Genomic DNA, 144179 nt, shown 5'->3' with positions numbered 1-144179 from the left:
AACAGGGCAGTTGAGGTCCGCTGTTGCTCCACAGGAGGTTTATTAGGCGAGGAAGCAACCATTTTTTATTACTTGCACTTCTCTTCAGCTTTAGTATTTGGCAGAGAGACTATTTTCTGGTAACAGTCCTAAAGAATGCTTAGAACCTCCTGATAAGATCACGAGCCAGGCAGAAATATGTTGACCCCTCTCCATGACGGTTGAAGTTTACTCTCCACTCAGTTTTAATCTATCACTTGATGGCAACAGAATAAAAACAGATGTTCAGCCCATCAAGAGGTAGATTTATCCCTTCCTATACTCATCTTGCACTGTGCATACCTCATCCTTACCATTGAATCTCATAGGGCTCTGCCATCAAAAACACTCCAAAGAGCTCCTCCCTTATTCAAGGGAGTTGCAGTGCACACCAGGGACCACTGGTCCTGGTGTGAGGAGGAACCCAATGATGAAGCTTGCCAACTAAGGGTGGGTGAGGGTTACTGTCTTAAATCATGGGAATTGCCAACTGTACAAAACTCTTTCCTAGAGAATGTTCTCAGGAGATTATTCTTGGAGACCATGTGTACCTTTGTGTGCATTATGCTGTGTTTTTGGTAGTGGAGCATGATTGGTCATTCTAAACACTCCCCTTCAACTCTCCTTGGGATTCGCCCGAATGGGGTGGATAACCATGGAAGCAGTCACAATAAGGTGGTGTATGGGAAATGTTGTGGTGGTACTTAGTTGATGAGAAATAAGCAATCAAACAAGATCCTCACGTGGTCCTAATTAAAAGGTACTTCTAACTTTTTTGGCTGCACCTAAGCCCCTCACAGCTCATCTACAGGAAGGACCTGCAGTACAGTGAAGATACCATCTCTCCCATCAGCACAGCACCACCTTAGTAAAAAGCAAAGTGTATGCCTGATGGCAAAGCCAGCCGTTAAGGGGTTAAGCCATAACACAATTTTGGGTCAGACTCTATCCATATGGTGTATGGCAACCACTGGGAGATAGGTAGTTTAGGCAATCAAAAGCCCGCCAAAGAGTAAACATGTTGGGAGAGGGTTAAGGCACCGCTGAATCGAACTTGGCAATTCCCTGGTGCCCTTGGATCTGGCCAATGGTATCTAGGGCTCACATGGATGTCTTCAAGAAGGGAGTAGAAACAGTTGCCGGTGGGCTCACAGACAATTTGTAGTCTGAACTCATTCCTAGATTCGAATGGAGAGTGGTAAATGCTCATGGGGAAGTAGAGATTTCATGGAGGAATGTCATTGTAGCACATTTTGCATGGATTGGGACTTCATATGACACTGATCAACCTGCATGTACCAGGTTACTTCACAGGAGATGGTGTTGACCTGTCAGGGGTGGGAGTGGATATCATTTTACTAAATGTTGCTGGGGTATTTTAGCTAACAGGCTGCAGTTAAGGACGTGCAAAGAAGAAAAGAGAGGGATCAGCAAAGGAGCGTTCCCGATTTGCACTGTGGTGGAAGAATGACAACTAGGGTGACAACACCAGCTTCCTTCCAAAGATTGGGTAACGAAACCGAGGGTCGGAGTGGACTCACACTGGTGAGCCTTGAGATGCCGGACGGCAAGGCCACCGGGGAGAACCAAAGGTGACCTTAGTGCAGACACATCATTTCCAGCCAAGGTTTAAACCATGGCAAGATATGACCACAAAGCACAAATCACTGTAGCAAGTTCAGCATTGAATGTGACTGGTTCAGTGCTAGAAAGTTGGGGGATCGCATCAGATTGCGGTTCAGGCAACTATTTAGTTCTGGTGCCATTTTTCAACACCGGAACATAATTCAGCAACGCTCGCAGGTTGTCTCCATACATTTTGGGGCAGTAACCAGCAAGCAGCACAAGAGGGATTTCTTATTTTCACTTCCAACTGGGCATAAACAAAGGCCTGAATGCAAGGGGTACTAGCTCTTCTTTTGTTCATGTATCATCCTGGCTCCTACCATCTGGAGCCTAACACCTAGATGCTAATGCAATGGAAGGAAACAAAAACACAGAGCTTATCACTTTAAAAGTGCTTTAGGGAAACTATGACTTGGAGGCAGGTTTGGCACTTTGTTCAGCCACCCTTTGTAGAGATGTGTATGCACCGTAGATAAATCTCGCATTCCTATATGTAGGTGTAACTACACTAATAATGATTTAAATGACACCTACTAATTTATTTTTTTGTTTTTGTTCTTTTTATAGAGCTACTCATCTCTGTGTAAGGTGCAATAGAGCATTACATCACACACCGAGACGCAATAAATCATACAAGAATGTAAATCAATGTAAAGAAAATGTTACTTAAGCAATGAGGGTTATAAGGTGTGGGAATCACATAGTGTCCATACTGGTAGATGTTAGAGCCCAGGTTTACTAAGTCTTTGCATCGCCCTTGTGGTGCTCAATGAGATGTAGGGCAGCGCAATGCTCATTTGGGACTTACAAAGCCATGCAAGGCCTGATTTGTGTGACTTTGTAAAGAAATGTAATGCAACACAGCAACTTGTGCTGCATTACATTTCTTAGTAGTAAGTGCTCCATGTGTGGAGCATGGCGTTCCCATGAATTTCACGCAACTCCACATTTAGTTTACTAAGATTTGTAAAGCTGTAATTGCGCCCATACTGGGAAACATTAGGCAATAGGTTTACTAAGTCTTTGCATCGCTCTTGTGGCACCCAATAAGATGCAGGGCAAGCAAAGGCTTATTTGGGATTTACAAATCCATTCAATGCCTAATTTGTGTGACTTTGTAAAGAAATGTAACGCAATGCAGCAACTTGTGCTGCATTATATTTCTTAGTAGTAGGAGTTCCGTGGGTGGAGCATGGCGTTCCCATGCATTTCACACAGTTCTAGATTTAGTTTACTACGGTTTGCAATGCTGGAATTGCGTGAAATCAGTATTCCTTCCACAGAATAGATGAGAATAAATAGGTTAATTTCTCCTTTTTACTTTCTCTTTCTATGCATGATGCAGAATTTGTCACGCACAGAAAGAGAAATATGCCTCTTTGGATTTTCTTTTTGTACAGGAAGGTGTATCCTGCACAAAACAATCCTGCCTGTAATGCAGACATCCTTTCTCCATGGCGCAAGAGTTTCAGCGCAGGGAGAGAGAGAGCTGAAGAGCACCATATCTTAGTAGATATGGAACTTTTCAGCCCCTCTTCGAGCAGCACTTGTCCTAAACTAGGATAGTGTTTCTCGTCTAGCACAGCCTAATGTCCCAGTGGGTTTCCTTCTTTAATCCTTAAATGCAAACACCTATCCTCTTGATTTTTTTTTTTTTTTTTTTTAAACAAATTTTATTGAGTTATCCAAGGACAGATGCACATACACATACTCAAAGAAAGCTGCATATAGACAGATTACGTACAAACTTAGTGTTGAATAGGATATTACAGCACCACAAGGCAGCACCAATCAACTGCAAGCAACAAAGAAAGGCACTCCCGCCTACCATAGGGAAATGTAATCAAATTGGGGGGAATCCCCGGCGCCTCTTTCGCCGTCTGGCGGTAGGAGTTAACGAAATCTATTAATAGGTATCCCTCCGATCAACTGCTGCAGCCTGGAACTCACCCGTCCCCTCACCCCCCCTTACCCCAACTAACACCTATCCTCTTGATAGGTAAACAATTCACAATCAATTAAATAAGCTTGGTTCCATATTGTTACTCTGTGTTTTTCTTCTAAATTAATTGTATCCAGAGTAAACATATCCAAAAGTGCAATTCAAAATTACCAATGCATTTTGGACCCACTGAGGTCCTTCATCAGGGGACATCCTCTGGAACAAAAAAGAACAATACAAATTGGAACATAATTATCAATATAATAATTAATTCATTCTCTGATCATGTAAACATCCTATTCCTATGTTTTATCTTGTGTAATACTTCAACAATGTGATACAGAATGCGTTCAAGGAATTGATGCAAGCATAATATGCAATTCATACAAAGTGCTCCATGAACTGACCATTGAAACAATCATGTTCCTGTGTTTACTGCTGTGTAATATTTCGACACTGTGAAATTTCTCAAAGAGGATAATACCCACGCAATATCATAGACTCCTCATATGTACAAACTGCCTGTGTGTGAAAACGTGCATGTTTTAAAAAACAAAATCAGGTGGTATTTGTACTTAACCATTGATAAAGCCGGAGTGACACCTCTTATTTTCTGTATACCACCATGTGGTTTTTCAGCCCTCTCCAATCACGCAATGCAACACAGAAACTTTGCTTGCTGCCCTGTGTTGCGTGTATTTCTGATAAATATGCCCCCAAATATTCTTGGCCAGCGGGATAGGTTGTGGTGATAACTGGGGGCAGTGGGTGGTTAACTGAGTGAATGAGTGTCTCTTTCTGCAAGGTAATAACTGTTCGAGCCCATTCCATTACTGCAGCGCTCAGACAGAAGCACAAAACCACTACCGTACTGGAGGGATAGCGGACATTGGTGGGACAGCGGCTAGCCGACATTGGGGAGACAGCGGCTAGCCCCCCTACCATCCAAGTCAGCAATCAGAGGGGGCATGGCAGCAAAAAGGGCAGGAGAAACCTGCCAAAGCGAGGAAGGGAGCGAGTGTTCACTTAGTGACTGGGACAAGGCTTTGAATGGCGTAATCACATAGGGAGTGGTGTGGCCACATGTGGAGTCAAAAGGCAACCAGGATCTCCACCCACTCCCAGTCTCGTGGGTGTCGCAGCCACAGCCGAACATCAGAGGTCGGGCAGAGTGTTCGCATGGTCCCAATGTTCACAGTTACAGGAATAAGGCACAGGGTATTATCCCAGACATGGTTCCTGAGATGCCTCACGGCATGGAGGCATACCAACAGCTCAGGCCAGGTCATTGGGATGCCACACACAGCAGGGGCATGGCATGAGTTGCAAGGCGTTAACAACAAATATCTTCACACTAAAGGTGAAAGGGGGCAATAGCCCCAGATAAGGTCCTTGGGATGGCTCACAGCAGGGACGCACAATTACGAGGATAGGGTCCTTGGAATGCCTCATGGCAGGGACACCTGAAGGCAAACGAAGGATAAGAAGTGGTCAGCGCTGGGTGGTCACGGCACCTGTGGCACAGGCATAGCCTCCTGGCCACGAATGCTACACATCCAGTAGCAGAGGAAACCTCGAAATCGCAAACCACTGTGCCAAGTAGCAACAGATGGGGAGCTGTCACGGCAATCAAGTGATTCACGACTGTTGAATGAGCCATGACAGATTGAATCAATTGAATATTATTATGCAATAAAGTTGAAGCAATTGAGAATTAATTATTTTATTACAGTGCAAGATAATTATGCTGGGCATGCTAATGACCCCATATATCGTGATGATCTATGTACCAGCTTTGATGCTAATAAACTGCAGCTATTCTAACACCACAACCGAGCTTGGATTTTTGTCCCCTTTAGTTGATTGATTGGAGAATGGCGGAAGGGCCTCCGGTGAATGTCTGCGCAGCGGGGGGTATGGTGAGAGTGAATGGGGCTCTCTTTCTGTAAGGTAATGACTGTTTGAGCCCATTCCATTACTACAGTGCTCAGACAGAAGCACAAAAACTGAATATATGTCTCCTTAGGGCTCACAGTCCTCTGTCCTTCCTCATGCTCCTCAACAGCACAGTACAGACCCACACAGACTGTGTAAACAAATGTCTGCCATTTTATTTTCAATATGGAACGTCTAGCACAGTGCTCTCAATCTTCACCTGTCCCTGCTAATGTCATCTTATTTATGATTGGCCATACTTCCATGCAAATCTGCCCACTCCTGCTCTCCTCCGCACCACCAATTTGTGCTGCTGAGAAGTTCGGCAATCAAGCTCCAAGGTCCTCGACAAATACAAATAACTTCAACTAAAGCACTTCAGCCTTAGACCAACAGGAATGGCTGCTACCATCTTCTAGAGTGATACTCTATCTGCTCACACCCCGTTGTCAGTGTACACATAAGCCCACACAGCCAGACAGCATGTATAACCGCCCATGTGGTCAGACCACAAACTCCAATTCACCTGTGCATGATCGGCTTTTGGGTCAGAGGCAATTCACAGTCTCTTGACAGTCAAAACAACATCACTTTGAGATGAAAGCTCTTAGAAGTGATAGTTACTAACAAATAATTTTTTTTTTTTTTTTTTTTTTTTAATTTTTTTTTTGACATTTTAAAACAATGTAAACATACAGCTGCGTTACAAGGAGCGCCAATGCGCACACATCTCAATATGGGCGACACAGAAAAGGCCGGAAAGATGTAGCGAAGACATATTTTTTGCGGGGGTGACGCGGGCAGCAATGCAGACTTCATCGTAAACCATTAGCTAAAGTGCGGGATCCAAGAGTTCATTGCAAGGAGTATGTACCCTTCTGGGGGAGGGGGGGGGAGGAACACCCACATCACACTTTCCACAGCAACACATTCTCCCGTAGAACAGAGAGGAGACCCACGCCTCAAGCGCGACCAATGCCAGCAAATTCCAGACCCAGTCTCGAGCAAGCACCCTCAGTCGCCGCACCCCTCAGTGCGAGCTCATTCAGCATCCTGACTACCATCCGGGGCCGTCGCCCCAGCAAGGAGATAACATTGTAATGGGGCCCATATATCAGCGGGCCGCGACCTGGGCGGCATGAGCTCAGAGTACGTGCGGATCTGATCTTGACAGTAAACTAGATCTCTCATCCAATCCTTAAATTTTGGGGCCCTGCCTCTGCCCCAGCGACACGCCACTCTCCGTTTAGCAAGCAGGAAGGCCAGCGCGATGAATTTACGGTGCGCCGCCTGTATAGGCTCTACATAACCCAACAGGGCCAGGAGGGGGGAGGGCTGCAATACTGTATCGATCATCTTGGAGAGCGCCTCAAACACCCGGCACCAATAGCGGTGAACTGCATCACACGTCCACGCCAGGTGAAGAAAGTCCGCACCCGGTACTAACAAATAATTGTATATTAGAAGTTTATTTCCCCAGCGCACACTTTTTTGGTGTGGCTTCGCTATTGTTTGTAATTCAACAAAGAGAGAGAAAAGGTGTACTGGAAACTACTCCTGGTCCCCTGGTGATAAGTAAACAATAAGAAAGAAGGAGTAATCCCTAAGAAAGATTACTGGAAACTGTGGGCAAAATAAGAAAAGCAATTCTTTTTTTAAGAAGAACCCTCACCCACCAACCTAGTTGGTGGCATGGTTCACCATAGGGTTCCCAGCCGAGGGGTCGAGTGCCTCTCGGGTGTACTGCGACGCCTGAATTCTAGTGGGACAGGTTTTTTTTTTTTTAAGAGAGTGAAAAAGTGCAAGTGATTTTAAAATTGCCTCTATAACTCCTCAAAAGAATTTTAATGGTGTGGCTATAGGGCAAGGTTAATAGTAGAAATGGTGGATGTTTACTGTGACTTTCTTGGTCACAGACATCCGTTATAAAAATGGTAGCACGGTCTACCTGTTTCAGCCTTTGGAATCGTGGTAGCAAGGCTTTCTTCAGGTCCCCTGAGGGATATAAATGAATGCCCTTGCTATGGTGCACTCATGAAGTGATATAGATTGCTGCACAATTTACGGTTAATTTATCAACGATTTGTTCTGAAAAACAAAACCACATGATATCAAGCATACTTCATTCAGGCAAATCATGTATTCCACAGTACTAAACACATAGTTAGGTTCATCAGGTGCCGTCCAAAATATCCACATGCCAGGATCTGTATTCATTTATTATACACCTGTGTAACCTAATGAGTGTTCTGGGCAAATGCAAGTCCGTCTATGACTGTGGTGCACAATCATAACCACACATGTGACAATATACACCTGTGTAACCTAATGAGTGTTCTGGGCAAATGCAAGTCCGTCTATAACTGTGGTGCACAAGCATAACCACACATGTGACAATCAGTGTGTGGTTTGTAAAACCGGAGTGATAGTGCCAATCGCCCAATCCTCCAATTTTGAAAGAGAAGCTCATTGCGGCGGAATAATTACACCACGTCCGTAGTTGCGGTGAAACACTCTCTGAAAATTACCACTGACTGTGGAATCCTGATTTATCCCTCTTGTGGTATTTATGGTTAAAAAACCAAGGATATCATCAAAAACATTGGCGGAGAAACATAAATGAAGCTTACATGATTTGCACGAATGCGATACCCCATGGACTCTGCCGGGGGTGTTGCCTATTGTCTCACACTGGGGAGATAGAAAAAGTCTTTTAGCAACAACCCTGGCTGGTTGTGAAAAGTTGTTAAATTAGCCCATGCCTTTCACTTACTTCGTCAAGGTCAATCACCCGCGTACAGCACCTACTTGATCCCGGTTCAGGATCCTGAAGATAAAGATGTTGTCCGCACGGATCTATTTGTCTCCTGTATCCCTGTTGTGTTCTGCCGGAGTCTGTTTCTCAATAAAGGCCTTTAGTCTAAAGTCCACATTTTGTCCCCCTCAAAACACCACACCTGTGGAAATCCGCACCTTCGAGCAGGCTGTATTTAATGACATTGAAAACATGGAAGAGAAATGTCATTTCCATAATATGAGCAAGGAGGAAACTAAAGCTCTAAGGGAATTGCAGAATAATGACTCAGTAGTGATCAAACAGGCGGATAAAGGTGGTGGAGTGGTTCTGCAGGACAAATCAGATTACAAAACGGAGTGTCGCCGACTACTGGGCGAAAAAAGAACTACGAGGTGTTAAAATCCAATCCCACTCAGGGCCTAAGAAATAAGATAAAAGCCCCGGTCGACTTTGCAGAAACAAGTGACCACATCTTCAATAAGGAAGCCGACTTCTTGGTAACGGGGGAGGAAAGAATCCATTACTTGTACACATTACCCAAGATTCACAAAAATAGATCCCCTCCCCCAGGACGACCTATTGTCTTGGGGATCAACTCTCTGTTAGAACCACTTTCACGGTTCTGTGACTTCTTCCTAAAACCTCTGATACAGAACACTGCCACCTACCTGAAGGACACGAAGAACCTCCTAGATCTTCTAAAAGAAATTAATGTGGAGGGAGACTCCACCTTTCTCGGGAGTCTTGACATCGAGAGTCTGTACACAAGCCTCCCCCAGGATGACACAATTGAGGTCATCAGTAGGGCTCTAGCAGAGGCTACATAGGAATATCGGACCCCGAAAGAATTTATCATAGAATGCACCAAATTGGCCCTCAAAGAAAACTTTTTCGAATTTGAAGGTGACCTGTTCCTACAAATGAATGGGACTTCAATGGGTAGCACCTTTGCTCCTAGTGTGGCAGGAGTTTATGTTTACGACTTAGAAAAGAAGTACATTCTGCATGCTGAGAATCCGTATGGCAGTCACATCACCTTCTAGAGAAGGTATATTGACGATGTCCTTTTAATATGGCAAGGACCAAGAGATGAGCTCCAGGATTTTCTGGAGTGGATCAATGGATTGGACAACAACCCTCAAATTCACCAATTCCATTGATGAGAATGAGATGGTCTTCCTGGACATAACCATCACCAAAGAGCAGACTGGAGACTAGAACGTACCATAAACCCACCTCCAAAAACAACTTACTGAAGCTCGACAGCTTCCACCCTAGGGCTTTACGAGAAAACCTACCCTATGGCCAATTCCTCCGGCTGAGGAGGAATTGCAGCAAACTGAAGGAATTTCAAACATAGGCAATGGACCTTTCGAATAAACTAAAGACCTAGGGATACCCAGACAAAATACTTAAAACATGCAAAAAACGGGCCCGTAACCAACCACGAGATGTACTTCTGGAGGACACTCCAAGGCCCATGAATAAAATCCCACTTACCTGTGTGACTACTTTCAGTACTATTTCTAACCAAGTCACTAAATCTATCAACAAACACTGGGGAATACTACAGACAGGCAACATGAAGTGGGAAAAACATATTTTTTCTTTCAAAAGGGCGTGGAGCTTAAAAGACTCCCTCGTCTCCACCCGCCCTAGAAAGGAGACCAAGGCTCCAACAAGCACAGTGCTCAACTCCTGGGGCCTCCCAACTGTGACCGGACATTTTCCCTGTGGGAATTGTAGTGTATGCCACCTGACGTCCTCAAATAAGAATTTGGATTTAGAACCCAATAAAAACTGGGTACTCTGAGGGAGGAGCCTAGCGCTTGACCAAGATGGCCGCGTGAGCCTTGAGCTCCCGCTACCCTCGCGCCCTCCGGCAATCATCCTGTCCTAAATCCTGATTTTCATGCACGGAATCCTGCAGATGAGTCACAGCTGGGGCGATTGACGTTGTCCGGGCCGAGATCGCCCACCGGGGACCGAAGTTGTGCAAGGCGGAAGATTGCGGCCTACCTTCGAAGGATGCCAGGGGCTTGCGTTGGCAGGATGCCCGGCCACTAATTGAACAACAGCGGCCTAGGGAGGTGTGAACTGACGGACCGATGCCGCTGTACTTTCACTTTCGCTTTCTCGCTTCTTTGTTTGCGCTGGGTTGGGAGCGCTTCATGCAGATCCGCTGTTGTCTGGAAGACCTCCACTCGGTCCTGACTGGCTGCTGAAGTCCGAGTTGACCCTGCTTTCTCTAGCTGAGTGAGGGACATCTATTTGCGACTGCCCGTCCTGCGGTTCGGGATGTCGACCAAATCGGAGGCAGACAGGTCGAAGTCCAAGACTACCAGGCGGGGAGGCTATACCCAATCCAATAATATGGATCGTTATGCCCAGCAGAAAGGGTCACCAGGTGGATCGGGACAGTTGCTGGAGGCACAGAAGGCCGATTCGCCCCCAGCCTCGGAGTTATCATTGCAGGATATCAAGGGGGCGATAGATGGGATGCAAACATCGATTGGGCGACAGTTTGAGGCCCTGGCGCATAAGGTGGACACAATCTTTGTGGATGTCAACTTGATTCGCGCGGATCTGGGCAAAACCAATGAGCGGGTCAAGTCCCTGGACCTCAAGACTACTGGCCTTGCGGACGATGTCTCGGAACTCCAGGCTGAGGTTCGTAAGTTACGAACCGCGAATGACCTCTCCGCCCGCCGGCTTGAAGACTTTGAAGGTCGGGTCCGGCGCAACAATGTGCGCCTTATTGGGGTCCCGGAAACATCAGAGGAGCACTCCGTGGATTTACTTGTCGAGGACTTGGTGGTGAATCATCTTGCGCCTAAGGGCCTCGGCAGGTTTTTTGCGGTGGAGCGGGCTCACCGAGTGCCTGGCGGACGGCCTAAGGTGGGAGCCCCCCGCGGCCGATTGTGGCCCGGATCTTTAATTTCCGGGATCGAGACGCTATCCTGCAAGCATCGAGGGTGACAGGCCCGGTGCCTTTTCAGAATGCCTCCGTGAGCTTCTATCCTGACTTCACCCAGATGGTGCAGAAACAGAGGCAAAGTTTTTTGGGGGTAAAGCGGCGGCTTCGGGAGATGGACCTGAAGTATGCCATGCTTTTCCCCGCCAGGCTACGTGTGGTTTATGACGATCGGACTTTCTTCTTCGAATCACCGGACATGGCAGGGGACTGGTTGGATGCGCTCCCGCGGCGACAGCCTGGCCGGGACAGCGTGGATGGAGCGGAAGGAGACCGAGATGGCCAGAAGTGATATCTCCGGTGTCGGCTGGTTTTTGACTCAGCTCCGGACAGTGACTCGCACCTTACTGCAGTAATGGGAGGGCGGCGGGGGGAAGATAGGAGCTCTTTCCTCCCTTGGGGTACTTTTCATAAATTTGTTTTTTGATGGGGCGACAGGCACACTGCAAGTTGGGGGGGCGTAGTAAGCTGACGCAGGGGTGCAGGGAGGGGGGGGATTCGGGATGTGGGGGTTGTTGTTGGGGGTTGTTTTCTTTTCCTGCAAGGCGTAGCAATGGTTGTCAGTATTGTCCGATCGTGGTTCTCTGGGGGGGGTGGGGGTCTCTTTGTGTTCAGGGATGGGGGATAGGGGCTTAAACATAATTAGCTGGAATGTTAATGGCTTAGGGGATCGTATTAAACGGGGGATCGTCCTGCAATTCTTGAAACGGACCTCGCCAGATGTGGTCCTCCTGCAGGAGACCCACCTTATAGGGAATATGTGTTATGCACTTAACAGAAAGGGTTACAAATTCATTGCTCACTCGGGGTTCTCCACGGGCTCCAGGGGTGCGGGCATACTCGTCAGAGCTTCCCTACCATTTGAGGCTGACTCCACCATTGCTGACGACAGGGGGCGCTTTGTGGCTGTGGCGGGGAGGTGGGAGGGTAGAACGCTGGTATTGGTTTCTGTTTATGTCCCTCCAGCCCTGCAGGCCTCCACGTTTGCTGATCTGGGCAGGGCCTTGTTGGAACTCCCCGAAGGGCTGCTAGTGGTGGGAGGAGACTTCAATGCGGTTGGTTCTGGAACGCTCGATAGGCACCCGCCCAGAGACATCGGGGGTGCTCAGAAGTGGCTTCCCGACTTTATAGATACTTTTGGTCTGGTAGATTGTTGGAGGCTACGGCACCCCACTCAGAAACAATATACCTTCCATTACGGGGCCCACGGGAGTCTCTCTCGGATTGATTACTTGCTCACTCTGGCTGCCCACGCCTCTTTGGTGTCTGAGGCTAGGCACATGGCACGGGGCATATCTGATCACTCACCGGTGTGGGCCCGTCTTGATAGTGGCCGGGTGGGGGGGGGGCAGGGTGGCTCCCATTAACCCCTGGTATTTTCGTGACCCTAAGATGCGCAGTGCGTTGCTGAAGACAGTTGACCACTATTTTCAAGAAAATCAGGGTTCAGTTGAATCAGCGGTGTCCCTATGGGAAGCTTTTAAGACGGTATTGAGAGGGGAGGCCCTGTCCTTGGTAGTGGCCGCCAAGCGGCGGAGAGACGCTGAGGTGACACAAGTAGAGGGCGAGATAGCTGCTTTAGAAGTGGCCTTGGGAGAGGATGTTGCACCGGCCACACTGCATAATTTGAGCTTTTAGCAATTGGAATATAGGGACCTGGTGACTAACGCTGCCAAGACCCTCAATAGAGAGCAGCAGGGCCGCTTGTACGATGTTGGTGATAAGGCCGGGAAATTGCTGGCGTGGTTGGATAAAAAAGAGCGTGTTAATCGTGTGGTGCCGGAGTTGTCGACGGATGGGGGAGAGGTTGTCACTGATCCCGACGGTATAGTTCAGTGTTTCTCGGACTATTTTCGTACGGTATACACCTCGGTCTCGGACAGGCCCACTGAGGACTCGTGTGACCTTCTGCGAGACATCACTCTGCCCTGCCTTTCTGCCATTGATAGGGATGACCTCGATGGGGATATAACTGTAGATGAAGTGGCGTGTGCTATCCGAGCGTTGCGCTCCGGTAAGGCTTCGGGCCCAAATGGTCTGCCGATTGAGCTGTACAAGCTCCATCCTGATAAGTTGGCTCCTCACCTGCGCGCCATGTACGTGGAGGCGCGGGTGAATGGGTTTCTTCCGCTCGATCAACGGCTGGCGACGATTGTGGTAATACACAAAGACGGTAAGCCCCGGGACAAGTGTGGCTCCTATCGGCCGATATCACTTCTCAACGCCGAGCCGAAAATCCTTGCTAAGATCCTTGCTAACCGCTTGGTCCGGGTGCTTGGCGACTTGATCCACCCGGATCAGTCGGGCTTTATCCCGCACCGTAACACTGCACTGAATCTTAGACGCCTTCATGGAGTGATTGCTAGGGCGGGCACGATACGAGAGCCGGCTATCGTGGCGGCCCTCGATGCCACGATGGCCTTCGATACGGTGGAGTGGGCATACCTATGGGCTGTGCTCGCTAAGTTCGGCTTTGGGCCTGGATTTGTAGGCTGGGTGAGGTTGCTCTATGAGGGGCCTCTTGCTAGCGTCGTGGTGAACGGGCGGGCGTCGACACCGTTCGAGCTCGGGAGAGGCACCCGGCAGGGCTGTCCCCTGTCGCCGTTGTTGTTCGCCCTTGCCCATGAGCCGTTGGCGGCGTTGATACAATGGCACCCGGATATACGTGGGCTTCGTTGGTCGCCTGACCACGAGGACCGTATTTCACTCTACGCCGACGATATTCTGCTATACCTCGCCTCGCCTAAGAAATCTCTGATAGTGGTTTGTGACGTCTTGACTTCTTTTGGTAGGAACTCTGGTCTTGTCATCAATTGGGGGAAGTCCTACTTGTATGTCCTGTGTGGGGATGTCCCGCCTGTCCCGCGCAACTGCTCGATCCAGATAGCCCGGCAGGGCTTTTTGTATTTGGGGATCTATATTTCCACCGACCCCATTTTACGATACGAGAAGAACTTGCTCCCTCCCTTGGCACGTCTGCGACGGGACGTGGCGGGCTGGCGGCGGTTGCCGCTTTCCCCCCTTGGCCGTGCCGCCCTGTTTAAAATGATGTCTCTTCCCCGTTTCCTCTATGCCCTGCAGAATACCCTTGACTTGGTCCCGGCCAGTTATTTCCGTGAGGTCGAAAGCCACCAGCGCGCGCTATTGTGGGAAGGGCGTCCGCGCATAGCGATTGCTAAGTTGACGCTTCCGTTGTACGACGGTGGTATCGCGCTTCCAGACATTCGACGTTATTACTGGGCCACCCAGTTGAGCGCGATTAACCATGGTGTGTATGGTCCGGCGCTGAGCCCTGGCTTCGCCATGGACCGCTGGTTGCTGCGTGGGGGCAATTACCACAGAGCGTTGTACTTGAAGTCGTCCGACTTAACCCTTACGGGGCCCAGCAGGGTGGCCGTGCGTATATGGAAGGTGGCGACGGATTCACTGGGCTGGAAGGGTAAGCTTACCCTTGCCACCCCTCTGTTTGACTCCGATATTCTGGGAAAGCTTTGGCATACAAAAGGGTTTGCGAAGTGGGACCTGATCGGTATATCCAGGGTTGGAGACCTTTTGGTTAAGGGTAAGATAAAGTCATTCGAGGAGCTGCAGAAGGAATATGAGCTAGGGAACTCGGAGTTCTTCCGCTACGCCCAAGTGTGTCACGCCTTGCGGTCAGTCCTGGTAGAAGGTGAGAAGGTGCCTGAGTCCTCTCCGTTGGAGGACCGGATCCTGGACGGCCATATGCCAGAGAGTACGATCTCGCTCATTTATAAGAAACTTATTAATGTTCGGGCGGATCTTCTTCTAGGGTTGCGCGAACAATGGATCAGGGATGGTCTTGAACTGGACGACGAGGATTGGCAGTATGCAGTTTCCTCTCCCAAAGAGGTCGCGATCCCCGCGCGCCTGCGGCTGGTGCAGCTTAAAATACTCCATAGGGTCTACGTGACGGGGCCTAGGCTGGTTCATATGGGTTTCTCTGATGAGGGCTTATGTAAGAGAGGCTGTGGTATGGTGGGCACCTTCCTACATATTATTTGGGAATGTGGTGTGATCATGGAGTTTTGGAGGCGAGTACACGAGGTGATGGGGGAGGTGACGGGCATCGTCATGCAGCCTGAGGCGCGGTGCTGTCTCCTGAACGTTTGGGGTCCTACTGACCACGACGCGGCACAGACCCAATGGGTGACCCTAGGGAATATGGTAGCCAAGCGCGACATCGCCCGTTTGTGGGGCTCTAATAGGCCACCTACATTGACAGCGTGGATGGAAAACATGGATTGGAGCATGTTTAGGGAGAAGACAGTGTATTGTGCTCGAGGGCGCCCTCGGAAATGGCACTCTGTATGGGGGCGATGGAACCAGTACAGAGGGGGCATATGCCTGCCCCCAGACCCGGACCCGCCCGAGGAGCAGCTCTCCCCTTAGCCCCCTTTTTCCGGCTTAGACTTCTTTGCTGAATGTGTTTGTCCTCTTGAGTCCCTGAATTCCCCTCCTTTCCCTTACTATAAATCTGTGTCTGTTGGACGAAACGGGGCTCGCTCCCCCTGATGGGAACCCTTTTGGTGCTTATGGTGATTACCGCCTTGCTTGTGTTTTGGTTTGGATTAGTGTTTATTTAAAACGGAACCTTTGCCTATCCTGTCAGTGAAATGTAGACACCCATATGTGTTGTGTTTCTAAAGCTGCCGTACCTCCGGGTTGTCGGCTGAATAGCTGTGTCACTGATTTGCAAAATAAAGGTTTTGGAAAAAAAAAAAAAAAAAAAAAAAAACTGGGTACTCTGAGCACACACAAATTGTAACTCGACAAATGTGGTGTATCTGATAACATGCCCCTGTGAATTGAGATACATTAGGATGACCACTAGAAAGGTGAAACAACGCATCTGTGAGCACCGCAGTAACATTAGGTGGAAAAGAAACACCACTAAAATGACAGATCACTTCCTACAGATAGGACACACTACAAATGCCCTCAGATGAACAGTCATTGAACAAATCAGGACTACTGGTAATGTACACAAGACATTATTGGAGAAGGAACAAAGATAGATATACAGACTCTCCACACATAAACATGGCCTCAAGGATAACATCATGTGGAATGCACTGAATCAGAGATGATTCTTGTTGCAATCTGGGTTCCCAACCGTACATGACCTGAACGGACTAAACATACACTAAAGGTTTTTTTACATCGCCCATCCCCCCCTTTTTTCCCAAGGACCCCCTCGGTCCCCCCTGGTTTGGGCAATGACCCTCCATTTCGGACAATGACCTCTGAATGATACCATTTGCTTTTAGAGTTTTTCCTAAGTTTGATTCTACACACATACATTCACTATACGTGTCCTGCTTATAATAGAGAGGTTGGCAGTTTTTTATTGCCTGTTTTTTCAATAATAAGGAAACACAGACTATATGTCATTATACAGAAGTCAACATACTTACACCAGACATATCCGGTGTGAATTTCTTTTTTATGGTACTGTACATTTTATCGTACTGTGAGCGATGATATTTGGAAAAAAATCCATAAATTGTCCCTGAATTACATTAGGAATTAGGACACTTATTGAGTGAAATTAGGTCTTTCTAGAAGGTATTAGAAAGATGAACATGTATCCTTCCAATACACTCGACAAATGCCATTTGTATGTTAAAGAAGAGAAGAGCCTCGCCCGGTTCAGATAGCTAAGAGCTAACCGGCCCGGAAACGGGCAAGACGTCCACCCGTCGCCACGCCCGACGTGATGACGGCCTCCGGTCCCCACGCCCACGTGTGATGACGGAACCGGGACCAAGTAAGTGCTGTACGCGTTTGCTTGATATTGACGAAGTAAGTTAAAGGCATGGGCTAATTTAACGACATTTCACAACCAGCCAGGGTTGTTGCTAAAAGACTTTTTCTGTCTCCCTAGGATTTGACAATAGGCAAAAACCCCCGGCAGGGTCCATGGGTTATCGCATTCGTGCGATTCACGTGAGCTTTATTCATGTTTCTCTGCCAATGTTTTTAATGATATCCTTGGTTTTTTATCCATGAATACCACAACAGGGATAAATCAGTTTTCCATGGTCAATGGTAATTTTCAGAGAGTGTTTCACTGCAACTACCATCGCTGTGTAAGTTTGCCGCCATGATGAGCTTCGCTTTCAAAATAGGAGGATTACAGCCAGATAAGCCCTTAAGTACCCATGGAAGAGTGTTGGACAGATTCAGATTTGGTCAGTGGGGAGGTTACTCCTATGTCCTTTGTCAAGTTTCGCACCAGAATGGAAGCCAACGGCTCCCAGGACTGGTTTGAACTGGACCATGCACAGGGACACCAAATGTGCCCCCCATGCAGACTTTCGGTTACTGGCAAGCGCACCCACCCAGGCCTAATACACTAAATCCTGTCTGGGAGGGGGTCACAGCTCGCTGTGACAGGATGCCTTTTGTTCTGCCTTCCCCTGCACGAGCTTGGCTAAGCAGCAGGAGAGCAGAAATGTGTCTCTGGTCGGCAGCAAACCTTTTGGGCTGCCCGGGACTAGAAGGCTGGTACCAGGAACACCAGGGACCTCACGAAGCTCAGTTTTGAGGAGTGAAATCATACCTTCCACACCGGTTACCGGTGTGGGGGTATGATTCCACAATGTTTGATACCAAACACGATAGGGTTACTTTCACCTGTTTTAGAGTTGGTCATTTCGCGGTCGCATAATGCCATTCTATGTGTCGTAAATGGCTGCAACACTAACAACCCAGGAAAATGGACCCTGTAGGTTGCATGGGTGTCCTGCTCATGCAGAGGCACCCACTCACTTAGAACCAAGCACCCTGCCTTCAGGATTGTCAAGGCCTGCTATAGGGCTGACTTATAGGTTTTAAGTGTAGTGACCCTTAGATATAGTAAGCCTATATCTTTAGTAAGTGGTGCATGCACCAGCTTACACAGGCTGCAATGACAGGCCTGTAGATCCCTTTTGCATGGCCTCTCATGGGTGGCATAATACATGCTTCAACCCATGGGAGGCCTCCGGGGTACCTATGCCCTGGGTACATGGGTACCATATACTAGGGACTGACAAGGGTACCCCAGGATCCAATCTGGACTGTACCTAAGTACATGACATAACATTTTAGGGAGAAAGCAGATAGACTGGAGTCCTGATTATCAGGATCCCAGTCAGACTAGTCAAAAACCAGCACAGCACCAGGCAAAAAAGTGGGGGTAACTATGCAGAAAGATCCTACCTTCCTACACGTACTCTGGTTGCGTTTCCTGAGAAGGATTCTGCCGTGATTTGTTCTTTTTTAAGATCAGAGGTTTAAGCAGCAGAGCTTCGACATTTTTACTATGGTCTAGTGCCTCCAACAAAGGGTGTACGTTTCTCTGCAAAGGAACAAGGAATGGATGAGTGTATGGCCTTGTGAGTGATACAAGCCATCTTATCTATGGACCTGGATTCAATGGACAACCAGCGGAGTGACCAGCATAGGTGAGATGCGGTCATTCCTTTTGGCCCAATAGACGAAGCGTGCAACCGAATGAAGAACTGATTTCAAATGGGTGAAATGGGTCTTGGGGAGACCAGCCAAGAGTGAGTTACAGCAGTCAATTCTGAAGAGCAACAGTGATTGAAAACAAGATTTCAGGTCTTGCTTGACCACTTGTAGCAGTGCTGTTTCAATGCCACAACCCAGATTGAAATCGAACTGGTGTTCGTTAAGGAGGTTGTTGTCTTTGATGTGTTAAGTGAGTTGCTCTGCAACACATCTTTCGAGGATTTTTGCAAGGAAAGGCAGATTGGAGATAGGTTGAAAATTGTTGAGGTCATTTACATCTTCAGAAGTTTTTTTGAGGAGTGGGGTGACTTGTCCAGTTTTGAGGCAATCAGGAAATGTTCCTTGGCTGAGAGACACATTCACCAATTTTGTCCAGCGGGGGAGCATGAAAGTGTAGCTATCTTTGGCTATGGTACCCGGGATAGGGTCACCAATGAAGTTTGAAGGTTTGGTCTTCATGATGATTTTGAGTAAATCTTCTTCACTTAATATGTCAAATATTTGCAAAGTGTTGTTAGATTTGTACAGAGTGGTAGGGACACAACGGTCATCTTGATCTATTAGTGATTTGAATTTGGAGTCAAAGAACTTTACAAACGTTTCTGTTTTCTTGGATGAGTCATCAAAGTTGATAGATGTGTAGATGAATGGTCTATTGGCGGTGTTGCCCAGTTCAAAGAGTTGTTTAGGATAGTTCATAGGTTTGCCAAGGAGAGATCTAAAGTGATTTGATTTCTCACAGAAGATGTGTCTTTTGTATAGTGCTCTTGGGTTTCAGACACATGAAAGGGTATTGGTGGAGGGTTACCGTCTCCATTTCATCACTAATTCTGACATTGCAGAACAGTGGTTTGCATGGCAATGAACACATTTTCAGACTTCTCCTTAATAGTTGCATCATTTATATAGCATTCGTTTCCACTATGTGTTGCTTCTAGGAGCTGGACAGACAAGCTCATCTTCCTTTCCTCCTACCTTGACATGACCAGGCCACAGATACAGTGTAGTAAAAATAAAAAACTGTCCCCATGGAAGCGCACTTCACAAGCGCTACAATCCTACCCAGAAAATAATGAGGCGTCCCGAATCTATTAAACAGATCTCCACGTTCAAGGAACTGAAAGCTATGCAGCCCGTCGTTAGGCATGCAGAACACATCTTTATTCTTATTGCCATAATATGATCTCATTGTAAAGTCTTTATGGCATGAGATCGTTTACAATGTTTATTGCCAAAATTTGCTCCCTGGCAATGCAAACTGAGAAGTGATTTTTACAAGCCTCTAAACGACAAGAACATCCAAATCTATTTCTCATGTTGTTAATCAGTTGTCAAATATATATGTATATCCAGTGAGCAAAGCTTGATACCTATTAATTTCTTATAATATTTCATTTTCTTAACCTCAGACATGTTTCACTCTTCATGAGCTCTTCAGTGGTACACGGCAGGTACTCAGTATCTATCTATCTATCTATCTATCTATCTATCTATCTATCTATCTATCTATCTATCTATCTATCTATCTATCTATCTATCTATCTATCTATCTATCTATCTATCTATCTATCTATCTATCTATCTATCTAGCCTTTTGAGCCACATTTATGAGGCCCTACCGGCACTATTGTGCCGCTGGAACGTCACTTTTTTGATGTTCTGGTGGCGCAGTGTGCCACTGCATATTTATAAGGTCACGTAAAGCCACTTTTCGGTGCTTTTCATGGCCTTATAAATTTGTGCCCCTTTCACACAGAAACTGTGTGAAAGGGGCGTTCCATGGGTGTTGCTGTGGGTGTTCCCAAGCCACACCCATGGAACCTGACACATTCCCAGATTTACGAGCAATGGTAAACCTGGGAATTCGTCTGAACCTAACGCCACCCCAGGGGTGGCATTAGGGAGGCGCACCGAAGAGAAATGAAAACATTTCTCCTCGTGCTTTCATTTTTCTATGTGTGCTGGATTCTGCAGCACACATAGAAAAAGAAAAGCGCCTGAATGGATTGTGCAAAGGTGCCTGCGTTGGCGCACAGCAGCCCATTGTGCGCCAGCGCAGGGGAAAAGGACAGGAATGCGCCGTATAATATAGATACAGCGCATTCCTGTCCTTCCCTTTTGCCATAGGACAGCGCAGCAGGGAGGCTGGCATTATACAATTAAAAGATACTACACACATTTCGCTTTTTAAAATAAAAATGAGCCTATCCTTCCAGGAACATAGATCAGAGATCAATGAAAGAGAACCGGTACATTTGTGAAATAAGGAAAAGAAGCTGTATGAAAAAATTAATGCAATGGAATTGGAAAGGCCAGTGTGCGTGCCTGATACAGAAATAGAAGAACAAAGAAATTGCTTAAGAAATTGTGGAATCGCATTTGTGAATTAGGTTCTTTCTATGTTTAGCAGGTACAATGACTAGCGATGACCAGATATAGAGAGCCTTATTCACAAATGTAATTCATACATTTGTTAGGTCAGTAGACAGTTTTTCCATGTGCACTATGTGCAATAATCGTTATCAAGGGACCCTTCTTGACAAATGTAATTCCTTAAAATGATAGGCAATATCGCAGTTCTTTATTCAGAGCCGTACAAAACTCCCTAGACACACCTACAAAATTACCAACAGGCATGCTCTCCTCGCCTGGCCTTCCTTTCTCTAGAACACCTTCTCGCTAAGGTAACTCCTCTCCTATACTCAGCAGCATTTTATCTCCAATATGACTATCCGCATCTGATTTCCATTGAATGAGAGAATCTTCTGTGACATGACAGTCCAGCTCACAAGCACACCTCAAATTACCTTCTTCCACTTTGTATCACCCTAGACAGAAACGTTTCATCCAGTCTTTTACACACAACCACATTACTCACCTAAGTTACAACTTTGGCGTAACCATACAAGATGTGCACTAGCGAGGAATGTGAAAGACAGATTATTGTAGCCCAGCAAAACACTATTCAATGTGTAATTGACTTAGAACCATTGCTAATAATCCCGTATTGGTATCAGTGGTACCATGGAAACAGTAACAGACCTTATTTTGTTATTCAGCATAGCAAACACACTGTACTAAGAAGAATGAACACTTTTAAGTTAAAAGCATTTATTACTACAACAATCTGCTTCTCACTACATTTAAAACAGCTACACAGAATATTATAAAAACAGCAAGAAGGCATGTTATGAATAAGGTTCCCAGTTTTCCGTTTTTACTGATTTTTACAGATAAATACAGACAGAAAACAATGTGTTTCCTGTCTGTATTTATTTTTAAAAATGGAAAAATACAGAAAATGATGCTTCTGGTGGGTGACTCTCCATGCTGTCTTTCATGCTTTCCAGGACAACAGCTGAGCAAATACACAGGATGGGAAGTTAAAAAAAGAGGTTCAGATTTCCCTGAATACAGGCATGTGTTAGTGTATATTTGTATTATAAAACTCAAATTTACCTGTGGGTGTAAGGTTTGGCTATATTGGCTGCTTAATTTGCTAAAACACGACAGGTAGCAAAGTATGAGTGCATGTTTATCAGTTAAATAAATGTGGAAATATACCCTGTCAGGACTCTATTTATTCTCAAAATAAATATGGATAAATACCAATAAGACGGTCAAAAAATAAATATGGATAAATACAGACGAAAAAAAAAAAATACCATTAAACCGGGAGCCCTAGTTATAAATAACGAGAATAAAATGAACATTTCCAGCATTGTTAAAATGTCATTTAAGATGTCATCTAGGACCTAACACCCTAATGTTTTCTTCTATGCGCTATACTAAGAGAGCATGGAAGGCAGACAACCTATAGTTCAGAGTTTCTTAGGGAGAAGAGACGCATTGCATATCTTGTTGACAGCAAAGGCTGTCTTTATGAGTGGAGGCGTGAATACAGTGTTCCCCACGAAGGGCAAGCAGATGCTGCTGTAGTAGTCAGTTAATCTTCCTCCTGGACTCAGTGTTATCAGCTTCATGCGAGATGTAGCATCTGCGAAGTGCAAAGTGTGCCGGCAGTAGGTGTGGCCATCTCTGGCAGAATCTCGAGTGATACTGTGGGAGAAGGACCTCTCCTGACAAGCGGTCGTCCTTATATGTTAAATCTATGAACATATAAGGTAAAAGGACATCAATTCAGAGTGCACTATTTTGGTTACATGTCTGTAAGTGTTCTTAATTAACCGTGACATGCTGGAAAGTAGACATTTAAACCAGACAAATGTTGCGTCAACTGTTGTATCTGTGTAATGGATCAAAGGACTTGACACTTTCACAGTTCTTAGAAAAATACGGTCAGCCGACATCTGCGTCTAATAGCAGACATGACAATGATTCTGCATAAATCAGGAATGATGGTGACATCTACTGTTTGAGAGAGGGAAGCTGGCAGTCTACATTAGCCAAGATGGAGTTCAGGCCTACATAAGATGGAGTAGGACCATAGGGGCTTTACTTCATCCCCGACTTGTACGTCTGAATGATGTCATAGGGCGCATTTAATTAATAGAGATTTATATTTAGTGTTGGAAAATCCATGCTCAGACCTTAGGTACTTTACATCACCTAAATGCCAGACTTTACCATCTTTAAGCCTTACAGAATTACAAATCAGGTGAATCACCTTCAAAGGTTCTGACAATTTGGACAGACCTTTTCCAGCTTTTAAATTTTGTTAGCTAACACACATTATCTCACCTTACCTTAACCTTAGGTCCCACTCTCATATCTTGATTTCTTTTGTACTCCTGAGCAGTATCCATCTGATTTATGACCTTCTTCTGATACAAATCCATTCTTTTCGATCACTAAATCCAACATAGACTCACTTTTAAGCATGGCACTCTACCCCTCGATCAGAGAGAGGATTGTACTCTATGGTGACAGTAGTTCTCCAAGACCAAATCACTTTTTTTTAACCCTTCCAAATCAATGTATTCATACCTGCCAATTGAATGCAACCCTTATTCACACAATTAAAAACTTCCACAAGTTGATTCCTGCTATGCTGATATAGGAAAATAGAGGCTTATTTAATGTTTGGCAGGTGTGTGACATCCACAAAAATACAGCAGGTGTCCTGTCCATTCTATGTATGCACGCTTAATAGAGCAGATTGTATATCTACCACTTTTTTTTTGGGGGGGGGGAGGGGTGTCCGGTATCTGCATAATATAAAGAAGGCCCAGAATATTGTATAAAATTCACCTCTTCCTTAAAAATACCTTTACCTTACAGAACTTAAAGTGGACACCATTGTTGGTTATCAGTGTGGCTGATCACCCCCCCCCCCCCTAGAAATATACAGTCTAAGACTCTCAATCCAGAATCAATATTAACAGCTTTAATCACTTCGATATCAAAATGCCTTTCCCCCATGTAATTTCCATAGGAAAAAATTACCTGATGACATAGAGAAGTGGCTGAACAGACTGGCATCAAGCTTGGTTGAAAACTAGATCTTTACCCAGAAAGTATGCTTTTTGTAATTTGGTGTCATTGTGTTCAGCCATGTTACAGAAATTAAGGTTAAAACAATGTAGATATCTGCTGCTGCGGGACACCCGCAGGAAAAAAATAGCCAAAAAATAATTTTGATCATCTTGTCTCACACTGCAGGATTGAACTATGTGATTAGTGAGCGCAATGGGAAGAAAACTATTGCAGTCACCATTCCAGGATTCTGGGACTTGGTTCCCAAGTCCTGAAAAATAAATTACAATCATACCCTGTCCTCCTGCCACTTGTACCCCAGAGAGACCCTCCCCCCCCCCAGGGGACAAAAACCCAAAAAGAAAACAATTGGGGCGTTGTCAAGGTCCTGTGGGAGTCCTGCAGAACTCAGAGTGGCTCTGTGAGTGGTCCCACGAGAGTACCCCAGGACCAAAAAATTGAGAAAATTAGTGTGGCGGGATGGCCACTTGTGGGATGTTGACTGCCGGCATGGGCGTTTCCCACATTGCCTTCGGCTGTGCATGGTGGATGTTTGGCCACCCTTATGGGTTGTTGGCTGCAGGGCATGCCCTGGCCTTCAGCCATGCATGGTAGGGGTAAGTATAGTAATGAAATCTAACTTTAATGTAAAAAAACAAAACAGTAATCCACTTAAAAAACCCAAAGGTTAAAGTGACATTATAATTAGGTATGATAATAATATATAACTTTACAATAATGAAAACCTAGAAATTCAGTGAAAAATCCAAAGTCATAACATCACTATTTAAATGCAAAAAACACATTGAAAATCACAATTGATACTTAACTGAGCTAACTATAACTTGTGCCTCCATCATGTCCTGTTTATGGTAGTTCAGGATTTCAGATAGGAAATTAATTACTAAATGGTGCAGAATCATGTAAACCATAAATTACTGTTCACACTCACACAAGCTCCCTTAGGTGAACCAAGGCCCTCCTACGTACAGCCTTCGAACTGTATCGAACACTTGTTAGCTAGTCTAACTCATGTGGCAACCAAACCAGACATGAATGGCCAAGCCCATTTTGCAGACAACCTCTGCTATATGATATGTGAGACCATAATTAGAGCATGGCGGGGCTCAAGTTATAGTTAGCTAATTGAAGTATAACTTGCGAATTTCAGTGATTTTTTGCATTTAAAACATGGTGTTATGACGAACATTTTCACTTAACTATAATGCCACTTTAACCTTTTACCCTTCGTTTTTTCTAGCATATACATACATATATATATATATATATATATATATATATATATATATATATATATATATATATATTCACTGAAAAAACCATAGGTTTCACACATGTTATAGTTAGCTGGAAATTTTACTGATAAAAAACCAATGAAATTTCCCCGTTATAGTTAGTGCAGGCAACTATAACTCACGCGACCGCAATCCTCTGCTGATGCTAATACTGTGTTTAGACACTTATTTGCCCATGTCTTCTTCCATAAATTTTTAGCTATACATATATTACAAATATTTTTTTTTCATAAAGACACATATGTCATCAGCAGAAGATTGCGGTCGCGTGAGTTATAGTTGCCTGCACTAACTATAACGGGGGAATTTCATTGGTTTTTTATCAGTAAAATTTCCAGCTAACTATAACATGTGTGAAACCTATGGTTTTTTCAGTGAATTTGCAAGGTTTTTTAAATGCTAATTCCTAACTATAACGTGTGTGAAACCTATGGTTTTTTCAGTGAATTTGTACGGTTTTTTAAATGCTAAGTTACTTTACGCCATTCGTGGCGTGCGCGCCCACTTAACGCAGTTCGTTCCGTGCGCGCACGGTGCGCTTCGCGCACCGTGCGCGCACAGTGAGCACGCTGTGCGCTTCGCACACCGCGCGCCCACTTTACGCAGTTAGTGCCGTGCACGCACGGTGGGCACGCGGTGCGCTACGCGCAACGCGTGCCCACGTTACGCTAGATGGGCCATGTACGCACGATGCGCTTCGCGCACTGTGCGCACATGGAGGACATATGATGCACTTCGTTTTGAAAGGTAATATTTTAATTTTTCGCACCTGTTATAAGCCATGCAAAAATGGTGCCCTTCGGGCACCATTTGCACACGGGGTGGGGAGAGTGTGGATAATTTTTTTTTTATTATTTTTTTTTACTGTACGCGTACGGTAAGCGTAATCGGCGAAATTAGCGAAAAAATAAAAATTCCGTTTTTGGCCTTGGGGGATGTTTGGGGACTCCCTCAACATGGCTAGGTGCTTTGGAGCTGTCCAAACAGCCCCTTTACATGTTTTTGTCCTTTGTTTTTTAATCCACACTCTCAGTGCGAGAGAGAAAATGGCGGCCGCCGCTTCCTGGTTTCGGCCGATTCGAATGTTTACTAAGATCTAAGAGCCAATCAGAATCGCGCTCGCGCACGCCACCGTACGCGTACGGTAAGCGTACCGTAAGCGCACCGTAAGCTGGCTCAGATATATATATTGATTTAAAGGCTATTTTCTCAGAATCTACTGAACAGATTTACACCAAACCTACAAAAGGCACTTCCTTGACCTGAGGACTACCTCTCTGCCAAATTTCTAGTAATTCTGTTCAGCCGTTCGGGCTGTAGCTGTGTCTAAAGGTCCTATGGAAAAATGCATGGGAAAAACGCGTTTTGGGACCCCCCTTTTATCTCAGCCCCCGCTTGGCGAATCCCCCCGAGACTTTCAGGGTAGGAGCGGAGCGTAGCGCCCCACCTATTTTGAAAAATTCGCGAGGATTCGTCGACCGGCGCAAAAGTTATTCAAAATAGAATGTTGCGGATTTCCTATGGAAACGTGGTCCTAACTATAACTACCTACTGGCGACCGCCAGTAGGTAATATATATATATATATATATATATATATATATATATATATATATATATATATATTCACTGAAAAAACCATAGGTTTCAGGGGTGTTATAGTTAGCTGGACTTTTCACTTGTACAAAACCATTGAAATTCCCCCGTTATAGTTAGTTCAGCTAACTATAACTCGCGCGCCCGCAATGCACTGCTGATGACGTCACATATTACATCACTCATGACATGGTCAGTGACATCACTCATGACATCACTGATGACATCTCAAATGACATCACTGATGACATCATCCAGTGAATGTGTGTGTTTCTGAAAATTAAATATGTTTTATATATGTATATCTCAAGGTCGATGGAAGAATAAATGGGTATATAAGTGTCTAAATGGATGATTTGTTTTTGAAAAATTGATTGTGTAACTGACTGATTAAGTGTTTCATAGTGAATACATGGCTTAGTGAGTAATGTTTAAATATGTAAATATCTGTATCAGTCTCTCACTTTGTGTATAAGTGGCTGCATGGGTTGGTGAGTAGCTACATGGGTGTTTATATAGGTTATTAGTTGGTTTTATGAGTATCAGTCTGAGTGTCTGCATGGTTCGGTGGGGGTATTACGTAGTGCATAGGTGCATGAATGAATGACTCACTCTTAGTATGTGTTGAAGACAGCATGTGTGCAGGACTCTATGGGTGGATGAGTGAGTGTATGGGTGTGTTAGTGAGTGAATGACTGTCTCAATAGTGTCTTTATGAGTAACTACATATGTTTTAAACTAGTATATGTGACTATTGGTGTATATAAGCGAGTATATGTGACAGTGAGAGATTGAAAGAGTTCCTATATGAATAAGTATGTGTTTCTATAAGTGATTGTTTAAAAGACTAAGTATGTGTAAGTTTCCGTAGAAGTAAGTGTGGTGGTGTGTGTATAACTGTATATGCAAGTAAATGTATGTTTGATTCTTTATTAGCATGAGTGACTATGTGTGTGAGTACCTCTATGGATGAGTGGCATTGTGTAACAGGATGTATAGGTGTATGAGTACATATGATGAGTGAGTACATGTATGAGTGACTGTATAGGACTGTTGGTGAATGAGTGGATGTGTATGTGGATCTTAGAATTACTGTATAGGTTGTTGTAACTGGTATTGGTATGTCCATTGTTTTTAAAATTTTAATTTCTATTTTTGAATGTGTGTATCAAAGGTTATATTAGGGGAAGAGGAGGTCTGCCACTCTATCACAAGGATGATGTCATCAGTGATGTCATCAGTGATGTCATTTGAGATGTCATCAGTGATGTCATGAGTGATGTCACTGACCATGTCATGAGTGATGTAATATGTGACGTCATCAGCAGTGCATTGCGGGCGCGCGAGTTATAGTTAGCTGAACTAACTATAACGGGGGAATTTCAATGGTTTTGTACAAGTGAAAAGTCCAGCTAACTATAACACTCCTGAAACCTATGGTTTTTTCAGTGAATTTCTGAGGTTTTTTAAATGCTAATTCCTAACTATAACGTGCCTGAAACCTATGGTTTTTTCTGTGAATTTCAAAGGTTTTTTAAATGCTATGCCTACAGAGATAGGACATGTGAAGAAAGAAGAAAAAATGCACAGAAAGAAACAAAAGAAGTGCAGAAAGAAGCAACAGAAGTCCTCAAATACGAAGATAAGTGCAGGAAGAAGGATAACGTGCAGAAAGAACAAAAAGAAGAGCAGAAAGAAGCCTTGTTGCAAAATCATCCTGTACCCTCAACTTTTTCAGACGGATACTGGTGGTAACTGAGTCTGACTAACCAGTCCTAGAGCCAGTGCTATGTTAAAAGACACTTAGAATACAGTGAAAACACCTACATACACTAGGGAACATTATGCGTTGGGGTCCCCCTGTGATTAGCATGACCTCCTCTGTAAGCCCCTAGTGTATAATAGGGCATGGGGATTAAAACTACCTCTTAAAACAGGCCACAGGGCGTTTTTGCACACGTTAACTCAGGCCCCGTCCCCTCCCTTCACCACTGTGTAAACACGCCCTGTGTCCATTTTTAGTTGGAGATTAAGTTCATTTGAATCCTGAGGGTCCCTAGGGTCCAACTAGCCCACTAGGTACCTCCAGTAAGTGCCACAGAGCTGCGTTGCAGAGAGGTGTAAAAAGTGGCACGGCCTGGACCACCTCTCTGCAATGCAGCTCAGTGGCGCTTACTGGAAGCACTTGGTGGGCTAGTTAGCCCCCAGGGGCCCTCAGTATTGAAGGGAAATTATATCCCCAATTTAAAACGTGCCATAGTGCGTGTTTGCACACGTCACCTCAGGCCCCGTCCCCTCCCTTCACCACTGTGTAAACGCGCCCTGTGGCTGTTCTAAGTTGAGAGATTAAGTCCCCCTGAATCCTAAGGGTCCCTAGGGTCAAACTAGACCACTAGGTACCTCCAGTAAGCGCCACAGAGCTGCGTTGCAGAGAGGTGTAAAAAGGGGTTTGGCCTCAGAACACCTGGCTGCAGCGCAGCTCCCTGGCGCATACTGGAGATGCCTGTTGGGGGCGCGTTTGCAGAGTGCTGCACGGAGGGGGCATGGCCTCCGGCACGATGCCAGTCTTTTATTTATTTTAGTTTTTTAAGAAGGGGGGCTGTTTGGTTCCCCTTCTTATTCTAATTTATTGGCCCTGATGACCCCATCCCCCAGGGCCAGTCTCCTAATTATATTTTTTTGACCCCAATCCCCAGGGCCGGCCACTGTTTTTTATTATTTTTAAAAAATATATATTTATAGACACACCTAGGACATGCTGGACAAACCGTACGTACCTATCACCATGACGATTTGCGTGATATTCATTAAAAGGCGACTATGCATGCAATGAATCCACGTGGAATGTATTTACACCACTAGTGAAGCTCTGACATGTCTGATGCCCTACCGTGCCTAATCCTGGTAGACACCCTTGTCGTTTATTTATACAAACATGGGTAGCTATTGACGGGCACATTTAATACACATGCACACCAAGCCATTCAAAGGGGATTCGACAAAAATTCGACCAAAACTATGCAAGAAACCCCCCTCACGGTTAATAAAACACACATCCACTGCCGGATGTGTAATACTTTTTATTTTACTCTCTGGAAAGGGGACGAACATCACTTGAGAGTCACAGCGTGCTCCTGACAGAGCCCAATGCTGTGTTACACCCACCATTGCCTGCCGAGTGCCACACACCTCTGTGTTGTATTCCACTAGCTAGTGCATATGCTATGACACTCTCTAGCCCATGTGCACTGTAACACCACCCCGTGAATATGTCATGCCACACTTGTCTTCGCACGGGTTATATTGCCCCATCTAACGTGCCTTTCTCGATGCCTATGTTATAACGCACAGTGCTATGCCATACATATTACAATCTGGGATCCATATCTTTGTCACAGTGCATATGCAACGTTACACTCCCCAGCACATATTTTATATTACAACTTTAGAGACTAGTTAGGTTACACAACACTGCCCTGTGCATATTACACTCCAAGGCGCATATCGCATAGCACGCGCTAGTGCCTGTGCTATCTCGCGCTCTCCCATGAATCTGTCATTGCGCACAATGTATTGCATATTATATTTCACGCCCGGTTCATCTTATATCACACTTTTTGGTGCATAGTTTATACCATACACTATATCTAGTTTTCATTTTCAATCGTGCTCTCAGGACTATGTTCTATATAACACTGTGTTCACCTACCCTTTTCACGGGCATTACATTTTGCGATAGGGGGTGGAGGGTCAGGGGGTGTTTCTGCCAAGTGAGCCCGGAGTCACAGTCACAAACGTCCTCTTCTTCCTGAATAAAAGTGAGATTATGCTGCATACTTGTTCATATTTTAAGTAGTTCGCACAGACACAATGTTTTAAAAACAATAAAGTTCCTAATACCCGCCTTCTCTGAACAGTTAGCTTGCTGCCCCATCCCCTTCGTCCCTATCCTCTGTTGTGTGAATCCATGGACTAGCCTCCTCCCTCCTGCCATGCATGGTCTGATGTGCTGCCACTGCCCTCAATTTAGTATGATGTACCAGTCCACTCCTCCTGCCCTCCATTGCCCAATTCTATGCCCCATCATTGACCTCCTGCTTAAACTCTGTGCTTAGCTTGCTGCCCCTATTCTCCTTCCCCCTGCCCTCCGATGTCTTTGTGCATGCCCCTGCTCCATCCTTTTTGCCCACCATGTCCCATGGACCTGCCACTCCTATCTACTCTGAGTGTTCTGTTGAGCTGCCACTCCCCTCCCACCTGCCTAGCATTGTCAGATGAGTGTAACCTGTCCCTGCCACCTCCACCCTGCCTGTCCACATGCCATGCCCCTATCCTCTTCCTCCTGTCCTACATGGTCCATTGTACTGCCACACCCTTCTGCCCTCCCTGGTCTGTTGTGCTGCAACTGCTCCTCCTGCCTGCCCCGTGTGGTCTGTTGTGAGGTCCCTTCCCCTGAACTTTCTTGTCTGTGCACAGGTCCTGACCCTTCCTTCTATCCTCCATCGTCCTTTGTGCATGCCCCTCCACCCTCCTTCTTGCCCATCATAGCCATTGTGCTGCCACTAACCCTCCCACTTGCCATGCATGGTCTTCTGTGCTGCCATGGCCCCTCCCACCTTCCCTGTGTGGTCAGTTAGCTGCCCCTGACCCCCTCCCACCTTCCCTCCATGGTCTGTGTGTATGCCATCACAGTCTCACTGTTGCTCTTCATGGTGTGTCTTGCTTCTAGTGCCCATCCTGCCTGACCTCCATGGCTATCTTGCTGCTCCTGCCCTGCCCCCTTGCCCCCAGCCCTACTCCCTCCCTCCTGGCTTGTCTGTTCCATTGTAATGCCCCTGATCCGTCCCTCCTGCCCTTTATGGTCTGTTATACTGCAGCTGTCTCTCCTGTCTGTCCATTATGGTCAGCTAGCTACCATTGCCTCTTGCCCCTCTGTTCTCTGTTGTCCATGTGCATGGTCCTGTCCCCTCCCTCTTGCTTTCTATGGATTGTTGTGCTGCACTCCCGTCCTGCATGCCCTGTGTGGTGTATTGTGCTGCTGCAAACCCTGATGCCTGCCCTGCAGGGTCAGTTTGGTGCACCTCTCCATGTCCCTCCTGTCCTCTGTTATCCAAGTCCATGTCCCTATCCCATTTCCTTCCATGATCCAATGTACCATACTTGCGAACATTTTGAACTTGGTAAGAGGGAGATTTTGAAAAAAAACTGGGGTATTGATTTTCCCCTTTGAGTTACATTGAAAAAGAGGATATTGTAGACAGGAGACAGATCAAATAAAGCCCATTTGAGCTTAAAAACATTGGACGTTTCCTGGCTGAATCGGGTCTGTTGGCATGTATGGTTGTACTACCATTGCCTCTTCCTTCTGCCCACAATGGTCTATTACATTGCCACAGCCTTGAAGGAGGGTAGATTTTGTATTACAGGGGGCCCCTGGCCCGTTCTGTCCACACCTGAAGTATGAGACCCTTGTCCTTGCCCTGCCAGCTGCATTTGTAGGCCGTATTAAATTGACCAGCGGGTCCTGTGTTGCTATATAATTATCCTGAGACATCCTTACCACTCAGCCAGCATAAAACCCCTGTGTAGGCCCTTCTGTTCAATATGTAGGCCTCTTTGTTAAATTGACCATAGCTCTGCAATTTTAGTGTATAGCAGTCTGAAGGCAGGTCTGCGAGGCCTTCTGATCCAAACTAGTAGCCCCCACCCTACCCGAGTGCTCCGTGCTCGGTATCAAAGTTCAACATCCCCCTGAAGCTGTCGACATACAGTAGGCTGCATCCTGGACTGGTACTTGCTTCCTGGGCAGGTTTCCCGCTTTTAAGGAAGTGGCAACCGCAGAGCGTCAAGTTAGGAGAACTGAGGAGATTTTATACATGAATATATTGAATTCCCGTACAATACCCATTATTTTCTGCTTGCTCTATGGAACTTACGATAAGCGATTGGCCTGAGAGACTGACCTTTTCACCCAGTCCATTGTCAGCATTAAGTGGGTAAATGACGAAATGTCTGGTAAAATCTGCAGACGAAGCTTTTGGGTAGCATACGTAGGTAGATGTAGCGTGCAAAGGAGCCCACAAAATGATATAAAAAGGGAGCACCCACAGATATCGACGGACTACCTCGCCGTCTGTATGTAGGTTAACAGGCAGTGCAGGTTTTCCCCAAGAGCTGGGAGCTCTTGTCTTCCTTTGCTTAAAATGTCTTGCTCTGCTTTGCTTGAAGTATCTTATTCTATTTTACCTATATGAAATGTCATGTTATGTTTAACCATTGTTCTCTTTACTTTTGCATTTAAAAGATTTTGTATTGTAATTGCAGGAATGCTTGCTCTAAGAGTAAACGTGAGTGTTCCTAGGTAACATTTTCCTTGGTGTAACTTGTTTCTCATGATGCATTTATAGATGTGTTTTCTCTCTCTCTCTGTCAGTACATTAATTGAGATACAGAGAATATTATGACAGCTGTATGATTATCTGGATTCTGTATTTTGTACTTTATGTCTCTATTCTGCGGTTTCTTTGAAGTTGCATCTTCTCATTAAACTGCCATTGTATTCTGCCTCCAATTCCATGTCTCATATGTCTGTTTTCTTCATTTTTGGAGCAAGCGTTCCTAGGCACCCCGGCTCAAATTAAGGTGCCCCTTTTGTCCCTGACTCACTCTCCTGCTCAGTTCTGTGGTGGCTCCCGGGGATCTGGGGACCGCCCCTAGCTTCCTTGACCCGTAATAGATCTTCCCTCCAACAGCCTCTCTTGCAAGTCCTGTATTGTTGGTTTGTTGCCCCTGCCCCCCTTTCCACTGCCCTCCATAGTCTGTTGTGCTTCCACGGCCCTTCCTGCCTGCTCAGTGTGGTTAAATTGTTGCCTTTGCACCCTCCTACCTGCCTTCAATTTTCAGAGTCCGTGCCCCTGGCCTCTGCCTCTCAACAGTATCCTAATGAACAACTAGATTGCTAACATTCTATATTTATTACAAAAGTGTGGAACGCCTGACATCATCTTGATGTAATCAAAACTGTAATACCTAGAGCATTTCCTTTAGAAATTACATATATGAGAGGGTCTTATTGGCATCAAAATTATGGTTAGTGCTCTAAAAGACTAAAATAAGGACATATTTTCTGAGTTTTCAAATAGCGACAAAGCACTTTTAAATTATTTGTTATCTTTATGTTTTTTTATCCAGTTGACCACTTGATTAAATGTTGCACTTAGGGGAGAGGATGTGGTGTTACTTCCAGAACTGCAGACTTTGCAACTGGGGAACCAGGTTGAAGTTTCTGCTTCAGCTCGACATTCTGTGATTCTGGTCAAATCACTTAGTCTCCCCATGTCTACAACCAAAATGAATTTGTTCTTGTGTGATGTAACCAATGCTCATGTAAAGCACTCCAATACCTGACAAGTCTGCACTATATAACACTGCAAAAACACAAAATAATAAGTGTTTTGCACACTTCTGTCATTGGGCTATATTTGGGCTACATCTGGGTGATTTTGGGCTACATTTGGGCTCTTTTGTCTCCGGTGGCCATCTTGGGAGATTTATTTGTTATGAAGTTTCCTAATTTCCTCATGTACTGCAGTCTCCTCAGTAGGAAATGCTTTCAGTTTTTTACTTTGATTCCATCATGAAGGTATTCAGATATGTCACACATTTGCCATAAATTCTGAATGTTAGCACTCTAGTTGCTCATTAGATCACTGTAGTAAAACTACTGCACCATGGAAGTCTGCTCCTGGTATTAAAAGTGCATGTTTCAGTCTGCATGTCAGAATTGTTTAATGAAATAGAAGAGGATTTGAGAAGTCACTCAAAATGTGCCCTCATTTTCTTTCTTCAGCATTAATCATAATTTCTATGGCAAAATGAACCTCCTCATTGTGTTCCTTTTTAAATTAAATGTTTTAAGTGTTACCAGTTTATTCCAATCAAGATGGCTTCAGGTGTGCCTTACTTTTGTCATAATGAAGACAGTAAGCGCTCTAGTTGTTTTTAAAAACATTCTGGGACATTCTGTCATTGGGCTATACTTGGGCTACATCTGGGTGATATTTGGGCTACATTTGGGCTCTTTTGTCTCTGGTGGCCATCTTGGGAGACTTATTTGTTATGAAGTTTCCTAATTTCCTCATTTACTGCAGTCTCCTCAGTAGGAAATACTTTCAGTTTTTTACTTTGATTCCATCAAGAAGGCATTCAGATGTGTCACACATTTGCCATAAATTCAGAATGTTAGCACTCTTTTTGGTCATTAGATCACTGTAGTAAAGCTACTGCTCACCAGGGAAAACTGCTGCTGGTATTGAAAGTGCATGTTTCAGTCTGCATGTCAGAATTTTTTAATGAAATAGAAGAGGATTTGAGAAGTCACTCAAAATGTGCCCTAATTTTTCTTTCTGCAGCACTAATCATACTTTTTATGGAAAAATGAACCCCCTCATTTTGTTCCTTTTTAAATTAAATGTTTTAAGAGTTACCACTTTAATCCAAGCAAGATGGCTTCAGGTGTGCCATACGTTTATCATAAGTAGGACTGTTAGCGCTCTAGTAGTTCTTTGGAACACTCTGGGAAGCTGCAGTAGAACACAAAGGAATCAACTGACAGTCTCTGCCCTTGTTGGATGTACATGTTTTACTGAGAATGTCAGACTTCATTCTCACATGACTGAGAAAGATAATGTGAATTTACAGAAAATAAGCTCTCAGTTTAGCCTATAGATCACCTTCCAAACCTCTGTGGTAAAAGCATGAGAAAATATTTTTCTCTCAATCATGATATCCCAGCAGAAGGCTTTTTCACATGGTGAAATCACCTTAGAACATACCACAATTCCTAAAATGAGTATGGTACCATCAACAAATGATTTATAATGTAACTAAAGTCTTAAAACCTTCTATTAACTGCAATGCTTTTTAATGAGGTGCTATCATGTATATTGGTCCCAAGATGGCTGCCAACACTTCTTGGATGAAGTGCTGACAGCCAATCAGATCTCAGGATGAGATGTGTGGTTAGGCTCCGCCCACATATATATATGCTTTTAAATGCTATTTTCTCAGGAAATACTGAACAGATTTACACCAGACCTGCAAAAGGCACTTCCTTGACCTTATGGCTACCTCTCTGCCAAATTTCAAGTAATTCTGTTCAGCCGTTCGGGCTGTAGCTGTGTCTAAAGGTCCTATGGAAAAATGCATGGGGAAAACGCGTTTTGGGACCCCCCTTTTTTCTCGGCCCCTGCTTGACGAATCCCCCTGAGACTTTCAGGGTAGGAGCGGAGCGTAGCGCCCCACCTATTTTGAAAATTTCGCGAGGATTCGTCAACCGGCGCCAAAGTTATTCCAAATAGAATGTTGCCGATTTCCTATGGAAACAGGGTCCTAACTATATCTACCTACTGGCGACCGCCAGTAGGTAATATATATATATATATATATATATATATATCCTGCTTGCACCACTTGATTTAAGAAGCACTCGAACACAAACACAGACCTCCAAGCTTAAGCCCTTTATTTTCGGTATGGAAGACACCAGCCTGCTCCCTTTCACAGCCATATTCCACTTCTGCCGGCGCGTTTCGAAATTTTCTTTCTTCTTTAAAGGCTTGTGGGAAAGGAAAACAAGCTCAGTCCAGTGTCTCCCCGTTTAATACACAATGATTGCGCGCCCCCTATGGGCCACTCTGTATGAGTCAGCGCCGCGTGTTCTGGGAGTTGTGGCCCAGATCCATTGCTTGTGAAGATTCTGTTGGTGCGTTCAAGGCCCGCTGATGAGCCTCGGCAGGTAGGCGCTTCCTCAATCCAAGTGTTTGTGCCCCACGTGTTCGAGTGCTTCTTAAAACAAGTGGTGCACAACTCCCAGAAACGGGGAGAGACTGGACTGAACTTGTTTTCCTTTCCCACAAGCCTTTGAAGAAGGCTGCAAAACACAGGCTGCATCTGGGGACTCAGTCTGTTCTCCGAGAAGGATGAAGTGGCTCCTGGGTGTGCTTCCTGGCACTTGTTGCGAAAATGTAGTAACACAGGACAAGATTGCAGGTTTAAGGAAAAACATACTCAGCAAGCTGAGGCATCCTTCTGTCACTGAGACCATTGGCAACTACTACTTCTTGGAATGTCATGCAATCAAACAATAATAACAGCATATGATGAGGATTAATGGCATAAGATGGAATGGAATGTCCACCATGAAAGGTGGAAGCTGCAGTAATAAAGTGCAAGTATACTACACTCCCTGCCTCCAGATCATAATTCAAGACATACAGGGTCTTAATTTTTACCTGTTCATCTCAGAAGTTCATTCTTTACTCTAGAAGAGCTTCAAGGACTTCATGATATCTTAAGCCAGGTGGATTGATCCCAACTTTCTTAGGCTTAATTCTGGAGGCAGCCCCTCTATTTAATGGGACTGTGGCTGGTGACCACATGCTCTTGATACTCCCTCTGTATCAGCCACTTCTGTCATCAAAATTAGCATAATTTGTGACTCAGAGCTCCCATTTCAAATCATATCCACAAGCTCACCACACATATGCATTTTTCTTAGTTGACTTCTGCGAAACCTAATCTGTTTTGTCCTTGTTGCTATTGTAAAACTATCTTGAAATCATAATTTTTTTTGTGTTATGACCAGTGACGTAATGAAAGTTGAAGGGGCCCCCCCTGCAAGGTACACAGAGGGGCCACCGCTCCGGATTTAATCCGGAGCTCTCTGGCGTGAGTACAGTGCTGAGGGGACCCCTTGCAGCTCGGGCCCCCCCGCACTGCGGGGGATGCGGGGGCCTGTGTTACGCCCCTAGTTATGACTATTATAATTCTGTATCTTGATTTCCCACAGTGACTTCTAAGACCTTTGTTACAGGAGTTGTGGAGCTGTCTCTGTGGGAATACTCCTCCCAGAAGTCCTAGTACCATAGAGTGCAATAATTCCCTGCTGTGCTGTTACAACACCATTCTGAGATTTACCCATTGAATCTGGAGTAACCACTGGGGTATTTGTTTCTGCCCTGATCCGCTCATGTTTTCCTGGCCATTTTCTTACTTATATTTCACTACTTTTCCTGGTGGAATGTGTGGGGGGAAACAATTGGCCCTGCAGTGTTCTGTATTTTTTTGGAATGCCTATTTGGCCTATGGGCCTTCCTCGCCCCACTTATCCATGGAATCAGGATCATCTCCCAGCTGAGAATGAGGACCTAAATCACCTTTCCCTGATGAAACAGGATCCACAGCTTGGCTTATGTTGGGGCTCAACAGAATGTCTCACATCTCCTCTAACTTCATTTGCCCGCACCGGCTTCCTGTACAGAAATCCAATGTTGGGTACATTGAAATATTTTTAAAGTACTTACTAGCGTTTAACTGCAAAGTAATGATTCCTGAAGGACAGCTTGTGATGTAATGGCTTCCAGTGTTATACCTGGCACAGGTAGCACAAAGAACCAACAGGTCTCATGAATCCAAATGATCATCATCAAACAAAGGAGCTGTATTTGTATAGGCGAAGACAATATGATTAAAAGCAAAGGATGTTTTTTTTCTAAACTACAAATACCTCTAAGACTCATCCGCTGATTCCCTTCAATCTTCGTACTCCAACAGTTTTCTTCTTACGACAACCTCTCAAACCCAATGTTGTAAGAAGCATTCCAATTTGGGGACAGGGTGAGAATGCAGGTAGGTACCAGGTAGAGTGAAGGGAGGAAGAAGACAAGGAACAAGGGCAACAAAAAAACCACAGGGAATGTAATAAATACAGTAGTGAACATCCCCTTGTGGATAGGAAGTGAAAATATAATTATGAGTTTACAACACATCTCCTTCCATAACAGAAATGGAAGGGTTGACTCATTTAATAATCCTTATGCCACAACGAGGTCCTATGCTTTCCTCTAACTGATGGACCACTCTGGGGGGAGCCACATGGGAGGAAGACTGTTAGAAGCATCCTCGCGTTCAGTGGAAGGGCACTTGGCCAGCCTGTCCATGCTCTGTGTTTGCCCATTTCCAACATCACAACATTGCGTTTTATCTGCGAAATTCTCAAAGGCTTAGAAAACTTACTATCCTCATTCTTCTGCATCTTGGGGTTCTTAACCAGCACTAACTCACTTACATTCTATTTCTTTTGTGTGATCCATAGCGAAAGTCATAACTTGTCTTGCAACCTACCTAGTTTGCAGCCACACTACTCAAAAACGTTTCCCTTTTAACCACACATGATTACCTCTGTTCAACCAACAATGGGATATCTTAGTTCCAGGTCGTCTCCATTGGATTGGCACAAGCAGGGAGATACCAGTTACACTGTTGAGAGCTGTTTGGTATGACCAAAGCATGTCTTGGAGTAACCTTTTTGTACTTTTGTCCATAGCACCCGCTGTCTGAATACAATCTTTAATTATTGATTTACTCTCTCCATCAATCGATTAGCTCCAGGACAGGCAAGGTGAGAAACTAACATTTCACCCAGGTACTCCTTCATATTTTCAGATGTAAAGTGCACGCTCTTGTCTGTAACTGTGGCCTTTGGAATTGCCTCCTATTGGGACTTGTTTTTGGAGAGGTCAGTCAACACAGACGTGGTCATGTGATTCACCACTTTAATCATCACTCATTGAGAGTGGTAGTTACCAGGTTTAGTATATATATTTGTGATCTATCCTCAGGGTGAATGATGGACCCACAAGAAAATGCCTGATGGCCCAAAAACAGGCTAATGCAGTGGCGGCTGCACTGACAAATGGTGGTGGGGTGAGCAAGGGGGCTGAAGAGCGAGCGCCAGTGGCGGGTGAGTGGTTACATGGGACGAGTAAATTATAATTTAAAAAACTTACCTGATGCCGCCAACCACCTCCCGTGTCGCACCTGCTGGATGTTTCCTGGGTCCCAGCAGCCCCTGGGAGAGACTCCCAGCCAAACCCAGGGGCATATCAACAAGCGGCAGCGATAATTATCGCTGTCCGCCCTTAGCATGAGGAATTTTATCACCGGCTATCCCAGATAATTATCGCCATGCTAGCGCTGTATTACCAACGCATAGCGCAATGGCGATAATTATTCGTGTGATAGCGATGTTTTCCATGGAACATCGCTGGTTTTCCAAAGATGTTCCATGGAAAACTGCGATATCCTTGTTGATAGGGCTGTTTTGTTTCAGCCCTATAATCCACCACCCATTGACTAACATTGTTTAGTCAAAGGGAAAGCAGGCGTGAGCAAAGTAGCGATAACCAAGGTTAGCGCTACTTTTCTTATCGCTGTGCTTGTTAGCGTGACCATTGATAATTGGAGAAATGTCGGTTAGCGACATTTCTCCAGTTATTTTGGGACGAAACGCCCACCTTTGCATCTCATTAGAGCTGCAAAGGTGGGCGTTACGGGAAAGGGCGCTAAGGCAAGGATTCACGCGATAGCGTGACCTTGCTGATAAAGCGATAAAATTATCGCCGCTTTTCGCCCGAAAACGGATGCAAAAGCGGCAATCATTTTTTATCGCCACCTTGTTGATATACCCCCCAGTGCTGCAGAGCAATGCAGGGATTGGTCTGAGCGGGTGGAAAAGACGCCTTGCTGAAGCCAGGGAGTATGTGGGGGTTTCTTCAGCCCGGCTGCTGAATGCAACCGGGCTGGAGAAACCTACGTGCACATGTGTGTTTGGTCGGCCTAAGATGGCCGGCCAAACACACATGAGCACTTAAGGAGTACACAAACACTCCTCCTGCACCCTCCCATGCCCCGCCCCTCCATGAACAAGCTGGCAAACGAAAAATAAAACGACGCTAGATCATTTTATTTTTCGTTGCTGGCTCTGCGCCAGGTAGTGGGGCGATGCTCCTCTGCCATTGCGGAGGAGCTGCCACTGGGATAATGTTCAGTTACAGAGTATTCATTCTGAAAGCCCTACAAGGTCTGGGAGGCAAAAGCCACTATGCACTCCCTTCCATCAACAACTTGGAATAGTTCCTAAACTGTTAGCGCTGGCATCTATGATTAAAATATTTTTTTTAGTAACATCTAAGTTTCCCAGAGCTGGGGCACACGAGGTGACTTCTTTTACTCAATGAAAGGCATCCAGACAGTGTTAATCCCAATCCAATTGCGTTTTTTTTAAGGGCCACTCTATTAACAACATTCCTTAAAAAAATTAGATCAGTATTCATCTAAGCCGTGAAATTATCTAAAGGCTGTCTTTTTTTGATAGGGCAAGAGCTTTTTTAACAGCTTCAACTAAATCTACCCTTGAGTTACCTACACTTTTAACATTGTGTGTCCTAGAGAATCAACTAATCCTACCTCGATTTGGCACTTTTCCAATGTTATTGTTAGTCCAGCTCCCTCAACCATGTCAATCCTCTACTTAAGGCGGAGCGATGTTCTACCACTGATGTTCCATAAATCAGAATGTTATCCTGAAAACAGGGGACATTCTGGAGATCGTCCAAGATGTGTTGCATTATCCTCTGAAATGCGGCTGATGCTGAAGCCAAGTCAAATGTTTTTCTGAAGAACCTAAATGTGCAATAAAAGAAATAAGTGACCTTGAATCTTGGTGTAGTTCAAATTGGTGGTAGGCCAATGACAAATCTAGGACATTGAAACAAGTAACCTCACCCAACAGGCTGAGCATCTCATTTTATCCTCAGAAGAGGGTACATTTGAACCTGGATGTTGGCATTTAGATCTCTAGCGTTAATGCATAACAATATGTTTTTGCTACTAGCTTCGGGCACTAAAACGATGTGTGTTAATCACTCAGACCGCTCATTTGGTTCAATGACTCTATGAATGAATAGTTAGTCTAATTCCCATTTTAATAGCTCTTTAATTAAATGTGGTGTATGTTGTATCTTGTGTGCATCTGGCACGCTATTGGCCTTTAATTTTAGTTCATGCTGAAATTTGATAAGTAGGCCCAAGCTATCCGTGAAGATATGAGGACATTCTTTACAATTTTCCATTTCAGTAAAAGATCTGTCTACCAAAAAGACCTGTTCTTTTTCATTCGGTTTGAGTTTCATACCAAGATCTTTCTGGTTCCTCCCATTTATAGAGGTAAAATACTTCTGTTGATCTCACTTTTTTTTTTAATAAAAAGAGGATTCTAACAATGCATTCTAATGGACTTTGGTACTTAGGAACTTAAAGACCTGCTGTCCCCTAATTACTTATAGCTTTGTGCAGACCCTTTACTCCTGTGTCTTCAATCACTTTTAGTCGATGGGTTAAATATAATATGTCAATAGCGGATCTGAATGCCAATTAGTTTGGTGCCTATTTGGCTACAGGGGCGATATCGTTAAAGCTGCAAAGTGGTCTAGAGTATCAAGGTTTAAGAACTGTAATTGTAAGCTTGTAGATCATGCTGTTATGAATATGCTTTACGCATGCATAATATGAGCTTCTGTCTTGTAATAAAATTGCAGCCAATCTCCTAGCCAACTGTGAAGGAGAGTCCTGATTTTATCAAATACAAGTAGGTGATTATCATCCCACCTCTACATTTCTTTCCAACCCTAAACCATATATATTTAATTTATTTTCAGCGTCTGCGACAAATCAGGCATCGGGAAGAAAGGCCGAAATCGGATATGGATATTGGACAATGCTACACGGACCATAAATTAACTTATCCTCAGACTGATTAGGCAGAAGGATGGGACGTTGTGATCTATGTTTTTCCTGGACTTTTCTAATAATTTTTGTTCTTTAGAATCATGTGCAGACTTTAACTAATGTATCAAGAAAAGAGGTGGCCCTTTTATCCGTAGCTTGTTCTTGTTTGTATTTTGTCATTTCCTGTTTTAAACCCAAAATGCATTATGGTATATGTAGTCCATTGAAAAGCATCAAATAAACAGTAAGAAAAGTGATTGCATAACAATAGCCGTCTTTAATAAAATCAAGCTCTCCTTCATAACTGGTTAGGAGAACCTGTAGTTATGGACATTTACTTATCATTTGCCATCTTTGAAGTCAGGACTTAAGCATCTCCTTTATGAAGGTATGACTTCCTCATGTTAATTGGCATAGTAAGCAATCGGTTTTGTTATCAACCACATCAGTGGCACTCAGTTTATCAACTTAACAGGGATGAAAAGCTGTGTTGGCCTCAACGAGTTAATAATCTGTGACTCACATTTCCTATTGATTTCTGCTCTAGGAACATTAATCTGCTGAGATACTTTAATGGTTGTATCTGCAGGCAAAGTGTTTGAACTGGTAATATATATGTGGCTTAAGGTAACTACTGAAGGGGTATGTATTCAGTAAGTGTCAGATTCTTTTAATAATGAAATATTTCACATGCTTAATGTATCTGTTGCAGTGCACAGTGTGTAAACTGCTGGTTCCACATTTGAATCCTAGAAGATTGTCCAGTGTTTTTTTGCAAAGATTTAGGTGTAGCTTGTCGGTCATACGTTCAAGTGGTGGCAAGATAGTTCAGTTAGATATGTACGTGGGGCAAAGACCTGCATGTAATGTGGATGGCAAAAGTTTGAGACAAAGCAAAGCTAACTCAAGCCTTCATTCTTCTAAGGCTGAAAAGAGAGCTGGGTGGTGCACTGAAGTGTGTGCTGAGATGTCTGTCCTCCTCCAGTACACAGATGGGTCAGTAATGACAGCATCTTAACTACCCAAAATAAAAATTTGGAGGAGTGCTAAGTAGTGCTTAATTTGTAAAAGAACAAGTACAGGGCTCAAAGTTTTGTTGAGAAGCCCAGTGCCGATTCTGTTGAAGGTCGGGGTGCAGAATACTGATGCTGTTTAGCCCTTTTAATTCACCACTAGTGACTCTTTCATTTTTGATCTCACTCTAGAGTCTAGCACATTTTTTTCACTCCTACTTTTGTCCTTTTTCACGCTCTTTCCGTCTTTCTCTTCCTTCTTCTTTCTCCCTTTATGTGTTTTTCTCTCTTGCTCTGAATCAACGTTTGTTGAGGAAAAATAAGTGCCGGTCTGAGTGTTGGTGGGCGCCTCCTGAAACCACTGGCTCAAATTAAGCATCCATTTACATCGCAAGTCATTACAATGACTTTCACTAGGGGGCGCGCTGGACTTAGGAATAGTATTAATTACTATTCCTACTCCAGTTTGCGCAACAGTAGGGTAGGTGCTGGAATTCATTTCCAATACCTCAGCGCCCCCTAGTGACTTGCGATGTAAATGCATCGCATACTAACAACGTTTTAGACCGGCCCGGTTAAAACCTTGTTTAGACACTGCATAGAATACTTCTAGTGCAGAAGAATATTACAGGTATTAGATCCGTGAACCGCAGCACTTTAAGGGCCTCATTACCAGTTCTTCAGATTTCTACCCAGTAACACAGCCACCCGGAGTTACCAATATCCTGATTGCCTGTAACTCTAGAAGTGAGGAGATACCTGGGATTACAATATGGACCCTGAGGTTCCAATCAGGAATGAAGATTTACAGGAATGTCAGGAATACCGCTTCCCAAAATGGTCCTAGGCGATTCTAGATCCTTTCAACATCCAGAGTCACTGGGTGTAATGTGCAACATTTAAATTTTAAAGGGGCTGCTAATACCTATTATTGGCCCCATCGAAAGCTCGTGAAGAGAGCCTAAGTACATTAACACAGGGCCGGGTTTATCGCTGCTGGCGCCCGGTGCGACAATGTTTATTGGCATCCCCAATGACCACCTCCGCCACAGATTCCCTCACCACCTCCTTTTAACAGTGCCGCACAAGTTTCCTTAACTACTCTCTCTCAAATGCATTTAATTCGTTTTATAGAGCCACTCATACCAGTCTGAGTTGTCAGTGCACTTTACATCACACATACACACACACTTCCCAGGGACAATCAATCATATGTGTGTAAATCAGTGTATAGGAGATGTTACATAAGACAGACGACTCCAAGATGTGGGAGTCACATGTCATCCATACTGGTAGGCAGGATAGTTTGAGTGCTTGTTCTAGAGAAGCACAAACTCAGAATTTAAAATGTAACGCCATGGTTGAGGTTCTTTAATAATAAGAATTAATTTCTACCCAAATGAACCCTTTTTGCAACATTAGGATAATGAAAGACTGGGGAAAATCATAATGCTCTAATCTATACCTTGCTGTTTGCATGCGGCTCTTTGATGACAGTTAATAGCTCACTGTTCTATGTTAGGATTTTAACTTAAACACTGCAAGTAACAAAAGCAGAACCCAACTGACCTGTTTACATTACATGCACTGTGTAATCTCCATGGTACACGTTCATTGCAGCAGTCATATTAACCCTCTGAACTACCTTACGATGTGAGTCAAAACTTCTACTAGCCAAAAACCTGATCTCTCTCCAGGAAGAACATTAATCACCGGAGTGATATTTAAATTCTTATTGATGCCTGAAAATTGCTGGAGGACAGAATGTGAAAACCTTAATATACATGTAAACAACGCGTCCCCACCCAAAGGCAATGCCTGGGGCGGTGGCACCGGTCGCACTGCCTTAGAGCTGGCCCTGCATTAACACAGGGGCGGCTCCTCCCTTAGGGCGGAGGAGCGTCGCCCCTCTGCTTTCTCGCAGTGCGAGAAGCAGAAACATAAAATAGTATTTTAAATACCATGTGATGTTTCTGCTTCTCGCACTGCGAGAAAGCAGAAGGGTATGCCTGGTTGGGGGCGTGCATGTGGGCGGGTCGGGAGGAGTGGCTTGCCCAATGCCATGGTCCCTGACTCTTTGGTCAGCCCTCTGGGGCCAACCAAACCAGTCATGCGCACTCTGCCTTTTCTCTATGTAGGCTGCATGCAGCCTACATAGAGAAAATGGCCTCCCCATAGGCACATGGCTGGGCGCCATCCGCACCAATCACAACGCTGCTATTGCAGGGTTGTGATTGGCTAAGGGGAGAGGAGGGAGGCTGCCTAGGCGGCTTCCTGTTCAGCAGGAGAGCAGCAGAAAAACGCGGGACCTGGCCAGGAGCTGAGGCGGCACAGAACCCGGTAAGGTAAGTTTTTTAAATTTTAATTAAACACCCTCTGCTTCCCCCCACAAATCCGCGTGACCCCCCTGCCCAATCTCACCCGCCCCCCACCCACCAGTCATGATGGCCGCGACTGCATTAACATATTGTACACACTATGTTGCAGTGTTCGAATACAGGGCTTTTCCGCAAATGGATTTCAGACTTTTTTGTAATAAAAGTTTTTTAAATGCCTTTTAATGAAACAATACTGAAAAATAAATAAACTATGCTGTTGGATAATGGTCAGAATGCAACTTAGAAGCAAGAGTACACCAGTAATTCTCGTCAATTCTGAAACTTGCAAGTGAACCCACCATTCTTCTCTCCTCTGCCTTTTGAGTACTTGGTGTTCATGTCTTATGGAGAAATGTACATCTATGATTTGTGGGATACTGTAAAAATATCTTGTAGCTAGACCATTGGTAAAATAAAAACACAGAAAAGAAATGCCACTTCCTTTCAGGCTGCCTCTCTTTTGAGACATATTGGTTTGTAACAGTGGGGTTAGGTGCTGCCCATTGCTTACCATTGGTTAGCTTCATTGTTACTCTAATTTGCTTGCTTCCTATTGGTCAGCTGCCGTAAACTGTGTTTGTCCCTCTCATGGAGCATGGACACTTTACTCGGTCCTTACTCTGCTTATTTTTGAAGTGCTACATTTTTTCTAGACCTGAGTAATCGGTTTAAATTTGATAATTTTATTTTACATTTGAGGCGCATAATTACTGAAAATTATGCAACTACATCTGGTCGCCTAATTCTGAGTAATCTGGCATGAAAATACCTACCCAAGAGCCCCAGAAACAGTGCACAACTGTCTACTGACAGCTGGTATTCCAGTTCTGTTGTATTTAGCACTATTTTCCTAGTGCAAAATGCATCCTCTGGTTCATTTTAGATGCAAGGTTGCATTTTGCACTAAGAAATTAGTGCTAAATGAAGGGTTACTCTCCTCATCTAATTTCACATAATCTTGCCAAATCTTGCTGTAATATGTCATAAATACACTACAGCAAATTACATGAGTTATGTTCATCCCTACTTATTTGTATTCAAGCGCTCTACTAAAGTGCATCTTTTTCCAGGTGTCTCCATCATGTACTCCTCCCTACTCTGTGTTCCTCCTGCTTGTCAGCCCTCTGCTGTTCTCCATGCTACCTACCACCCGCCTTCCTTTTGTTGTCCATGTGCGTCCCCAGCCAGCCTCCTTCTGTTGTTCATGTTGCCCCACAACCCTCCCTTTCTTGGTTGTCTGTGTTTCTCCCACCTCCCTCCCTCTGTGTTGCCCCTGACACCCACCCTCCCTCTGTTGTCCGTGTTGCCCCTGACACCCACTCTCCGTCCGTTGCCCCTCATCATAACAAAAAAAAGCACTGTGACACAGCCAGCCCTGGCCACGTCATAGCACTATTTTTCTGCACTATTTGTTGTCTGTGTTACCCCCACCAAATGCCCTCCCTACCTCTGTGTTGCTACCCACATCCAGCAATTTTAAAAAAAGAGATATGTAGTGGTCAGCGCTGACCACAACATATCACTTTTTAAAAACTTTCACTCATGCTGCATAGTAGCTATGAAACTGTACAACATGGCTAAAAACATTGACAAAGCTTTGCGTATGCGAGTCCTATTAACTTTGCCAATGGTTGTGCCCACCTGTTCTTTACACGCAGGTCGTACATGTCTTCTGCTGTAACACAAACCACACCATTGTAGGGTTAACCAGACATATAGGGGTCTATTAGGATGGCGGTCGGAAAATCACTCCGACTGCCATGGTAGCGGGTATGGACCGCCCGCCAGGACCGCGGCATAACCGCCGGTCCAATTAGAATGCTCCGCAGTCAAAATCCAACCACGGCGGTGCGATCGTGGCTTTTAACATTGTGGCGGTTGCTGCTGCCAGCAGCACCGCCGCGAAGTCCAAAGGAGCATGTCCTGCATATCCCTGCACTGCGTGGCAGGCACTGCACAGTGCCTGACACCTGGTACAGGGAAATGTGGTACCCCCCAGTGCACCCACACCCTCCAACACATTGGGGGCCCGCAATGGGCCCCCGGAGTCATTCTCCGCATGCCATTCCATGGCGGTTCCACCGCAGCAGAAAGGCTGGCTACCGCCGGCAACATAATCATGCCAGCGGAGCCTGGCCCTGCACCGGCCCCATTTTAGCGGTACAGCTCTGCCCCCCAGGCAAGCGTGCGGACTGCTACCGGCGGAAAAGTGGCTGGCGGAATTTCTCACCGCCGCAGTCATCACTGCCATGCTAATGTGACCGGCGGTTTTCCGGGTTTCGATCGCGGACGGATGGCCGCCGCCAGCCCGGCGATTGCCACCACCGGCCCGGCGGCGGCCATCTGTCCGCCATCCTAATAGACCCCATAGTTGTGATGACATTTCAAAATCTACAATTTCAGTACTCACCTCCTGCCCAACCCATAGATGAGAAGCATTTGCTGACATTACTTCTCCAAACTAACAACGCCCATACTTCTACAGCTTTTTTAGAGCTAGCTTGAAAGTGCACTAGCGCTTTGGGTCTATGGCCTTCTGTTTTAGTGTAATAACATAAGTCAAAGACCAAGGGCCTCATTTATAAGGTTTTGCCACAGGGCAGCGCCTCAGGCATTTGTGCTGTACTGCCCTATGGCTAAAGAAAGGGCAGGAATGAGACGTATCTATCAAATACGGCGCATTCCTGTAATTTTCCCCTGCGTTGGCGTAGAATGGGCTGCCGTGCGCCAACGCAGGCACCTTTGCACCATGGTGCAAGAGTGCCTGCGTTGCAGGGTTGATTATTTTTGTGCAGAAGGGAAACCTTTCTGCACGAAAACAATCACAAGAGGCTTTTTCCTCTTACACATAGAAAAAAAAGGAAAAGCAAGGAGAAATAAAGATATTTCCCCTCGTTGTGCCTCCCTTACGCCTCCCCAGTGAGTTTTTGGCGCTGCCTCAGAGTTACGATTTCTCGTAAATCTGTGGCAGTGTCAAAAAGCCATAGATGTTGTTGGGAACTCCCCCAACAACACCCATTGCACATCCCTTTAACGCAGAAAACTGCGTTAAAGGGAAGGATATTTACGAGGCTGCATTGAGCCAAAAAAAGTGGCTTAGTGCTGCCTTGTAAATATGGAGCAGGCTTCTGCGCCAGGGAACGTCGTCATAAAAAGTGATGCACCGGCGGCTCAAGGGGCCTCATAAATGAGGTCCTCTGAATATACCGGCTGGTTTCATCTGCATATTTCTGTCCAACATTCCCCTCCGTGCGTTGTGTATTGAAGATCTAAGCTAGATGATCAAATTGTATGTACAGGCGATGGGCCATTTCTTCTTCTTTTTCCCCAAACAGGTACGCATTCAAGTGGAGCACTACACAATTTTGGACTTTTTTCTATCACGTATCTGTAAATCTGACGTCACTATTAAGAATGTGAAGCTTTTAGTACATGTTAGTTTTCCTGAAAGCCTGCTTTTACAAGCGGTGATTGAAAATGAAAAATATTTTTCTTGCGTAATACTGAAAATTTCGTGAAAATGATACATATTATGGAAAACACCTTTGATTTCCACGGCTGCCTGTTCGAAACTGTACACCAGGGCTTCCCTTACATGCAAAAATCAAGAAACTGGTGAGAGACTGGTTCAAGCAGGATATGACGTGCGACTGCGGCACTCGTCAGTTTCACAATTCCTGAAAGTCATTTGCTGTTCAAACCAGTCGCCTGTGGGCGAAAATGTATGCAAAAAACATTACAGGGAGGACAACAAAAATGACTGTATACTGGAGTGCCTTGGTTAAACTTAGGTTCTTGTACAGTTACAGTGCTTACCTTGTAGAGTCACAACTGTTAGTGCCATGAACATGCAATAAATTAACTATGATAATATTTTGTATACTGTACTGCTGGCTAAACCATCGCTTTCTGCTAGTTTCAAAATACAGCAGCTTGGGTATTCAAGTGGCATGTCTGCAGTTAGAAGAATGTAGGGGTATTTAGAATAGGGCCTGGGGGCCAGATCAAAGGCAAACTTCCATGAAAACCACTACGTAAGTGGTTCCATGTAAAAGTAAAGTTTATTTTTAAGTTAACCTGAGTTCCAAACAAGTACTGGCAAAGCCAATAGGTCTTGCCTCTACAAGAGCTTTTGGCTTTGCCACTGTGTTTTAGCAGGTTGTACACCAGCGTTGCAGCTGTTCAGCAAAGTTAAAAGTTAGTGATGTAGAGGAGAGTGATGTGGAGTGGACTTCAGTGGACTGGAGTGGAATGGCGTAAAGTGGAGTGGTGTAGAGTGGTGTAGAGTGGTGTAGAGTGGAGTAGAGTGGGATAAAGTGGAGTGTTGTGGGTGGAGTGTCATGGAGTGGAGTGTCGCACAGTGAAGTGATGTACAGTGGCGAACCTTAGACTAACGTGGAGTGGTACACAGTGGAATAGTGTGGGTTACAGTGTTGTGGAGTACATTGGAGTAAAGTATTGTGGAGTGTAGTAGAGTGGAGTAGCATAGCAGTAGAGTGTTGTAGAATGGAATGTTCCCATGCAACACCCATGGAATCTGAAGCATTCCCTGGCTTAACAGAAATCGTAAATCTGGAAATGCCTCAGAATCTAACACCACCCCAGCGGGGGCGTTAGGGATGCGCAACAAGGAGAAATGTTTTCTAATAAACTTGTTATTTCCTTGTTCTATTGGTGCTGCAGAATACAGCACACATAGAAAGAGGAAATTGCCTGAATTGATTGGTTTCGTGCAGGAAGGTGTCCTTTCATTCACAAAATCAATCAACCCCGCAACGCAGGCACCCTTGCACCATGCTGCAAGGATACCTGTGTTGGCGCATGGCAGCCCATTGTGTGCCGCCGCAGGGGAAAAGGACAGGATAGATATCGCACATTCGTGCCCTTTTGTTTTGACGTAGGGCCGCGCAGCAAGATTCCTCGCAGCACTGCCCTGTGCCAAAACCTCATAAATGAGGCCTTTAGAGGGTTGTGTTGTGCATGTACCACATTGCGTGGTGCAATCATGACGCAAAGCTCAGATAAATATGCCCCTAAGGATCTCACACACTGTGACGAACAAGGTGAAGCGCATATATACTGATGCCAGGTGCACATCATAACTAGGCATCTCTGTTTGAAAGAACTACAGCTGCATAAGGCCCCCATAAGTGTACATCGGCCATAACATATGGCAGCCATCTTGATGATCTGGAAATGTCCTGGTATTGCAAATGGGAAATAAGATGATATTTTTGGGCAGACCACAAACAGTCTGAGTTGCTGGTTGTAACAGTTGCTCTATCATAATGGTTAGAGAAGTGATGTTTTGGTCAGGAGAGTCTTTTGGAATCTTGGAGAAAATTTGAAAACATCAGGATGCCTGAGCAGAGAGAAGACACGTCATTAGATGAGACGATACAAAGTTATGTGGAAAAGTGTTAGGTGCTGTGGCTAATAAACTTGGCAGACAGATGAGAGGTTGAGACATATTTACACTTGCTGGACCTGGTTTCAGGTCAAGTGGGTAGGAATGATCAGGAGGAAAATGCTCAGAAAGAGGTGCATTGGTCAGTATGTGACTCTGAGGTAAAGGTGGTTGATGAAAAAGGAGTTGGAAGAAAAGTGGTACAAAAAAGAAAGAATGTCAATGTGTCAGAGTTGACTAAAGATCATCAAAGGAAAGGAAAGGAAAGTTCTATATCTGTGGGTAGGTGCAGTTTGAAAGCAAGAAAAGCAGGGAGGATGGAGTCTCTGGCCATGGTTGGGGCTGGCAGGAAAAATGCACACTTATGTGCCATGTGAAAAATCCTTTGGGAGAGGGGATGTGGTGCTGAATTGTTCGTCTGAAACTGACTCAGGAGACAAAGATATTAAGATTGAAAGGGAGAGGATTGAAGGTGAAAAAAATGGTGAAATTAAAATGAGTTTGGCTGACCAGTTTGGAAAGGACATCTTCTTTTTTTTTTTTTTTAAAACCTTTATTTTTGTGCAGGCATAGAATAAAATAACGATTGTAGCACAACCATATCATCATGTCAAATTTACATCCAGCTATAGGTGTGCAACCGTCGTATCCGCCACCCTGCGGCCGGGCCGCGACACCCAGGGATGTCCAATAGAGTTCAAGTATGTCCAGCGTTGCGCGTTGCACATGGAACCCCGTGCACCTGCTTTTGTATGTTTTCTCCCACAACACCCCCCCCCCGTCCCCTCCCACTCCCTACAAAACTAATAGCACGTCTCCCTTCAGGTTCGACAGACAGCTCCCACGTCCAGCCAGCTATGATCCCCCAGTCCGCCGGTGGCGTTCGGGTATAATGCAGTCGTGCCTGTCCCCCCTCCCACAGCACAATCTCGCAGCTCGCCTGCGCGGCGTCTCTAAATGAATCATTATCATTTGCTTTTACAAGTACACATCATATTCAGGTGGTTCCTCCCGCTCGTCCCCGCCCTCTACCCCTCTATGTGTGACCTCCTGTGTGTCCCACCTCTAGGCCATGGTATTGCCTCCATTTGCTCCATATCTTTCGGAATTTTTTGGGACAGCCTCTCGCTTTGTATGTCACTCGCTCTGCTGCCATATAGAGGTCCAGTCCTCTCCTCCATTCCTCTATCCCCGGCCGCTCCGCCACCCCCCAATATTTCGCAATGTCCCGTTTTGCCACAACCAGCGCTAACCCCAAGAAAATAATCTGCGGGCGAGGCAGGTCTACTTCGGTCACCATTCCCAGTAGTGCCAGTTTCGGGTCTAGTGCGAGCTCCATTCCCAGGACCTCCCCCAGTTCTGTGAAAATGTGCGACCAGTATGTTTGAATTTCCTCGCATGACCAGAGAGTGTGATAGAAATCTCCCTGTGCAGTTTTGCATCGAAGACATGTGGCGTCTGCTATCCTACCCATCTTGTGGAGACGTCTCCGGTCAAAGTATGTCCTGTGTAATATATTTAATTGGATCAGCCTCAGCCGTGACTTAATGGCGACTTCTCGGGGGTGCATCAATATCAGTTCCCAGTCTAAATCCTCTAGCTGCCCTACTTCTGCCTCCCATGTGCCTCTGAGTTTCGCCAGATTTCCCAACATGTTGTTTGTGAGGGTTTTGTATGTAAGCGAAACCGCCTGGTGTACCATCTGCTCCTGCAAGAGTCTCCCCTCCAACGGTGAATATTCCGGTATGCCCTGTAGTGAAATCTGCTGTGCCTTCCAAGCATGAACTAGCTGCAGGTGTTTGTATCGTTGTGTCTGGTGTAATCCGAACTCTGCCTGCAGCATCGTGAATGTCTTCAACTCCCCTTTACTAATCACGTCCCCGATGGTGGAGATCCCTATATCATCCCACCTTTGGAAGCCTTTCAGTTTATGTAGTTCCTTTAACCATTTGCAATGCCACAGTGGCGTCTGACGTGTTGGCTTCCCCTCCCATCCCGTGAATCTGGAGGCTCGGGCCCAAGCTCTAATCGAAATCAAGGTCGCTGGTAGGAGCGTTCTCTCCGCCTTCCCCCCATACAGGTAGTGGAGTATATTGTGTGTGGACAGTTTATACCTCTCTAAAGCGTATGTTGGGTGGTCCGCTGGTGCATGCAGCCAGTCATTTATGGGGGTCAGGTGTTCCGCCCAGTAGTATGCCTCTAGGTTCGGTAGCGAGATCCCTCCGCTATATTGATGACGTTGGAGTGTCTGGAGCGCAATGCGTGGTTGTTTATCCAACCATATGAATGCCCGCAGGTCAGCGTGTATTCTGGTAAGGGTGTTAGGCGGAAGCGGATAGTACTCATTTTGAAGCGCGTATAGGAATTTGGGTAGGCTAATCATTTTGTACATCGCCGCCCTCCCCAAAAGGGTGAGCGGCAACTGTCTCCATCTCGTCATATCCTCAACAGCCTCCTTCAATACTCGTTCCACGTTTCTCCGGAACGAGAGCCTTTTGTCCAGGGTGACATATACCCCAAGGTACTGGAACCCCTCCGCGGTAGTGAGTAAACGGTCCGGTAGCGTTACTCCCTGTGCCGCTCCTCGTGGCATGTATAGGACCGATTTATGCCAGTTGATGGTGTGGCCTGCCATTCCCCCAAAATCTTCCAGCTCTCTGAACAACTGCCCTACGGATACCTCGGGGTTCGTGATGTACAGCAGTACATCGTCAGCATATAACGAAACCTTCTCCTGGGTATCCCCCGACTCTGAACACCTGAAGCCATGGATCTCTGGATTCTGCCGAATTTTGGCCGCCAGTATTTCTATGGTGAGAGTGAAAAGGAGAGGTGACAGCGGGCATCCTTGTCTGGTGCCCCGCTCCACCCGGAACTCGCGCGACAGGCACCCATTCACTCGCACCCTTGCCTTCGGCGCCGCGTATAGCAGCGCTATCCATTTCTGAAAACAGGGGCCAAAGCCGAACCGACTCAATACTGCCTGAGAAAGGGCCAATGCACCGCATCGAACGCTTTTTCCGCGTCCAAGGATAGGAACCAGTGCGGCTCCGTTCTATCTTGTACTTCTTGGAGCCAGTTGTGGGTCCGGCGGAGGTTATGTTTTGTCGCCCTGTCCGGCAAAAATCCGGATTGGTCTGCGTGTATCAGTTCTGGGATCACCGTCCGCAGGCGCGCCGCTAAGATTGTAGCCAAAACTTTGACCTCCATATTCAGGAGGGAGATGGGGCGGTATGATGCACATTCCTCCTTCGGCTTGCCCTGTTTGTATATCGGCACTATGGTTGCTAATTCTAGATCTCGTGGGAGTCTCCCTATTCCGTAAGCTTCTATATAGAGCGCCAACAGGTGAGGCGTCAATAGGTCAGCCGTCTTTTTAAAAAATTCCGCCGGGAACCCGTTTGGCCCCGGTGTTTTCCCCGGTTTTAATTTATTGATGGCTGCGGCGATCTCATCCCGTGTGATTGTCGCCTCCAAGGGAGCGCTAAGTTCCTCATCCAATACTGGGATAGCCAGAGTTTCCATATAAAGTAGGGCCTCGTCTACTGACCCGAGGTCCCGACCCCCATAAAAGTTTTCATAATGCTGTGCGAAGGCTCCTGCTATGCCCCTGTCTGTAGTGTCCAGACCTCCCCCCTCGTCTCTGATACGATCGACCCACCTCGCGGCTTGTTCTTTCCTGCTGAGCCAAGCCATGAGCTTGCCCGACTTGTCCCCCACATCGTACAGGCGGTGTAGCGTCGCTAGCGCTTGCGTCTTAGCCTCATTAGAGACCAGTTCCCTATACTCCTTCTGCTTGTCTTGCAGTTGCCGTAGTATCCCTTCCCCTCGGTTTATAAGGCATTGTCCTTCTAGCGTCAGGATTCCGGCTTCTAACTCTGTTGCCTCCCTGTGCTGTTTGCTGCGCTCATCCCGTAGTCTCCCTCGAAGTCTATCTCGCACCACAGGCTTCATGGCTTCCCAAAATATAATGTTAGATTCCACTGAGCCCTTGTTTTCCGCCACATACACTTTTATGTCCGCTCTTAGCCCCCTCACTATTTCAGGGGATTGTAAATCCCAGGCTGCCAAACGCCACTCTGTCTCGCGCCTTTCGGTGCTTTTCCCTAGGAGCGCAAATAGTGGAGAGTGGTCTGAAATTCCCCGTGCCTTGTACATGATCTCATCTCCCGCGGACAAATACTGTCTCGCAACAAAGATATAATCCAGCCTGGAGAAGGTTTTGTGGGCCCCGGAGTAAAAGGAGAACGCCTCTCGTGTCGGGTGTCGCCAGCGCCATGCGTCGGTGAGTCCCATTTCCGCCACGTATTGCGCAAGAGCTGTGTGTGTCCCCCCTCCGCGTGTTGCTCCCGAGCGATCTAATTCTTCCGACATGACATCATTAAAATCCCCCCCCACTATTTGCATCGTATCCGCCGTTTCCAGTAAGATGGACGCCACCTCCCTGAGCGTGCGTGATTGGAGTTTCGGTGGGGCATATACGGAGATGACTGTAATGCGTTGTCTGTGCCACACTCCCTGCACTCCCACATATGTACCCTGTGGATCGCACCACGTGCGCGCTACGGTAAAGGGGTGTGTTTTGTTCACTAGTATTGCGGCTCCCCTGGCGCCAGACGTGTAGCCCGCATGGTTCAAAACTGTGTATCTCCCCCTCGCTATAAATGTACATTTCCCCGCCCGGAGGTGCGTCTCCTGCAGGAGGATGAAGTCTGGGGCGGTCCTCTTTATGTAGGAATTCACTAATCCTCTCTTTATTTTGGAGCCCAGCCCATTAACATTCCAAGTCATGATGGAGATCCCCTGGTGTGGACCGTCTGAGTTTGTTAGTGTACCTGCCATACTGCGTAGGTCTTCTGGAGGTCGTTAGGCGACCACAGTGGCTGTGAGTGACTGTGTTGACTCCCCCTCCTCAACTTGCGACTCTTCGTGCTACCCCTTATCCAACTCCCTTCCCTACTACCCCAACTTATGAACGGCCCCCTGTGCCCCCTCCCACCCCCCACCCCACCTCTCTCCCCTTCCAGCTTCGTCCCCATCACGGTCTAAGCTGTTAGTAGAAGTCGGTCTGTCACCCCCCGCTCACCCTCCCTCTACAGAACTGTTGCCCCTACCAAATAAACCGTAGCTGTAAACACAAAAGAATTTAACAGAAGGAATCAGAAAAACAAAGGAGAGAGAAGAAACAGAAACAACAACTGAAAGGGTGTTGGCCACTTGCGTGTCCTGGCCGCGTCCCGGCCGACAGTCCAATCATTCCCATCCTCCAGGGTCACGATTGTGAGTCTTGCGTTGTCGGTACTGTGCTGCAGTGTTTATCGGAAACGTCCTGCTCCAGCATCCGGATCTCCGTTTCGAGTGGGTGTAAGGAGCGCTGGTCTATGTCTGACACCTCACCCTCCGCATCTGAGTCCCCTCGGCGTTCTCCTTCTCCTTCTGAGCCTGCCGGGCCCCGTGGCCCTTCCTGCGGTCTGTGCGCCGTCCTCGACGTGCCGGGTGATTCCGATCTCCCCCTCCTGGAACCTGCCGATGTACGTGAATGGTACGGGGTGCCTGTGTACCTCGAGTAGAGTCTCCGTGATCTCCTCCTCTGCTGTTTTGGCGTACCCCCCCGCGTCTCGACCCGCGCCGCCCTCGCCATTTCCTCTCTCCCGGCCGTTTCCCGACCATTGAAGATCGGTCTCTCCTCCAGCCAGTGCCATGCATCCTCCGGATGGCTGAAGAAGTGCGCCTTATCCATGTAGATGACTTTAAGTTTTGCTGGGAAGAGCAGCATGTACGTAATGTTCAGCGATCTCAATTTTACTTTCACCGAGTCAAAGGAGTGCCGCTGCTTCTGGACCTCCTGACTATAGTCCGGAAAAATCATTATATGGGTGTTCTCAACTCGGATTTCGCCCAGTTTCCTCGCTTCCCGCAGTATTAAGTCTCTATCAGCGAAGTTAAGGAATCTTGCAATCACTGGCCGGGGTCTCGCACCCTCTGGAGGTTTCGCCAGGAGCGCCCTGTGTGCTCTTTCGACCACGAAGCACGAGGAAAAACGGGCCCCAGGGAAGGTGTCCATGAGCCATTTGTGCAGGAAGGCTGCCATATCATTCCCCTCGATTCCTTCTCTAAAACCTACGAACCGAAGGTTGTTCCTTCGTGCCCTATTTTCGGCGTCGTCCACCTTCCACAGCAACTGTCTGTGCGACGCCTGGAGCTCCGCCATGTCTCGTCGAAGGGTATTTATCGAGTCCTCAGCCTCTCCAATGCGTGTTTCCGTCTCAGACACCCTGGCGGAGAGGTTCTTGAAATCTTGGCGCAAGAGCATGACCTCAGCGCCCACTTCCCCAATTTTGCCCTCCAGTGCGGACCGGGATTCCTGGATATCCGTTCTCGATGCCTGGATTGCCGCCAGTAACCTGTCCGTATCAGTGGCCCCCTCCGACGCCGTGCCCGCGGTGTCTTTAGAGGACCTCGACGCCGCGAAGAGATCCAGGGTGCCTTGTTTGGGGGGCCTGGGTGGGGGATCCCTCTTCCCCATCCTGACTGATTCCGTGGTGGGCCCAGCTGGGGGGGAATCTGGGTGGTGTGGGTCCGTGGCTCCCTCGTCCCACCGGGATCCAGAGTGGAACTGCGCGGCCCGTCGCGCGTCAAATCTCCAGCGCCAAACCTGTGCAAGACGGTCTCCCCGGGACTGCCTCACACAGATCGACCACGGTGGCGTACCGGGGCCGGCGCTCCACTGCCTCCCCGCCGACCTACTTGCGGGTACTCCAGCCGAGGGTCCCCCAGCGACTCTCAGCTCCGTCCGGCCCACCGCACCTCTCGCAGGATATGGACTGGCCCCCAGTCAACGCCGCCGCTAGTGCGAATCTCAGTCCTCCCTTAGGGCCCCTCGACAGTGTGGCTATCCGACCTCACGCAGAGCTGCTCCTGTTTCCCAGCACGGGCACCGGGCTCCACCGTAGTGCCTTCCCGGGGCGGGCAGGGGGGGCCATTAGCGCAGGGGGCGAGGCGGGGGGGGGGATTGCCGTTACAGAAATTCCACGTGTGCATCCGAGGTCGTGGCCGCCATCTTAGTAAAGGTGGGCTCCCGGCGTCTGCTGCTTCACTGTGCTTAGCCTTGCCCCACGTACCTTCTCCTCCTCCGTGACCTCGCTACCGCTAGTAGGGCAGAGGGGTCTCAGTCTCCTGCCGCGGGGACCGCAGGGTTCATCGCTGGTCCTCAGGCCGGTGTAGTGGCCGCCATGTTGAGTCGGTGTGCCTCACGCCTCCGTGACTCCCGCTGCCCCTGGTCCGCTCGGGGCATGGCCCGATGTCCCCCTCTGGCCCCGGCGAGGAAGCCGCTCCGCATATCCCTCTGGGTTTCAGCCCCTCCGCAGTCCGCTCACGTGCAGGTGCCGTCTCCTGGGCGCCTTCGCTATGCACCGACTCTTCGCGCGGCGGGCAGACCTGCAGGCCCCCGGGCTCGTACAGCACTCCGGGCGCGGCTGAAGTCCGTGTTCGATGGCGCTTCGTCGCTCACAGGCATCTTCTGTCCCTGATGGGCTGCGGCGCTCTGCCCCGGGCCGTCTGCCGCGTCGCCATCTTGTCCGGCCGTTACCCCTTCACCACGGGCGCCGTGTCGAGGCCGGTCAAAATCCCTCCGGAGGCTTCAGTTTCGGGTCGTACCTCTCTCGCCCCTTTCCAAGCAGCCACCGACAGCCAGTGTGTGGTTTGTGTCGAGTGGGGATGGGTAGATAGTCGGATTTTTAGACGTCGGCCGGGAGCTCCCGGGAGACACGTCTAGCCCTGCATGCTGCTGGCCACGCCCCCCTGGAAAGGACATCTTCAATCCTCTTTTGGTTCAGCATCCTTTATCACCAAAGTGGACTCCAGCTCGCCATGTGTCAGAGTATATTGAAAATTGGATCGGAATGTAAGTACCAAAGGAAGTATGGTCTAGGTAAAAAATCTGAGTGCCCGACATCATATTTAACAAATTAGGAATCAGTAACATCAGAACTAGATGTGAAAGCCCTGGCCTTTCTAAATAAGTCTGGTAGAAATCCAAGAAAAGGATTAGATAAAGGTTTAAGTAGTTGCCAGGACAGATGATTGGATGACTTTGATATGACAGAGGAGGCTTATGCCAATAAAACTAATGCTGATTCGGTGGAGTAATGACAATAGGTGCAACGGGCAGTGTGTTGGCAAGGCAATGCAAATGTTGTGGCCAAGAAAGAAAAGCATCTTGATGAACACAGACCCTAAGGGCCATATTTACAGGGAGCTATCATAATTTTTCTTTGATGCAGTGGTGGCGCAATCTGTGCTCCAAACGGCTCCATTTTTGCTAACTGGCACATTGGGTCCAGGCATAAAGTATGAAGGGTAGGTGTTCCCACGGTAAAGGCCACGTAGAACTGACTCAGTGAAATGTACAACTTTTCACTGCGTCACTCTACGACTTGACTGACAAAATCCCTATGCCTCCTCAAGCCAGGCACAAGGATTGACGCAGGGCTTTTAACATGGGACTCGCCTCTGTTTTGTGACGCATTGCTCGAGTTGCATTATTCTTACGACCAACTCCAGCAATGAGTAAAGTGCCAAAAGATGCATCAGAATTCCTGACCGATCCATGAATCCTTGCGCCATGGAGCACTGTATTGCCAATACAGCACATTCATGGCCTTGATAGGGCATTTGCGGCAGGTGCAAGAAATCTGACGCATCAATGCTGATACGTCAGTTCCTCTATATATGCCCCTGACTTGGTTGAGCTGGCAAACACGGTGGTGCTACGGCTGATGGTATGTTTTTCGGTGATGAATATATTAAAAAAATATAAAGATATGTGGACACATTTCATTTGCTTCAGAAAACTCAGAGAGATATTAGGAAGGGATTAAGAGACAGATGTTGGTGGGCCTGGAAGAATTTGGGGCAATACCCCAGCTGAAGCCAAGGTATCACCCATACTTCTTTTTTATAGGGTTACATACCCTTTGGATTTCATCAAGGAACCTCAGAGTTCTTTCTGAGTACCAATGTGGTGATATCAGCTATACTCCCCTTTACTACAAAAGCCTTATAATCCATAGCTCCAAGTGCAGAATGAGACCCAAAAATGGGCTCATCCACATTGACTACTTCATTACTTCCTTCAACCACCGAGCCAAAGTAGGACTATATACTGGTTTATGGGGGCTATCAAAAGAAATCACTAACTCAAATAACTCTTGTAACTCCCAATCCACAAGTCCTGCCCTCGTACTGCACTGCAAACAGGCACTTATGTTCTCTCAAATAAGGATAAAAAGTTCTTTTGGACATTGTCTTAGTTCCTCTCCTTAAATAAAACATACACCTTCTAGCTGAAAACTTCTTGCTGTAACCTCTAGTGTCCTTACATCAGAGACCCTTCTGTATGCGATCAAACACAGAGAGTAACATTGCCATTTTTTTGCCAATAAAGAGACTTCTACGTTACCCAAACTCTAACAAATACTAGGGCACATTTACAAGAAACTGGCGCCTCTGTAGAGAAGTGTCAGTTTCCCTGCATCAGCCTGCGATACCCTTGCGCCACCATTGACGCGCCGTATTTACAATACGGTGCACCATGGCGCAAGGATTGACGGATGTGTCAGAAATTCTGACGCATCTGTTGGTGCAAAAGTCATGCATTGCTGGAGTTGTGTCACAAGCACGATGCAACTCCAGCAATGCATGGGGAGGCCTATACTTCTTGTACTGCATCACTCTTTCCACCTGATTCAAGCAGGTCTACGGTTTTGGTGCAGTTGCGTCCTAGAAGGGGTGCAGTGAAATCTTGTAGATTTCACTGCGTCACTTCTACGAAGCTTTCCTGCATGGGACCGGCCAACCTGCATACATTATACCTAATGCAAGTATACTGGGACGCAGGGCTTTACAAGGTGACACATCTCCCCAGATGCGTCACGTTGTAAATTGGCTGCATTGTTTACACCGCCGCTGCATCACAAAAGTGACGCAACGGCGGCTCAAAAGTGTCGCAAGGGGCTTGTAAATCTGCCCCACAGAACCTTATTCACCTCCCACAAAGAGTGATACTTCACTTCTAACCAACCGCCTGAAAAAACACATTCTGACCTACCGGCAAACCGCCCTGGAATTTGTGACCTGCTGAAACTGTAGATCTGTATTCATTAACCATACTTGAAAACAAACCATCTTGAGATCTTTCTGTCAGAGCCAGGTCCAAAAAGACCAGATCTGGTAATACTGGACCTGGGACACCAGCCCCGGAGTGCTGTGCAGGGCTGAGGGCAGCTCCTGCACAGGGCCCCGCTCCCTACCTATAGGGGAACAGCAAATGCTCCCTCCAATTCCAGCCCTGCCAACCCACACGGTGCCACAGTGTGTCACACAGAATCGGTTCCTTACACACAGTCACCTGGTGAGCCATATCAAAAGGTAGCAGGAAAGCTGAGCTAGAAACCACTGCACATAGTGTATTTCCAGCTTTTCTTTGGAAGCTCTGAACGGGGGGCGGGGGGTGGCTTGAAAACATTCCATGACTTGGGCACCAGCCTCAGCAATTGTTTTTTTTTCAAGCAGAGTCATTGGGCGGAGGGGTCGTCCAAGGCGCTGCCCCCTCATCAATAAGTGAAATATGTTTTGAAGTTGGCAGGTCTGCAGTTCTCCCCTCATCTACTGTGCCCTACCCTCAAACCCGAAACCCGACCACTGCTCTAACAATGGCCCCCTATCAATATGCCACCTGTGTGAAGGGGAATTTGGCTCGTTATTTCCCCCACAGAGTGAAAAATAATGTGGAATTGGACAGAGGGGGACATATTAACAAGGGCTTTATCTCTGCGTTTTTGGCTTTAAAAGCCAAAAAAGCGGAGATAAAGCTATCGCCCTATTAACAATAATCGCATGTTAGCACCCTTTTTCCCTACGCCTCCCTTTGCATCTCTAATGAGATGCAAAGTAGGCGTTCCACACCTAAATAACATGAGAAATGTCGCTAACCGACATTTCTCCAATGAACAAGCTGCACGCTAAACAGCATAGCGATATGAAAAGTAGCACTAACCTCGGTTATCGCTACTTTCCTTACGCCTGCTTTCAGTCTGACTTAGCCATTATATCCAATGGAAGGTGGATATAATGGCTAAGTATCATCAAGCTTTCACCAAACGTTGTGCGATTATCGCTGGATTCCCAGCGATAATCGCACTTTTGGCAGCTTGCGCTTGGAATTATATCGCTTTTGAGATAAGCGTTGCTGATAGCCCGCTATCTCAGAGATACAATCCAGCGTTAGCTGGCGATAATTATACTCGCGCTAAGAGCGCTGAGCGATAATTATCACCGGCCCTTGCTGATATGCCCCTGAATTCCTGAGTTCCTGCGTTATTCCCCATTGTGGAGAAACTAACGTCCAATGAGCACCAATGTTCCTTTGCTGGGAGAAAACTAGGTACTCCTTATTTTGTGTTGCATTAATGTACATCCAAAATATGCTCATAATCATTTGATGTGTAGCTTAGAAATCATTGTTACTGTTCCATATCACTTGGTTTTCCTTGTTGATTATTTACATCTTTTGCTATTTTCTCTAGCCAGTTAGTAGCCTTAGGAAAACCCTAAACATCCAAGATGCTGTTCCACCTTGGTCTCATCAACTGCAAGTAAGAACATAATTGCAGGTGCACCAACAATCATATTTACACCCGAAAATTCCAATTCTTTTCCAAAGTGGGAATATAAATGGGATAGTAATGCTGGAATTCTCCAGGTAAACACATAGAAAATATGCATGGAAATCCGTCGGCAATTTGTGGAAAAAATGTGGAAACTGTGAGGTAACAAGTTTCAGCTTGTTTCTTATCATTTCAGAATTGGTAAAGTATAATAGCCCAGGAATGGCAGGGGTGTAACGCAGGCCCCTGCAGCACCCATGGCGTTGGTAGGCTCCTAGCCCTTCCAGGGGCCCCATGCAGATTAACCCCAAAGAATATCTCTAAGACATGGGAAACTCAGGGGCCCCTCTTCACATTCTGCAGGGGAGCCTAATCGTTTTGAACTATGTCACCGAGTGATAGCACGCAGATACTGACAGGTTTTGGTAATACCATGGCCATCATTTACAATATTTTGGAGCAGGGCAGCGCCGCAAGGCTTCTTGCGGCACTGCTTTGTGTCAAACGAAAAGGGCGGGAATGCACCGTATCTATGAGGTATGGCATATTCATGTCCTCTTTCAATAGCACTGGTGCATAAATAGCTGCCATGTGCCAATGCAAGCACCCTTACACCATGTTGCACGGGTTCCTGCATTAAAATCAGATTGTGTTTGTGCAGGAAGGGACTACTTCTTACATCAAAACTACCGGTGCGCCTGCCCTGGGAAGGCGCACGGTTTTGATGCATTCCCAGATTTACGCTATGTTATAAATCTAGGAATGTGTGAAAAACCATGGACGTTGAGTGAGAACACCCACCACAATGCTAATGGCACGCCTCCCCCATGCAGTGTGAGGCAACGCAGCGCCTTACACCATATCTATGAGGCCAGGAGAAGCCACGCAGGATGGCTTCCCATGGCCTCGTAGATATGGGTAAGCCCAGTGTGCTGCTGGAAAGTCAAGATAAGTGACGTTCCAGCGGCTTGTAAAATAAGCCCCCCCCCCCCTCCCCCCCGAGTGTGGTATTACCGTGACTTGGTATCAACCCACTTATAGGAGGAAAAAAAATGTAAGTTGCGGTTTGAAGACCTCAATCCAGACCATCTTGAATATTGTCAGAAGTTCTCCTTTAATGTTCCACTCCCAGCCTGCCCACGTCTGCACTGGATCCCAAGGGAGCCCGAGAGCTTCCGGTGTGTGTCACTCGTGTCCTCGCTGCTTCCTGTATCAGCGTACCGGACAGGAAAGGCCAGGCGCTGGGAAGACGCAGTGTGAAATGTTAAGATAGGGTTGGTGTGGGGAGAACGGGAACAGAAGGCTGTGCTTAAAATGAATTTGTTTATTGAATCACGAAGTATTTGTCACATGGTTATATCAAAACACCGTTTCCGTGACAACCGGTGATGTCAGTCTTGTTATTGCAGCAAAGAGCAGCTGTGAGGACTGTCTATTTTAGCAGAGTAGGTGGATTTATTGCTTTTTCTTTTTTCTTTTGTAGTTTAACGATTCATACTGTGCGGGATATAAATACATTAATTTCTGTTTGCTAGGCACACCGTCCCACTTCACTTGCACATTTAGTGTTCAGTGCTCATTTAAAAAAAAACATTAAAAATTAAGCTCTGAGGTCAAAATTTGTCTTTGGAGCCTGCACTGTGGAATACTTGTGTTGGTTGCTAAGGATGCCTACTATTATTTTCACCTCATGCCTTTTCATTCCACCATCTTATTCTTTTTAATCCCTGTTTTCACTTTTCCTCAGTGTTTTACTCTTACTCACCCTCCTCCTTTTCCCTGGTCTGTCCTTCACGCTCTTGTGCTGTATCAGAGTATAATGATGCTAAATAAGTCCCAGCTCCCAAAAATGGCTGCCAGTGTCCACCACTTGAAACCACTAGTCCTAAATGAAGCATTCATATTGTGTATTAGGATCCATATTCCTAAAATGTAACTTTTCACTGTCAGCCTCATCCACTGAAGCATATCCCGCATCTCGCAGGTCAGTAGGCGATCCAACCATAATCCCGGTAAAGGGTCTGACGTGGGCTCGAGCCCATTGGACCTTTTCCATCAGATCTATACTTTCCTGTCCATGACTGTAATATTGCTATTTTAAATGGCGTGTGCAAACACAAACATACTCACATACACACACACACACATATATAACCCCCTCAATTTCGAAGGTTTGTGACTTGCTAGTGATAATGGGCCTCATTTACAAGCCCATTGCACCACCAGTGCGTCACTTTATTTGACGGAACGGCGGTGCAGTGTGCCTGCCCATATTTAAAAGGCCACATAACACCACCCTGCGTGACTTTTCATGGCCTTGTAAATATGGGCCCCTTTCACGCATCACTCTGTGTGAAAGGGGCATTCCAAGGGTGTTGCTATGGGTGTTCCTTTGCAAAATCCATGGAACCTGACACATTCCCAGATTTAAAACCTTTTGTAAAGCTTATAATGTGTCAGAATCCTACTTATGCCTTCCCAGGGGAGGCGTAGAAGTGGTGCAACGAGGAGAAAGAATTGTGCGCCAGTGCAGGGAAAAGCACACGGGAATAGCACTCGTTACAACGCGTACCAATACAACACGTACCATTAATATGCGTGTATTAGTACGCGTTGACTTTTACTACGAGATACCATTACTTTGCAAACTTTTACCCAGACTATGCCTTTTCCACGCATGCCATTACAATGCAAATGCATGCGTGCTAAGGGTATAGTCGTGGTAAAAGTTTAAAAGGTAAGTGTCTTTCGTCTCACTACATATACACTACACTTCCCGACCCCCCACACTACCCTAATCCCTATAACACTACCCTGCACTACCCACACCACAACACTACCCTAAGCCCTAAAACACTTCCTCCAGCACGACCCTCCCCCAACCCCAAGACCGGTCTCTACACTTCAACACTACCTTGCACGTCCCCGTCTCTACCCTAAACCCTAAAACACTACCCTACACATACACCACAACACTACCCTAAACCCTAAAACACTACCCCTAGCATGACCCCCGACCCAAAGTCCGGTCCCTACACTCAAATACTACCCTGCACGACCCCCCCAACACTTCCCTTAACCTTAAAATACTACCCTACACTACACAAACACCACAACACTACCCTAAAATGTAAAACACTACCCCAGCACCCTAAATCACTACCCTACACTACACAAATACCACAACACTACCCTAATCCCTAAAACACTACCCCCAACACGACCCCCCCAAAACCCAGTCCTGTCCCTCCACTCAAACACTACCCTGCATGACCCCCCAACACTACCCTAAACCCTAAAACAATACCCTACACTACACAAACAACACAACACTACCCTAAACCCTAATACACTACCCCCTGCATGAGCCCCCGAACCACCTAAACAATAAAAAAGTAACCCCCACCCCATGCCCAATCTCCCTTACCTCCATCTCCTCGTGGTTCCTCTCTCCTCCTGGTCATGTCGTCTCCAATGGGCGGTGCACGTCGTTGTGAGGAAACGGATCATTCCTTACAACGACGTGGACCGGCTAATTGTTTTTAGATCGCATGCGTGGTAAATGACCATGCGATGTAAAAAAATGCGTTGTTTTTTACTTCACGTACTACAACGCATGCGTAGTAATGCATGCGAAGTAATGGTAGCACGAAGTAAAAAACTCGCACTAATGGCTGTTTACCAGCACACGGATGCGTTGCATTGTTCTTAATACGACACACCGCTGTGCTTTTAAAATGACGCAGCTCGGCGCAGCAACATGGCTTGCGGCGCCGCTCTGCGTCATTTTGTAGTAAATGAGGACCTATATCTTTTTCTTTGAACAACCTTTTAGAATGCAGTGTTACAATCTCATGCTTCTAATGATTGAAGGTCATGCTAGACATACTAGAACTAACCTTCAAAAACACTGTGATTGGAACCAACTGCTCTAAAATGTATTTATGCACTTTGGAACCTTTTAAGACAGAAATCTCAAGACTTAGGTCGGTGTAATTCAGCTGTTCTAATTGGTGCTCAATTGAACGAATGTGGGCATTGCAGCCCTTCAAACCAATCGCTTTAGAGTGAACTTGGAGCATTTATCAAAATGAGCCTTGAGAATCTTTCGCCACCAAATACAGCAGTTACAGGCACGATTAGACATATGTGACATGAGTTTCGGTTGTGTATTTCAGTTTCAAGTGCTGCTAATGCTGATGAAGAAGACATGGTGGGGTCATCCGCTCATCGCGCTCTTCAAAGGCATCAGTGTCTCAATCATTTGTTAAACAATCTTGATGACTTTGACATGGCTTCCACATTCTGTGGCATGATAATACAGAACAATTCTGCATTTTATTTATGTTGTTGCAAATGTGTGAATCTTTATTGTGAAGCCTGAAATTGCTGCTCCTGAAACATGGTCAAAGCGATGAAACCTTGAATTGAGATGTCATATCAGGAGGCGGGTCGTCTTCACATTTGTATGTGAAATGTATATTCATTTTATACAGCAGGAAAGTCAGACCGTACATCAAGGTAATCGCTAAGTGTTCAGTATAAGTTCATGCTGATGCAACCCCCTTTTCAGAACCATGAGCCAGATGTTCTATGCATTTTAAGTGTCACAAATATTCCAACTCCATGTTTGCAACCATTACAGTGCATTTACCTATGTACTAATTCCATTTTAGGAGTCAGAAAATAATTTACACACACACAAACACACACATACATGAGTATGTGTAAGTGTAAACACACACATGTGTATGTGTACATGTACATGTATATGTGTACCCATACACGTGTACACATACGTGTGGACAGGTACACATGTACACGCGTACATCTTAACTTACACATAGATGTGTGTACGTGGGTTTGTGTTACTATCCTTATGGGAACTTGAGTGTGATAACACACTCATGCTATTGGGACTTGTTTGCACTGTGGGGACCTGAACCCAGGTATATGTACACATGTGCACGTGTACACATAGGCATACCCGTGTACATCTAGACGGTCACATGTATGTGTACATGTAGACACACATGTGTATGTGTATGCATGTACATGTTCACATACACATGTACACAAACATGTGTATGTGTACACACACACACACATGTACAGAGGTGTGTGCACACATACATGTATGCATGGGTTTGTGTTACTATCCTTGTGGGAACTTGAGTGTGATAACACACTCATGCTGTGGGGACTTAATTGCACTGTGGCAACCTGTAACCTAGGTACATGTACACGTGTACATGTACACATAGACATACATGTGTACATGTAGACGTTCCCATGTACGTGCACACATAGAGATACACATCTACACATATACATACATGTGTATGTGTTCACGTGTACATGTTCACATACACATGTACCAATACATTTGGATTTGCACATTTGATGCACACACATGTACACAAAAGTTCACACACACAAACGTGTACATATACACTTACAAATAAAAGTGTACATATATACATATACATACTTGTCTATGTGCACATGTATACATACACAGGTGTACACATGCTCATACACATGTACATGTGCACACATACACATGTGTACAAATACACATGTGCACATATACACATGTGCACATATACATCTGCAAGTACTCTTAAATGTAAACACATATCTACATACACATGTGCATGTACACATACATGTGTTACACATACACATACATGTATTACACATACATATGTACATGTACAGATGCACACACATGAGTTTGTACGTGTACACATACACATGTACTTGTTCGTATACACATATAAACGTGTATGTGTACATGTGCACTTGCAGGTGCACACACATGCATACATGTGTATGTGTACACATACATGTGTACGAGTGAAGATACACATGTACACCCACACATTCACATGTATGTGTCCACATACACATGTACACATACATAAACACACATGTGCATATATACACATGGACACACTTGTTTACAAACACATGTTTGCACACATACACATGTGCATGCACACATATGTGTGCACTGACACATAAAGATGTATGTGTACATATACACATACATGTATGTGTACACAAACAGATGAACAAACACATGCATGTGTACACGTACAAATGTACGTGCAGACATAGAAGTACATACACTTGAACACGTAAATATAAATGTGAACGCATACACGTGTATGTGTACACAAACATATACATGTGAACATGTACACATACACATGTACCCGTACACCTACATGTGTACACATAAACATGTATGTGCCCCCATTCAGCTACACTTGTATGTCGACACATACATGTGTACATGTAGACATACACAAATACATACACACCCAAGTATACACAAATGCATCCACATACATGTGTGTGTACAGATACACGTGACACATATACAGATGCACAAGCACACACACATAGACACATTCATGTACACATACATGTGAACACATACACATACAAGTGAACATGTACACAAACACATGAACACATACATGTGTATTTGTACACATGCACGTGTACATCAACAGATACACGTACACATGTACACATACACATGAACACATACACATGAACACATACACATGTACTGTACGCATATATGTGTATGCGTACACATACATAGGTAGTGTACACATACATGTGTACACATACAGGTGATGTGTACATGTCCTCATACACATGCATGTATACAAGTACACATACATGTGAACACATACACGTGAACACATACAGATGTACACATACACATGCACATTTACACATACGCATGTACATGTACACATGCAAATGTACACAAACACATCCACATGTATGTGTACTTCACATAACCATACATGTGTGCAAGGACACATACACATGTTCGTGTACACATACAAATACATTTACACATGTATGTGTAAGCAAACACAACCACATGTACATGTACAAATACACCTGGACTCAAGAACTTAGAGCACTTAAATTAGGGGTACGACAGAAAGAAAGACAGTGGAGAGCCACCTACTCTTCACAGGATAGGGAAACCTTCTGCGTCACTAGGAAAAATTATCAAAAAATTTTAAAACAACACAAACTTAATTTCTTCTCCTCAAAAATTTTATCGTCATCCAACAAGTCCAAAGATATTTTTAATATAGTTAATGAACTCTGTGACAACGACAGGACAGCCCCTTCAATAGCTCCTACGCAGAAGCTATGTGATTCCCTGAATAATTTTTTCAGAGAAAAAATTGTCACTATCAAATCGAGCATTGCTAGTTCCCCAACGTCACTTCCTTTGGATGACGTCTTTTACAATCCCTCTGTATTAGATACCTTCCCGGTCATTGATGGTAAAACTTTTTCTTCACTTTTGACGAGGGTAAAGTCCGGATCCCCTAACGACATCTGCCCCCCCCACATCTTCTCGGAAATCGGTCAGACTATCCCTCAGGGGATTCTACCCCTACTAAATAAATCACTGACCCAGGGCAGGGTACCTACTGGCTTTAAACACGCTCTGCTAATCCCTCTAATTAAAAAACCAGGCCTGGACCCTCAGGACTCATCAAATTATCGTCCTATATCCCTGCTGCCGTTCTTATCCAAGATATTGGAGGCTCACGTCTCCAACTGCCTTTCCAACTTTGTGGAAACCACTGGATTTCTGGAGCCAAATCAAGCTGGGTTCCGTCCAGGCCATTCGACCGAGACGGTAACCCTGGCAGTCCAGAATACACTTCGGTGTAACGCAGACAGGGATGTCCACCAGGCACTGGTGCTTCTTGACCTGTCTGCTGCATTCGACACGGTCGACCATACTATTTTGGTCGGCCGTGTCGAGCAGGCAGGCCTCAGAGGTGCTGCCCTGAGCTGGGTGGAATCATTCTTGTCCGACCGGACTCAAGCAGTGAGACTGGGCACTTTCACAGCCCCTAGAATTAAGAACGATTGCGGGGTCCCTCAAGGCTCATCCCTGTCCCCCCTTTTATTTAATTTATACTTGCGTCCCCTTTTGTACTCCTTGAGGAAATTCAAAGTGTGGATCTTTAATTACGCAGATGATCTGCAATTGGTTTTCCCCCTGGGGTCGCCGGATGCTGTCACTGAGTTTAGGGAGGTCATGGCTCATATCCAGAGTTGGATGGGCCTTAACCACCTAAAACTTAACCCAGGCAAGACTGAATTGATCTTGCCTGGGAAGAGCGAACTCAGCTGGGGACCTCAATTTTGGCCTCTGGAGATGGGAAACCCCCCCTCCAATTCCCGCACAGTTAAGAGCCTTGGAGTCACCTTTAGTGAAGACCTCTCCCTGAAAAGTCAGGTAGGGTCAGTTGTTTCCGCTTGCTTCTTTCAGCTGCGCAAGATTAGAAAGATTGCCCATTTCCTAACCCATTCTGCCCTGATACAGGTGACCATCGCCCTTGTGCTGTCTAGGCTGGACTACTCAAATAGTTTATATTTGGGCCTTCCAGCCGGGCAGCTCAAGAGGCTGCAGCTGGTTCAAAATCAGGCGGCCAGGCTGATCTGTGGGCTTCCTAAATGGCAGTCCATCAGGCCAGGCCTGGCAGACCTGCACTGGCTGCCGGTAGCCCAGAGGGCGGCTTTTAAAACCGGCTGCATTATCTTTAGGGCATTACAAAGTAAAGGCCCCAAATTTATCATCAATCTGCTTGCCAGATACACCCCCTCCTGCAACCTCCGCTCTGGTCACAAAAACTTGCTCATGGGGCCGGTTGTTAGGAAACAACGTCAGGGCGGCAGCTCTTTTCATTTTCTTGCTGCCTCCCTCTGGAATTCCTTGCCAGCTTCGTTAAGGTCACACGAGGATATTCTAGCCTTTAGACTAGCCTTTAAGACCTGGCTTTTTAGAGAAGCTTATCCTTAGACGTTCTAAGTTGTCCTCCTGTTGTTGTGTTATGCTCTGAAAACCTCCTACAGCGCCATGAAGCCTACGGGCATACGTGCGCTTTATAAGCTAAATTTAACATAACATAACATAGTTATGTATGTGTACACATACACATACATTTGTATGTTTACACATACACATGTACTTGTACACATACACATGTGCACATACACATGTGCACACACACGTGTACATGCATGTCTGCACATGCACATACATGTACATATTCTCAAATACACATGTACCTGTGCACATACACATACATGGGCACCCATGCACATGTAGGTGTACACATACATGTATATGTACATGTGTGTACTTATATACATGCACATTCCTGTGTATATAACCCATACATACACAGGTACACATATATGATGTGTGCACATACACATGTGTACACACACACCCGCACACCCTCACAGGACTTTGCAGAAAATATCTTTATTTATTAGTTTGTATTTTGATATTGCTTCTTCCTACCACAGCATAAGGCAGTAGGCTTTTATAAAAACGTATAAAAACAACCTCATATTACTGGCACACTAGCAGTCTTACTCAAAAAAAGTTTGCGAAGAATATGGTTGAAGGCATTTGACTTAACTAGTGAATGCCAGTACCTATACATAAAAGGTTGTCTTCATAATGTTCCATAGTAATCAAGACATTTATTGAAAGCTTCACTATTGATCCATAGTAATTAACCAACATTGGTATATTTACTTATCCTATAAAAAGCCAGCACAATTTATCAAAGTAGCAAAGGTGTATATGCACATTTTTATTTTAAAGGCCTAGCCCCCTCAAACTTCTGAAAGACCTCTTGAGCAGTTGCATCTGACTCAGGAGGGATATCTAGTAACAACGTGAATTATTGCACCTTTGTGATACACTTGTTAAGCAGTTGAGGCACTGTAGCTATGTGAATGGCCAGCCCTATTGACTTTGCCATTGCTTATTAAGCCTTTTTTAAATTTGTAAGAAATTGGGTTATTGTTTGAGATGGGTGAAAATCTTCTCAAGCAACAACCACAATCCTTGTCAGGGTGAACTACAAAGGTCACCAAATTAACATGTGCTTAACCCTCTGGTAGCTTTGCACAAAAGCAGTCAGGCTTAACTTAAAGGCAATGTGTAAAGTATTTATTCAGCACACAAACAGTAACAAAGTGAAAACCCAACACAAGAAAAATCCCAAACCAATTTAGAAAAGTAGTTAGTTGTAATAAATAAAATGGTAGAAGAACAACAAAATTCCAATCAGTAGAATCGGAGGTATGCAAGTTTTTCAGTTGTAGGTAATGATAGTGCCTAAAAGCACAAAGCCCAACATGTGGTCATCTGGTCATGCTAGACCGGAGGAAAGTCACAGGCTCAGGCCCACCACATGGGGGTTGGGCCAGATACAGAAACCAAGGGGCATATTTACAAGGAGCTTGCGCCGCCACTGTGTAAAAGTTTTTACGCAGAGGTGGCACTGTCATTGCTCCATATTTACAAGGTGATGCATTTAGGCTGATGCGTCACTTTTCGTTGGCCTGCGTCCGTTTTTTCCTTTGTCTAAATCGGCTGCGTCACGTTACTTTTAATATATTCAAAGTAGGCGTTTGCACCGAAAATCCCCCGTAACGCTGATGCCATGGTATTTATGAGTTTTTCCCAAAGTGATGCAATTTCTGACGCAGCCTTGGGATCTTGTGCCATGGATTCCCATATTGTAAATACAGTGCATCTATGACTTCGTAAGGATTTTTCATGCAGGAGCGCGAAAATGTGACGCTCCGCCGCCTTGGCGCAGTGATGCGTAATTACTTGTATATATGCCCCAAATTAGTCCAGCTGAAAAAGTTACTTTCTCAGAGTACGCGCACAGAGTCCAGTTCATGGAGGAGGAGGCTGCAAGGAGCAGGGGGAGGGGTGCAAATGGTCCTCACTGTAGCATGAAGAGCAGGCCTCGTGGCACAGAAGGTCTTTGCTGTAGCACAAAGATTTGGTTGGGTTTCATGCACAGGTGTTGCTGGAGCTTTGTGTTGTGAGTTACATTGAGTTGTCGTTGCTGTAGTGCGAAGTGCAGATCTTGCTTTGCTGGTTGTCAAAGCCCAAAGAGTCCAATTCAACAATGCTTCACATTGGCGGTCATCGTGGGCGGCAGAGTCTTGGCGCAAACATGATTGTTTACAGTTGTGGGCACCCAAAACTTCAGGATTCCTCTTTTTCTTTCAGGGGAGTGCACTCTGGTGCCAACTAGGAGTCCAGGACCTGGAGAAGCACCGAATTGGGGGTACACATAACACGTGTACACGTACACATATACATGTACACACATAACTGTTGTCTTCACAGCCTTGATGAAGTGGTGACAAAACTGCAAAACATGTGTTGGCTGTACCTCTGATAATAGGCTGTACCTCATGAGAAATAATCTTACATTTGTACGACAACATTTTTGAACTATGAAACTCAGAATATTTTCTTTCTTCTGTTAAAGAGACTCATGATTGTTATTGAAAAACAATAAAATTATGAAAGAATTGTAAGATTACATCATTATATGAATACTTGAATCATTCTTTTTTGTACGTTTTGATGTTTTATACCAGGCAAACAAATAAAATGTAACAATGTCTTACGTCATGGCACAGTAATCTTTGCTTGTTATATTGATGCGCCCCACGCCATATTGTTGTACATTGAGGCCCTCATTCATGGGATTTTGACGTGGGGCAGTGCTTGCTGCAAGGCACCTTGCTGAGCTTCCCTACACCAAAGTGAAAGGGCAGAAAAGCACCATATTTATGCAGTTCTGTGCATTCTTGTCCTTTTTCCCTGCGCTAGCGCCGGCCTCCATTCCATGCAGGTTTGTTTTTGTACAGGAAGGGGCACCTTCCTCATCAAAAACAATCCTAAGAGGCGTTTTCTTCTTTCTATGTGTGCTGCAAAAAATATTTCTCCTCGTTACGCCTCACCTCGGCAGGTGTACAAATTTGGCACTTCCCAGGTTTACATGATTTTGCAAATCTGGGGCTGCGTCAAAAAACATGTATGTTGCGTGATAAGACCCACCGCAACGCCCATGGAGTGCCTCCTGGGCGCTGAGTAAGGTGATGCAGCGATTTGAGCTGCGTTGCCTTACTCATGATTTACGAGGCCACGCAAAGCCTCTCAGGGTGGCTTTGCGTGGCTTCTTAAATCTGATTGAGAGCTCTGCAGGAGAAGAGTAGACGCTTATTATTTATTCGTGCCCACAATCCTGGATGAGTTATGAGAACTGTTGAATATATTTCTGTTGTGTTGATTTCACTAGCCATAGCTCTTCTAGGCTTTCTGAAGACGGTTGCAGCTGTTTGTATTGCAACTCAACAAAGTGAAGGGATTGTGATGGGACAAATATGCTCATGGCGTTGGTTTCACATTCTGTTTAGATTTTGTTGACCAGCACCAGAACTCATCACATGACAAACATCCTTCTCACGAGATATGAGCAAATCATATTGGCAGCTGAGAACATCTGAGTCAGAAGGTGTAATTCTCTGAATCCTGTTATACAAACACCAGTTACAGACAGCAATGTAGACAACAACACTGATAATGATGATAATGAGCCAGAACATGACTGTGTCAATAATACATAATTATGCACCAAGCCAAGACCAAATATGAAAGAAATTCCTTTTGAACAGGCTGATCTGACTTTGTGGATGGTTCTTGTTAAAAAGACCATTGTGTAATACGAATCTGTTCCTTGCCTGAAATTATTAAAACATTGCATCTGCATAACATAAACTCAGCACAAGTGAAAGAGATGACTGCATTGACAAGCACTTTTTGTCTTGCAAATGGCTGGAATGGAACAATTTACAAAGACAGCCAGTATCGATTTGGAGTGGCACAAGATCTTGGGGAGTTGTGGTCACAAAGCGGATTTATGACATCTAGTGCTTCCTTCAGGAATGGTTCATATATTCTTGATTTTGTCGAAGCAATACAGCAACCAAAAGAGACTGCCATGGTCACGTGTGCAGCCCAGAAGGCGATCACAAGGTCATATTGGAAAATAAATACTCTGATCAAGTAACACAGATCATCTTTCTCAGCTATGAGAAGACTACAACAGATTCAGAACTTTGCTGCCAGGCTACTGCTACATGTAAAGTCACTAGCCCACATCTCCCATGTCTTGAGGGCCCTGCAATGGTTACCAGTTGCCAGTTGATCCACCTTCAAGCTGCTTTTAATCACCTACAAAGCAATTTTGGGAACTGGACCACTTTTCGTCAGGAATAAAATCACCAAATACATTTAACAAAGATTAGCACCTCTCCTCAAAACCCCACCATGCAAGAAAAAACCAGTAGGTGGTACATCTTTCTCTGTTCAGGCAGCCAAACTTTGGAATTTATTACCCCCAAACATGAAATCCATAGATAACTATCTTATCTTCATAAGACTACTTGAGATTTGGCTCGCTCCTACATAACTACGATACTCAAACACTAATAAACAACATATCCCTGTGTATGTAAACATTTATAATTTGATTATATGCATGTATCTAGATATGTGTATTTTTTTGTACAAATATGTAAAATAACTATGGTTTTTACAGATATAATATTTATGTCTGCTTAACAAATGTATATATTATTTATGATGCAAAAACAACAGTTGGGGGTGAATGTTTTGATTTGTCCTGCATTCCGTCCATCAATTGTGTGTCTTTTGCTTTCTCGCCCTAAGTGCGCCAGGTATGCCCAGACTTGGGTCCTGGGCTCACTGTGCCACTGGAATCAAGCTATCCTGGCTGAAGAGGGGTGAAACCCCGAAACCGGTCCTAGAATGCTTGTTTACAGTCTATGGAGGACCTGGCTTGGCAGTTTGGGCTGGACTGTTCCCATGAGGTACAGGGTCAAGACTGATTTGCATATGGCCAGGTCTAAACTGGGGTGGCATGGGGAGCAAAAGAAGGATGGATTTAACCCAGATCTCTTGACTGGGGTGAATGTTTTGATTTGTTCTGCATTCCGTCCATCAATTGTGTGTCTTATATTACTTATGATTAAATATACATATATATATATATTATTCTATGCTTAACATGGTTATGGGACACTGCATAGTTTTCATATAAGTTATTTGAGTAGATGCTATGGGTCTCTGTTTTATTTATCTATCACAATATGTCAATATTATCATAACTGTTTTCTCTACAAGTGCTTCACTATTGAAATATTGAAGAAAAGATAACATTCAAATAAAAATAAATTAGTTTTAACGATACACAAATAAATTGCCTTCAAGTACAGCAGCACTTGACAGTCTTATCCCTCTTATACATGTATACCCTTTCTATGTAGTTATGTATCTATATATTTATTTCTTTACTCCTACTATAGAAGAAAAAAAAGATATTTGACTCTCTCCAATGCACTACTCCGTCTCACCTATACCTTTCTCAAGGTACCCTCTACCTCCACTCTCTGACTCATCCTAAACCACATTCTACTATTATGATCTCCAAAATAACCCTTTCTATACTATCCCTCCTCTATCCCTCCTTGGCTCACCCTAAAACTCATTTTACTACTATGCTCTCCCAAACAACAATTTCATACATCTTCCCCCATGTATCCCTCCTTTGACTCATCCCAAACCTCATTTTACTGCTATGAGCTCCCTAATCCCTTTCTTGAGACTCTTCCCCCCCTCCGTTTCCCCTTTTACTTATCCCAAACTTCATCTTACTACTATGATCTCACAAATAACACTTTCTAGACTCTTTCCTCTTCTATCCGACCATTATCCTACTCAATCCAACTAACAGACTTGCATGTCGACCTCTCAAATTAACTCATATCTCCCTATGGTAATACACCACCAATCCTTTTTGGGTTCTGGGGTAGCATGCTGCTCTCCGATATGCACTTCGACACTTCATCAGGGGCAGTAAGCGCTAAATAAATGCAATTACAATTTTAGTTTTCATGTTGGCCGATGTTCACTCTGTTTTTCTTCTTTCTGCTATTCCTTTCAGTCTCTTTATTCTCTGCAGCTCCCACAGCTGACGAGTTACATAAAATCAGTTATGTTTCACTCACCCAGCCCTGTAATTTTTTTCTTTGCATTGTATCTCATTGTAAACGCATTGAAGCAAGTACCAGAATGCATAGAAAAGATTCTCCCCAATATTCTTTTTGTGTTACCTATTTGCCCCCAAAAGCATTTGTTAAATAAGGCAACATTTGTAATAAAGGCAAAGGAAACATGTTGAAATGCACTTGTTATCACATTATGTGTTTTGTTAATTTTGTGGAATAATAATGCAGCAGAATTTCCTGAGTCTTTATGGGACAGGAGAAAGAGGCACTTGCTTGGTGCATTCTTTATAGGGTATTGTAAAGCCAAAAAGTAGTTAACTTAGTGTGAGCAGGTTATAAGAAATGCACCAATGCTTCAAATACCGGTCTATAAAGCCAAAGAAATACATACATATCCAGTGAGTGCAGGAGAGGAGGAAAGCTTTGCTAAAATCTAAGGGGCAGATTTACAAGCCCCTTGCAACACTTTTGCGCCTCTGTTGCATCACTTTTTGTGATGCATCGGCAGCGTAAACAATGTGCCACGTTGCGGCCCATTTACATTGTGACGCATCTAGGGAGATGTGTCATGTTGTAAAGCCCTGCACCACATTGTATCTGCGTCAGGTATAATGTATGCAGGGTGGGCATTCCCACGCAAAAGCCATGTAGAACTGGTGCAGCGAAATTTAGAACATTTCACTGCGTCACTCTACGCCTTTATTGCGTCAAAATCCCTAAGCCTGCTAAGACCAGGCATAAGGAATGATTAAGGGCTTTTTGAATGGGACTCACCTATCTGTTGTGGCGCAGTGCTGGAGTTGCGTCACTTTCATGAGCAACTCCAGCAGTGCTTAATTTTTGTGCCAACAGATGCATCAACATTTCTGACGCATCTGTTAATCCTTGTGCCATGGAGCCCTGTATTGTAAATACGGCGCATCCTTGGTGGCGCAAGGACATTTTGCACTGGTGCAAGGCAACTGACGTATTTATGCAGATGCGTCAGTTCCTTGTAAATGAGGCTCTAAAAGTCACATTTAGTAGTGTAAAATTGTCGGTGTGCACATGGTGCTTTTCCAGTCATTTAAAAATGATGCATTGTGCTTCTCTTCCGGAGAGTTAAATAACTTTGTGCCGGAGAATGTGATCAGGGAGAGCGTCTACCACATCCCAGGGGCGTAACACAGGACCCACATCCCCCGTAGTGCGGGGGGCCCCCGAGCTGCAGGGGGCCCCCTCAACACTGTACTCACACCGGAGAGCTCCGGATTAAATCCGGAGAGGGACCCCACTGTGTACCCTGCAGGGGGGCCCCTTCAACTTTCGTTACGCCACTGCCACATCCTTCCCGCTTTCAGAGTCTCAAGTCAGGCACACACCTTGCTGCAGTGCTGTCTGGCAACTTTACAAAGGTGTATTCTGTGGAAGCAGATTCCACCCCCTCCCATCTGGAGGTCTTCTCCAACTTCAGTGGCATTCAGCATGCAGGTCTATTTTCATCCTAATTACCCTTTTGTGATATTTGACTGCACATTAGCACTCTGCTGGCTAGATAACCTGAATGAAGGCTTTGGATCTTTTTACTCCCTACAGTTGCTTAGATAGAGCCTGGCATTACTTTTGCTACATGCTTTTGTGCAGACTTTTACATTTAAGAAGCATTGGAAAAGCATTAGGTCATGTCTCTGCGAGTTCTACTGGCAATGTGTTTTAGCCATGTTGTACACCGGTTTGGCTGCTGTTGAGCATGGCTATGGCTAAAATGTAGTGGCCTACAGTGGGGTGGGGTAGATAGTAGTGGTATTTATTGATGGGAGGAGAATGGAATTAGGTAGTGGCGTGGATTGGAGTGGAGTGAGGTAGATTGTAGTGGGGTAGTTTGGAGTGGGATAGATTGGACTGGGGTGGGGTGGGGTGGATTGTAGTTGGATACAGCGGGTTGGGGTAGATTACAGTAGGGTGGGGTGGGGTGGACTGGGGAAGAGCAGCATAGAGTAGATTAGATTGGAGTGGGGATGATTTGGGTGGAGTGGGTTAGATTGGACTAGAGTGGGGTAGAGTTGAGTGACATGTGGTAGTATGGCGTGAAGTGGAGTGGGACAGTGGTGTCTCCTCAGCTAAGGCAGAGGAGCGTCGCCCCACTGCCAGGAGCAGCAAAGAAAGGAAAAAATAAAATGATAATAATGGAATGTTATCATTTTATTTTTTTCATCCTGCTGCAGCAGTGCATGAGGGGGAGGGGCAGAGCTGCAGGGGAGGAGTGGTTGAACACTTCTGTGCACAGTGACTGTTTGGTTGGCTGCATTACAGCCTGCATGGAGAACATGCCCACCCCTATAGACCCATGGCTGAGCGCTGTGTCGCGGCACTCCAACCAATCACAAAGCTCCATTGGAACGTTGTGATTGGCTTAAGGGTGGGAGCCTGGCTACTTGCTTCCTGTTCTGACCTTGAGTCAGACACAGGCGAGCAGGAGAGAAGACGCAGGAACCGGCGGCGACAAGGTAAGTTTTTAATTTTTTTTTTAAAGCAGCCCACGTCATCTGGGACTGGGGCACAGATACCTCGTGGGTCAGGCCAGCGCCTGGTCAGTCTGTCACTCCCCCGGCACCTGCAGCCCCCAAACCCACCTAATTTACCCCTTTACCATCATGGGAAGCCAATTGGTGCCAAGATTCACCATTATCTGCTCTAGTGGCAGTCTATAACATTGGACAGGTGGGTTTTACAAATTGTCTGAAGTGGCTACTCACTCCCCTTTGAGACTTCCCCTCCCCATGCCCCCATGATGAAGAGGATCATCTGCCCCTTCTCTGCAAAGAGGTCATGGTTCTCTTGGCTAAGGGAGCATATAGAGGGTTCCGGTGCCAGAAGTAGGCTGTGGTAGCTATTTCTGCTACTTTCTGGTCCTCAAAAACGACAAGGTCTTGTCTGCTCTGGTTCCAAAAGCCTGGATGGTAGGGTTGGACTTGCAGGACACTTATTTTCATATTCTCGTCCTGCCAGCCCATAGACTCTATCTGCGGTTTAAGGTAGGCCACAAGCTTTTTCAGTTAACCATGCCCCCCTTTGTCCTTACCAGCGCCTCGCAGGAGGTCACCAAGATAATGGCAGTGGTGGCAGCTCATCTGCAGAGATCGAGAATGCCAGTCTTCCCGTATCTTGAGGATCAGCTGCTGAAGGGGGCTTGCCCCAGGCTGTCGTCTCCTACCTCCAGACTACAGTGAACCTTCTCCTCTTGCTGGGGTTCAATATAAACAGGGAGCAGTCACATGTGACTCCCTCTCAGACGCTCCCTTTCATCAGTGCTGTTCTGGACACAGTGCAGTTTTGGGCTTATCTCCTGAGCGGCGAGTCCAGGATATTCATGCGATCATACCGATGTTTCAGCCTCTATTCTGGGGTTCCGTGAGACTGACTCTGAGGCTACTGCGACCCATGGTCTCCTGCATCCTGGTGGTGACACATGCTAGATGGCATATGTGGGTACTGCATTGGAACCTGAAGTTCCAGTGAGCGCAGCATCAGGGCAATCTCTTCAACATGGTCCAGATCTCAGGGGGAACAACAAAAGATCTGCAGTGGTGGCTCATAGACCGCAATTGGGTCAGAGGCAGACCCCTTTCCCTTCCCTAATAAGATCTGACAGTAGTTACAGATATGCCACTCCTGGGTTGGGGCAGCAATCTGGGAGAGGTGGGGATCAGAGGACTCTGATCTCTGGCAGAATCCAAACTCCACATCAACATGCTGGAGCTCTGCGCGATCCCACGGACAACACCACCAACATGTGGTACTGCAACAAACAGGGTGGAGTGGGCTCGTGGACCATTTGTCAAGAGGGCCTGTGACTCTGGACATGGCTGGAACTGCAGGGCATATCCCTGTTGGTTCAACACCTGGTGGGCTCTCTGAATGCCAGGGCAGACAAACTCAGCCGACGATGCCTAGTGGATCACGGATGACATATCCACCCGAAGGTGACGCAAGGTCTCTTTCAGCAGTGGGGAGAGCTTTATAAGATCTGTTTGCCTCCATTTAGAATGCGCAATGCCAGCAGTTTTGCGCACTGGAGTTTCCAAAGTGACTCTTGCTTATAGATGCTTTTCTTCTCGAGTGGAGCTCAGGCCTCGTATATGCCTTTCTACCCATACCACTCCTGCCCAGAGTTCTCAAGAAGATCAGGAACGACCAGGCGCAAGTAATTCTTGTGGCTCCAGATTGGACACGGGGAGTCTGGTATCATGAGCTAATGAGCATGGCCATCAATCTCCGATTGGGCTGCCCCTTTAGTATGATCTTCTGTTGCAGCAGCAGGGGAGGGTTCTTCACCCAAACCTCTCCTGTTTCCACCTTCTTGTGTGGAGATTGAGCAGCGGCAGTTGACAGCTTTTGACCTTCCTCCTAAAGTCTGTAATGTCATCGTGACAGCCAGGTGTCCCTCCCCCAAGACAGTATACTTGTGCTATTGGAAAATGTTTGTGGCATGGTGTGAAGAAAATCTGTTAGCCCCCTTTTTGCCCCTCGTTCTGAAGTGTACCTTTTCAATCTTTCCCTTGCCCAGCATGGCTCTGCTCTGGGCACTCTTAAGGACTATCTATCTTGCATTTCTGCCTTTTTGCAGTTGCCTGACTAACCGTCTTTGTTCAATTCCCCTATTGTACATAGGTTTCTCAAAGGTCTTGCTCATCTCTTTCCTCCTTCACCATTCATTATGTCTCAGTGGGACCTTAATTTGGTTTTTAACCTTTTTAATGTGTGCTCCTTTTGAGCTTCTCCACAATTGTCCCCTCAGGCTTCTCAGACTGAAAACAGCCTTCCTTGCTGCAATTACATCTGCCCGCCGAGAGAGTGATCTGCAGTGGGAAACATCCTATTGTACGAAGGCTTTAATATGAAAAGCCTTTAGAACGAAAGCGGCATCACCACAGTGTCATTACTATGCTGGTCTTTATGCCGAATCGTTTACTTTCATGAATGGCATTTGAACGCTGGTATTCACTATGAAAAAGGCTTCTGGTGCTGTTTTAGGTTTAAGAGTGTGGGGGAGGGGTTTATGACTAAGAGAAGGGTCTGTTTTAGGGCTAAGGGTAGAGCGGGCAGTATTAGGGCTAAGAGAGTGAGGGGCAGTTTTAGGGCTAAGGGAATGGGCTGTTTTAGGGATAACAATAATGTGAGTCAGTTTTAGGGCTAAGGGTTTGAGGGGGTAGTTTAGAGCTAATGTGGAGGTTTGCTCAATCGCACACTAACCTCTTGCCTAATACACACAGCGCCATCCTACTGTAAGGCACAGTGATGGCCATGAACCCGAATCGGCGTGCGCCTTCCCTGACTGAGTCTGAGGCATTGACCGCGGACTGTCCTGGAGTCTTCCATGCTACCAGACCTGCCCTGCAAAGAAGGCTCACAGGCTAAAAAATGATGGCCTCGACGTGCCCTACTTTCGTGGTCAAAACCACCCAGGGCAATCCCAAAAGCGTGAATCACAGGCCCTGGTGGAAGGAAGCACAAGTTTAGAACTGTTTCCTGACAAAGCAGCAAGTGTATTGGGTCATTACAGAAGACAAGGATTAATCGAAAGAGAAAGAAAGTAAAATGAATAATTCCAAAATGATGCGTTAAAAGTGGGTGCGTGTATAAGGCATTTGTTGTTTTTGTCTGTTTGAAAGCACACTATATGGCAACGTAATGTTGTGCTTTGTTCTAGGAAAGGGCGTGAAAATGCCCGCTTTGATCTAATGCTGTTGTTGGAGTTGTTGGCCTAATGGCAATCGTTTTAAGAGTCATACATTCATCTGCAGGCCTTATCATCTAAGCCACCTAACCTCTCAATATTTCCTGACAAAATGGCGCTTCACACAAGAGCCTCTTCTCTTGTGAAAGTAGTCACACCATTTCGTGCAGACCAATCAATCATCCTCCCTACTTTATACACTACCCCCGCATCCTTCGCAAGAAAAGGAGCGACTCCACTGCCTGGACCCAAAAAGAGCGTTGTCATTCTACTCTGACGGTACACGAGAGCTCCAGGTGGATGACCAACTCTTTGTGTGGTATGTGGGTGTGAAGAAAGATCAGGTGGTGCAGAAGCGAACCATCTCTCGCTGGGTCATACTCTGCATCAAGATCTGCTATGCACTGGCCAAAAAGCAACCTTCTGAAGGTTTTTGGGTTCATTCCACCAGAGCTAAAGCTGCGACCACTGCGTTAGCATGCAGAGTTCTGGTGCTGGATATCTGTCAGGCAACAAAGTGTGCTTCCCTGCACACATTCACCAAACTTCACTGTCTGGACAATCAGATCTGCAGAGATGGGCACTTTGTCAGTTCAGTCCTGCAGGACTTCCTCGTTTGAAGTTAACTCGCAGATCCTCATCTGGGGATGGTATTGCTTGGGTTTCTATTCAATGATAAGGAATTTGCGACAAGATATGGGGGCATATTTATGAGTCCCTTGTGCCGCCGTAACGTCACTTTTTGCGACGCTCTGGGGGCACAAATTACAAACTCATATTTATGAGGTCACAGAAAGGCACTTTGCGTGGCTGTGAATGGCCTCAAAGATATGGAGTAAGGCACTGCAGTGCAAAAGGCTGCGCTGCCTTACTCTGCGTTAGGGAGGCGTTCCAGGGGTGTTGTGGTGGGTGTTCCCATGCAACACCCATGGATTTTGACGCTTCGCCAGATTTACAAAACCATGTAAGCCTGGGGATGTGCCTGCACCTTACGCCTCCCCATGGGAGGAGCAACAGAGAAATAACTTTATTTCTCCTTGTTTTTTCCTCTTTCCATGTGTGCTGCATTTTGCAGCATACTTAAAAAGAAGAAAAATCCACACAGGATTGTTTTTGTGCCAGGAGGTGCCCCTTCCTGCACATAAACAATCCTGCCGAAAACACAGGCACTCTTTCACCATGGTGCAAGGGTGCCTGCATTGGCGGTAGGCTGTCTATAAACGGCGCCAGCGCTGTGGGAAAGGACAGGCCTGCACTGTATAAGATAAATATGCCCTTTCACTTGGACGTAAGGCAGCGCTGCCCTATGCCAAATCCCCATAAATGAGGCCCATAGTGTCTGCCAGATATGGCTTTACCGAAGGTAAGTAACTTGTTCATTTCACTCATGTGGCAGATTGTTCTATTTGAAACAAGGAGAAACTTTGACATTGTATTTTATTTGATTGTATGAATTTATTTCTGTAGTGTGCGCAACAAAATAAATTGTCACTGGCCTTCCTAAAACACAAAAATGCAGGATTTTTTATTTATTTCCAGTGTTGATGCATTGTACTTTTTGGGATAGTGGCCATATGCCAGCCAGTATAAGCTGTATGCCATGCCATTGTTTTCCAGAGAGCTGCCAACATTCCACTTATCTACTGTGCCACATCACATATCAGATGGAATTCTAAATAATTGCGATTCGACTAAACTCTCTTTTTTGGGAAAATCGAGAAAACAGCAAAGTTCCTGTAAGTAAACTACCTTTTTCTGGCCGATTGATAGAATTCTTCAGCCACAAGAAGCTCTTTCCTAGTCACTGGCATAAAAATAGCACTTCAGTGATTGATGTGATGGAGCAGGTAAAACAACATTTTGTATACCTTCTCTATTTTGCATGAAAGTACTAATGACGTAATTAGTAATATATTAATCGGTAATAACTGTGTGCTGTGATCTATTAATCAACAAAAATGCACTTTTGTTAAACACGAATTACACGCGGGACTAATTGCTATTTGCATGGCAGAATAACTTCATGACTAACTGTGGTACGCCTATTAACAATAGAAGGTGTGGTAATAGAAAATTGCATGATTTATGTTGCTTTGGCGACGTTTGCGTTCCTGTTTTGACCTAATGGTGAGTATTATTGCTTTAAATGTCGCTATAAGCTAGGAAAATACTAATATATAATGGGATTAGTGTGGGTTTAAACATTAGAATCTTCATTTCCATATATTAATTATGTTTTATGTTTGTTTTGCTTAAGTTGGCATTCGGGCCTACCAGGCCATGATATTCAAAATGGAGTTTGGAAGTGGCCACCGTCTTGTGAGCGCGATGTCTACTGCACAGACTCGGATGGCTCCGAAGATCTCCAGGCATCCTCAATTCAGAGCACAGTGTTCCTGGTCAAGGATAGGAACGTGGAGGACTGCCAGATTTCAGTCAGTGTAAATTACCCGAAGAAACAATAGTCACCTATAATGAAGAATCAACATTGTTGCATGAGAATGACATAAACTGAGGATAAGACCAAGCTATTTTCATGAGAACCCAAGACTCTGAGAAAGTCAGACCATATAACAATTTTTGCAGGATTGGCCAATCACAGTTCTTCCCAGTTCAATCAATGTTTCATGTTACCCAGAATTTTATTATAAAAAGGGTAGTAGAATAGGGAGGGGTTATCAGAGTGCCACCTTAGACAGAGTGCGTGCCGAGGAGAGAGTGCGTTCCAGAGGGGTGTCCTGAATTTGCTTGATCGACTTGCTTGCACGATTGCTTGGTCCTTTGGATATCTTTGGGACTGTGCCGTGCTGAGCAAAGGAACATTCCGGACTTTTGAATTTTGGCCTGCATTTCGATTTGGACGATTTATCAAAAGAGATTTGAATTATGCAGAGCTAACAAAATTAGAGAAACGACCCCCGATAGCAAGAATAGGTAAATATAAATGTCATGCAAAATTGTGTTGATTAATTCATTTGGAACTTTGTTGACCGAAATGCAAAATTATGCGACTTAAGCAAGTAATTAGATAAACTAAACATTGATTAACAGAGAATGAGTTTGTGGTTCTTTAAATAAGGTCATTGAATAAGAATTCCGAAGCTTTAATGTGTTTTAGCTGGTTCTAAAATCACCATCAACCAATCTAACTAATTGGTCCATCGATCTAGTGGTGGAGTGCCTTGATGTTAAGGTTAGGATTCTATGGTTATTGATGTATATATATATAAATATTGTAACACATTCCCTTCCCCATAGGTAATAAGGTTAGCGCTGCTTTTTATGTCTCTATTTTGCTCTGGAAAGCCCACTTTGCATCTCATTAGAGATGGAAAGGGAAGCAAAGTGAAAAAGGGTGCTAACATGCGATTTTGCATGTTAGCACCCTGCTGTTGATAGGGCGATATTTTTATCTCCGCTTCTTTGGCTTTTAAAGCCAAAAAAGCGGAGATAAAGCCCTTGTTAATATGCCCCATGTTTGGTAGACCGTGTGGACAGGAGAATCATGATGACAGAATGAGGAGATGGCGGAGTGCAAATATTGCTGATGTGTTGTTCCCTATGAGAAATGCTGAAGAGCCTAGTAGTAGAAAGTGTACAGAGAAGACAAACAATACAGTATCAGAAGGCTACAAGTATGGTGTGAATGAGCCGGAGGATGATGTACTTGAGGACATGTTTTATAAAAATCCTCCCCCGTACCAACCAAATTCTACGTTGTTGACACCAAGTGCGCAAGTAAAAGAGGCACCACAAAATATAAAATTTGAGCCAACGCCACCTGAGGTAGGGAAAAACAATCTCTTTAGAGAATCAGAAAATACACAGCCCGGAAGAATGACAAATGAAAACTCAGCTGAATTAGCCAGAACTACCCTGGAGTTAACTGAAAAGATTAGGGAATTGACCAAAAATATGGAAGCTGTAACTGTTCCTGTAACAATAGGACCAGTGATGCCTGTCTTTGATAAGCAAAAGGATAGTGAGCATTGTCTAACGATCCCTTACAACAGTAATAAACAGGCTGAAACGGGGAAAATGGATTCAGGAGAAAATCCATGGGGACAATTGGTAGGAACCTCTGGGTTAAGTACTCTTAAAAATTTGACAGTGAATCAGAGTCCAACAAATAAAACATTAATGACAACAGAATCAGTACCAGAATCCCCAAAGAGTCTAGAACGAGTGAGAAATGAAATAATCCGTGTAGGTCCCACTTCTGATGAACTAAGTGAGTGGTTAAGGAGCTTACAGCAAAAAGATGCCGAACCTTGACCTTTCGACGTGGCAAAATGAAAGATAACTTTGGAAGAACTAATAGTAGGAACTATTCCCACAGAAAAATTAAAGGCATACCAAGATGAAAAGCTGATGTTTCTATATAAAAGTATAACATGGAGGGCAAGAAGTTTGCATGAAAAATTGGAAGAAGTGGCAAGTGAAATGGGTATCGATTTAGAGAAAATAAAGTCATTACAGAAACCATATAGAGTAGACTTTGCTGAAAAAGACATTGAGAATTTGAATACCGCAGGAAGATTGACTCAGATTAAAGAGCTGATTGTTTTACTAAGGAAATGGGGCGATGTAGATAAATGGAAGAGCAGGTGGTTTCGGAAACGAGACGATGTAACAGACAAAACGTTTTCAGCCTTCCCAGTAAGAGAAAAAGAGAAAGTGGTAACTGAGTGTCCCATGAGGGAGATCCCAGGAGGGGGCTAGGTGCATGTTCCCAGGACAAGACAGGACATTTTATTATTTACAAATGACTTTCCCCGTCTTCGCGAGAAGCCGGTGGAATGGTACAGGCAGGTAGACAGGTTAGTCAAATTATCAAAGGTACTGTGGATAGATTTGAACAGTCTATTTGACATAATTGTGCCAGCAGATCTATGGGCAGAATGTAAAATTACAATAGGTTGGCCTACTCAGGAATACCCTAGAGATCCTAAAGCAGGTACTCCTGATCCAGAAGTAATGAGAAAATACAAACAATTAGTCACCTTCTTTTTTTAAAAAAAAAAACCTTTATTCTTTTAAATCAGTGACACAGCTATTCAGCCGACAACCCGGAGGTACGGCAGCTTTAGAAACACAACACATGCGAGCGTCCACATTTCACTGACAGGAGAGTCAAAGGTTCAGTTTCAAATAAACACAAACCCAAACCTAAACACAAGCAAGGCGATAAGTACTGAAAGCATAAAAAGGGTTCCCATCAGGGGGAGCGAGCCCCAGTTCGTCCAACAGACACAGGTCGATAGCAAGGGAAAGGAGGGGAAGTCAGAGACTCAAGAAAACAAACACATACCAGCAAGAAGTACAAAGCCGGAAAGAAAGCTAAGGGGAGATCTGCTCCTTAGGCGGGTCCGGGTCTGGGGGCAGGCATATGCCCCCTCTGTACTGGTTCCATCGCCCCCATACAGAGTGCCATTTCCGAGGGCGCCCTCGAGCACAATACACTGTCTTCTCCCTAAACATGCTCCAATACATGTTTTCCATCCACGCTGTCAATGTAGGAGGCCTAGTGGAGCCCCACAGACGAGCGATGTCGCGCTTGGCAACCATGTTCCCTAGGGTCACCCATTGAGTCTGTGCCGCGTCGTGGTCAGTAGGACCCCAAACATTCAGGAGACAACACCGCGCCTCAGGCTGCATGACGATGCCCGTCACCTCCCCCATCACATTGTGGATTCGCTTCCAAAACTCCATAATCGCACCGCATTCCCAAATAATATGTAGGAAGGTGCCCACCATACCACAGCCTCTCTTACATAAGCCCTCCTCAGAGAAACCCATATGGACCAGCCTGGGCCCCGTCACGTAGACCCTATGGAGTATTTTAAGCTGCACCAGCCGCAGGCGCGCGGGGATCGCGACCTCTTTGGGAGAAGAAACTGCATACTGCCAATCCTCATCATCGAGTTCGAGGCCATCCCTGGTCCATTGATCGCACAACCCTAGAAGAAGATCCGCCCGAACATTAATTAGTTTCTTATAAATGAGCGAGATCGTACTCTCTGGCATATGGCCATCCAGGATCCGGTCCTCTAACGGAGAGGACTCAGGCACCTTCTCCCCTTCTACAAGGACTGATCGCAAGGCGTGGCACACTTGAGCGTATCGGAAGAACTCCGTGCTCCCTAGCTCGTATTCCTTCTGCAGCTCCTCGAATGACTTTATCCTACCCTTAACCAAAAGGTCTCCAACCCTGGATATGCCGATCAGGTCCCATTTCTCAAACCCTTTTGTATGCCAAAGCTTTCCCAGAATATCGGAGTCAAACAGAGGGGTGGCAAGTGTAAGCTTACCCTTCCAGCCCAGTGAATCCGTCGCCACCCTCCATACATGCACGGCCACCCTGGTGGGCCCCGTAAGAGTTAAGTCCAACGACTTCGAGTACAACGCTCTGTGGTAATTACCCCCACGTAGTAACCATCGGTCCATGGCGAAGCCGGGGCTCAGCGCCGAATTAGTCACCTTCTTGAAAAATAAAGTACCTCCAAAAGAAACAGATTGGGTAAAAATTGATAGGACTCACCAAGAAGTAAAATAATCTGTACATGCCTATTATGAGAGTTTGTTGTTGGCTTTTAAACAATACAGTGGTGATGAAAATTTGAGTGAGAAAGATTTAAGTCATTTTGTATAACGATTTGTGTACGGGTTGCGCCCTGAAGTAAGCGAAATGATAAAACAGCATACTGTGGATTGGCAAAATAAAAAGATAGACGAAGTATTGAGGCATGCAAAGTATTTTAGTGATGAGATTGAAGCCAAGCAACGTAAGTTAAAAGAAAAGGCATGTGGGCTCAGGTTAAAGTGGCGGAAAGACAAGAAGCCCAATTGATTGAACAAGCAAATGGCATGAGCCATATGAAACAAAGACCCAATATTGGGAAGGGAAAAGGACAGATTAGTTTAGATGAAGCTAAAAAGAAGTGGCCATGTAATAACTGCGGAATGGTAGGGCATTGGAAATTCGAGTGTAAATTACCCCCAAGTGCTAATGGCGATAATGCATCATTAAATCTGCAGATGCAGAATGAGGTGAGTTGTCAACCACAGCGACAGCAGCAGGTTATTGCCCAACAGTGTCAGGTGCCAAAACCACCTTTTCCACAGAGCGTAAACCCTCAGAAATACAGTAATGAGACAGGATTCTACACCAAAGAACAGGTAACTAGGCTGCCGCGCGCTAGTGCTGTTTCGCAGTATTGGCTGCAACGTGATAAGAGTGAGTCAGAAGAGAGTTATTGACGGTGCCGAGGAGAGGAAGAAGAGTGCGTACTTGGCGCAACTCTAGAAGTAGACCAGACAGGCCCTTTTGTGGATGGAAAGATAAATGATGAAAACATTACTTTCCTAGTAGATACTGGTGCTACTCGTTCAACTGTTATATCAGCTGACGTTAAAAATCTTCCTCTCTCGGATGACACAATCCAAGTAGTTGGAGTCTCAAACAGACAGATAAAAACGTATCTTACTGAACCCGTTAAGGTTAAAATAGGGAAATGTTCCGTCATGCACCGCTTTGTCGTGTGCGACACCAGCCCTGTAAATTTGTTAGGGAGGGATTTGTTGTGTAAGATGAACTGCACAATCTTCTGTACTCCTGGTGGCATAGCTTTTGAAACTCCTGACGAGGATGTACTGTACAAAATGACCATGGCCAATATGGAACCTGAGATTACTAAGGCATTTGCTATATTTGACCCAGAAGAATTGCCTCAGGAATTAAAGAAAACAGTGAAAACGGAGGTATGGGATTTCACGGGAGAAAATGTGGGACTAATGAGAAATGTAGACCCTGTAAGAATTACCCAAATATTCCTCAGTATAAATTGACCCCTGAAATAATTGCAGAAGTGACTCCTATAATAGACAGAATGATTGAACAAGGAATTTTGAGAGAAATAATGAGTAGTCCATGCAATTCGCCAATTGTGGATCTGAAAAAACGGAACTTTCAGAATAGTGCAAGACCTGAGAAAGGTGAATAAAATTGTTGTATCATGTTGTCCCATCGTACCAAATCCTTCTGTGATCCCATATCAGATTCCTCATGATACAGAATGGTACACAGTCATAGATTTGTGTCATGCTTTCTTTTCCATCCCATTGCACCCTGACAGCCAACAGATTTTTGCGTTCCGGTTCGGCGAACGTGCTTTGGCATGGTGTCGAATCCCACAGGGGTATACAGAAAGTCCATCGATATTCAATCAGATTTTGAAGAAGTCCTGAGAAGATTTAAAAATGCCGGAAAGTTCAGTACTGGTCCAATATCGATGACCTACTAGTGGCATCCAGAACTCGAGAAGCCTGTGTAGTGGATACTGTTGCGTTGCTGAATCATTTAGCAGATGGAGGTCTTAAAGTATCCCCATCAAAATTACAATTTTGTCAAAAAGAAGTACAGTATTTAGGCCATAAAATTGAAAAAGGGCTGAGAAAAGTGACTGCAGACAGGATCAGGATAATCAAAGGAATGAGAGCACTAATGACTAAATGAGAGGTGAGAATGTTTCTTGGAATGGTTGGGTATTGCCGTCAGTGGATCAGTAATTGCTCACTGATTGCAAAACCTCTGTTACGTTTGACAAAGAGTGATGTAAAAGACCCCATTGAATTGAATAGGGAGGAGTTGAAGGCTTTTAAACAATTGAGAGATGGTTTGTGTGAAGCCCCAGCCCTTGGAATGCTTGACTATGAAAAGGAATTTGAGCTCTATTGCAGCGAGAGGAATGGGTGTGCACTTTCTGTACTGGTACAAAACATGGAAAATTGAGGCGACCAATTGCATATTTTTCAGCTATACTAGATCCTGTAGCCGTAGCATTGCCTGGTTGTTTGAAAGCTGTAGCAGCTACCTGTAAGAGTTTGAAACAAAGGGAAGGAATTGTGATGGGACACCCTGTGAGATTGTTTGTGGCTCATGATGTGGCGATCCTTTTAACTAGGAGTCGCACACAGTTTATGACGCATAGTCGTCTAACTAAGTATGAGAAGGTCATTTTAGGTGCAACCAATGTGAGCCTTGTGAGGTGTCTCAATGTGAACCCATCAACATTGTTACCTGATGCTGAGAATGTGGAAGTCAGGGATGACGTGGATCATGATTGTCTGGAAGTGCTTGATTTTTGTACTAAGCCATGCCCTGTTATAAAAGATGTGCCTTTGAAAGAAAGTGACTATGTGATGTTTGTGGATGGGTCATGTTTGAGAACAGATGAAGGGATTTTGAGTGCAGCGTACGCAGTATGTACTGTAGCAGCTGTACTGGAAGCATCTTGCCTGAAAGGAGTGAAATCAGCCCAGGTTGCTGAACTATTTGAATTAACAAGAGCGTGTAAGTTGGGAATTAATCTGAGAGTCACTGTGATTACCGTTAGTCAGTACGGCTTTGGTGTGGTGCATGACTTTGGGCAGATTCGGTTCCAAAGAGGGTTCTTGACATCGAGTGTAACTCCTATAATGAATGCCGAAGTAGTTGAAAAGTTGCTTGAGGCAATACAGCTGCCTAAGCAATTGGCAGTAGTAAAATGTGCTGCCCACTCAAAAACCGCTGACATGTGTCGGCGGGGAACGAGTTTGCAAATGACATGGCACAATATTGTGCACGCAACCAGAATTCGGTTAATCGAGGCAGGGGAAAATAAATGAATTCATGCCCCTTACTTTTTACTAACACTGTGAATACATGGGAGGAGGTGAGGCAGTTACAAGAAGAGGCAGGAGATGAGGAGATGAGGAAAGGAAACAGTGGATAAAATCAGGATGCGCACCCCGAGAGACAGACCACGTTTGGGTTTATCGGGATGGAAGACCAGTCATGCCTGATAGCATGGTCTCTACCATGGCACGGATGTATCATGGACAAGCACATGTAGGAAGGGATGCTATGATTAGGCTTTTCAAACAGACATGGTACGATGCCAAGTTTAGACTTATAGCTGAGAGCCTGTGTCAGAGATGCCTTATATGTCAGCAATACAATCATGGAAGAAAAACAGTGGTGAGCCTAGGAACGATAGGACGGGAAGGAGGGCCTTTCACCAGAATGCAGATTGACTTCATTGAAATGCCCCCCTGCAAAAGACTGAGGTATGTTCTAGTGGTAGTTTGCCTATTTTCACGTTGGGTGGAAGCATACCCGACTAGAAGGAGTGATGGAATTACAGTAGCAAAACTACTATTGAGAGAATTCATTCCCAGATTTGGTTTTCCAGTCATGATCGAATCAGATAGAGGAAAGCATTTTCATAATGAAATCATGAAATTGATTTGTGAAGCATTGAATGTACAGCAGAAACTGCATTGTGCTTATCACCCAGAGGCTTCTGGTGTGGAAGAACAAGTGAATGGCACAATTAAAGATAGATTGGGAAAAATGTGTTTGGCCACAGGTTTGAAATGGCCTGATGTCATGCCACTAGTGCTCATGACTATTAGATCTATCCCTGATAGGAATACTGGATTGAGTCCCCACAAAATAGTAATGGGGAGGGCAATGAGACATGTTTTCATTCCTGTCAACAAACTACTGCCTATGTCTGATGACTTGGTGTTGGATTATTGCAAGGGGTTGGCTGATTCCGTTCATTCTGTGTTTCAGTTGGATCGGATGCAACCACTCTTGAAAAGAAGCCAGCTCATGATTTAAGTCCAGGAGACTGGGTAAGAGTTAAAGTGCATAGTGAAGAAAATGTCTGGTCCCACGGTGGGGAAAACCATGTCAAGTAATCTTGACCACGACGACAGCTGTGAAATGTGCCAGAGTGAAGAATTGGATTCATGCTAGTCATACCTTCCTAATCCAGCGAATAACACTGAAGAAGAATACTTTGAAGAATCTGATACCAGTTCCGAGTCAGATTCAGAAGAAGCAAGAACAAGACCAACTCTTGGAAAGGGGGAAGTTAGAATCAAGTCCAGTTATAGCATCAGAGAATCTACCATTAAGAAGGAGATTGGAGATTTCTGACACTAGCTCAGAGTCAGATAATGAACAAGTACAAGTACCTGAAAGTGTAAAGGAAAACAATGAGGAAACTGTCAAAGAAATTCTCGATAAAGAAGCTCCACATGTAAAAACTAGAGAAATTCCACCTGAAGTCACAGAAGTAGATGGTGAGGTACTAGATACAGAGAGAGAGGGAAAGATTGTTGCAGAAGATCCCCGAGTAGGTGTACGGAAACCACACATCCAGGTAGAAGAAGGGACAGTTACTCAGCAGGAAGATTGCGTGGAAGAAACACGAGGAGGGATAAAATTAGATAGAGAACAGAAAGTTGTGGAGAAAGAATCTGCTGAAGGTAAGAGTCAAGGTGGAACTGAATCTGAGGACAGTGAAGAAGAAGTCCAAGAAGGTCGGGTCTTCCTGACGGGACATCGCCACAGTAAGGCCTGGAGCCCGTCACGGAGGGCAGGGGATGCCGACATTAGGGGAGAGCAGCCTGCGTTCCTCCCGGATCAGCCCTGGGACGCCCCACCCTGCAGGAAACCATATATACGGTTGGCACCCAGAAATCGGACACTGCCAATGAGCCTCAAGAAGAATCGCCATCCTGGGGGTCTGCTGAAGGGGGCCGAGCGGAGGAGTGTCATGCGGTGGCCCGTTTCGAGAGACGACACGAGGCGTGACGACACCTCCCACAGGCTCTGAATACCGGTCCCCGAGGTCGACAGACGGTGGCCTCCTTGTGACGCACAGGCGGGGGCAGGTTGGCGGAGGATCTCGTGGAGCTGAGGCGGCCTGTGGCGGAGTACAGGGGGTCCCGGTGGGAACGCAAATCATTGGTGAGAGCAGGACCGGCGACGAGACGACCCCCCCCTGCCAGCAGACGGGCGCGACGCGCCGTAGTACCCCGATCGCAACAATGGGGAAGTCCCGGGGGACCCAACAGACGGCGGTTCCCGAGACGGCCCCAGAGAAGATGCCCAGAACCCGGACGTGGGAGGGCGCGGTGGAGCCGCCACCTGACTCCTCGGTCTCCGTCAAGTTGGACCAGGTTCTGGCCGCCATAGAGCATTCCAGAGTCTCCATGGAGGAGCGGCTCGGGACGCTAGCGACGGACATCAGCCTTATCCGCGACGACCATCGGAAACTGGTGGATAGAGTGAAGGACCGAGAGAAGAAGATGGAGGACATGCAGCCAACGCTCGATAAACACCAGCAGACTCTCCAGGAGGTGCTCCATCGCCTAACCATTAAGGAGGAACGGGCGGACGATTTAGAAGGGCGCTCAAGACGCTCCAACATTCGCGTAATAGGGCTGCCCGAGGGAATAGAAGGCACTGACCCCCTGCAATACTTGGAGACCTGGGTGAAATCCTTCACTCCAGACAAGGATCGCTCCGCATTCTTCTCTATGGAAAGAGCCCACAGGGTTCCGGCCCGCAGACCGCCCCAGGGGCGCCCCCGAGGCCGCTCCTAGCAAAGTTCCTCCACTTCCGAGACAGAGATGCGGTACTACGCGCGGCACGAGTGGCGGGCACCCTGCGGGTCGACAATCAGCGAGTTATGGTGTTTCCCGACTATGCACGAGCAGTTCAACAACAACGGGCCTCCTTTCTGAATGTAAAACGACGGCTGCGCGAGAACAATATCCAATACTCCTTGCTTTTCCCGGCCCGCCTCAGGGTGGTCTACGCCGACTCGACTGTGTTTTTCACGAATGCCGCGGAAGCCCAAGATTGGGCGGACCAGCACTGCACACGACAGTCTAGGGCGGAGATCGCAAGAGACCCACATCCTAAGCCTCCACGATCCGGAAAGCGATCGCAACGGCGCCCACGCGAGGGCGTGAGTGGCAGAGCTCGTGCACACACCCAGGACTCCCCTGACCTCGAGCAAATTGTGAAAGAACGGAGAGAGGACTTACAAGCGGTGATCGACCTGCAGGCATCTCCCCTACCAGACGACATTGATCGGCCACCGCATATCTTCACCTCGGAGGAGGAGAATGACAGTGATGGAACAGGGTCGGGGGAGGACTCCGTGACGCCCCCCATGGTCACTCCGCAGACGGCGGACCTCATTCTGGATGAACAATCTGGCTCCCGTGCGAAATGAAATGAGAGGGGACTCCTGAAACTACCATTGAGCCAAATGCACTTTCTCCCCCACCTGTTGAACTCCGACCCCAACCTCGTTACCTACTATAGCAGGAGCAACATCCATTTTCCCTACTAATGGCCCGATTAGTTTCTGGCCCAGTACGCACGCACCGCCGCCCCCTTCTTATATTGTTGTACCCCCATTAAGTGGGTAAACAGGTTTGGACGCATCGTTCTTGATGATGGGTCCTAGGCATTGGGGATGTTCCCCGACCCCATTTGTTCAGTTGTATGCCCCGGTTCAACACTTTTCCCACCCCCCATATGGAATGATACGGATCCAGCCATCTCCTACTTATGCTTATACAGCGTCGGGGGATACAGACACCCTTAGCCAACTGGAGCGACCGAGTTATGCGCACCTCAATAGGCGTAGTCCCCACGCATGGCGAGCAGACACAAAATATGACGCATCATACGCCACACACTGATGTTACCATCCTCACCCTGAATGTTAGGGGGCTTCACACTCCGCGCAAACGATATGCGGTGTACTCCTACGCAAAGCGTCACAACACCCCGATAGTCTTTTTACAAGAGACGCATCTCATTGCAAAAGAGGTCGGGAAACTGCAGTTGAAATGGAGGGGTCTCCTATGTGCTACAACCTACTCTGCGTATGCGCGCGGGGCGCTGGTCTGGGTGCGACCGGGAACTCCCTTCCAGGAGCTTCGGAGGGTAGTCGTCAAAGAAGGTAGATATGCACTACTGGAGGGTCTGCTTGACGGGCAGGTAGTGCTTCTCGGTAGCATTTACGCCCCCAATGTTGACCAGGACAAGTTTTGGGACCATCTCACAGGGGTCCTTGCCCCATTTGCTTCTATACCATGGGTCTTGGGAGGAGACTATAACTGCTCACTTGACTTGAACCTCGACCGGTCGCACCCACCGCCACCGCATTCCCCGGCGCATAAGCAAACCGATAGATTCCGGGCTTGGATTACGCACTGGTCGCTCACTGATGCCTGGCGGATGCGCCACCCCCTGATCCGCTTGTATTCTTTTCACTCCATCCCACACAATTTGCGCGTCCGACTTGACCGCTTCTTATGTACGGCGACTGTCTTGCCCAGGATTGCCCACACGGACTACCTGGGCAGGATCATCTCCGATCATGATGCTCACATTCTCCAGTTACACTGGCGGCCCCCACACCCACCGGTCCCTACGTGGCGTTTACCGCGGGACTGTTTATCAGACCAGGTCTTTCGCCACGATCAGGAATGTAGCATCCAAGACTATTTCACACGCAATTCGGGGACAGCATCGTCCGGGTTGGTGGAGTGGGATGCGTTTAAGGCGGTGGCCCGGGGAGAGTGCCTGAAGTAAATAACGGGTGTTAAGCGCGTACTAGAACGGACCCTCACCACCGCGGAACACCGCCTGGCGACCCTCACCAAGCGGGACGATGCGTCCGAAGAGGAGGCGCGGCGTATAGCCGAGGCAAAAACGGCCTATCACACGGACTCCGCGGATTTGCGAAGGTACAACTTCCGATCATATGCTACACGGATGCATAGAGAGAGAGACAAGACGGGCACCCTACTGGTGTGGTTGGCCAGACAGGACACGGAAGTCAAGCCCATCACCGAGATACTGGACCCTGGGGGGGTGTTAGTGCGTTCCCAAGCGGAAATCATGGGGGCCTTCCGCGACTACTATGCGGAGACATATAGCGACCCCACCTCTACCCCGCAAGATGTAGTGGATCGATTTCTCGATCCTTTACCTATCCCGGCAATCACGAGGACAGAGAAGGTGGCCTTAGACGCCGTAATAGCTTCAGCGGATGTGACACAGGCCCTGCGTGCCCTGGCCCGAAATAAGGCTCCAGGGCTCGATGGGTTCCCCCTGAATATTACACGACATTTTCGGTGCACCTAGTCCCTCGGTTAGTGGAGGTGTTTGCAGCGGCACTGAAGAAGGGAGAACTGCCGAAATCCATGCGAGAATCCGTAGTCGTGACGTTCCTGAAACCACATAGGGACCCACAGCGAATGGCCTCCTACCATCCAATATCGCTATTGTCAGCCGATTGCAAACTCTTCGGGAAGGTACTGGCGGATAGATATGTACAAATTATACGCTCTCTGGTCCACCCGGATCAGTGCGGATTTATACCCGGCAGAAGCACGTCCCAGAACATACGTCGAGTCTTCCACATCCAGGATCAGGTACGGGGGATATACCCTCGAGCGGCCTGTCTCATCTTAGATCTTGAGAAGGCCTTCGATTCCCTCACATGGCAGTTCTTGTTCTCGGTGCTGCAGCGAGTAGGCATTGGGCCCACCCTCCTAGCCTATACGCGCTTACTGTACACCGGGCTGACCTCGCGGGTGCGCCTAGGCCGGTACATATCGACGGAGTTTGCGGTCCGGAGGGGCACGCGACAGGGCTGCCCGTTATCTCCTCTGCTTTTCGCTCTGGCAGTGGAGCCTCTTGCCATACGACTCCGGCGGGAAGGGGAGAGCTGGGGCATCCCGATAGCAGACACAGTGCATAGTGTTTCCTTATACGCTGATGACTTGCTGATTTATGTGCGGGACATTACGGACGACCTGACCCCCCTCTGGGAAACTTTGAGGGAATTTACCGCGGCCTCAGGACTGCGGGTGAATTGGGATAAATCCACAATTTATGCGCTGCATCCGGAACTGCCTCCGCAGGAGGTTCACATAGGAGCTCAGCGAGTGCCCTGGAGCGCGGAGGCCCCCCGATACCTTGGTATCCGTCTCTACCACTCCCCCGCAGATATGTTCGAGGGTAACCATTGCAGGGCACTGGCGAGCATTAGGGCTACGATTGGATTTTGGAAGAGCCTTCCATTGGCTCCAATTGGGAGAGTGGAGTTGGCCAAAATGATCATGGTTCCGAGATTGCTGTATTTCTTTACCAACCTGCCAGTAATCCCGCCCAGAGCCTTTTTTCGGGACCTGGACTCCCTCCTCAGTGCGCTCATTTGGGGGTCTGCCAGGCACAGAATAGCCCTGAAAAAACTACAACTGACCACCCCGCAGGGTGGCTTGGGAGCCCCATCATTCGAAGCCTACTTCTTGGCAGCACAACTGCAATGGCTGTCTCATTGGACGGCAGACAGGTATAATGTGGAAACTCATACCACCACAGGACGGGTATCGGTTCTGGAGATCCGTCGCTTGCTCCTTCCTGGCACTCGCCCAAAGCGCACGTACCCTTTACAGGTGTTAGTCGCACGTAAGTGCATGCTGCGGATACACCGCATGTCCCCGGAGACTCCGTTATACTCCCCTCTACTCACTCTGGTAGGATGGCCCAACCGGGAACACTACTACACACATAGCGCGCTTCGCACATGGACGAGGTGTGGCTTAACGGAAGAGGAGTCCCTCTTCGAAGACAGGCAACTAAGACCGTTCCTTCGCTTGGTGGAGGAGTACGATCTCCTCCCAGGACAATTCCTGCTTCACCGCCACCTCCTAGACAGCTACCGACCGCATCAGGACCTAAGTAAAGGGGAACCACACACACACCCAGTACTCCACACGATCCTACACATGGGAGCGGGACGCCATCTAACCACATGGCTTTATAAAGCCATACGGGAACTGACTAATAAACCATTGGAGACCCTCCGGGCCACCTGGGAGACGGAAATCGGGCGGGTGCTCCATGAGGGGGAGTGGGGGAGAGCTTTGAGGTACACTAAGAAGGTCTCCAGAAACGCACGCTTTAAAAACATCCAACATTACATCCTACACAGGGCTTATCTAACACCTGCACGCCTCCAACGATTCTACCCTGACACTCAGTTCCTATGCCCCAGATGTCATGAGCAAAATGCAGACTTCCGGCATATGTTTTGGAGCTGCTCCGTCATTCAAGTTTTCTGGCACCACATCCACACTGCTTTGGGTACCCTCACTGGGCTAACTTACATGAACACTTGGGAGGCCAGTGCCATAGGCGTCTTTCGCGTAAGTAAGCAGCACAAGGTGCAGACTCGCTTCCTCTCTCTTGCGGTGCTCTTGGCCAAACGCAGCATCGCCATGCATTGGCGTTCCCCCACCGGTCCACCGGTGGCGGCGTGGGTGGGAGCTATGCACAAATGGGCGGCGGCGGAGGAGGAGACATTACGGGAGGAGGAGGTGAAAGGGGCCCGCAAACACCATATATCAATGGAATGGGCCATGTTATTGTACCGGTTTAGGCAGCTCTCCCCGGGGGCGGACCCACCAGACGACTCGTCTACACAGTTAATCCAGCGTACACAGTCACAGACCCTGCCCAACTTATTTAGCAGACTCCCAACCGCGCAAGCTCATAACAAGCCCTAGCTTCAGGTACACCATTTCGGTTCTCGGTCGCACCAACTAGGACAGGCAAACACGAGTATCAGAGGTGCCTAACCCTTACGACGCTACACACCCTCACTAGCGTAATTGGATATATAATTTCATACCCGTCCCCTAGTTTATGCCTGTGTTGAACCCCAGTTCCTTTGCCATATATGGAACCCGAGACAGCAGGATGTAAACGTCACGATCTCTGTGTACATCGTTTATGCTTCCTGGTTGCGAATCATCAATCAGTACAGTTGTTAAATGCAATTATAGGATGTATGATCAGAAATGACTACCTGAAGATTATGAATGATGTACAATGTATGAAATATGAAAATGGCAATAAAAATAAGTTTAAAAAAAAAAAAGAAGGTCGGGTCTTAAGGAAAAGAGCATGGAGAAGTGAAAGAAGTGAAAAGGGAAGTAAGTTGAAAAGGCCAGCAAAGGAGGAAATTTGGCCAAACAAGATAAAAGATTAAGATATCGATTAACACGAGTAAATTCATCTAGAGCAGAACAAGTGAATGAGGTGTCTAGCCAAGAAAAATCAAAGGACTCTGATCAGACACCCTTGGAGAAGGGAAAACGGATTAAGAAATCCAACCAGAAGTATAAGTCACCAGAATGGACGTACGTGGCACTTCCTGAAGTACAAGAGGAAGCAGACAGCCAAGAAAGTCTAGGTGTGACTGTACCAGAAGTGGTTGAGGAAGACGAAGATTCGGAGATCCTGAGAGTTATCTTGTCCGACATCGGAGAAGAGACGGATGTTCAGGAAATTCTGAACCAAGACTGTGAGAACTAAGAGAAGAGTGATCAAATGCCAGATTGAAGGGATGAAGGTTTCACAGAGAGATTGAATTACTGAGTAAGAGACATACCCGAAAGAAACCAAGTAGGCGCTTAGAGTCTTGGGGTTAAAGTCAAAAGACACTGATCATTTCCGACATGGCAAACACAGAAGGTAGAAAATCTACATGTGTGTTCCTTCGAAGATGGTGCAAGGTGTGTTGTTGCTATACAGGATTATTAATGCTTCTGTGGAGTATATTAGCTTTATTAGTTTCATTTAAAGTAACGTTCGAAACAATAGTAGGTCATAGTGAGAATAAGTCTAATATAGAAAAGATTCATGACACTCATCCAACTGGAGTAATAGATAGAACTTATTTACATAAGGACAGGTCCATAACTGATTTTTCTAACAACGTTTTCTCAAAGTTGTTATATGAATATGTAAAAACTATGGATGTGAGAGATTGTTACGTCTGCATGCAGTTACCTGCATCAGTGTCCGAGGGAGTTACATACCACCACCTACCAGTGACATATGGAATAACATGTAGTGTATTAGCAAGTTTGTTTTATAAAACAGGGAAACTAGAATATTATTTTTCTGATGTAGATAACATTTTTTCACAAGTACCCGTAGTTCCTGAATTGAATAAGGTAAAACCTGGTAAAGTTTTAGGTGAATTTTTCTTATAAACTAGAGAATTAACTTTAGAAGCAGTATTTAAAAAGAATCTCACATGTAGTCTGAAGAGGGAAGAAAATACTTTTTTGGATATGGTAGAAGAAAGGAGAATCAAGATGCAAAGGAAGATACCTGAGGGAAAAGGAGAAAAGACGGTTTGGGACGTTGAAAGAGAAAAACATTTGAAAGGAGAAACCAGTCCGGCTATGGCTTTAGATTGGCCTCAGAGAGGGAAATTGTGTATTAGAAAAAATCAAACTGTGTATGCTAACTATTTTATAGGTGCGAGTGATTGCCATGATACGTATAGAATCATGGGAGGATGGGGATTAAAAAGAGGAAATGATCCGGTATTCCCTGGATTATATTTTATCTGTGGGAACAAAGCTTATTATCGATTACCGGACCATTGGTATGGCACATGTTATCTAGGCCTGGTCTTCCCAAAGATATTTCATGTGGGAAGGGGAAAAGATGGTGCGCATGAGATAGGTAGACAACTAACACGTAGAAGGAGGGAAAGTTGGTCAGAAATTGTAGGGGATATTGTAGAGCACTGATACCAGCCGATATCTCTGAATGCACACAAAATTAGAAAATTGTCTACAGTAGTGGATCGCTTATCGACAAGCACTGCTGGAGGGTTTTTATTTGTAAATACAGAAATGGTTGCCATGCGAGCCATGGTGATGCAAAATCGACTTGCCCTTGACATTATTTTGGCCAAAGAGGGAGGAGTTTGTGGAATGTTGAAGGTGCAACATTGTTCTACTTATATTCCTGACGAGAGTCATGATTTAAAGAAATATATTCGAAATATTACGGACTTGCATGAGGAGATTGTTCCATTGGAGGTTGAGAGTGTATGGGAAAAGATTGGGAAAGGGTTTTCTACTATTAAAAACTTTTTAATAAAATTAGGTAGTTCATTTATTGGTAAGATTCTAATTCCAGTAACCTGTGTGATATTATTAGTATTCATTCTGAGGCTAGGATGTTTATGTATTAAAAGAAGAAAATTACAAACTAACATAAAACGAGAAGTTGTTAAGAAAAGAGAGAAAGAAAGAAGGGAAAGAGAAATAGGAGACATAGAAATGGAAGAATGGAAAGAGAATATGTATAAGAAAACAAGAGCGGAGGAAACAATCATGTGACATAACAAGACTTAAGAGAACTGAATTCATTTCCGTAAAAAAAAAGTTTTATAAAAATTTAGGGGAATTTGTGGTGATATTAAAAATCACCAAACGGGGGATTGATGGAGCAGGTAAAACAACATTTTGTATACCTAATGATGTAATTAGTAATATATTAATCGGTATTAACTGTGTGCTGTGATCTATTAATCAACAAAATGCACTTTTGTTAAACACGAATTACACGCGGGACTAATTGCTATTTGCATGGCAGAATAACTTAATGACTAACTGTGGTACGTCTATTAAGAATAGAAGGTGTGGTAATAGAAAATTGCATGATTTATGTTGCTTTGGTGACGTTTGCGTTCCTGTTGGGACCGAATGGTGAGTATTATTGCTTTAAATGTCGCTATAAGCTAGGAAAATACTGATATATAATGGGATTAGTGTGGGTTTAAACATTAGAATCTTCATTTCCATATATTAATTATGTTTTATGTTTGTTTCGCTTAAGTTGGCATTCGGGCCTACCAGGCCATGACATTTAAAATGGAGTTCGGAAGTGGTCACCGTCTTGTGAGCGCGATGTCTACTGCGCAGACTCGGATGGCTCTGAAGATCTCCAGGCATCCTCAATTCAGAGCACAGTGGAGGACTGCCAGGATTTCAGTCAATGTAAATTACCCCAAGAAACCATAGTCACCTATAATGAAGAATTAACATTGTTGCATGAGAATGACATAAACTGAGGATATGACCAAACTATTTCCCTGAGAACCCAAGACTCTGAGAAAGTCGGACCATATAACAATTTTTGCAGGATAAGCCAATCACAGTTCTTCCCAGTTCAATAAATGTTTCATGTTACCCAGAATTTTATTATAAAAAGGGTAGTAGAATAGGGAGGGGTTATCAGAGTGCCACCTTAGACAGAGTGCGTGCCGAGGAGAGAGTGCGTTCCAGAGGGGTGTCCCGAATTTGCTTGATCGACTTGCTTGCACGATAGCTTGGTCCTTTGGCTATCTTTGGAACTGTGCCGTGCTGAGCAAAGGAACTTTCCGGACTTTTGAATCTTGGCCTGCATTTCGATTTGGATGATTTATCAAAAGAGATTTGAATTATGCAGAGCTAACAAAATTAGAGAAACGACCCCCGATAGCAAGAATAGGTAAATATAAATGTCATGCAAAATTGTGTTGATTAATTAATTTGGAACTTTGTTGTCCGAAATACAAAATTATGCGACTAAAGCAAGTAATTAGATAAACGAAACATTGATTAACAGAGAATGAGTTTGTGGTTCTTTAAATAAGGTCATTGAATAAGAATTCCGAAGCTTTAATGTGTTTTAGCTGGTTCTAAAATCACCATCAACCAATCTAACTAATTGGTCCATCGATCTAGTGGTGGAGTGCCTTGATGTTAAGGTTAGGATTCTATGGTTATTGAAGTATATATATAAATATTGTAACACATTTCCTTCCCCATAGGTAATAAGGTACCCCCCACATGTCCAGCAGATTCATCGTCCTCCTGCGTGCAGGTACGAGTGAGACGTGTGAGTGTTGGTGTTATGGGCCCCACCAATGAATGCGTGTGTGAATGAGTAAGTGTGGTGATGGGTCTGTGACGTAGGGAGGATCTGTAAAAATTTCGCCCCTTTTCCGCTGGATCAGATGCTTTACTTAGCTTCACTGCCTTTTTCCATTGCGTTAAACAGAGGTGGTGGTGTTGTGGCACATGTCCACTTTCTTGCCTCATGCTTCTTTGTACATACCATCTGCTTGCATCACGTATTGACACTCATAATAAAAGTCTAGTCCTCAGACTAACCACTAAGGAGCAAGGATTTGTAGAGCTGCAGAGAAAATGATATTTCACTGTTTGGGCACTCCCATTCCCATCGAACCAAGACAATTTTCAAGATAAGTTGCTACAGTCTAGCAGCAGATTTACTAAGATTTGATGCCGTGTTTACATCACAAAAGTGACGTAAATCGGCACAAGATCTGTTCCGATTCACTATTTCAGCTGTAAACTTATTTAGCGCTGGAAATAACATGAAAGTAAGGCAAAGCAGCGGATAGTAGTGCTTTGTATTACTTAGCGCCAAGTACCATGGACGCCAAAACCAAATTAGTAAAAAAAAAATAGACAGGGTTTAGCATCAGAAAATAGCGCACAATTGATCCAGGTGTGAAGGAGAAATGCTTTTTTTCTCCTTTATTTTCCGACATTGCTTGTGTGCTGCACTGTACAGCAAACATCCAAAGTGGGAAAATGTTAAAAATTAATCTAAGCATAGTATTTTGTACTGGAAGGGTGTCCTTCCAGTACAAAACCTATGATTGACTCCCAGAGACACCCATGCACTACAGTGCAAATGTGTCTCCATGGTGCACAGCAGCTTATTTCAGCGCCAGCTCTAGAGAGAGGAGAGGGCCATATTTCATGTAAACATGGCGCTCTCCTGCGCTTTCCTTTTCACGCAGCGCAGCATTTTCAGCTGCTGCACTGCGCTGCGTGAGATACTGGTAAATCTGGGCCCTGGTGTTCTTCAGTGACTAAACGTGGTGTGCCATAAAGCAGCCGCCAACATGGCTTTAAAGTAGCAATGGACCCGCAAATCACTAGAACCAGAGATGCAGCTGTGGAGATGTTTCAGGATATCCCACTCCACGATATCGCAATATTCCAAGACATTTCAAAATATCCCAATATCCCAAAACATTTCAAAATATCCCAAGCTCTTAAGAGCCTGTTTATGTAGTTCGATATTCTGTCTCTAGGCTGCAAGGTGATGTAATTCTTCGACTGCCAATGTAGAGTACTGTTTGATATTGTGTGCATTTTCCTTACCAGATTTAGAACTACTTTTCTGTATGTTGAATGGTAAAAGGAATAATATCATGGCATGATAAAGGGATATGAGTCACAATCATTTGTTGACTCATCAGAGCCAGATGGTTACATCTTGCTTGCTGTCTTATGTTGGATATATTTATAGCACTTTAGGTCACCCTAACTTGCCATGAAAGTGAGGTGAGGAAGGTGTGGGGGGGAGCTGAGGGTGTGTCAGAACCCCGTTCAGAGGGCCACGGGGCACGCAGGGGTTACTGGGCCCAACCGAGGTGCTTGAGGCCGTTTACTCCTGATGTCCCGGGGCCCACCCTACGCTGGATCCAGCTCAATTGGGTCAAGCGCCTCCTTCTGCACCTGACTCTCAATTGGTAACGTAGTGGAGCAGTCAGAGCTCTCTCGGAGGGAAGTGTAGACGCAGATCAGTGAACATGACTCGGAACTCAACATGCACGCAGCGCAAGCAATAAATCAATGTCCAGTAAAATACTTATTTTGTATAAACGAAAGGGAAGGTAGACGACAGTCAATAAGCAATAACACAGTCCCCCTTGAGGTAGGCATCCTAGGAGTAGTTAGGCCACACGCCAGGTTACTAAGTTCCCATGTAACTGGAGGGTTGTTATTGCCCCCGGGGTTTCCCCCTCTGGACTCAGTCAATAAGGTGTAGTCATCTAAGTTCAAGTGGGATTGGAAAAAGCAAAGGCAATATATATCTTGGCTCTGGTAGGCCCAGTTCTCAGCATACCCACTCTGGCGGTACGAACTCTGGCAGCCGTGCAGTGCTGTACTGGCCCAGTTCGGCAAACTCGGGCTGCCCGTGTTCACATACCGAGCTGCTGGCAGGCACCGTCTTTCTCTCCTGAGATGCACTTACCAGCATCCTGACAAACGGAGTTGCTCTGGCTCCTGACAAACACTGTAAGCCTTGTTCTTCCTTGCTCAGGGATGGTGGCAGTCTCCTGCTCTGGCAGGGCTTTGATGGCGTCTCCTTCGTCCTTGGGCCTCCTTGGATACAAAGCCTCCATCGTCTTGGTTGTAGCAGCACTTTGGGGCACGGGCAAAGACCCGGACCTCAGTGCTTCGAGTGGCTCCTCCTGGCATATAGCTCATTCCAACGAACCTCACTGTCCGCCGGTCATGCTGGCCTCAGGTTGTCACCTCCACAGATCCTCGTGGCACACTGTCCCTTCCTGCACATAAGCAATCAATAATGGCGATTTGTTACTTCTATGTGTACTACATTCTGCAGCACACATAGGAGTAGCAAATCACAATTATTTAGTGATCGTTCATGTGCTGGAAGGTAGACTTTCCTGCAGATAAACAATCATTAAGCACATTTTGCTCTTTTTATATGTGCTGCAGGACGCAGCACACATAGAAAAAGAAAAAACGAGGAAAAATAAAAGTATTTTTCCCTATTGCACCATTCTAACGCCTGCTATTGCATTGCGTTCGTTTTTGGCGCTGCCTCAGATTTACACCTCCCTATGAATCTGGGGCTGAGTCAAAAAGCAATGGGTGTTGCGGTGGAACGCCCACAGCAACACCCATTGCACTTCCCTTTCACACAGATACCTGTGGGAAAGGGTACCATATTTAAAAAGTGGCATTAATCCACAAAAAGTGGCTTAAAAACACTTTGTAAAGATGTTGCATGGCATTACGCCACCAGAACATTAAAAAAGTGACATTACGGTGGTGCAATCCCCTTGTAAATATGCCCCTATCTCTATTAATAAAGGGCTCTCAATGCAGTGATGTATTCTGATATACTAAGGTAAAACAATTCCCTTTATTAAAGAAAAACAACTTTTTGGGAAATTTTGAAGCAAATGTATTATATGTTTGCAAGATGTTTGCTGCATTATTAAAAAGACAATAATATTCATGGCTTGTATGTGGGCTGTTAGAGTGGAGCCAGACTCTTGCCTTGGCCATGACTCAGATCTCCTTATTGATTTATTGGCTTGCCCACCTCAATTATTGCTAAGTTAGGTTATATTATGTTACTGGAGTTTATAACGCGCACAGATACTCCAGGGAGTGTCCCGACGTGAACCTTGAGGTGCTAGGAAGAGGAAAAAAGAAAATTAAAACAAGAATGTTTTGAGCTGTTTTTTAAATTGACCCAGATCCTGAATGCTACGCAAAGAGTAAGGAAGGGCGTTCCAAGCTGTGGCAGCCCTAAAGGCAAAAGACCTAGCCCCCCCCCCATTCTTTGGAGGCGAACACGAGTTATCCGGGCAAGTAGCTGGGATGCTGACCTCAAAGATCTTCCAGGAGTGTAAAACATGAAGCACTTCCTTAAATAGACAGGCCCAGACGCATGCAAGGCACGGTGTGAAACCACCAAGGCATTGAACTTCACACGATTAATATCAGGCAGCCAATGCAGTATCCGCAGGTGTTGTCTAATGCTGCTTCTGATTGGAATATTAAACAGAAGCCTAGCCGCCACGTTCTGAACCACCTGCAGTTTGTTGAGAATATAGTCTGGTAGGTACAAAGCATTGGCACAATTAATACGTGACAGTATCAATGCCCTGGTCACGTTTCCTTCGCTGCCCTTGGAAGCAGCGTAAGAAATTTCTTAAGGGACTTTAATATCCCAAAACAGCCCCCAGCCAGCTTCTTAATTTGGTTCGAGAAGGATAAATCCTCATCGAACTAAACACCCAAGTTCTGAACTGGTTGACCAGAATAAGATGGCAATGGATAGTCGGAAGGCCAATGTGACTCTGAACCACGGAGGAAAATCCCCATAAAGGAGAATTTCTGACTTATCTTCATTGCATTTAAGTTGAGCGGCTTGTATAGTGTACAGGTCTGCTATAGGTTAAATAAGTTGTATTCATTTTGTGTTCTGTTTCTCCGTCTATTTTGTACCCTTCTACTTTGCTCTGAAGCTGCCCTTACTTAAGGGAAGACACATGATAACCATGTCTTCTCTCTTGGGGGGATATTTACAAGAGTTTATCGCCACCAGAATGTTACTTTTTGTGACGCTCTGGTGGCGATAAGCCCTTCACCTTATTTACAAGGTGTCGTTAAGCTACTTAACGTGGATTAATGCCGCCTTGTGAACAAGGCCCCCTTTTTCTGCAGCACTCAGCGTGAAAGGGGCGGGCAATGGGTGTTGCTTCGGGCGTTCCACCGCAACCCCCATTGCTTTTTGATGCTGCCCCCTATTTACAAGGATGGCGTAAATAAGACCAGGGAAAACCTGTTCTTACCCTGGCAAAAAAAACAACAAAAAAAATTGTGTGCTCCAAAAAACTGTTAAAATATTTGTTCAATCTTTCTGATTGAGTTTGGGGAAGTTGGGTGTTCCCTTCCCTCTGTTTTGGGGGCACCAAGTATATTATGGATTGAAGTGAAATTTGAGGTGATCACCATATGAGCGCCACTTACCCTGTACACCCAGCAGTACTGACAATTCCTAAAATTAGTATGGTACCATCAACAAATGATTTATAATGTAACTAACGTCTGTTATCACCCTTTATCCGTTCTCCTTTTGGTGACCCTCAAAACCTTCCATTCACTACAATGCATTTTAATGGGGTGCTATCATGTATATTGGTCCCAAGATGGCTGCCAACACTTCTTGGATGAAATGCTGACAGCCAATCAGATCTCACGATGAGATGTGTGGTTAGGCTACGCCCAAATATATACATTTCTTTTTCCTTTAATATTAAAAAAACTACTGAACGGATTTACACCATTTAAAAAAAAAAGGTTGCTTTCTGAACCAAGAGCTACCTTTTTGCCAAATTTGGTGAAATTCCTTTCAGCAGTTTGGACTGTAGCCTGTTCCAAAATTCCCTATGGAAATTAACATGGAGAAAACGTGTTTTATGACCCTCTTTTTTCTCGGCCCCCGCTTGACGAATCACCCCGAAACTTTCAAGACAGGAGTTGGCCAGAGCGCCCCATTAGTTTTGAAAATTTCATAAAGATTCGTCAAACGGCGACAAAGATATTGGCAAATAAAAAAACAGCTATATTATAGGTAATAGGTAATATACATACATACACAAATATATATATATGATTCAGTTTTTCCCTTAGGGAAGGTTTGTTCCTCGTGCACTCCCGTGTAAAAGGTTCAAGGAAAATACCACCAGGTATTCGTTCAAATTTCCAAAACGTTTATTACAGCATCCAGCAAAAGAAAACCTTACGCGTTTCGGTCTCTACGGAGACCTTGCTCACAGGTAAAGTAATGATTGTGATTTTGCTTTTTAAAATGAAAAAACCCCGCGGAAAAGCTCAAACGGGTTACATCACTTCCTGTCAACTATACAGGCATTATGGGACATGTAGTTTTTCAACTAATTACAAAAAACTTTGTACAAACAATAATTATTAACACGCGATGCTGACATTTTTTGATGATCCCGTATTTCACTTCAGCATTAATTCACAAAGCGATAAGTGTCAATGATTGAAATTCAAAACAGATACAAAAATTATGCCCTCTAGTGGGCAAAGAACTTTATATAAATGATAATCCCATGTTTCACTTAAGCATTTGACTCATCAATCAATAAGTATGAGTGATTAGCATTAAATACGGATACACAGATTAATGCCCTCTAGTGGGCTACATTATTCCACATCCAAATCTGTGGACTGTCCCAGTTTTAACAGTAAGTTCAACCATGTCCCAATACAAAGGGGTTTTTTTTTTAAGTAAAATTAAGAGAGTCGGCATCATTTACTATCTGATAAATGTCATTAAAGGTGGCAGTGTAATTCTTCATCTTGATTATGGCCATATGGGCTCAAAGTTCGAAAATTCATGATGTGTTTGGATTCCTTTTGTCTCATTACCAATTCCCGATCTCCTCCTCTTTTGTTTGGTCCAACACTTTCAATGCCATAAAATTTTAGGGTTTTCCAATCCCCTTTGTGCTCTTTCTCCACATGTCTTGCTATCGCGTTGCTGCGATCAGAGTTAATTGTGGCACGGACATGCTCCAAAATTCGTAATTTGAGTTCTTTTTTAGTACTTCCAATGTATTTCTTAGAACACGGGCATTCAAGGGCATATACAACAAATTGAGTTTTGCAGTTGATTAATTGTTCAATTTTCCATATTTTATTGTTAGCCATTGGCAATTCCTTCGTTGCCTTTTGCTGGCCTTCTGGAAAAGTAAAATACTCCCATACGTAAGAGGTCTTTTGTTTCCTCGCTCTCTGCCTCAAGGTAGTGCTGCTAGCCTCACTCTCAGAAGAGCTCTGCTGTTCTGCCATCGTATCACAAAGACAACCCAGCTCCTTCTCCTAAGGGATCACAAGCAGAAATGAGGGGAATGGGTGTGGTGTAGGAGAGTTCTAGAACTGAAAGTAGTTTTAACCAATCAAAAGTTGTGTTTCATGATCACATGACCTACCGTACGCTTACGGTATGCTTACGGTGCGCTTACGGCAAAAGTACGCATGCACGTAAAAAAGACACGCGCTCGCGCGCATGCGCATAACAGTCACTCCCCGGCACTTCCGCGTAACGTGCGCGTGTAGAGTACACGCGTACGCGCCCCACGCGGAGTACGCGCGGCTACGCAAATTGCGTAACTATACGCAAACAGCGTAGATAAATTACGGACATTGCGTAAACCGTACGCTTACCGTAAGCTTACCGTACGCGCACTAAAAAAAAATTTTAAAAAAAGGAAAAAATGTATTGCTAATAAATTTTACCTGTTTATTTTATAAAAAATGTAAAATAAAAACATATTGTATAATTTTAAAAATTTAACCATAGTCTTTAAAAAAGGATAGAAAATTAAAATAAAAATATGTAAAAAAAAAAAGAAGAAAAAAAAAAAAATTAGCATTTAAAAAACCTTGCAAATTCACTGAAAAAACCATGGGTTTCACACACGTTATAGTTAGGAATTAGCATTTAAAAAACCTTTGAAATTCACTTAAACAACCATGGGTTTCACACACGTTATAGTTAGGAATTAGCATTTAAAAAACCTTAGAAATTCAATGAAAAAACCAAAGGTTTCACACATGTTATAGTTAGCTGGACATTTCACTCGTAAAAAACCATTGAAATTCCCCCGTTATAGTTAGTTCAGCTAACTATAACTCGCGCGCCCGCAATGCACTACTGATGACGTCACATATTACATCACTCATGACATGGTCAGTGACATCACTCATGACATCACTGATGACATCTCAAATGACATCACTGATGACATCATCCTTGTGATAGAGTGGTAGACCTCCTCTCACCCTAATATAACCTTTGATACACACATTTAAAAATAGAGACTGAAATTTTCAAAAAAATGGACATACAAATAACAGTTACAACAACCTATTCAGTAATTCTAAGATCCACATACACATCCACTCATCCACCAACAATCCTATACAGTCACTCATACATGTACTCACACATCATATGTACTCATACACCTAAACATCCTGTAACACAATACCACTCATTCATAGAGTTACTCACACATAGTCACTCATGCTAATAAAGAATCAAACATCCATTTACCTGCATATACAGTTATACACACACCACCACACTTACTTTTACAGAAACTTACACATACTTAGTCTTTTAAATAATCACTTATAGAAACACATACTTATTCATACAGGCACTCTTCCAATCTCTCACTCGCACATATACTTACTTATATACACCAATAGTCATATATACTAGTTTAAAAAATATGTACTTACTCATAAAGACACTATTGAGACAGTCATTCACTCACTAACACACCCATACACACACTCATCCACCCATACGGTCCTACACACATGCTGTCTTCAACACATACAAACAGTGAGTCACTCATTCATGCACCTATGCACTACATAATAACCCCCACCGAACCATGAAGACACTCAGACACTCATACTGATACTCAAAAAACCAACTAATAACCTATATAGACACTCATGTAGCTACTCACCAACCCATGCAGCCACTTATATACAAAGTGAGAGACTGATACAGGTATTTACACATTTAAACATTACTCACTTAGCCATGTATTCATAAAGATACACTTAATCAGTCAGTTACACAATCAATTTTTAAAAAACAAATCATCAATTTAGACACTTATATACTCATTTATTCTTCCATCTACCTTGAGATATACATATATTAAACATATTTAATTTTCAGAAAAACACACATTCACTGGATGATGTCATCAGTGATGTCATTTGAGATGTCATCAGTGATGTCATGAGTGATGTCACTGACCATGTCATGAGTGATGTAATATGTGACGTCATCAGTAGTGCATTGCGGGCGCGCGAGTTATAGTTAGCTGAACTAACTATAACGGGGGAATTTCAATGGTTTTTTACGAGTGAAATGTCCAGCTAACTATAACATGTGTGAAACCTTTGGTTTTTTCATTGAATATATATATATGTATATATATATATATATATATATATATATATATATTCACTTAAAAAACCATAGGTTTCACACACGTTATAGTTAGGAATTAGCATTTAAAAAACCTTGCAAATTCACTGAAAAACCATAGGTTTCACACATGTTATAGTTAGCTGGACATTTCACTCGTACAAAACCATTGAAATTCCCCCGTTATAGTTAGTTCAGCTAACTATAACTCGCGTGCCCGCAATCCACTGCTGATGACGTCACATATTACATCACTCATGACATGGTCAGTGACATCACTCATGACATCACTGATGACATCTCAAATGACATCACTGATGACATCACTGATGACATCATCCATTGAGTATGTGTTTCTGAACAATATTAATATGTTTAATATATATAGGGAAAGGCCTGTTGAAGAATAAGTGGGTGTACAAGTGTGTAAATGGATGATTGTCTGTGGTGCATAACTGATTCTATAAGTGAGTCATTAAATGTATCTTACTGCAGACTAGTGACTAAACTGTGTAAATGTCTGTATGTGTCTGTATGTTGGTGTATAAGTGGCTGCATGGTTTTGTGAATAGCTATATGAGTGTCTATATGAGTTATTGATTGCTTTCTTGAAGTGTTTTTGACCGTGCGCGCACGGTGCACGCATGCGTACGTGCTCCGTGTGCGCATGCGTACGTGCGGCATGTGCACATGCGTACGTCATGCGTGCTCCGTACGCGCATGCACATGTGCTCCATACGCGCATGCACGTGGGCTCCGTACGCGCATGCGTGCGTGCTCCGTGCGCGTACGCACATGCGCGCGTGCTCTGAACGCGCATGCGTGCGTGCTCCGTGTGCGCACGGTGCGCGCACGGCAAGTCATGTGATTTAGAAACAACACTTTTCATTGGTTTATAGTAGTTTCAGTTCCAGAAACTTCCAACACCACACCCACTCCCCTCATTATTACTTCTGATTCCCTGGGAGAAGGAGCTGAGCAGCTTTTCCAGTACTCCAGTACTTGAGAATGGCAGAGCAGCAGTCATCTTCTGGGAGTGAGCAGGAGACCCTTGTGAGACAGAGACAGAGGAAACAGAAAGACTCTTTTATATGGCAATTTTTTACATTTCCAGAGGGGCAGAAGAAGGTGAATGCTCCAAAAGTCACCTGCACTCTTTGTGATCGTGTCTTATCAAGAGGAGATCCTAAAAATAAATACTCTTTTAGTATCTTCACTATGACCAGGCACGTTAGAGATGTACATCCTGTGGCTTATGCTCGAGCTGCTAGAGAAAACCCTCCAGCAGCTCAGCCGAGCACATCCGCAGCAGCTCAGCCGAGCACTTCATCTGTGGCGGCAGCTTCACCTGCTTCTGTTCCTCTGGATATACACCCTCTGTTTAAGAGGGTGCATATACGGTGCAATGCTCTTCTCTCTTATGGGGACACCAGCATTCCCCTAATAGAGAGCAAGATACGGCAGCACACGTGCGGCACCCTAAAAGTTTTGCCATTTTTCTGTTCCTCTGTCCCTCTATTAACACAACGGTTCTTTTTAGAGCCACCTAACATCTAAACACTTAAATTTTATTTTTAATTCTATTTTTGTAATGATTTTTTTCCGCCGTGCGCGCACCGTGCACGCACCTCGCGACCGTGCACGCACGGTGCGCGCACCACGCAATTTTTAAAAAAAAGAATAAAATGTTTTTTTCACCCTTCATGGTCCTTCAGGGACCCCCTGACAAAAGCTAGGGAGTCAGGAACTCTGTACCCTGCCCCCTTTTCACGTTCTCCACCTTTCTTTGTCACTGTCACACACAAAATGGCAGACAACACTTCCTGATTTCGACCGATTCGAATGTTGACATGTAACCACCAATCAGAATTACGCTCGCGCACGGCTATAGATATTTATGTACTTTTAACTGCAATTTTCTCAGGAACTACTGAACAGATTGACACCATATATGCAAAAGGCGCATCCCTGACCTGAGGACTACCTCTTTGGCAAATTTCAAGTAATTCTGTTCAGCCGTTCGGGCTGTACCTTCGACTAAATGTCCTATGGTTAAATGCATAGGGAAAACGCGTTTTGGGACCCCCCTTTTTTCTCAGCCCCCGCTTGACGAATCACCCCGAGACTTCCAGGGTAGGAGCTGAGCAGAGCACCCCATTAGTTTTGAAAATTTCGCGAGGATCCGTCGACCGGCGCCAAAGTTATTCAAAATAGAATTTTCAGATTTCCTATGGAAACACGGTCCTAACTATAACTATCTACTGGCGACCGCCAGTAGATAATATATATTTATTTAGTATACTATGTATACATGTGAAAATGTGTCGGTCTGCCTGTTTGCCTCGATGGCACGGAAAAAATGGGTGGAACTGATGTCAGCACGCCAATGAGGTCCTCTTATGGCTCTGATGACGTTCTACGGTGTCGCGAGTGGAGCAGTACTATTATGACGTCCTCGTCGACGTGGGAGAGCTAGGAAAGATTTCCACGGAATCCTGGCGCAGGGGATATTCACCTAAGTGTTCAGGCTAGTCCTTTGGGAGCAACTGTTTATGTTGCCACTCAAGAAACCGAAACCAGTGATCTGAGGGCAGAGGCCCTGCAGATGGCACACGAGGTGGGGAGCCCAGTCGTGTGCACCGGCGGGGCAGCGAAGTGACAAGCACCACTACCCACAAAAAAGGTAACGAGGGCACTGAATAACACAGGATCTTCTCTTTGTATCTGGCAGGAACAACGAGGTTAAAATGCCCTAGTTGCAAAATGTAGAATTAGTGCTACAACGGTCTTCAAGAGGACCTGCGATGGATGCCACTTCTGCTTCCTGTACCCTGGAGGAGGCACATGGGTCACGCGGTACAGTCATAGTGCGGTGGGACACACATTCGTTGAACTCTTATGGCACTGCTCCACACTAAGAGGAGGACGCTTTCTATTAGCTGTGTTTTCTGATGACATGTTGCGCCGGCCCGTCCAACAACAGAAACAGAACTCCTTTAGATCCAAACAGACTCTTCCACTCTCTCACCGGAAGTGAAACTAGGCCACGCGGACACTTTTCGGTAACAAAAAACAAATTTCTTCCTCCTAATTTATCAAATAAACGACTCAATGAAGAACAGGGGCCAGCTTCGATCGGTAAACAGCCGTTACAATGACTTTTTTACTTTGTGATACCATTACAACGCATGCATTACCACGCATGCGTTGTACATCGCAAAGTCATTACTACGCATTTTTTTTAGAACGCATGGTCATTTACCACGCATGCCTTTACGAATTTCATTTTAAAGGTTTGTATGGTAAATGACCATGCATTCTAAAAAAATGTAGACGATCCACGTCGTTGTAAGGAAACAGAGGCTGTTGCGTTTCCTCACAACGACTTGCACCGCCCCTCAGAGACGACGTGTAGCTGGAACCACGAGCAGAGAGGAACCACGAGGAGTGAGAGGTAAGGGGGATTGGGCATGGGGTGGGGGTTACGTTTCTAGGGTTTAGGGTAGTGCAGTGGTGTTTGTGTAGTGTAGGGGTCGTGCTGGGGGTAGTGTTTTAGGGTTTAGGGTAGTGCAGTGGTGTTTGGGCAGTGTAGGGGGTCTAGCTGGGGATAGTGTTTTAGGGATTAGGGTAGTGCAGTGTGGTTTGGGTAGTGTAGGGGGCGTGCTGGGGGAGTGGTTTAGGGTAGTGCAGTGGTGTTTGTGTAGTGTAGAGGGTAGTGCTTTAGGGTTTAGGGTAGTGCAGTGGTGTTTGTGTAGTGTAGGGGTCATGTTTTACAGTTTAGGGTAGTGCAGTGGTGTTTGGGTAGTGTAGGGGGGTCAAGCTGGGGGCAGTGTTTTAGGGTTTAGGATAGTGCAGTGGTGTTTGGGTAGTGTAGGGGGCGTGCTGGGGGAGTGTTTTAGGGTTTAGGGTAGTGCAGCGGTGTTTGTGTAGTGTAGAGGGTCATGTTTTACGGTTTAGGGTAGTGCAGTGGTGTTTGGGTAGTGTAGGGGGTCATGCTGGGGGTTGTGTTCAGGTAGTGTTTTAGTGTGTAGTTTAGGGGGTCATGCTGGGGTAGTGTTTTAGGGTTTAGGGTAGTGCAGTGGTGTTTGTGTAGTGTAGGGGGTCATGTTTTACAGTTTAGGGTAGTGCAGTGGTGTTTGGGTAGTGTAGGGGGTCATGCTGGGGGTTGTGTTGGGGGTAGTGTTTAGGGTTTAGGGTAGTGCAGTGGTGTTTGGATAGTGTAGGGGTCGTGCTGGGGTAGTGTTTTAGGGTAGTGCAGTGGTGTTTGGGTAGTGTAGGGGCTCGTACTGGGGGTAGTGTTTTAGGGTTTAGGGCAGTGCAGTGGTGTTTGGGTTGTGTAGGGGGTCATGCTGGGGGTAGTGTTTTAGGGTTTAGGGCAGTGCAGTGGTGTTTGGGTAGTTTAGGGGTTCGTGCTGGGGTAGTGTTTTAGGGTTTAGTGCAGTGGTGTTTGGGTAGTGTAGGGGGTCATGCTGGGGGTTGTGTTGGGGGTAGTGTTTTAGGGTTTAGGGTAGTGCAGTGGTGTTTGGATAGTGTAGGGGGTCGTGCTGGGGGTAGTGTTTTAGGGTTTAGGGCAGTGCAGTGGTGTTTGTGTAGTGTAGGGGCTCGTGCTGGAGGTAGGTTTAGGGTAGTGCAGTGGTGTTCGGGTAGTGTAGGGGGTTGTGCTGGGGGTAGCGTTTTAGGGTTTAGGGTAGTGCAGTGGTGTTCGGGTAGTGTAGGGGGTCGTGCTGGGATAGTGTTTTAGGGTTTAGGGTAGTGCAGTGGGGTTTGGGTAGTGTAGGAGGTAGTGCTGGGGGTAGTGTTTTATTGTAGTGCTGTGGGGTTCGGGTAGTGTAGGGGGTCATGCTGGGTGTATTGTTTTAGGGCTTAGGGTAGTGCAGTGGTGTTCAGGTAGTGAAGGGGGTCATGCTAGGGGTTGTGTTTTAGGGTTTAGGTAGTGCAGTGGTGTTCGGGTAGTCTAGGGGGTCGTGCTGGGGGTAGTGTTTTAGGGTTTAGGGCAGTGCAGTGGTGTTCGGGTAGTCTAGGGGGTCATGCTGGGGGTAGTGTTTTAGGGTTTAGGGCAGTGCAGTGGTGTTCGGGTAGTGTAGGGGGTCGTGCTGTGGTAGTGTTTAGGGTTTAGGGAAGTGCAGTGGTGCTTGGGTAGTGTAGGGGGTTGTGCTGGGGTAGGTTTAGGGTAGTGCAGTGGTGTTCGGGTAGTGTAGGAAGTTGTGCTGGGGGTAGATTTAGGGTTTAGGGTAGTGCAGTGGTGTTCGGGCAGTGTAGGTAGTCGTGCTGGGGTAGTGTTTTAGGGTTTAAGGTAGTGCAGTGGTGTTGAGGAAGTTTAGGGGGTCATGCTGGGGGTTGTGTTTTAGGGTTTAGGGTAGTGCAGTGGTGTTTGTGTAGTGTAGGGGGTCCTGCTGGGGGTAGTGTTTTAGGGTTTAGGGTAGTGCAGTGGTGTTTGGGTAGTGTAGGGGGTAGTGCTGGGGGTAGTGTTTTAGGGTAGTGCAGTGGTGTTCGGGTAGTATAGGGGATCGTGCTGGGGATAGTGTTTTAGGGTTTAGGGTACTGCTGTGGTGTTCGGGTAGTGTAGGGGGTCATGCTGGGGGTATTGTATTAGGGTTTAGGGCAGTGCAGTGGTGTTCGGGTAGTGAAGGGGGTCGTGCTAGGTGTTGTGTTTTAGGGTTTAGGGTAGTGCAGTGGTGTTCGGGTAGTCTAGGGGGTCATGCTGGGGGTAGTGTTTTAGGGTTTAGGGCAGTGCAGTGGTGTTCGGGTAGTCTAGGAGGTCATGCTGGGGTTAGTGTTTTAGGCTTTAGGGTAGTGCAGTGGTGTTCAGGTAATGTAGGGGTCGTGCTGTGGTAGTGTTTAGGGTTTAGGGCAGTGCAGTGGTGTTTGGGTAGTGTAGGGGGTTGTGCTGGGGTAGATTTAGGATTTAGGGTAGTGCAGTGGTGTTCGGGCAGTGTAGGGTGTCGTGCTGGGGTAGTGTTTTAGGGTTTAGGGTAGTGCAGTGGTGTTCGTGTAGTGTAGGGGGTCATGCTGAGGGTAATGTTTTAGGGTTTAGGGTAGTGCAGTGGTGTTCGTGTAGTGTAGGGGGTCCTGCTGAGGGTAATGTTTTAGGGTAGTGGAGTGGTGTTTGTGTAGTGTAGGGGGTCGTGTTTAGGGTTTAGGGTAGTGCAGTGTTTGGGTAGTATAGGCGTCGTGCAGGGGGTAGGGTTTTAGGGTTTAGGGTAGTGCAGTGGTGTTTAGGTAGTGTAGGGGGTTGCGCTGGGGGTAATGTCTTAGGATTTAGGGTAGTGCAGTGTTGTTTGTGTAGTGCTGGGGCTAGTGTTTGAGGGTTTAAGGTTGTGCAGTGGTGTTTGGGTAGTGTAGGGGGTCATGCCGAGGGTAGTGTTTTAGGGTTTTGGGTAGTGCAGTGGTGTTTGTGTAGTATAGGGGGTCGTGCTGTGGTAGATGTAGGGTTTAGGGTAGTGCAGTGGTGTTTGGGAAGTGTAGGGAGTCATGCTGGGGGTAGTGTTTCAGGGTTTAGGGTAGTGCAGTGTTGTTTGTGTAGTGTAGGCGTCGTGCTGGGGGTAGTGTTTTAGGGTTTAGGATAGTACAGTGGTGTTTGGGTAGCGTAGGGGGTCGTGCTGGGGGTAGTGTTTGAGGGTTTAGGGTAGTGCAGTGGTGTTTGTGTAGTGTGGGGGTACTGCTGGGGGCAGTGTTTTAGGGTTTAGGGTACTGCAGTGGTGTTTGTGTATTGTAGGTGGTGGTGCTGGGGGTAGTGTTTTAGGGTAGTGCAGTGGTGTTTGTGTAGTGTAGGGGGTCGTGTTTTAGGGTTTAGGGTCCCCCTTCGGAAGAATAAAAGACAACAATAGATCTCGCCAAGCGGGCAGCGCATGCTCTGCGTCGCAAGGCGAGACCTAAAAAGCATTGCACCAAGAAGGCTGCCAACACTTCCTGGATTGAAGTGTTGGCAGCCAATTCGAGCCATACTCGTGCTTGTGTAGCTAGGTCCCACCCAGATATATAAAGCTTTTTTCCTTTAATATCTCAAAAACTACTGAACGGATTTACACAATTTAAAAACAAGCATTGGCATAGCCAATAGGTCTCGCATTTGGGACCTTATAAGTGTTTATCCATGCAACAGTTGATGTTGTTGCACCAAGGATATTGTGCTGCATAACTAAATACTTCTAAGGTCCCAAAGGCGAGACCTATTGGCTATGCCAATGCTTGTTTATCTAGGTACCATCAAGTCAACTTGCAGCCCCTTCGGATCGCTGTTGTAGCTGGCTATAATGCTATCACACTTTGATTTTCTGCCAGTATATGTTGGAGTTGGCTAGCACGGGTAGGATCGGCACTGGTTTAGTAGCACTGGGAATATCTGTGTTGTTTTATTCATTTGTAGTGTATGGCTGGAGATTTCAGTGTTCCTTTTGGAAAGTCAGGACCCAATCCTTTCTTTTTCGCTAGATGCTCTGTCTATGTGCATAAGCACATGTGGCTTGCGTGAACACACCTTGTCTTCAGCCCTTCTGAAGATAAGGTCCTTCTGTTGGGATAACAGTGTTGGATCAAGGATATTGAAGAGTTTTGGGACTTGTATCAGGGGTAATTTTCCTGTACGTTCTGATCTGTGTTTGGGCTGGGCTGTGGATGAGTAAAAGGCACACACTGAGCTGCCTTGCAAGAGTGTAAACAGGTGCCAGATTTCCACGGTGACCAGGGCATGAAGGATCTAAGTTTGGTGCCCAGTATCAAGGCTTGAATCTGGGGTTAATGATATTAAGGTGAAAATTAAATGGTTAATTTGTTTTAGGATAAGGCACAATCTGTCTTCCTGATTCTCAACCGGCTGTAGTTTTCAGCACTGTTTCTTAGAAAGTCCATGTGCACCATATTACAAGAGCTTAGCTTTGATACTCCCAACAGCCCAATGAGATCCATGTGGTGCTCAGAAAACACCATCTCCAAACTCAAACCTACAATCTCTCCGCTGTATTAAGTAAACATTCAGGTGCCAAAAATCCCACTTACAATATATCAAAGCCTGCCCTCCTGTCTATGGCACAAAACAACCCTAAAACACAGCACCAAGTAGAACCCAACTAAACACTGATAACTCCAAAGTGGGGTTTTCTCAATGAAATCCTGAATTATTCTTATTTTTCAACAACTTTCCACTTACTACATATGTCAGTGATATCAGTGCACTGATTATATTGGATTTTGGGGGTTTGGAGGTTAATTAATTGTGTAAGATACTTTGGAGGCCTTCGAGTCTCAATTTCTTCTTCCCTTCCAAAGTAGGCATGCTGCATCTCAGCTGTCACCTTTCATGTTTCCCACCAATAAGGTCACCTTTTGCTGCCTAGCTGACATCACTTGAGCATTTAATTTCACCTTTTAACTGTGAGCGGGTGATGCACCTTTATGTTAGGACAGGCAGAGATTTTATGTTTTTACCTCCCTCCTGAGTCATGTCTGAAGGACAATGCACCAGTGGGTATGTCTCAGGTGACATTGTGGGACTGTAACACACACTAGCTCTGTTTTGAAAGTGATCTTTGCATTTAAGTGCACCAAACCGTTTCCATGCCCACAGAAGTTATTTCTATAGAGTTTGAAATGCCCTTACAACGCCCTATCCACATTGAGAACACTATCCTGTACTGCTGCGTTGACTATCATAACAGTTTCTACTTAGGTCTTCCAAATTGACAACTTGATCATCTTCACGGCAAACCAATCACTCACACAAGCAGATGAACATGTCTTCTTCAAGAGCATCACTGAGGGTGGCCCCAGTGAAGCAGAGCATTGAAGGTGCTCCCCATCCTTCAATTGTTGCTCCAGGAACAAGGCTTCCTTTCACTGCAGGGATTTCAAGAAATCTCTGTCACAATCTCTTCTCTGAATTTTCTTTTGTACCAGCTCCATAAAATGAGCAGAGAAGCTCCATGGTTTTCCGTCAAGAAATTCCCCTTCTGAAGCCCCTACTACTGGCACTAAGCAGGAGAGAAAAGCAGAAAATGTGACTCTACCACCCCAGTGGACTTTTGGATGCTTAGAGCAAAGCAGCAGCTTATAGAAAAAAATAATACATAGTGCCTGCTTATATGCTGCTGTACTTCTCGCTGCTGCATACAGAAAGTAAGCAATCTTTCTCAAGATCACACACTGTCAAACTGGAAAGCTAAGATTGGAGATCACATTTCAATTTCAAGGAGCAACAGGATCGGCCATTTTATACACATTTTTGGGGGTTTGATACTCTTCATTGGTACAACCCTGGTTGACCAAAAACAGATTGCTAGCATTTCCTGGGATGACCCAACTCGCCCTATTTCTCAGCCTACAGACGCAATAAAGGGGCAGGCACAGGAGAAACACATCCTCACGGTTCGACAGCACCGCGAGGTGAGGCCAGAGCTGCAGATGCGGAAATCAATGACTACCAGGCTGAATGCTACAGCGAACCACCCTCCAATAGCAAGCCGACCCCAACTATCGTATTTTCCTAATCACCACAGTCTTACCCTGACTCAGCTGTCCTTGCCTTCCTTCTCAAGTTATGGAAGTGTTTTCGAAGACATGTGCATTAGTCTTTTGCTTAATTGCACGAGGGCCTTGTTTCATCTACCTTGAGAAAAAAAACAGGCTAATTCGGCAATGAGGGGCCTGACCCTTGCGGCCTTAAGCCATGTGAAGTTTTCATTTAGGGAGTTATTTTCCCACCCCACCACACACAGATGAAACAACCGAGTGTGGATAACCAGCACTGACCCCAATCATTGCCACTGCGGCAGTTGATAGAGATGTTGCAGATGGATGGCGACCCTTTGATCAAGACGCCCATTGGGCTGTACTGTCACCACGTCACAGAGCTCTGCGCTTCCTCAAGTTGCCTCCTAGTGCCAAAGGACGCCCTGTGAGTGTTTCCTGGTGCCTGTTTGCCTCTTACTGCCATCACTTCCAGGGTAAGAGGTGGCAGACCCCAGATTGAAGCACCACATATTGTCGTCACAACGCCACTGCTGCACTGGCACGGTTTCCATAAAAGTTCTGCTGAGCAGTGCTGGCGCCCGACCTCTGCAGCCTGTAGTTGTATTATTTTATTTGTGGGCACAATGCGGTAATCAAGCAATGTAAAATATCTATAGTCAAGACAGTAGCAATATGTGCATTATTACATCATATGTATACCTGACACTGTGGGCCTATGCTGAATCATTGCTGCTCATAAGACACGATGCCTTTGTCTAAATAACTCTCTTAAACAAGGGGTGTTTCCCTCTTATTTGTGGAAAAATGGCCCTGTGGCTTACTAGAGATCCCGAAAAGCAATCTCGGGATTGTATGTAGAGGTCCCTATAAGTAATAAGTAACAAGCGTGTGATGCCAGCAGCGCACCCCTCGCTGCATGGAGTAGTTCAACTTCCATGACGTCATGAAAAAGACGCAACAAGAACAAGCCCGGAAGAGGTGCGCGCGCGAGAGAGAGAGGGAGAAGGAGGTAAACCTGGTGCATGCGTGGGGGCGCAGTCTGCTCATTTTCAAGCACTGCACTCGTGCTTGTGGCGCGCTGCTGCGCGCTCCCGCAAGGTAGATGCCACCACAAGCACGAGTGCAGTGCTTGAAAAAGAGCAGAACGACGGCTAAAGGTCCTCCTATTCAGCACATGCGCGATGCGCAGGCGAGACCTAAAAAGGTCTCTTTCTGAACCATGGGCTACCTGTTTGCCAAATTTGGTGTAATTCCATTCAGTAGCTCAGGCTGTAGCCGTGTCTAAAGACAATGGGGAAAACACGTTTTGGGACCCCCCTTTTTTCTCGACCCCCGCTTGTCGAATCACCCCGAAACTTTCAAGACACAAGCTGACCGGAGCGGGCCACTAGTTTTGAATATTTCGCGAAGATTCGTCAACCGGCGCCAAAGTTATTGGGAAAACAAAAAAAGCTTTTCCTATGGAAACTAGGTCCTAACTATAACTACCTACTGGCGACCGCCAGTCAGTAACATATATATATATTGGTATTTTGGTCACATAACCCCAGCATTACACAGTCAGATGCCATGATATAATTCTGATTATAAAGTTGCATGATACAAAACATTGCATGGTATATAAGTTGTAAAGCTGTTTACTTCCCCCTTTTACTTCTGAGGTTAAACCCTTAGTATGTGGGGTGCCACAGCGTTTGGCTCTCAACCCAACTCTTTTCATTATTTGTTTGGAGCCTTTGGCTAAGTTAGTTGAATCCTGGGGAGAGAGAGTTATATCCTACGTGGATGATTCTCAACTCCTCCTGGCTGTCTGGGAAAACATGCCGATTTCCCTTGACTCGTTCAAGCTTTGCTTGAAATCTGTGGTGGACTGGATGAACACAAGCTGTCTGAGACTTAACTCAGACATGACTGAGGTTCTCTTTTTTGGTACCAAGTCCTCCCCTTCATCCAGTCTTTGATGGCCTTCGGAGTTGGGTGGTCCTCCAGTTCTGCGCCGGTGGTTAGAAACCTTGGGGTGAAATTTGACTCAGGCTTGACCTTTGAGCCCCTGGTTAAGGCTTTATCCTTCTCCTTTTTTCACCCTGAGGTCTTTTAGAAGGATACTACCATAAAATTTGAGACCTAAATAGGCCAAATTTCTCTTGTAGAGTCTGGTACATTTTGACGTGTGATCCTACCAAACATCTACCACTGTGGAGATTCCTATTTTGTCATATCCTCTGAACCTAGATAAGGGGGAGACATGGCTCCACCATTGTCCTGTCTACAGAGAGGTCTAGAGTGTGATCCTTTTGTCCCATCCAGTCCATTTTAGCGCTTAGCTCCAAGTTAGGAGAACCACCCTCGTGAGTTTGGGAGGTGTGAGGTGATGGGGCTACCATATAGCAACCTTCTGATGTTTTCCAGGCTCACAACGGCCCCCTCTAGCCGGAATGTTGGATTCCTCCAGCCTCCACTCAGCCAATCATTGCCCACCATTAAAAGGGCTGTCCAGTATTAGAGGTGAACGTCTGCCATACCTAGTCTACCATCCCAGGTGGACTGGGTGCATTTCCCAAAAGCGATTCGAGATGAGCGGTTCTTCCATATAAAAAAAACATATTTTGCTTTGAATGTTATGAAACGAGAGTTGTGACAGAAGCAGTTGTAGTTTTGCATGGTGTAAAGCAGGCAGGGCAGCACAATCATTTTAAATAAGGCAAAACGACCCAGAACGTTAAGGGGTAGTTTCGTCCATCGGTTAAGGTCTGTCGTAAGGTGGGACAGTAGGAGCCATACATTGAGATTCCATGTAAGATTTGGGTCAAGAAATACATGTAACCCCAAGTAACGGAAACTAAATCTGCATACTGTGAATTGTGCCATTCTAGGTATGTATCTTGTCCTGTCAAAGGGGTCAGCATTGATGTAGGTCAGTTATTTTGGGACCGTAAGAGATGGTAGGGAGATGCATAGAAGAACAAAGGGGCAGATTTAAAAGCCCCTGGAGCCTCCTTGCGCCGCCATTGCGTCACTTTTTTTGATGGAACAGCGGCGCAAACAATGCAGCCAATTTACAACGTGACACATCCTAGGAGATGTGTCATTTTGTAAAGCCCTGCGTCACATTATACCTGCGCCAGGTGTAATGTATGCAGGCTAGGCATTCCCATGCAAAAAGCCATGTAGAACTGAAGCAGTGAAATTTACAACATTTCAGTGCGTCACTCTACACCTTCACTGCGTCAAAATACCTACGCCTGCGCAGACCAGGCGTAAGGAATGACGCAGGGCTTTTTGTATGGGTCTCACCTATCTGTTGTGGCACATTGCTTGAGTTGTGCCACTTTCATGAGCAACTCCAGCAATGCGTCACTTTTGTGCCAACAGATGCGTCAGCATTTCTGACGCATCTGTTAATCCTTGCGCCATGGAGCACTGTATTGTAAATACAGCGGATCAATGTGGCGCAAGGACATTTGGCACTGGCGCAAGGAAACTGATGCATCAATGCAGATGCGTCAGTTCCTTGTAAATCTGCCCCATAGGCTGCATATAACGCAATGTGGTCTTCGGTCGCTATACCCCAGTTTAACCCCCAGACTTAGGCGTCACATTGCAGTTTATAGATTTTAAAATAAATAAAACATAGTTCTGGGTATTCTTTACACAGCCCACATCATGCCACATAAACACCGGAAAAATACTGAAATTAATAAATGATAATAAAGAGAATCAAATCCAATTTATTATTAGACAGACTAGAGTTATTTGCCTGACAACTCGGATAAGAGTCAGTGACTACTCTCTCTTTCTAGCCATTTAAAACATAGCTTGCTTTTCCTTCTACTTCCCGTACCTCATGCATGCAAAGTGGCATCATTATAAATGAAAGCAGCTCCATTATTTCTAATTATAGATTGTGGGCATTCTTACTGTGCTTTGCATGTTGCTCAGAAACCCTTGCACACCTGTCTCAGCAGTCTGCCTCGCGACTCGTCAAAGGTCTGTCTTTTTTAAAATACTGAAGGGGGTGTTCTCTGAGTTTAGTGACGCATTAAACCTGGAAAAGGTGGCAGCAAACATGTTTCTAAAGAGATGACAAACCAGAAAACGATGAAACGCGACACAAGCAGGCAGCTGGACACGACAGTGGAGATTCTGGAATTTACATTCGGGAGAATAGTTTTTCGTCTTTGTCTTATAGAGGTTTGTTTGTAACCAGGCACAGTTCTAGGTGGTGGGCAATTGAGCCAGGCTCACCCAAGGAATACCCTGTCCCACCCAAAGCCGATTCAGAACTGAAAAAAATCATTTTTCACCTTAATGTTTCACAGTAGCGTGCAGCTCTGGGGGCTTTCACTTATTTATTTTAACACCTTTGACATAGGATGTTTTCAGGTCTGGGGAGAGGTATGAAGTCAGCCAAGATTAGTAGCTGCTATGATGCACAAATGACCAGCATGGACATCTTGAAAACTGAATTATGATTCTGGACTTTTTGCATCATATTTTTAAACATTAATGCTTTGCAAAGTAAAAAGCTGCCAAAGTTTTTTTTTTAAACATGAAAAGCTGGGTAGTCATTTTTTTTTAATTTCAAAGAGTTTTTTATTGATTGTTTCCAAAATGAAAACCTTACGTACAATACATGGGGGACCTAACAAAATAGATATAGACATAGACATACAGAAGTAAATAATAGGAATAAAGCAATAATTACATGGCCAGTAGAAGTCACTAGTAGACAAAATGGTATGCCGGTACCTTGCAGAATAAACACATGTAGTATCACTGTAGTATCACTGTAGTATCACTGTAGCGCTCCTTGTTCGGCTGTATCTGTCATCGCTCACATGAGCGGTATCTAGAGCACATCAGGGAGAACTTAGCAGAAAGAACAGACCATAGGAATAATTCTTATCCAGTGACAGAAGATCACAGGCATAGTAACACTGGTATAAGAGATCTTGTAGAGGGATATTACTATAAAGGGTGAGATTCATGGCGGCTTGTGTGAGGTAAAGTAGAGGTCGAGGGTGTCCCACATGTGTCTGGTGGAAGACCTCCACGGAGAGTTCTGGAGAGTTATATTGTCAGTCCCTCTTAGGTTAGTGACCAAGTTTAGCCAGCACTTAAAGGAAGCTTTGCGTGTGTCTTTCCAGTTGCTGAGAATAATCTTGACTGCAGCTGTTAGTAGTAAGTCAAGAAGCGCCCGATCATTTTCATTGAGTGACCCCGCTTTGAGGAAACCAAATACTAGTGTCGGGAGATCTCTACTAGGAGAATATGAGAAAAGTGTATGTATGAATTCGAAGATCTTGTCCATGAAGGGTGTCACACATTCGCATTGAATTAATAAGTGTTCTAGGTCCCCTGTTTTGTCTTTGCAATTCCAGCAGGTGGAGTCATCCCTGAGTTTGTGTAAGTAGAGTCTGGCTGGAGTCCAGAAGGCCCTATGTAGCAACCAGAACTTCGTCTGTGATAATACTGGGCTGATCTTATATCTCATGGTTGATTTCCAAGTTTCGGTCCATTCCAGTTACGAGATTGTAAAAGAGGCATGTGATTCCCAGAATGAAGTGAGTTTCTTATTGAGGGAAGAATGTTGTGGGCGTATTAATTTATAGATCCAGGATACTTGGTGACCTAGCTTGTGTAATTTTGATAAGTAACTCGGGAGGGAAATGGGTAATGCTAAAAGTTTTGCTTTGGTCACTGCTGATTTTATTTTTAAGGAGTTATAGAATTCTAGCGGATGTAGGTTGTATTTGGACTGTAATTCTTTAAAGGAGAGAGGGTAGGCCCCATTGGAGAGTTGATGAGGAGAATAGATCCCTTTATTGATCCATGATTTGTTATATAAGGTTTTTCCATTATAGAGTATTTTATGATTGTTCCAGAGAGATTCAAGGTTAGAATGCTTAAGGCTAATCTCTAAATGCTTGTCAATCTTTAGTAGAGCGGACTTTGTGTTCTTGAAAATTGATTTTGAGCAGGTGATCGTATTCAGGTTTGTGGTCAGGAGGGCCGCTGATGCAAGATTCATAAGAATTGATTTCTCAATGTCTAGCCAAACAGGGGTGTATTCGGCCGGTGGTATCAGCCAGTAAGAGCCTTGTTTTGCCAAAAATGCCATCTGATAGAGCTTAAACTCAGCTAAATTGACCCCTCCCAGTGTTTTGTCTAGTCTAAGTTTTTTCATACGAATTCACTTCTGCTGATGCACATGAGTAGGAGCATGCTATTGTTTTAAAGTTCTGCATCTTAAAGTTCTGACAAGCAGAGTCCCTCCTCTTCCCCAAAGCTGGAAGCACACCAGAGTAAGCAGAGTACATAGCTCCTTGGGCACTGATTATTGTGCTAAAAATGTCAAAAGCGAACGGATACCAATACCTAAAATATCAGATTGATTGAATACTTTGTTGTTTTTTTGGCCAGTACCCATTCATCTTCAGAGACCACCCATGCTCCTTTTTTTTTTTTTTTGGTAAAAGATTTTATTAAGTTTTCACACCCAGGGTCTTAGAGACCAACATTACACATATGACCAGCAGACGAGGAATCCCCCCTCAAAATACATATCAGGAGAAATCCGTTCCACTGCATGCCTACCCTACAGCCCCCACCCGCCGCCCCCTCTACCCGCACCCCCCCAGTCAGTGTGCCCGCAGTAAGTCCTCAGCAGCTACCTTCCATCCGGTCCTATGGCCTAAGACGTCCCCGCTCCGGGCGAACGGGCAGACCCCTGCTAGTAGTCAGCCCGAGAGAGAGGACCCTGCCGTGGCCTCCCTCCGCAGCCCTGTTCCCACCTGCGCTCTTCAACCGCTACCCAGGTAGAGTGCAGATAGCAAGTCCTCCATGAGTGTAACTAAGTGATCCCGTCCTGCATGCACTCCCCGCAGCCCCCGCCGACCCCGTCCCAGGCTCCACTCCCCCATCCACATCTACAGAATCCCCATCCTCCACAGCCTCCACATTCCTCGTCTCCCAGGAGCGCAGCTCTTCCACCAACACCTCCCACGCCCTCGCCACATCCAGCGCCTTCTCATTAGCGGTCCGCCTGGCCATCTGATGCCGAAGCGTCCCTTCGCTTCCCACCCAGGCCAGGAAACTCCCCCTCCATCTCCGAAAACTCGGGCCGGACTTGGCCTTCCAATGCAGAGTGAGCTCCCGCTTCGCTAGTATCAGCCCCAAATCGCAAAACTTGCTTGTGACCCTGGTGCGGGGGGTGTGCGGAAACCACAACAAAAGACAAGTCCCCATCTCCACCTCCAACTCACGGTCAGTCACCTGATTCAGACACGCCACCACATCCGCCCAGTACGAGCCCAGGCCCCGGCAGGACCAGAACATGTGACCAAAATCAGCCCCTTCTACTCCGCATCGAGGACATGGCGACTGAGAGCCTCCAAAATACCGCAGAATTTTGACCGGAGTGAGGTAAGCCCTATGAAGGGTGTAAAATTGGATCAACTGGAATCTAGCATTGCGCGTGCCCTTCCAGGCCCGCCGTAAAAGCTGTGCCCAAGTCGTCTCAGGAATGGGCCTGCCAAGATCCCCCTCCCATTTACCCCGCAAGACCTCCAAGGGTGCCAGCCTCTCCGTGGACAACCGTCTATACAGACAAGTAATGGCCTTAACCGTACCCGCCGCCATAGTGACGTATTGACATCCCTGGGAAATCGAGGGTTCCGACAGCCCCATCCCCCAGTGCTTCTGGATCCCACGCACCAAGGCAGCATGCAAAAGGTAGTCCCCCCGTGGTAGGTCATATGCCCCCTGCAGATCCTGAAACGACAGCAAAACGCCATCTCCGTATAAGTCCCCAATCATGTGCACCCCGCACTCCTCCCAGTGAGCCAGGGCCGACCAGTCCCCACCGTGCGGGAGGGCCGTGCACATGCCCAACGGTATCTCCGGGGCATACGGCCGGGCAAACCCCGCCCGTTTCTGACTACGGATCCAGCACAGCCGAAGCGTGCGTTCCTCGAGGGTAAGCTGATCCAATCGGAGCCATTGCCGGAGCACAATGAACGACAGTACATGGCGCGGAATGACCCTATCCTGAGGGCCCTCTGGGCCCCGAAACTCACGTGCCACGGCCTGCGTCAGCCACTGCAGCTGCGCCGCCAAATAGTACCATTCAAAATCGGGGGCTGCCAGCCCGCCCGCCTCCCGTGGCCTCAGCAGCGTCGACATCGCCACTCGTCGCCTCCCAGTTCCCCAAATAAACCCTGTCATTAAGGACCGAAGCGTCTGGAAAAAGGCGGCCGGAATCCAGATCGGCAGAGTACGGAAATAGTAGAGCAGGCGCGGTAGTGCTATCATCTTCAACAGCGCCACTCGTCCAGCAACCGAGAGGGGAAGGGTGCGCCAGAACGCCATACTACCCCTAAGCCCCCTCAGCGCGCCCCCCACATTCCCATCAAAAAGATCATTGGGGGTGTGGAATATACGGACGCCCAGGTACGGCAAACAGCCAGGTTCCCACCGCAGGTCAGCCAGCGCCAAGGGCTGCCGCGCTCCGAGCGACAGAGGGAACAGGCAGGTCTTAGTCCAATTCACCCGCAACCCCGACAAGCGACCAAATTCCTCCAGCAAAGTCCGAGCACCCCGGAGGGAATCCCCCGTATCAGCCAGATACAACAGGAGGTCATCCGCATACAACGATATGTGTTGCAGTTCCTCGCGCCACCAAACCCCCCGTAGTACTGCCCTTGCCGGGCGCGGGCCGCCAAAGGCTCCACGGCCAGCGCGAACAACAGCGGGGAGAGAGAGCAACCCTGGCGTGTGCCCCTCCCCACCAAGCACGCCGCCGAAATAGTACGTCCCGTACGGACCCTAGCCGTAGCGGAGCTATACAGCAGCTCGGTCCAGCGCACAAAATTATCACCGAGGCCAAATTCCCGCAGAGCCCGGAACAAATACGGCCACTCCACACTATCGAACGCCTTTTCAATGTCGACCGATAACACCGCGGCATCCGATCTCCCCTCCCCCTCGTCTCCCATTATCCGCACCAACCGCCGAATGCACGTCGCAGTGTTCCTAGTCGGGATGAACCCCGATTGATCCGAATGAACCAAGGAGCGCATATGACCCAACAATCGCGTAGCCAAGATCTTACTAAGAATCTTGTAGTCAACCGAGAGCATGGAAAGCGGCCGGTATGCCGCCATGGAGGTAGGAACCCCACCCTTCTTCAACAATGGGACTATGATCGCCTCTCTCATGGTGGCCGGAAGCCGTCCCAGACCCCACGCCTCCCGATATACCGCCTGTAGCCGCGGCGCCAGAATGTCCAAATACGCAGCGTAGAACTCCACCGGAAGGCCGTCAGCCCCAGGAGTCTTCTTCCGCGCCATATGCTTGACCGCCGCTCTAATTTCGTCCAGAGAGATCTCCGACCCCAGAGCAGAACCCTGTTCCGGGTCCAGGCGGGGCAACCCCGCAGCCTCCAAATAATCGTCCAGCCCATCCGGTAGACCCCGCATCCTACTCTGGTACAGCAGGGAATAGTAACCCAAAAACAAGTCATTAATCTCCTTTTGCGAGTGGACTAGGTTCCCCGTCGGCGCAGCCAAAGACACCACCGGGGAGCCCCGAGCCGCCGGATCAGCCAGCCAGGCCAAAAGCGTCCCCACCTTGTCACGCTCCGCTTGTGCCCGCACCATATATTCCTTGTGGTCATAGCAGCGGAGCCGCTCGACCTGCAGGGCTACCTCCTCCCACGCTGCCAGCAGCTCTCCACGGGTACCCTCAGACGCGTGGTCCTTCAACTCCGCCTGGCGCAACCGCGTCTCCGCCCGATCGACATCACGTAGCAGCACCTTGCGCTTCCCAGTCACAGACGAAATGCAAATCCCTCTCACTACCGCCTTGAGTGCATCCCACTCGTGCGCTCTACTCGTCGCCGTCCCCGAGTTACCCTGAAAGTAGCGCTCCACGCCGTCCCCCAGCTCCGCATGAAACACGGGGTCCTCCAGCAGCGCCGGATTCAAACGCCACGTCGGGATCGCCGGCCGCTGCCGCGACCAAAGTATCGTGATCAAGCACGGATTGTGATCCGAGAGCGTCCTTGCCAGGTACTCACTATAAGACGTGAGCTCTAGGGCCCCCGGGGTACACAAGAAACCATCCAGTCGAACATGCAAGTCATGTGGTGCCGAGTAAAAGGAGTAATCCCTATCTAATGGGTGGTGCTCGCGCCAGGCATCCACTAGACCCCACGCCTCCTGCCAGTCCCGTCGCACCTTAGCCACTCTGCGCACCCCGGACTGAGCCAGCGGGGGGTGAGAGCGATCCAATTCCACATCCAGTACGGAATTAAAGTCCCCCCCGAGAAACACGGTACCCGCTAAGTACGCCGCCAGCTTCCCAGAAAGCCGCGCAAAAAATGCAGAGTGCTCAGAATTCGGGGCATAGACACTGCAAAACGTCACATCCCTACCATCCAGCCGGCCAGCCACCAACACAAACCTCCCCTCAGGGTCTATCAGCGTGGTCAGGGGTTGGAAAGGAACCCCAGCTCGTACCCAAATTAAGGTCCCCCTAGCAAAGGCTGAGAATGTGGTGTAGAACAATTGACCCCTCCACCTCCGTTGTAGTGCCCGCCCCTCCACCTGATCAATATGTGTCTCCTGCAGGAAGGCCACTTGGATCCCCCTACGGACTAGATAAGCATGGACCTTATAACGTTTCCTCATGGAGTGCAACCCGCGCACATTCCATGTGACGCAGCGTAACTCAAGGCGGGTCGCCATACCGGAAAATACAACTGAGCACAATCCAACCCGGCCTAGCGGGCACACTGACATATCCCCCCCCTGCAAAACATCCCCAACAAACCCCCACCCCACCCTTCCCCAGAACAGGCTCTGAACCATAGTTACCCATCCAAACACTGTCCCAACGATGAAAGGCCCCCTGGTAGCTACCAGGGACTCACAGTAGGTGTGAGGTAAGAGGGGTGACCTAGCACCAGCACAAGCCGGACCGCGATCCCACCAGCCCACCAGATGTGTCAGGCCTCAATCACAACATTCCCCTCCTCTCGGCAGCGTCCCGACCCAGGCGGCCCCCCCGGACCACAAGACCCCCACCCGGCCCCTCAGCAGCAGAACCCCCGACATCACCCACTGCGCCAACCTCAACGTGCAAATCAGAATCGCAACCCATAAAGAAGGCAATAGTGTCACTCATCCAAAAGGCCATCGGCAGTTCCGGGAGTCACCCCCGATAGGAGTGCGACATCCTCCCCAGCGTCCTCCGACCCCTGCGAGTCTGCCCCCGAGGACGTCCGCCGGGAGCCCGAACCCACCGGTGACGCCGCCACTCCAGAAATAGCAGAGACCGCCTGCAGGGCCGCCCGCCTCTCCACCTCCGTCTGAGAAGCAGGCGGCGATCGTCCACTCCTGGCACGTTGCCTATTGCGGCGGCCCCGGCGTAGCCGCTGCCCAGCCCCCACCTCCGGGGCTCGCCGGCCAGGGCCATCCCTGCCGGCGCGGTGCCGCTCCAGCCACTGCCAGGCATCATCCGGCAAATCAAAGAACGTCGAAGTCCCATCCACCATCACCTTCAAACGGGCCGGAAAGTACAGAGCATACTGGAGCCCCACCTCTCGGAGGGCCTTCTTAACTGCCATGAAGGAGTAGCGGCTCCGCTGGACCTCCTGGGAATAATCAGGATAAAGAGAGACCGCAGCATTATCCACTTTGTACGGGCCTGACGCCCGGGCATTCCGCAGGATAAGGTCACGATCCCTGTAGTGCAGCAGGCGTGCCACCACTGGCCTAGGGGGGCCGCCCGCCGCCGGAGGGCGAAACAGCACCCGGTGGGCCCTCTCCAAGGTGTAGAACTGCGACAGGCCTTCGCGCGCCACCACTTCTCGCAGCCACTTCTCCAGGAACTCGACCATATCGTCCCCTTCAATTCTCTCGGGAAGGCCCACCACTCGGATGTTGTTGCGTCGATTGCGCCCTTCCGCCTCCTCAGCCCTCTTCTCCAACCGCTGCACCCTGTGCTCCAAGCCACTCAGTGAGGTCTCCGTCGCCCTCTGGGCAGGCTCCAGCGTCTCCAACTTGTGTTCCGCAGTTGTGACGCGGTCAACCAATTTGGCATGATCGGCGCGCAAAAATCCAAGACTTGTGGACACTTGCGCAATGTCACGGCCCAAAGCCTCCCGCGTGTCCGATATGGCCTTTAGAATTTGATCCAGCTGCTGCTGTTGGAGTCCCGCCGCCGAGGCACCATCCGTGCCCGGAGCCTGAGAGTCAGGCGGGCCGTCCTGGTGCTCAGCCGGAGCCCCCCCTGGGCCCCGTCGCGGCTTCCCCATGTTCGGGCCTCGGCTATGGTCCAGCCCCGATCTCCCCGACCAGCGGCAAAAGTCCCAGGAGCCCCCCGGGCCCACAGGACCAGGAAGGGCAAGTCCACGTCCGCCGCACCCGGGGCAGGGGCGACCACCGCGGTCTCAGCGAGGCAGAGGGGGATCAGCGGGCAGCCGCAGATGCACAGTCGCGGCACCCGATCACGTGCACCCCAAGGAGAGGCCGGTAAGTAGGAGTCCTGCACCGCTCCCAGTCCAGCGCCGCCAGGGGACCACACAGCCCCGAGTCCAATCCACCAAGCGAGGGCTCCCCCCGCTGCCCAGGAAGCACAGGTCCAGCACGCTCGGCGCCAACACCAGCAAGGGCACAGCACCCACCGTCACAGAGGGCCACGAGGCAGGGGGCACCACCGGGCCAGTCCACGCCAGCCCTCCCGTGGGCCGACGATCACGCACGCCAGCACTCGGAGGGGCGAGGCCCCCTCAGCACCACAGGGCTGCCCATCGCCCCCAGGGTCCTCCGTTTCTGCCGCGGGTCACAGTCCACCGCCAGCGCCCCGAAGAGGCGCGTTCCCGCGATCTCGCCGGCACCAGCTCCACGGGTCCCGCGGCGGCGCCCCAGGCTCCAGATGTTCCGCCGCTGCTCCCGGCCGCTCACAGGCCACTATCCTCCGCCAGGATCGGCGCCGCTCCGCCCACACAGCTCAGGGCCAGCAAGCCACAGCGCGGTCCGCAAGCCGCCCCCGCCGAGTCCTCCTCCACTTCCGGCAGGGCCGCGCTCCACGCAACTCCGGGGATGACAGAGGCCGCAGGCAAGATGGCCGGTCCCCACCGGGCAGGGCCCTCACAGTTTCCGCGCTAGGCAGCCCCCGGCGCCGCCGTAAAGGATCCAATCAGACGGCCAGCTCCTCTCCGTCCAGGGGAGCCCCCTCCCGGGTCGCAGACACCGCCAGCGAGGGTCACGTCAGGATAAATCGCACGGCCAGCACGGAGCTCAGGGCTCACGCGTCCATGCTCGGCGGCCTCCAAGCCACTCCCCCCCCGACCACCCATGCTTCTTTACGGCCCTCCCAAAGAAAAAATCCTAGAGCCAGGCCTGGTTGTAACGTTGACCTAGACACACATCCTAAGATAAAGGACCCCACAGATACTACATGAGATAATATGGATAATATGTGACTGGTCCAGGGGTTGTGCGGCCAGATTTTTTTATTGGGAGGGTCACCTGACTGGAAATGCTTGTGGTGGATGGGTATGGGGTGGGTGTTTTGCATCCTCAGGGGAAGAGCTACATTGTTGCGTGTCCAACAGGACACTACAGAGGCAAATTTGTTTGCTATCTCATGAAAGTTCAAGAGCACTGCTTTACAATTCATTGATTCGTCCATAGTGCGTGTTTCTCACACTTTTGCTACTTTAAGGCACACTGAGGCATAGTCACAGTTTGTGTGGGCCCTGCTGAATGTAAAGTGCTAACAAACTTTAGGAAAGGACTCCTTCACCCCAGGCAATTCAGCCGGTGAACGTAGGGGTGGTCCGTGGAAGGGGGGGGAGTTAGGAAGAGAGATAACGACGATGAAGTGACATTATAAGGCCTTGTCTGTGACATGATCTGTTTTTGTAGAACACCGCAGCGCCATAGATTTCCATATGGACTTAGGATCATTCTTTCCGTGTGGAATTGTGTGTTGCTGGGGGCAGTGAAGTGTTTTACTGGCCCTCAGGTTATTTCCAGTTAAATGTTTCCAGTAGCTCTATTACCTCAGTGAAGTGTTTATATAGGCCATCTTACTGACCCAAGGGAGTGATTTAATTGGCCTGATTCAGAAAGGTAAACTTACACTTTTGTGTACGTTTATGATTGCTTGGTAGTCACAAAGGGATTTACCAGTAGTATCTTTACGAGTGCGGAGTCTCCGCACAAAAAAGAAATCAGGCCCGGAGTGTTTTTGTTGGCTCTTTCGCTGGATTTATAGAAGTATTCTCAGTGGCTCTCTTGAACGGTCTTTGTTCAATGGGCACTTTGCTAGACTTCCTACTTATTGGTGTGAAGCATTATTTAGCAGCTCTTTTACAGTCCCCAGATGAAGTGTTTTCCCTATCCTGTTAAATACTCCAGTGGTTCTGTTAGTGTCCGCTTCCTACTCTGACGTAGTATATTTAGTGTTTCTTGTTTCTAGTAGAGCTCAGTGTTTAAGTGTTTTTTTCTGACTCAGGTGGGGCTTATTCTTGGCCCTCTTACTCTGCAGTAAAGTGTTTCAGTAGCCGTTTCTAACTTGAATGGAGTGTTTTTTTGTTGTTGGTCGCTCTGTCAGTCCATTAGCTTGCTTTTAATGGCTCTTTCTCGCTGCTTTGGGGTGTGTTGGGGGTGCTCTTACGCCAATAGTGTTTTAGTTTCTGTTTCCCTTAATGGCCCTTTTACTGATGCCATTGGAGTGTTTTACTGGCTTTTTTGACTTGGAAGTAATGTATTCAGTGCTCCTCTCACTTACTCTTGGAGTATGTTAGTTGCTCTCAAGTGGCGTGTTTTTAGTGGCTATCTCATTCGCTCCCATTGTATATTCATCTGTTTTCCAAATATGAGTTTGATGTATTTTGTTGCCCTGTCACTCGGTATCTTTGTCACTCTATTTTCTCAACTGCAGAATCTTTTCTGATTGGCTCATGCTTATTTTTCCACCAGATCATGGGTAAGCTGTGTTTACACAATCTAAGAGACAGCCAATTACAACTCTATCTCAACATACTGAAACTAAGGCTTACACGATGTATTGATTCATCTACAGGTTTAAGGAACCTGCAAAACCAACACAACCACTCCAGTCATCTTACTTCCTAGAACTGCCCCAAACTCACGGGCTGGACGAGGATTTCCTCAGTGGTGTTAAAGTTGAGCCTGTAAAACCACTGTACACATATGGGAAAACCTGGTTGACTAGGGTGGGAAGAAATGTTTTAGAGATGGTTGTTGTTCAATGTTAAGTTGCAGTTTGGCTTTGGAGAGCTTCCTGTTCGCTAAGAAGAAAAAACAAAACTGTATTTACTTTTCCTGTAATTTGGTGGCCCCATCTTAAAGCACCAGCCCTGATGGTGGTGGACTCTTAAAACCTTTTATGTTGGTGTGAGGGCAGGAGGAATTGTCCAAGATGTGAACTTAAACGATTTGTGCAAACCTGAGGGAAACATCTGCTCTCTTTGGTGTGATCAAAGGAGATGTTTACAGCTTCCCAGAGTTGGTTCTGTGAAATTATGAGAAAGGTACAACCGTTGCAGAGATGGCAACTTTAAAGGAGAGTACACCGACTGATGCAGCGGAGTTTACCAGCTCTACACATTCATACACACAACACTAATTTGGGCCCATATACATTCATACACACAATGAGCTGGCAAATATCCACTGGTCATCAATTTTATCTTACGCAGGGGTCTTCAAAGTGTGGGGCGCGACCCCCAGGGGGGCCGTGAAGTGATGGAAAGGGGGTCGCACATTCCCGGTCACACTTCTGCCCAGGCACAACAAGGGATTCAGCCTCCCTCCTCCCCCGTAGTGTGTCTCAGCTCGAGCTGCTGTGGGCTCCGCTGGGCTGTCTGCAGTCTTATCTCCTGAGTTTTTCACAGGTCGTTAAGTACCATTTGCAGATTTACATACCTTTTGTAAAGTGGTTACTGAGGCTTAGTTTTTTTTTCTAGTTCCAGTACCCCCTGGGCCCCAACTCTGCCTTTTCCTTACATTTGTATTTTACAGTTACTGCAGTAGGGCGAGAATGCATTTCATGAAAATAAATATAAAGTAGGGTTGCAAGAAGAAAAATACCAGCCATTTGATGTTTAAAGAGCCGGCAAAGGCCTCCTCTTGACACTAAATGGGATTGTAAATAAAATCATATGCATTCATTCGTAATGTGACTTTTCTGTCTTTGTTCCCTTTAATTATCAGTCATGGATCATTGAGGCAGCCCTGGAACACAATTAAAAGTGCTTTCTATTTGTATTTGCTGTTCCAAGTACGCACAGATGAGTGCTGAAATATACAGCTTTAGGTGACTGCTTATTTTTGTACCGTCTGGGACATCGAAATAATGAGCAGGCAACCCTAACCATAGGACTGGAAGTGTGTTGCAGGATCAGCATATTATTTATTTCCTCCACCCTCGATCCCTGATTAATGTCCTAATAGCAATAGTTTAACTTATATCTTAAACCCTATGCTGCCGTCAATAATATGCTGAGTTACTTCAAGTGTTTGGGAATGCACCCTGCATTCAGAGAACTCACTTCTCATTCTCGCACTTCACTTTCACGCTCACCCTGCACTCACAGCGATCGCAATGCACTCACACTGATCACCATGCACTCACATCATTCACCCTCTCACACTGCACTCACAGTGATCACTCTGCACTCACAATGCACTTGCGGTGTTCACCCTGTACCTCAGCCTGCAGTCACACCACTCATCTGCACTCATGTGACACCTCATTCACCTGTCCCCTCACTGCTCAATTTGCAACTTGCTCAAACAAGCCCATCATTAACCATGCATTCATTCGTCCCACTCTGCACTTACATCCGCACCCAAATTCATAGTCACCTCACTCACCCTGCAGTCACTCCTCTTTCCCTACTCTCACACTGTCGCATCACTCACCGTGCACTCACATGGGCACACTTCTCATCCACAGAGTGCAGAGGGTTAATGTGCCTGCTACAACGAACATGTACTATGCAGATCACAGAACTGTGAGTAAACTGAGTAGCACTATAAAAAAAAAAATGTTTGTCTGAAAGGTGCTACAGAGAGATGAGGTGCTTTGTTGGTGAGTGGTAGTGATGGAATTTATGGAGAAGGAGGAAACTGGGATGGGGCACCAAAAAAGACTGTTGTGCCGTGTGTGGCCAGTGCTATGGCCAGCCCTGCCTGGGAGTGTAGGCCCCCTCGCGAAGTTTGGGTCCAGTCGCTCCCATGCTTCTGCCTACTACTATTATTATTTACATTTGTAGTGTGCTGCTATTACCAAAAGGTGTCCTGGGGCTAATAGCCATCTGCTGCCTGAAGGCAAATGAGAAACATACAGAAGGGGAAGGAGAACCAGCCAAATGGGGTGACCTACAGAGCATAGAGCCAGGTTTTTAAATCTTCCTAAAGGATAATAGAGTCTTGGTGGAGCGAAGCAAAGGAGGGGGGACGTTCCATAACTGTGTGGCCTGCACCAAAACAGCAAGACAAACAATTTGTGCCTTCCTGAACTAGGGAACAATAAGCAGAGTGGCACAGGCCAAGAGGAGCATACGGGTCCAACCCGTGTGCTCGGTGAGGAGAGATGAGAGGATGAGAAAGGACAGCAAGGGAGTGAGGGAATTTGATTGAAGAGGTCAGGGATGAGGAGAAATGTGAAGTGCCGAAGGGAAGTGCGGACACGCAAGAAGTGAGTGTGAGGGAAAGTTGAGGGCACAGAGGAGGGCTACTGTCAAACTGTGAGAGAAGATAGCTGAGAGATGATCTGTGACCTAAAAAGTAATTTGATGCGACATTGGTGAAGGACAGCAGCGATAGGGGAAGAGAGGGAGTACTGGGGTGGGTGCTGAGCAGTGATTAATTTGTAATTAAACATGTACCAGGAACCTCACCAGTAGGCCACTGCAACTTTAACCACCCACCCATTGCCTTGCATGTGCGGCCAATGTCAATACCTATGCAACTACCAACCATAACACTGTACAAGTGTGACTATTTCAAGCCCCCAAAGCTATAAGAATGGCATGGATGTCAGGCGTTTATCTTTTTTAGTGTATATTGAATTAATTAACAGCTGTTCTGCTCATCTCTAAATTACACAGACAGAGCCATCAAGTGGCATGTGGCAGACGGTCATATTGCCAGTGTGCACAATTAGGTGCCAGAGCGGAGCAACGGAAACCAGCTGCTCAAATTAAGCACTGGTGCTGAGGTAACAGGGGAGAGGGACATTGGTTCAAGAAGGTGTGAAAAAACAAAGGATAGATGTGAAAGCTGAATGGGGGACTGGAGAGGTGTAAGATACAAATAGACAACAATTTGAACGGAGAGACTTGAGATGAATGAGAAGTGCAGATGGGCACGGGAGGTGACAGGGCCAGAGAGGCCATGAAATAAATGCGAGAAACTGTTAGAGATGACGGCAGTGAAAAGGCAGAATGGCAAGAGGTGATTAAGGGTGAAGTGAGAAGTTGAATGGGGAGAGTTTAGAAGTTGTAAGAAGGGGTGAAAGAAAATGGCCTGCAACGTGAGAGAGGGATCCAGGATTTGGAGAGGAGAGAGGGATGGAAGGGAGGGGTGAGAGGAAAGTGGCATGGGTAAATTGCTTAACTCTGCACAAGACCACCAGGGTTTTAAGGGACCCCTGCTGCTCCCGGCCAGGGCCAGGTGAGCTTCTAATGTGGCAGCACGTATTCCTGCGGAGTGGAAGGCCCATCGCAAAGGTTGACTAGACCTCTTTCTGATGTTAATTGCTGTATTTTGGTTATAAACTGGTACTGATGGGGGAAATCTTTCCTCAGTGTTACTGTGTGCAAAAAAATTCAAAATAATGAAGCAATTCTATCCCAAAATAACGCTGCATCACATAACATTATTTAAATTTTCTTCCCACACAATTTAGTCAAGCCTGTCGTGTAATTTGGTCCTCACCTGCCTCGTAATTCCAGAAACCCTGCCTACAGGTTTAGAAATATTTACCAGGAGGGGGTCCTTACGACTGAAAATGTTGACAGGGGGGTCTCGGAACCCAAAAGTTTGAAGACCTCTTCCCTAGGAAACCTTTACACCAGTATTCTTACCATTCCTGTCTCCTGAGTAAATGGACGTTCGATAAGATCTAGTAGTAGATTAAAATAGGGAGGAATGGCAATAATACATTTAACTTAAATTTAAGAACCACAGATTCAGAGGGAATTTTAAAAGTTTATCTGAATTAATAATTTTGTGAATCGAATCAAATACACATCTATCTATAACTTACCTCTGTTATACCAAATTCAAGTGTATGATCCACCCACAAATGTTTCAATTCCATGTTCACCCGCAATTTGATTTGGCCAAGTAGTGGGGTGAGGACATCACACCATACCAAGTGCAATATTTTTCTTTAGTCTATTGTCTAACTCCCCGCCCCTTAATTTTAATACCCACAAGCTTTATTCCAACAAGCATTTCATATTATGATCGATACATTTATGGTAAAATGTTGCTTTGACTTCCTCTCGTAGGGTTCAGAAAGTTGAGTTCCCATGTCCTTGCTAGGCTTAGGGTTTGGCAGTCTTCCCGTGACTTCATTGACTTTAGAGCAGAGATGTAAGACGCATGCGTGGTTGCGACAAAGGATGAGGGCATCAGTCACCCTCCAAGGCCCAAATGCAAACTATTAATAAAGTCAGAGAGAAACATGTTAGAATACAAAATTAGCTGAATTCACTGTATACCACTTACTTCTACTCTAACCCCATTTATTTAATAAATCTTTCGCATTAATAGCTTAGTAGTACGTGCATAGGTTAGTTTCAGCTCGGCATGTGCATTAGTGTGTTATTTTAAAGAGGCTATTTAAGAAGCTACTGCGCACCTGCAAAGATTTCCCCCATGTGACAGAGAACGTCATGCTATGTAGATGTAGTAGACGCATGCACAAAAGAATTCCTGCGTTTAAGCGGCAGGTTACTTTTAAGACAGCACATAGAAAAGCTTCCCCTAGATATGATTATGTAAAATGTGGTGCAATTTTAGTACTCACGGACAGGTTGGTTACAGTATTACATGTTATTCGAGAGGATTGCATACGAGCAAGTTTCTTTAGATGTGAAACCTTGCTCCATCAACACCGACCCCAACCATGTGTCAGTAGAATTTGTGCAAACCTGAGAGAGCTCAGCTGTATACGGAGCTTTCTGTCATAATAATGAGTAAAAACATATCACAGTACAAAATTATTGTGAGCAGAATATTGACTGCTATAATATTTTGAAGGTAGGTGCTGGACATGACCATCTTTTGTGCATTAGTCCCCCAGATTTTCGTCTTGGCTGTTTTTTTGGGGCTTAGTACTCTGG

This window comes from Triturus cristatus, chromosome 3_1 (assembly GCF_964204655.1).
Source record: "Triturus cristatus chromosome 3_1, aTriCri1.1, whole genome shotgun sequence".
Lineage (NCBI taxonomy): Eukaryota > Metazoa > Chordata > Amphibia > Caudata > Salamandridae > Triturus > Triturus cristatus.
Note: the sequence above shows the minus strand (reverse complement) of the source record.